The sequence below is a fragment of the Triticum aestivum genome, chromosome 7D, assembly GCF_018294505.1.
Source record: "Triticum aestivum cultivar Chinese Spring chromosome 7D, IWGSC CS RefSeq v2.1, whole genome shotgun sequence".
Classification (NCBI taxonomy): domain Eukaryota; kingdom Viridiplantae; phylum Streptophyta; class Magnoliopsida; order Poales; family Poaceae; genus Triticum; species Triticum aestivum.
Window position 1 is genome coordinate 637,341,981 of NC_057814.1, and position 144,179 is coordinate 637,486,159.

Consider the following 144,179-nt stretch of genomic DNA (forward strand, 5'->3'; position numbering starts at 1 on the left):
TACACTTCCACCAAGAGAAATTTGATTCCCCCCACTTATCCCTAGCGGATCTTGTTACTCTTGGGTGTTTGAGCACCCTAGACGGTTGAGGTCACCGCGGAGCCATAGTCCATTGTGGTGAAGCTTTGTGGTGTCGTTGGGAGCCTCCAATTAAGTTGTGGAGATTGCCCCAACCTTGTTTGTAAAGGTCCGGTCGCCGCCTTCAAGGGCACCAATAGTGGAATCACGGCATCTCGCATTGTGTGAGGGCGTGAGGAGAATACGGTGGCCCTAGTGGCTTCTTGGGGAGCATTGTGCCTCCACACCGCTCCAACGGAGACGTACTTCCCTTCAAAAGGAAGGAACTTCGGTAACACATCCTTGTCTTCACCGGCTCCACTCTTGGTAATCTCGTCCCTTTACTTTCGCAAGCTTACTTGTGTTAAATCCCTTGCTTGCTTGTGTGCTTGTTGTCATTGCATCATATAGGTTGCTCACTTAGTTGCATATCTAGACAACCTACTTTGATGCAAAGTTTAAATTGGTAAAGAAAAGCTAAAAATTGTTAGTTGCCTATTCACCCCCTCTAGTCAACTATATCTATCCTTTCAATTGGTATCAGAGCCTCGTCTCTTTATTAAGGACTTTATCACCCGAAGAGTATGGTTGACTTCGTAGACGGTGTGGAGGAGCACTCCGGTGTGAATCCGGTCTCGTCTACGGGAGATGGGGGAACCGCGGTCTCTCGTGAGGAATTCAATGTGGCGTTGGACACATTGAAAACCTCCATGACTACCGAGGTCGAAAGCATGTTTAATAAATTCTTAGAAGGGCTTAAACTTTCCACCGCACCGTTGAAAGTGGGTGATCCCGCCAACAAGGTGACGGATGATACCTCCGACAAAGGGGAAGCTACTAGCGAGAAAGCTCCTTGTTCTAGTGGTAAAAATGGCACCGGCATCTTTGCCCATGTGGAACCTCCACTTGTCTATGGTGGACCGCTCCCTTCCACTCATTTGAATCATGCCGGCCCGGCCCCTAAGATTGAGAAGAATGTAGATTTTGATTCTTGGGTCTATCGTTTTAAGCGTCATTTAAATCATGTGAACACTAACCTTTGGAGAATCATTGAAGAAGGTTTCTATCCGCATGACCGAAGTAACTTCACTCCTAGAGAAGTTGTGGATCATCAATTCAATGAGAATGCTCTCTTCATCATCCAAGAAGCAATCCCACCCGAAGATCTTCCTCATCTCCGGCCCTACACCGTGGCCAAAGATGCTTGGCTCCAAGTTGTTTCCCTCTATCGGGGAAGCGCAAGCATTCAACGCTCCAACTATGAAGTGGTGCAAGATGAAGCCGATGAGTTTGCAATGAAAGAAGATGAAGAACCTCGTGAGCTTTTTTGGAGAGTAACCAAACTCGCGGTCTCTCTCCGAGATCATGGAAGTAAGGACACGGATGACAATTGGATCAAGCGCAAATTCCTCAAGGCAATGATGCCCTACCACAAAGCCATGTCCTCCGTCATTCGTCAAAGGCCGGACTTCCACACCTTGTCCTCAAGTGAAGTGTTGGATGAGTTCGTTGCTATGAGCATCTTGGACAAGACCGCCGACAATGCGGTTCTTCGCTCTCAAAGAGTACAGAAGCCCAACCTTGCTCTAAAGGCCAAGGTTAGTATGGAGGAAGAGGATGAAGAGGAAGAAGAGGAGAGCAACCTCAAAGATACGAAGTATGCCTATCATGAACACATGGCTCTTGCTTCAAGGCAATTTTGGAGCAAGAAGAACACAAGGCCAAACTTCAACAAGAACAATTCAAGTGGCGCAAAGGGCAAGCAACGAGTGAGGACTTGCTTCAATTGTGGCAATGTGAGCCACTTTGTTGCGGAGTGCCCTTACGAGAAGAGGGAAGACAATGGTGGCAAGCTCATTCGAAAGGACAAGGCCAAGTCGTTCCCCAACAAGAGCAACTTCACCAAGAAGACTCCTCCCAAGGCATTGGTGGTACAAGAAGAGTACAATGAGGGTGATGACGATGATGAAGATGGTGAGTCGGTTGCCATGGCCTCCATTGCCATTGCGATGACCCCACGGATGTCTCTCTTCGACTCACCCAATGAGAACATCACCGCCAAGTGCCTCATGGCTAAAGCCACCAACAAGGTAACCCCCAACATCAAAACTACCATCATTAATCATCCTTCTTCGACGGATAGCATTGATGAACATGAGGGGACAAATGTGGAGGAAAATGAGTTTGAGACCTTTATGGGTAAACTCAAGGGTAAATCCAAGAAGCACTTCGTTGCTCTCTTGGAACAACTTGGTGAAGCCAATGACATGATCGAGGCTCACGAAGATACCATCTCTAAGATGGAGGGGCATAGTCGTGACTATGCCGATGAGATTTCGGATCTTTCCAATGCTCTTGACGAAGAGCGTGGTCTTCGTTTGGCTCTTGAGTAGTCATACAACGATGATCATGCTAAGTTAAAGAAAGATCTTGATCATGCTCTTGTTGTGTCTCGTGTGCTAAACTCCGAGAAGGCAAAGCTTGGGGTTGATCTTGCTAGACTTAAAGAGGAGTTTGACATTCTCGACAAGGCTCACAAAGTCTTGAAGGGTGTTCATGCTAGCCTCAAGGAGTCTCATGATCAACCCAAGTGAAGCTAACTAATGAGAAAGCCACCTTTCCTCATATGGTGTTAATTGATAATGCAAATGCTACTAACCCTTCTTGTGAGCATGTGCATCTTGTTGAGGAGAATGCTAAGTTGAAGGAGCAACTTGAGAAAGGCCTTGTGTCATGCATACAAGGTGAGAAGAACCTCAACGACCTTTTGAGCAATCAAAAGGATGTTGTGGCCAAGGAGGGGATTGGGTTCGCACCCAAGCTCAAGAACAAGAAGAAGAATGACAAGACCAAAAGACCTCCTCCTCTCAAGCAAACTTTTGTGAAGGAGGGAGAGGGTGCTTCCAAGGAGAAGAAGAACAATGCGAAGGGTGGCGGTGTCAAGAAGGGCAATGCCACCCCTTCGAACAAAGCCGGCGACTTTAATCCTTCTTATGTGCTATGCCGTGCTAGTGATGGGCATGTTTATACCAAATTTGTTGGTTCTCCTCATGAGTATATTGAATGGTCTATTTGGGTTCCTAAGACCCTTGTTACTAACATCAAAGGACCCATTACAAAATGGGTACCTAAAACCAAGCATTGATCTCTTGTAGGTGTTTGCTTCCGGTGGGGGATCATGGTTGCTCGATAGTGGAGCTACAAATCATATGACCGGAAGCAAGGACTTGGTGGTGGACGTGCACAAGATTCCATCTATGCCCACCAATGTCAAGTGGGGTGATGCCTCGTCTTCTAAGGTATTGGGACTCGGCAAAGTTGTCATTTCTCATGATCTCACGATCGAGAAAGTCATGCTTGTTGAGTCCCTTGCATACAATTTACTTTCTGTTCGTCAACTTGCAGTCATGACTATTCAAGATACACTTGGGTGTATTTCTTCAAGAGGAAGAGTGAGACCCAACAAACCGTCATTGACTTTGCAAATGAAGCCCAACGTCAACACAATGCAAAGATCTTGACAATAAGAAGTGACAACGGCACCGAGTTCAAGAACTACACCTTGGATGAGTTTCTTAGTGATGAGGGGATCAAGCATCAATATTCCGCACCTTACACCCCTCAACAAAACGGTGTTGCGGAGAGGAAGAACCGAACGTTGATGGATGCCGCAAGGACCATGATGGCGGAGTTCAAGTCTCCATACAACTTTTGGGCCGAAGCCATCAACACCGCGTGTCATGCATCCAATCGGCTCTACCTCCGCAAGGGCTTGAACAAGACTCCATATGAGATACTCACCGGTAACAAGCCCAACCTCAAGTACTTTCGGGTGTTCGGGTGTAAGTGTTTCATTCTCAAGAAAGGTGTTCGGTTGTCTAAATTTGAGGCTAGAGCTTATGAGGGCATATTTGTTGGTTATGCTACAAACTCTCATGCTTACCGTGTCCTCAATAAATACACGGGACTTATTGAGGACACGTGTAACGTGGAGTTTGATGAGAATAACGGCTCCCAAGTGGAGCAAAGTGGCACTTGTGATGTAGGTGATGAAATTCCTCCTCAAGCCATAAGAAGAATGGGTGTTGGTTTTATCCTACCCATTGAGGAACCCCTTGTGGCCGGAGGAGAAGGACAATGCTCCACTCAAGTGGAGCCATCACCAACCCAAGGCCCACACGCTTCCGAAGAACAAAGTGAAGGCCCTCAACCTCATGAACAAGACCAAGGGCAAGATCATGCTCAAGACGGTGGTGACACACCAAGTGATGCCCAAGGTCAAGTTCTCTCCTCCGAGCAAGTTCAAGATCAAGAACAAGCTCAAGACGTCACTCAAGATGATCAAGTGACCGCTCCTCAACTCACCACCGAGGAGGAATTGGAGCGTCGTGCCGCCAAGATTGCTTCGAAGCTCTCCACCAAGGGTCATCTCATGAAGAATGTGCTTGGAAGCATTCAAAAGGGGGTAAGCACTCGTAGACAATTGGCAAACTATTGTGAACATCACGCGTTTATCTCTTGTGTGGAACCCCAAAAGGTATATGAAGCACTCGAAGATCCGGATTGGCTCAATGCCATGCATGAAGAACTCAACAACTTCGAGTACAACAAGGTGTGGAGATTAGTGCCAAGGCCAACGGGGAACCACAATGTCATTGGAACCAAGTGGATATTCAAGAACAAGCAAGATGCTCATGGGACCATCATCCGCAACAAGGCACGATTGGTGGCACAAGGCTACTCCCAAGTCGAGGGTATCGACTACGGTGAAACCTTTGCTCCCGTTGCTCGCCTTGAATCTATTCGTTTGTTGATTGCTTATGCTTCTCATCACAACTTTAAGTTGCAACAAATGGATGTGAAGAGTGCTTTTCTTAATGGTCCTATTAATGAGTTGGTTTATGTCAAGCAACCCCCCGGGTTCGAGGATCCCTACTTTCCCGATCATGTGTATCAACTCGATAAGGCACTCTATGGCCTTAAACAAGCCCCACGTGCGTGGTATGACCACCTTACCGAGTTGTTACAAGATCGTGGGTTTGAAGTTGGGCTAATCGACCCCACTCTTTTTACTAAGAAGGTCAAAGGGGAGTTGTTTGTGTGCCAACTATATGTTGATGACATTATCTTTGGTTCCCCTAACAAAGCTTTCAATGAGGAATTTGCCGCACTCATGACCTCAAAGTTCAAGATGTCTTCCATGGGAGAGTTGAAGTTCTTTCTCGGTTTCGAAGTAAAGCAAAGAAGAGAAGGAACCTTCATCAACCAAGCCAAATACACTCAAGACATGCTCAAGAGATTCAAGCTAAGTGATGTCAAGCCGGCGTCCACTCCAATGCCCACCAAGTGCCAACTTGACATCGATCCCAATGGTAAAGCGGTGGATCAAAAGGTATATCGCTCCATGATTGGTTCCTTACTTTACCTTTGTGCATCTAGACCGGATATCATGTTGAGTGTGGGAATTTGTGCACGTTTTCAAGCCGCACCTAAGGAAAGCCACTTTGTGGCGGTCAAGCGAATCTTTCAATATTTGGCTCATACCCCAAACTTTGGCTTATGGTACCCAAGAGGAGCAAACTTCAAGCTTGTAGGGTATTCGGACTCCGATTGGGCGGGAGACAAAGTGGATAGGAAGTCCACTTCCGGAGGGTGCCAATTCCTTGGTTGCTCTTTGGTAAGTTGGTCTTCTAAAAAGCAAAGTTGTGTGTCTCTCTCGTCCACCGAAGCGGAGTATGTGGCGGCCGGCAGTTGTTGTGCACAACTCTTATGGATGAGGCAAACTTTAAAGGATTACGGTGTCATTTGTGACAAAGTGCCTCTTTGGTGTGACAATGAAAGTGCCATCAAGATTTCTCTCAACCCGGTGCAACACTTCAAGACGAAGCATATTGAGATTCAGTATCACTTCATCCGGGATCATATTAGGCGAGGGGAGATAGAGCTCAACTATGTCAACACTCATGATAACCTTGCAGATATTTTCACGAAGCCGTTGGATGAAGCAAGATTTCGCGAGTTAAGGCATGAGCTAAATATCATTGATTCGAGCAATGTTGCTTGAACACTTGCACTCCCCACCATACTCAACTTGTTATCTTGTTTAGGTGTAGGCATGGACATAGGGGGAGTGTTGTTCTCTTAATGAACTCTCCCTCTCCTTATTATGCATAAATTGATCAACTCTTTCACATTAGCCATTTTTGATGGTACTTGTGCTTCAAAGACGAGTTTTGGTCATGGGCCCAAGGATAATTCTTCGCGGTGCCATACCAATTGAATCAAACATAGGTGGCTCCGGCCACCGCCCTCTCCTTGGAGAGGCTGTGTCTTGTGGTTGGTCCTCGTTGTCTCTTGCCTTTCTTTCTCTCTGCCTTGTCTTAGTCTCCTCTTCTTGCCTTTTTGTTTTTCCCTTCTTTTTGAGCTAGTCGTTTGGTGTCTAGTCTTTGGGTCTTGCTGGGCGGTACTACCGCTGGTGGTGCGCGGTACTACCGCTTATGTTGACAAGCGGTACTACCGCCCACCCGAGCGGTACTACCGTTGGGGGGCAGGACCAGGGGGTTATGTCGGGGCAGGGGGAGGTTTCTCCTCCCCCATACCCATTCGCACCGCCCCCTCGTCCCTCTTCCTCTCTCCAGCGTCGCCTCGCCGCGGGAGGGCTCCGGCGGGCCGCCGTCTCCGGGCCATCCCTCTCCATTCCCTTTGGTGGAGTCGATCCCCACCTCGTCCTCTTGCCATGGATGCCGGTATTGCCCTCGTTCCTTCTCTCTTTTTGTCTAGTTCTCAGATCTAGCATTTTTGGGGCAATAGTGGTTGCATCTCTCGTTTTTTGGCTAAATCCCGGCTTGAGTAGTTTGGAGAAGGTGTCTAGACTGTGTGGATTAAGTTTTGGTAGGAGTATTTTTGAATTTGGCAGTCCGGTAGTGCCGGATCTGACCACGGCAGTAGGAACCACCGTTTCCCAGTCTTGAGCGGTACTACCGCTCCCACTGGAGCGGTACTACCGCTCGTGCAGTACTGCCGCCTATGGCCAGCGGTACTACCGCTGCTTGCCCGATTCCATCATTTTCCTACCATTGTTTGATCCATGTTGCTTTGTTTGGAGGCTTATGCTTTTTCTTTCGTGTTGGCTCTTCTATTCGTGTGTTTGGTTCCAGGTGATGAACGTCCTGAGCAGCAAGTCCGCCGTGTCAACCCCGGTCGTGCAACATCAAAGCGCTACCGCACCTCTGAGTCAGTAGGTGCTTCCTCAAGTGCGGCACCTCCGCCTCAACTCCAGAAGAAACCTGCCAACAGGCCGAAGCCAAGGGGCAAGACTATCACTGAGTTGTCTGCCAAGGAGTTCTGGGAAAGGCGTCGCCGCAACCCCTATGCGGAAGACCAAGAACCCAATTTGGTCAACCGCCCGTTCTGGAACCGCTTTCAGTTTGCCATCTACTTTGATGTGATCAAGGCCAAGAAGAATCTCTATGTTGATGTTCGCTCCATTGACACGGATGCCATGGAAAAGGATCCTGAGTACTTTGGTGAAGCTCTTCAGATGTGTGCTCAGCTAAACATTCTCAGAATCATGCAGTTCAACAAGGACTTTGATGCAGATTTGGTGGCTCAATTCTATGCTACTGTCCATCTTGGCACTGATGAAGAAAGGACTCTAACCTGGATGACAAATGGCAAGTTACTATCTGTCAAGTGGAAGGCCTTCATGGAGTTACTTGAGGTGGAAGATCACGGGCTTGAGACTCCTGTCGGCTTTCGCCCTCACCGCAATGTCAACTCCACTCACAAGCAAGCCCTCTGGCCCTACTGCACTGTGAAGGTTCACCCTGTGACTAAGAAGGAAACCTATGAGTTGTCTACCTACCTGGACATCCTTCATCGTGTCTTTCGAGAGACCCTCTTTCCTCGCATCGGGAATCTGGATATGGTCCACTCCTATCTCGTGGATATGCTTCTCTTCTGCCAGCATGAGAAGGAAGCAAACACTGGCGAGTCCCTAGACATTTCTCATGTTATGTGGTCTGAACTTCTCACTGCCATTTCTGAGCGCAAGTGCCCGATCTATGGTCCGTTCATCATGCTGCTCATTGAGAAGGCCTGGGCACGTGTCTATCCCTAGGTGATGCTGGAAACTGGAGAATTGTTTTCTCATGAGATCAAGCGTCTGAGCAAGAAGGACAGTTGGGGCACCCCAGCCCCTAAATCCGGGGGTCCATCTACTGCTGCTGACATGGGGACCGAGGACGGGGCTGAGGCCGATGATGACGATGAGGATTATGAGCCTTCTGGGACAGAGCCCTCTTGGGCAAAGAAGATCAAGCGCAAGATGAAGAAGCTCTTCTGCATGGAGTCTCGTGGTCAGTACATGACTTATGTGGCTGAGAAGAAGGCCAGGGGGCGTCACAAGGAGCTCATGCGTCAGCTGGGTGCGACCGTTGTCAGTGGGTCTGAGGGCCAGATCACCGAGGAAGAGGAGTGGATTCAGCAGCACTGTCCGTGGACCGATTCCGACACCGAGCAGTTTCCGACTGAGGATGGCAGTGCAGATGACCCTGCCAGGATGTGATGGGAGAGCTCCTTAGTTTGCCTTCACCTGGAGCCGTAGCGTCGCTCTTTGCTCTTTTTGTGTCTCGATGCCAAAGGGGGAGAGAGCTTAGGGATTTGTGCTTTATGGTGTGCTTTATGGTGTCGTCGTTTCGTCGTTTTCTTTGTTGTGTCGTTGTGTTTTCTCGCCATTTGCCTTGTTTGGTTGTGTGCCAATGAGACCTAAGTTCCAGACATATGGTGTAAGACATATGCTACCTTATCTTTATCTATGCCTTTCTAGTACTTTGGTATCTTATGAGTTGCTTGTCTATCCTGTTATATTACCTGCTCTCATGTATCCTATGCTTAGGTTGTTGGACTATAAAATATAGGGGGAGTGTTGATCCTAATGTATGTGTCCCACATTCCAAAGGCACTTCTAACTAGGTGCACACATTCAGGGGGAGCCCGTCTATATTTTGTAGTTCTAAGTATGTTTACTTTCATGATATATCCTTGTGCAAATCCCTGGTTGTCATCAAACCACCAAAAAGGGGGAGATTGTTAAGGCATATCTCTCTAGATGTAGTTTTTGGTGATTGATGACAACATGTTTGCGGACTAATCGTGTGCTTTGAGCATTTCAGAGATTCATCCTTTGGCACGAGACGATTTCTTTCCCTTCGGAGTGTCATTCAAGACGGTGTAGCTCTTCCGCTCCTTTTGGTGGACTAGTTTCGTAGGAGTCACCGTACTATCAAGAGGGGGTCCGCTTTGGTAAGGCTAGGGTGGAATCAACACGTACACATCCTCTTTACACCCTCTGAGCCTTTCCGCTTCATTGGAGATCTCTTTCCCCTCTCTTTGGGCTGTGTCTGGTCCCAGCGGTAGTACCGCGGTACCCACGGTAGTACCGCTTAGGGGTCACAGGCGGCAGTACCGCTCCGCAGCGGTAGTACCGCCGGTGGGTCCTCAGCAGTAGTACCGCTGCGGTACCAGGCCCCTACCGCATCGACTCGAGGGGTCATTTTTCATGTCGGATTGTGCGGTACTTTGCAGCGGCAGTAGAGCGGCAGTGCCGCTCATGAGCGGTAGTACCACCCTACCACCGCGGCAGTACCGCTCGGGTCTGTCTCTCTCCTGCCCTCCAAACTCCACGGTAGTACCGCCCGGGGGAGCGGTAGTGCCGCTGCCTTCTGCGGTAGTACCGCCCTCTGCGGGGCTGTTTTGGGGGGTAACGGTTGGATTGTTCCCCCCACTATATAAGGAGGTCTTCTTCCCCAAAGTTGACCGACCTCTTCCCCCAAAAGCTCCATTGTTGCTCCAAGCTCCATTTTCGCCCGATCTCTCTCCCTAGCCAATCAAATTTGTTGATTTGCTCGGGATTGGTTGAGAAGGCCCCGATCTACACTTCCACCAAGAGAAATTTGATTCCCCCCACCTATCCCTAGCGGATCTTGTTACTCTTGGGTGTTTGAGCACCCTAAACGGTTGAGGTCACCGCGGAGCCATAGTCCATTGTGGTGAAGCTTTGTGCTGTCATTGGGAGCCTCCAATTAAGTTGTGGAGATTGCCCCAACCTTGTTTGTATAGGTCCGGTCGCCGCCTTCAAGGGCACCAATAGTGGAATCACGACATCTCACATTGTGTGAGGGCGTGAGGAGAATACGGTGGCCCTAGTGGCTTCTTGGGGAGCATTGTGCCTCCACACCGCTCCAACGGAGACGTACTTCCCTTCAAAAGGAAGGAACTTCGGTAACACATCCTCGTCTTCACCGGCTGCACTCTTGGTTATCTCGTCCCTTTACTTTCGCAAGCTTACTTGTGTTAAATCCCTTGCTTTCTTGTGTGCTTGTTGTCATTGCATCATATAGGTTGCTCACTTAGTTGCATATCTAGACAACCTACTTTGATGCAAAGTTTAAATTGTTAAAGAGAAGCTAAAAATTGTTAGTTGCCTATTCACCCCCCCTCTAGTCAACTATATCGATCCTTTCAGATGCTTCTATCGGTATGCTTGCAGCCACATCGCCGCCAGGCCTTCCATCTACAGCGCGGCGGTGGTCACCCAATTGTGCGGCGGGACGCGGTACAACTCGAAGTAGGACACACACCACTCCAGCCAGATGCACGGTGTGGTGCCGTCGAACCGAGGGAAATCATGCTTGGGCGGCTTCGTGTAGTAGTCACCCTGGCGCTCGCGCTCGGTGGGCGACGGGGCCCCGGCGATCAGCACCGGGGGGCCGTGGTTGACGAGCCGCGTGAACGGAAGCTGCGCCACGCCGTCCGCGTAGAGGGGGGGTCGGTGCGGGGCGGATCGGTGGTGGAGGTGGTGGTGGTGCACGCGCGGAGGAGTCCGCGGTCGCTGAAGGAGACGAGGTGCCCGCGTCGGTCGTGGCGGCTGGATCGGGCGCTGGCGGGGTCTTACGGGCCTCACCCACGTCGGCCTGGGTGAGGTCGATCTGCTTGGCGAGGTGCTTGAGTTCGTCGGAGACTTGGTTGTTGTAGGAGAGCTGTGCTTGGTGGCGCTAGTCGGCAGTTTTCTAGTTCGCGTCGAGACGGCGGATTACCGACTCGAGCAGACTCTGCAGCTTGTCGGTCGTCTCCGACATGGCGTCGAGCACCCGACAAGTCTGGGCCGAGGATTTGGAGGGTGGCGCCGTGGTCTTTCTCCAAGTCAACCGAACCCCGAGTAGGATTTTGTGTGAACTCGACGGAGCGGCTCGCACCTAACCCGGTGGATGTTACCGGCGATCGAGAGGGTGTGAGATCAGTAGCAGCGGCGAGGTAGTGGGATTTTTTTGGCTCTAAATACCAGATTGTCACAATCCAGAGAAGAGGGGAGATCGAGATGAGAAAGAGGATCGAGATGCAGAGTAGGTGAGAGGAGAGCTTGGAGAAGGGGAAAGGAGAATCGAGATCTTTTCCATTTCATGCTCAGCGTCTCATCCACGGTACACTATGTAGCCGCCCACTTGGGCCCTCTCATACCCACACACGGCCTCAGGCCCAACACACACTTGCTTACATGGCCTCTGGCCCAACACGTCTAGCTAGCCCTGTTGCAGTTTAGTTAACTGAACTGCACTTTCAGTCCGCTGCGGATGTATCATCTGCAGGCGTGACATTGTCCCCTCCTTGAGAAGCAGCTTCCTCCCAGATGCAGGCCGACGGATAACGTTGCCGTAGGATGTCGTAGTCCTCCCAGGTGGTGGCCACCGGTGGCATGTTGGCCCACTGAACAAGAAATTGGACGACTGGAGCGTCTCCCTTTTTCATCATGCGGCGATCCAGGATGGCGATTGGTTCAGACTCGCCAGCGGCGAGGTCCGGTACCCTGTGTTGGGGAACGTAGTAATTTCAAATTTTTTCCTACGAACACGCAAGATCATGGTGATGCATAGAAACGAGAGGGGAGAGTGTTGTCCACGTACCCTCATAGACCGAAAGCGGAAGCGTTAACACAACGCGGTTGATGTAGTCGTACGTCTTCACGATCCGACCGATCAAGTACCGAACGTACGGCACCTCCGAGTTCAGCACACGTTCAGCTCGATGACGTCGCTCGAACTCCGATCCAGCCGAGTGTTGAGGGAGAGTTTTGTCAGCACGACAGTGTGGTGACGACGATGATGTCCTACCGACGCAGGGCTTCGCCTAAGCACCGCTACGATATTATCGAGGTGTAATATGGTGGAGGGGGGCACCGCACACGGCTAAAAGATCTCAAGGATCAATTGTTGTGTCTCTGTGGTGCCCCCCTGCCCCCGTATATAAAGGAGCAAGGGGGAGGCCGGCCGGCCCTTGTTGGCGCGCTAGGAGGAGGAGTCCTCCTCCTAGTAGGAGTAGGACTCCCCTCTTTCCTACTCCTACTAGGAGGGGGAAAGGAAGGGGGACAGGGAGAGGGAAAGGGGGGCGCTGCCCCCCCTCTCCTAGTCCAATTCGGACCAGAGGAGGAGAGGGCGTGCGGCCCCTCCTGGCTGCTCCCCTCTCTCTCCACTAAGGCCCATAAGGCCCATTACTTCTCCGGGGGGGGGGAGGGGGGGGTTCCGGTAACCCTCCGGCACTCCGGTTTTCTCCGAAATCACCCGGAACACTTCCGGTGTCCGAATATAGTCGTCCAATATATCAATCTTTATGTCTCGACCATTTCGAGACTCCTCGTCATGTCCGTGATCACATCCGGGACTCCGAACAACCTTCGGTACATCAAAACATATAAACTCATAATATAACTGTCATCGTAACGTTAAGCGTGCGGACCCTACGGGTTCGAGAACTATGTAGACATGACCGAGACACCTCTCCGGTCAATAACCAATAGCGGAACCTGGATGCTCATATTGGTTCCCACATATTCTACGAAGATCTTTATCGGTCAGACCGCATAACAACATACGTTGTTCCCTTTGTCATCGGTATGTTACTTGCCCGAGATTCGATCGTCGGTATCTGGATACCTAGTTCAATCTCGTTACCGGCAAGTCTCTTTACTCGTTCCGTAATACATCATCCCGCAACTAACTCATTAGTTGCCATGCTTGCAAGGCTTAAGTGATGTGCATTACCGAGAGGGCCCAGAGATACCTCTCCGACAATCGGAGTGACAAATCCTAATCTCGAAATACGCCAACCCAACAAGTACCTTTGGAGACACCTTTAGAGCACCTTTATAATCACCCAGTTACGTTGTGACGTTTGGTAGCACACAAAGTGTTCCTCCGGTAAACGGGAGTTGCATAATCTCATAGTCATAGGAACAGGTATAAGTCATGAAGAAAGCAATAGCAACATACTAAACGATCGAGTTCTAAGCTAACGGAATGGGTCAAGTCAATCACATCATTCTCCTAATGATGTGATCCCGTTAATCAAATGACAACTCATGTCTATGGCTAGGGAACATAACCATCTTTGATCAACGAGCTAGTCAAGTAGAGGCATACTAGTGACACTCTGTTTGTCTATGTATTCACACATGTATTATGTTTCCGGTTAATACAATTCTAGCATGAATAATAAACATTTATCATGATATAAGGAAATAAATAATAACTTTATTATTGCCTCTAGGGCATATTTCCTTCACCCTGGGCAGTTCTGTGAAGACAGGAGTATAATAGGGGGTGAAAGGCTTCAATTGGGAGACGTGGAATACCGGATGGACGCGGCTGTCCGGAGGCAGCTGCAGTGGGTATGCCAGGGAACCAATGCGCTCGATCACCAAGAACGGGCCATAGAACTTGTATGAGAGCTTGCGGCAGGGGCGGTTGACGACGGAAGATTGAGCGTGCGGCTGGAGCTTGAGCAGTACCTGCTCTCCCACATCGAAAGCGTGCTCGGCACGGTGTCGATCCGCCTGCTTCTTGAAACATGCCTGGGCGCGCGAGAGCTGCACACGCAATAGGTCGGCGTGCGCAGCCCAGTCCAGGTCACCGGAGGACGCGTCGGCAGGCAGTGTGGGAGCTGAGTTGAGGAAGGCCTCCCAGGTTGGGCTCAGTGCTGTAGAGTGCCTTGAACGGAGAGCACTTCAGAGACGAGTGATGCGAGGAGTTGTACCAGGACTCTGCTGTCACTTGCGCCATCGATGTGGGGTGTCGTGGAGGGCGCACCAGAGATACATTTCCAGGCACTGGTTGACGCGCTCCGTCTGCCCGTCCGTCTGCGGGTGATAGGCGGTGGAGTACAACAGCTTGGTGCCTGCCGCGGCGAGCAGTTCGCGCCACATGGCGCTAGTGAAGATCTTGTCCCGATCAGAGACGATGGAGAGAGGTACGCCGTGCATCTTGATGACGTTGTCCCAGAACGCGCGGGCGACGTGGACCCCGGTGAAAGGGTGCCGAAGCGGCACAAAGTGCGTGAACTTGGTCAGGCGATCGACGATGACCATGATGGAATCGTACCCTTCAGATTTGGGTAATCCCTCGACGAAGTCCATGGTGAGATCTTGCCATGGCGCTGTAGGTATTGGTAGGGGTTGGAGCTTGCCCGCCTGGTGCGTGTTCTCATGCTTGGCATGCTGGCAGACAGTGCACTGGCGAACAAAATCCTCAACGACACGCTTCAGACCCGGTCAGTGTTGATGACAGCCAGCTTGGTGAGTAGTTCTTGAGAGTCGGGGTCGGTCTCGTAGGAATTGGCGACTTCTTGAAGCCATTGTGGTTGGCAAATGGACAGTGCGTCGAGCTCCAGGAGGTGACCGACACGGGATAGCACATCGGCAGCACTGTTGTCAACGCCCTTCTTGTAGCGGAAGGAGACCTGCAGCCCCGCCATCTTGGACATGGCCTTGCGCTGGAGATCGGTTACCAGTTGTTGATCATCAAGTGCACAGAGACTCTTGTGGTCAGTGACGATCTCAAATGGAGCTTGCTGCAGGTACGGCCGCCACTTGTCGATGGCCATCATGACGGCGAAAAATTCCTTCTCATATGTGGAGAGCTTCTGATTGCGTACTCCAAGAGCCTTGCTGAGGTAGGCCACTAGATGGCCATCTTGCATAAGCACCGCGCCCACGCCGGTGTCGCACGCATCAGTTTCGATGGCGAACGGGCGCGTGAAGTTGGGCAGTGCCAACACGGGCGTGCTCACCATGGTGCGCTTGAGCATGTCAAAAGCTTGCTACGCCTTGTCGTCCCAGAGAAACCCTTTCTTCTTCAATAGTTGCGTCAGGGGCTTGGCGATGATGCCGTAATGGGGGACGAATTTGCGGTAGTAGCCCGTCAGCCCCAAGAAGCCGCGCAGCTCGGTGGGCGTAGTGGGCACGGGCCAGGACTACATGGCGCTGGTCTTGCTGTTGTCCGTAGCAACTCCCTCTTGTGAGATCACATGTCCAAGGTATTCAATGCTTGTTTGTGCGAACGAACACTTGCTGGCCTTGGTGAATAGTTGATGCTCGCGGAGAAGTTGCAGCATGAGGCGAAGGTGTTCCTCGTGTTCCTGCAGGTCAGTGCTGAATACCAAGATGTCATCCAAAAATATGATGATGAACTTACGCACATAGCGGCCGAACACCGTGTTCATCAAGCACTGGAAAGTTGCCGGCCCATTGCATAGGCTAAATGGCATCACCCGGAAGTGGTAGTGGCCATGGTGTGTCTTGAAGGCAGTCTTTTCCTCGTCCTCCTCCCGCATGCGAATCTGATGGTACCCAGCACGTAAATCAATCTTGGAGAAATACTTGGCCCCTGCCAATTCGTCCAGGAGCTCGTCAACCACAGGGAGGGGAAACTTGTTCTTCACTGTTGCAGAGTTGAGTCGTCGAAAATCGACACAGAAACGCCAACTGCCGTCCTTCTTCTTGACCAGCAGGACCGGGGCAGCGTAAGGGCTCATGTTGTGCACGATGACACTGGAGTCGAGCATGTCTTGTACTTGCCGCTCGATTTCATCTTTTTGTGCCGGTGAGTAACGGTATGGCTTGGTGTTGATAGGTGTGGTGTCGGGCTCCAAATGAATGCCATGGTCATACTGACGACGGGGTGGCAAAGTAGTGGGTTCAGCAAACACGTCTTCAAATTCAGATAACACCTTCTGAATATTTGGGGGAACAGGTTCAGGTTGTGTTTTGTCAGTCCGCTCGACGGTAACCAAGGCTGCTGTCCAAATGTCATTCGCCACTTCCATGCGATGCAACTCATAGGCATCCAATTCCGAGATGCGACGCAGGTCTGAAGATTTTACTCCTTGCAAGTGGATAGTTTTGCCGTTGACGTCGAATTGGATTGTCTTCAGTTGCCAGTGACAGAGCATGGGGCTGTGCGCTGAGAGCCAGTCGATGCCAAGCACTCCATCATACGCGCTCAGCGGCAGAATCCGGAGATCAGTATGGAAAGTGTGCCCTGGGACCTGCCATGCCAACTGGTGAACAATTTTGTTACAGTGCAATCTCTGACCATTGGCCACTCGAACTGTAACCGCGGGTAACTCCTCTGTTCGAGCAGCGATCCGGGCGGTGAACGTTTCACTGATGAAACTGTGTGAGCTCCCCGAATCCACCAGCAGCAGCATAACCTGATCACTCACTTGTGCACGCAAACGGATTGTAGCAGGGCCTTCCTCGCCTGATATAGCATGTTGAGACATAGAGCAACATTCAGGCTCTTGCGCCACTGGTGCGTCCAGCAGCTGCAATGCATGCACCGTGTCATGAGACAAAATCTCGCCGAAATTGCCCACTTCAATCATCAAAATCTGTCTTGTGCGTTTGCACTGGTGCTCGCGGGAGTATTTGTCACCACAACGGAAACAAAGGCCATTGGCACGCCTGAATTCGCACAGTTGACGTTCCCGAGCGTACTCGTCCTCACCCTGACGCGGAGGCGCCACTGCTCGTGCTTGTGTGGGAACTGGAGCTGCTGGTGGAGGAGGAGGACGGCCCACTGGAACAATGCGATGGCGCGGCAGACGCTGTTTCTCCAATTCCTCTTCCTGGATGCGCGCAAACACGGCTGCTCATGTGATGCTGGAGGGACTCTGCAAGCGCACCCCAAGCCGTAGCTCGTCTTTAAGTCCAAGAAGGAACTGTGATATGAAGAATTGTGTGCTCAGGGTTGGGTCCAGGGACAAGAGATGATACATGCGGGTTTCGAATTGTTGCCGATAATCCTGCACACTCCCTGTCTGTCGTAACTGAACCAATTTGTGCATCTGTGTTTCAAATTCTTCTGGCCCAAATTCCTCCTCTATTGCTGCTCTGAAAGTCGCCCAACTGACCCCGGGATGCTGTTAAGGCATATCTCTCTAGATGTAGTTTTTGGTGATTGATGACAACATGTTTGCGGACTAATCGTGTGCTTTGAGCATTTCAGAGATTCATCCTTTGGCACGAGACGATTTCTTTCCCTTCGGAGTGTCATTCAAGACGGTGTAGCTCTTTCGCTCCTTTTGGTGGACTAGTTTCGTAGGAGTCACCGTACTATCAAGAGGGGGTCCGCTTTGGTAAGGCTAGGGTGGAATCAACACGTACACATCCTCTTTACACCCTCTGAGCCTTTCCGCTTCATTGGAGATCTCTTTCCCCTCTCTTTGGGTTGTGTGTGGTCCCAGCGGTAGTACCGCTTAGGGGTCACAGGCGGCAGTACCGCTCCGCAGCGATAGTACCGCCGGTGGGTCCTCAGCAGCAGTACCGCTGCGGTACCAGGCCCCTACCGCGTCAACTCGAGGGGTAATTTTTCATGTCGGATTGTGCGGTACTTTGCAGCGGCAGTAGAGCGGCAGTGCCGCTCATAGCGGTAGTACCGCCCTACCACCGCGGCAGTACCGCTCGGGTCTGTCTCTCTCCTGCCCTCCAACTCCACGGTAGTACCGCCCGGGGGAGCGGTAGTACCGCCCTCTGCGGGGCTGTTTTGGGGGTTAACGGTTGGATTGTTACCCCCACTATATAAGGAGGTCTTCTTCCCCAAAGTTGACCTACCTCTTCCCCCAAAAGCTCCATTGTTGCTCCATGCTCCATTTTCGCCTGATCTCTCTCCCTAGCCAATCAAACTTGTTGATTTGCTCGGGATTGGTTGAGAAGGCCCCGATCTACACTTCCACCAAGAGAAATTTGATTCCCCCCACTTATCCCTGGCGGATCTTGTTACTCTTGGGTGTTTGAGCACCCTAGATGGTTGAGGTCACCGCGGAGCCATATTCCATTGTGGTGAAGCTTTGTGGTGTCGTTGGGAGCCTCCAATTAAGTTGTGGAGATTGCCCCAACCTTGTTTGTAAAGGTCCGGTCGCCGCCTTCAAGGGCACCAATAGTGGAATCACGGCATCTCGCATTGTGTGAGGGCGTGAGGAGAATACGGTGGCCCTAGTGGCTTCTTGGGGAGCATTGTGCCTCCACACCGCTCCAACGGAGACGTACTTCCCTTCAAAAGGAAGGAACTTCGGTAACACATCCTTGTCTTCACCGGCTCCACTCTTGGTTATCTCGTCCCTTTACTTTCGCAAGCTTACTTGTGTTAAATCCCTTGCTTGCTTGTGTGCTTGTTGTCATTGCATCATATAGGTTGCTCACTTAGTTGCATATCTAGACAACCTACTTTGATGCAAAGTTTAAATTGGTAAAGAAAAGCTAAAAATTGTTAGTTGCCTATTCACCCCCCTCTAGTCAACTATATCGATCCTTTCAATTGGTATCAGAGCCTCGTGTCTTTATTAAGGACTTTATCGTCCGAAGAGTATGGTTGACGTCGTAGACGGTGTGGAGGAGCACTCCGGTGTGAATCCGGTCTCGTCTACGGGAGATGGGGGAACCGCGGTCTCTCGTGAGGAATTCAATGTGGCGTTGGACACATTGAAAACCTCCATGACTACCGAGGTCGAAAGCATGTTTAATAAATTCTTAGAAGGGCTTAAACTTTCCACCGCACCGTTGAAAGTGGGTGATCCCGCCAACAAGGTGACGGATGTACCTCCGACAAAGGGGAAGCTACTAGCGAGAAAGCTCCTTGTTCTAGTGGTAAAAATGGCACCGGCATCTTTGCCCATGTGGAACCTCCACTTGTCTATGGTGGACCGCTCCCTTCCACTCATTTGAATCATGCCGGCCCGGCCCCTAAGATTGAGAAGAATGTAGATTTTGATTCTTGGGTCTATCGTTTTAAGCGTCATTTAAATCATGTGAACACTAACCTTTGGAGAATCATTGAAGAAGGTTTCTATCCGCATGACCGAAGTAACTTCACTCCTAGAGAAGTTGTGGATCATCAATTCAATGAGAATGCTCTCTTCATCATCCAAGAAGCAATCCCACCCGAAGATCTTCCTCATCTCCGGCCCTACACCGTGGCCAAGATGCTTGGCTCCAAGTTGTTTCCCTCTATCGGGGAAGCGCAAGCATTCAACGCTCCAACTATGAAGTGGTGCAAGATGAAGCCGATGAGTTTGCAATGAAAGAAGATGAAGAACCTCGTGAGCTTTTTCGGAGAGTAACCAAACTCGCGGTCTCTCTCCGAGATCATGGAAGTAAGGACACGGATGACAATTGGATCAAGTGCAAATTCCTCAAGGCAATGATGCCCTACCACAAAGCCATGTCCTCCGTCATTCGTCAAAGGCCGGACTTCCACACCTTGTCCTCAAGTGAAGTGTTGGATGAGTTCGTTGCTATGAGCATCTTGGACAAGACCGCCGACAATGCGGTTCTTCGCTCTCAAAGAGTAAAGAAGCCCAACCTTGCTCTAAAGGCCAAGGTTAGTATGGAGGAAGAGGATGAAGAGGAAGAAGAGGAGAGCAACCTCAAAGATACGAAGTATGCCTATCATGAACACATGGCTCTTGCTTCAAGGCAATTTTGGAGCAAGAAGAACACAAGGCCAAACTTCAACAAGAACAATTCAAGTGGCGCAAAGGGCAAGCAACGAGTGAGGACTTGCTTCAATTGTGGCAATGTGAGCCACTTTGTTGCGGAGTGCCCTTACGAGAAGAGGGAAGACAATGGTGGCAAGCTCATTCGAAAGGACAAGGCCAAGTCGTTCCCCAACAAGAGCAACTTCACCAAGAAGACTCCTCCCAAGGCATTGGTGGTACAAGAAGAGTACAATGAGGGTGATGACGATGGTGAGTCGGTTGCCATGGCCTCCATTGCCATTGCGATGACCCCACGGATGTCTTTCTTCGACTCACCCAATGAGAACATCATCGCCAAGTGCCTCATGGCTAAAGCCACCAACAAGGTAACCCCCAACATCAAAACTACCATCATTAATCATCCTTCTTCGACGGATAGCATTGATGAACATGAGGGGACAAATGTGGAGGAAAATGAGTTTGAGACCTTTATGGGTAAACTCAAGGGTAAATCCAAGAAGCACTTCGTTGCTCTCTTGGAACAACTTGGTGAAGCCAATGACATGATCGAGGCTCACGAAGATACCATCTCTAAGATGGAGGGGCATAGTCGTGACTATGCCGATGAGATTTCGGATCTTTCCAATGCTCTTGACGAAGAGCGTGGTCTTCGTTTGGCTCTTGAGGAGTCATACAACGATGATCATGCTAAGTTAAAGAAAGATCTTGATCATGCTCTTGTTGTGTCTCGTGTGCTATACTCCGAGAAGGCAAAGCTTGGGGTTGATCTTGCTAGACTTAAAGAGGAGTTTGACATTCTCGACAAGGCTCACAAAGTCTTGAAGGGTGTTCATGCTAGCCTCAAGGAGTCTCATGATCAACCCAAGTGAAGCTAACTAAGGAGAAAGCCACCTTTCCTCATATGGTGTTAATTGATAATGCAAATGCTACTAACCCTTGTTGTGAGCATGTGCATCTTGTTGAGGAGAATGCTAAGTTGAAGGAGCAACTTGAGAAAGGCCTTGTGTCATGCATACAAGGTGAGAAGAACCTCAACGACCTTTTGAGCAATCAAAAGGAAGTTGTGGCCAAGGAGGGGATTGGGTTCGCACCCAAGCCCAAGAACAAGAAGAAGAATGACAAGACCAAACGACATCCTCCTCTCAAGCAAACTTTTGTGAAGGAGGGAGAGGGTGCTTCCAAGGAGAGGAAGAACAATGCGAAGGGTGGCAGTGTCAAGAAGGGCAATGCCACCCCTTCCAACAAAGCCGGCGACTTTAATCCTTCTTATGTGCTATGCCGTGCTAGTGATGGGCATGTTTATGCCAAATTTGTTGGTTCTCCTCATGAGTATATTGAATGGTCTATTTGGGTTCCTAAGACCCTTGTTACTAACATCAAAGGACCCATTACAAAATGGGTACCTAAAACCAAGCATTGATCTCTTGTAGGTGTTTGCTTCCGGTGGGGGATCATGGTTGCTCGATAGTGGAGCTACAAATCATATGACCGGAAGCAAGGACTTGGTGGTGGACGTGCACAAGATTCCATCTATGCCCACCAATGTCAAGTGGGGTGATGCCTCGTCTTCTAAGGTATTGGGACTCGGCAAAGTTGTCATTTCTCATGATCTCACGATCGAGAAAGTCATGCTTGTTGAGTCCCTTGCATACAATTTACTTTCCGTTCGTCAACTTGCAGTCATGGGTTTTGCCACCTTCTTTGATATTGATACCGTGGCCCTCTTGTGGAGCAAGACTCTTAAAGTAGCCTTTGTAGGGCATGTCGAGAACGGTCTCTATGTGATTAACTTTTCAGAGCGACCCACTAAGACCGCGACATGCCTAATGGCTAAAGTTGACGTGGGATGGCTTTGGCATCGCCGTTTAGCCCATGTCAATATGAGATCTTTGCAAAGTCTTCTCAAGGGGGACCATGTCCGTGGACTAACGAACGTTAGTTTTGCTAAAGATCGTGCTTGCAGTGCTTGTATTGAAGGAAAGCTTCATGAGAAGGCTCGCCCTCCCATGACTCTCATTTACTCGAAGAGGCCTTTGGAGCTCCTTCATTTAGATCTCTTTGGGCCTTCATCCTTTGATAGTCTTGGGGGTAGAATGTATTGCTTGGTGATTGTGGATGACTATTCAAGATACACTTGGGTGTATTTCTTCAAGAGGAAGAGCGAGACCCAACAAACCGTCATTGACTTTGCAAATGAAGCCCAACATCAACACAATGCAAAGATCTTGACAATAAGAAGTGACAACGGCACCGAGTTCAAGAACTACACCTTGGATGAGTTTCTTAGTGATGAGGGGATCAAGCATCAATATTCCACACCTTACACCCCTCAACAAAACGGTGTTGCGGAGAGGAAGAACCGGACGTTGATGGATGCCGCAAGGACCATGATGGCGGAGTTCAAGTCTCCATACAACTTTTGGGCCGAAGCCATCAACACCGCGTGTCATGCATCCAATCGGCTCTACCTCCGCAAGGGCTTGAACAAGACTCCATATGAGATACTCACCGGTAACAAGCCCAACCTCAAGTACTTTCGGGTGTTCGGGTGTAAGTGTTTCATTCTCAAGAAAGGTGTTCGGTTGTCTAAATTTGAGGCTAGAGCTTATGAGGGCATATTTGTTGGTTATGCTACAAACTCTCATGCTTACCGTGTCCTCAATAAATCCATGAGACTTATTGAGGACACGTGTAACGTGGAGTTTGATGAGAATAACGGCTCCCAAGTGGAGCAAAGTGGCACTTGTGATGTAGGTGATGAAATTCCTCCTCAAGCCATAAGAAGAATGGGTGTTGGTTTTATCCTACCCATTGAGGAACCCCTTGTGGCCGGAGGAGAAGGACAATGCTCCACTCAAGTGGGGCCATCACCAATCCAAGGCCCACACGCTTCCGAAGAACAAAGTGAAGGCCCTCAACCTCATGAACAAGACCAAGGGCAAGATCATGCCCAAGACGGTGGTGACACACCAAGTGATGCCCAAGGTCAAGTTCTCTCCTCCGAGCAAGTTCAAGATCAAGAACAAGCTCAAGACGGCGCTCAAGATGATCAAGTGACCGCTCCTCAACTCACCACCGAGGAGGAATTGGAGCGTCGTGCCGCCAAGATTGCTTCGAAGCTCTCCACCAAGGGTCATCTCATGAAGAATGTGCTTGGAAGCATTCAAAAGGGGGTAAGCACTCGTAGAAAATTGGCAAACTATTGTGAACATGACGCGTTTGTCTCTTGTGTGGAACCCCAAAAGGTATATGAATCACTCGAAGATCCGGATTGGCTCAATGCCATGCATGAAGAACTCAACAACTTCGAGTACAACAAGGTGTGGAGATTAGTGCCAAGGCCAACGGGGAACCACAATGTCATTGGAACCAAGTGGATATTCAAGAACAAGCAAGATGCTCATGGGACCACCATCCACAACAAGGCACGATTGGTGGCACAAGGCTACTCCCAAGTCGAGGGTATCGACTACGGTGAAACCTTTGCTCCCGTTGCTCGCCTTGAATCTATTCGTTTGTTGATTGCTTATGCTTCTCATCACAACTTTAAGTTGCAACAAATGGATGTGAAGAGTGCTTTTCTTAATGGTCCTATTAATGAGTTGGTTTATGTCAAGCAACCCCCCGGGTTTGAGGATCCCTACTTTCCCGATCATGTGTATCAACTCGATAAGGCACTCTATGACCTTAAACAAGCCCCACGTGCGTGGTATGACCACCTTACCGAGTTGTTACAAGATCGTGGGTTTGAAGTTGGGCTAATCGACCCCACTCTTTTTACTAAGAAGGTCAAAGGGGAGTTGTTTGTGTGCCAACTATATGTTGATGACATTATCTTTGGTTCCCCTAACAAAGCTTTCAATGAGGAATTTGCCACACTCATGACCTCAAAGTTCAAGATGTCTTCCATGGGATAGTTGAAGTTCTTTCTCGGTTTCGAAGTAAAGCAAAGAAGAGAAGGAACCTTCATCAACCAAGCCAAATACACTCAAGACATGCTCAAGAGATTCAAGCTAAGTGATGTCAAGCCGGCGTCCACTCCAATGCCCACCAAGTGCCAACTTGACATCGATCCCAATGGTAAAGCGGTGGATCAAAAGGTATATCGCTCCATGATTGGTTCCTTACTTTACCTTTGTGCATCTAGACCGGATATCATGTTGAGTGTGGGAATTTGTGCACGTTTTCAAGCCGCACCTAAGGAAAGCCACTTTGTGGCGGTCAAGAATCTTTCGATATTTGGCTCACACCCCAAACTTTGGCTTATGGTACCCAAGAGGAGCAAACTTCAAGCTTGTAGGGTATTCAGACTCCGATTGGGCGGGAGACAAAGTGGATAGGAAGTCCACTTCCGGAGGGTGCCAATTCCTTGGTTGCTCATTGGTAAGTTGGTCTTCTAAAAAGCAAAGTTGTGTGTCTCTCTCGTCCACCGAAGCGGAGTATGTGGCGGCCGACAGTTGTTGTGCACAACTCTTATGGATGAGGCAAACTTTAAAGGATTACGGTGTCATTTGTGACAAAGTGCCTCTTTGGTGTGACAATGAAAGTGCCATCAAGATTTCTCTCAACCCGGTGCAACACTTCAAGATGAAGCATATTGAGATTCAGTATCACTTCATCCGGGATCATATTAGGCGAGGGGAGATCGAGCTCAACTATGTCAACACTCATGATAACCTTGCAGATATTTTCACGAAGCCGTTGGATGAAGCAAGATTTCGCGAGTTAAGGCATGAGCTAAATATCATTGATTCGAGCAATGTTGCTTGAACACTTGCACTCCCCACCATACTCAACTTGTTATCTTGTTTAGGTGTAGGCATGGACATCGGGGGAGTGTTGTTCTCTTAATGAACTCTCCCTCCCCTTATTATGCATAAATTGATCAACTCTTTCACATTAGCCACTTTTGATGGTACTTGTGCTTCAAAGACGAGTTCTGGTCATGGGCCCAAGGATAATTCTTCGCGGTGCCATACCAATTGACTCAAACATAGGTGGCTCCGGCCACCGCCCTCTCCTTGGAGAGGCTGTGTCTTGTGGTTGGTCCTCGTTGTCTCTTGCCTTTCTTTCTCTCTGCCTTCTCTTAGTCTCCTCTTCTTGCCTTTTTGTTTTTCCCTTCTTTTTGAGCTAGTCGTTTGGTGTGTAGTCTTTGGGTCTTGCTGGGCGGTACTACCGCTGGTGGTGCGCGGTACTACCGCTTATGTTGACAAGCGGTACTACCGCCCACCCGAGCGGTACTACCGTTGGGGGGCGGGACCAGGGGGTTATGTCGGGGCAGGGGGAGGTTTCTCCTCCCCCATACCCATTCGCACCGCCCCCTCGTCCCTCTTCCTCTCTCCAGCGTCGCCTCGCCGCGGGAGGGCTCCGGCGGGCCGCCGTCTCCGGGCTATCCCTCTCCATTCCCTTTGGTGGAGTCGATCCCCACCTCGTCCTCTTGCCATGGATGCCGGTATTGCCCTCGTTCCTTCTCTCTTTTTGTCTAGTTCTCAGATCTAGCGTTTTTGGGGCAATAGTGGTTGCATCTCTCGTTTTTTGGCTAAATCCCGGCTTGAGTAGTTTGGAGAAGGTGTCTAGACTGTGTGGATTAAGTTTTGGTAGGAGTATTTTTGAATTTGGCAGTCCGGTAGTGCCGGATCTGACCACGGCAGTAGGAACCGCCGTTTCCCAGTCTTGAGCGGTACTACCGCTCCCACTGGAGCGGTACTACCGCTCGTGCGGTACTGCCGCCTATGGCCAGTGGTACTACCGCTGCTTGCCCGATTCCATCATTTTCCTACCATTGTTTTATCCATGTTGCTTTGTTTGGAGGCTTATGCTTTTTCTTTCGTGTTGGCTCTTCTGTTCGTGTGTTTGGTTCCAGGTGATGAACGTCCTGAGCAGCAAGTCCGCCGTGTCAACCCCGGTCGTGCAACATCAAAGCGCTACCGCACCTCTGAGTCAGTAGGTGCTTCCTCAAGTGCGGCACCTCCGCCTCAACTCCAGAAGAAACCTGCCAACAGGCCGAAGCCAAGGGGCAAGACTGTGACTGAGTTGTCTGCCAAGGAGTTCTGGGAAAGGCGTCGCCGCAACCCCTATGCGGAAGACCAAGAACCCAATTTGGTCAACCGCCCGTTCTGGAACCGCTTTCAGTTTGCCATCTACTTTGATGTGATCAAGGCCAAGAAGAATCTCTATGTTGATGTTCGCTCCATTGACACGGATGCCATGGAAAAGGATCCTGAGTACTTTGGTGAAGCTCTTCAGATGTGTGCTCAGCTAAACATTCTCAGAATCATGCAGTTCAACAAGGACTTTGATGCAGATTTGGTGGCTCAATTCTATGCTACTGTCCATCTTGGCACTGATGAAGAAAGGACTCTGACCTGGATGACAAATGGCAAGTTACTGTCTGTCAAGTGGAAGGCCTTCATGGAGTTACTTGAGGTGGAAGATCACGGGCTTGAGACTCCTGTCGGCTTTCGCCCTCACCGCAATGTCAACTCCACTCACAAGCAAGCCCTCTGGCCCTACTGCACTGTGAAGGTTCACCCTGTGACTAAGAAGGAAACCTATGAGTTGTCTACCTACCTGGACATCCTTCATCGTGTCTTTCGAGAGACCCTCTTTCCTCGCATCGGGAATCTGGATATGGTCCACTCCTATCTCGTGGATATGCTTCTCTTCTGCCAGCATGAGAAGGAAGCAAACACTGGCGAGTCCCTAGACATTTCTCATGTTATGTGGTCTGAACTTCTCACTGCCATTTCTGAGCGCAAGTGCCCGATCTATGGTCCGTTCATCATGCTGCTCATTGAGAAGGCCTGGGCACGTGTCTATCCCTAGGTGATGCTGGAAACTGGAGAATTGTTTTCTCATGAGATCAAGCGTCTGAGCAAGAAGGACAGTTGGGGCACCCCAGCCCCTAAATCCGGGGGTCCATCTACTGCTGCTGACATGGGGACCGAGGACGGGGCTGAGGCCGATGATGACGATGAGGATTATGAGCCTTCTGGGACAGAGCCCTCTTGGTCAAAGAAGATCAAGCGCAAGATGAAGAAGCTCTTCTACATGGAGTCTCGTGGTCAGTACATGACTTATGTGGCTGAGAAGAAGGCCAGGGGGCGTCACAAGGAGCTCATGCGTCAGCTGGGTGCGACCGTTGTCAGTGGGTCTGAGGGCCATATCACTGAGGAAGAGGAGTGGATTCAGCAGCACTGTCCGTGGACCGATTCCGACACCGAGCAGTTTCCGACTGAGGATGGCAGTGCAGATGACCCTGCCAGGATGTGATGGGAGAGCTCCTCAGTTTGCCTTCACCTGGATCCGTAGCGTCGCTCTTTGCTCTTTTGGTGTCTCGATGCCAAAGGGGGAGAGAGCTTAGGGATTTGTGCTTTATGGTGTGCTTTATGGTGTCGTCGTTTTCTTTGTTGTGTCGTTGTGTTTTCTCGCCATTCGCCTTGTTTGGTTGTGTGCCAGTGAGACCTAAGTTCCAGACATATGGTGTAAGACATATGCTACCTTATCTTTATCTATGCCTTTCTAGTACTTTGGTATCTTATGAGTTGCTTGTCTATCCTGTTATATTACTTGCTCTCATGTATCCTATGCTTAGGTTGTTGGACTATAAAATATAGGGGGAGTGTTGATCCTAATGTATGTGTCCTACATTCCAAAGGCACTTCTAACTAGGTGCACACATTCAGGGGGAGCGCGTCTATATTTTGTAGTTCTAAGCATCTTTACTTTCATGATATATCCTTGTGCAAATCCCTGGTTGTCATCAATCCACCAAAAAGGGGGAGATTGTTAAGGCATATCTCTCTAGATGTAGTTTTTGGTGATTGATGACAACATGTTTGCGGACTAATCGTGTGCTTTGAGCATTTCAGAGATTCATCCTTTGGCACGAGACGATTTCTTTCCCTTCGGAGTGTCATTCAAGACGGTGTAGCTCTTCCGCTCCTTTTGGTGGACTAGTTTCGTAGGAGTCACCGTACTATCAAGAGGGGGTCCGCTTTGGTAAGGCTAGGGTGGAATCAACACGTACACATCCTCTTTACACCCTCTGAGCCTTTCCGCTTCATTGGAGATCTCTTTCCCCTCTCTTTGGGCTGTGTCTGGTCCCAGCGGTAGTACCGCGGTACCCACGGTAGTACCGCTTAGGGGTCACAGGCGGCAGTACCGCTCCGCAGCGGTAGTACCGCCGGTGGGTCCTCAGCAGTAGTACCGCTGCGGTACCAGGCCCCTACCGCATCGACTCGAGGGGTCATTTTTCATGTCGGATTGTGCGGTACTTTGCAGCGGCAGTAGAGCGGCAGTGCCGCTCATGAGCGGTAGTACCACCCTACCACCGCGGCAGTACCGCTCGGGTCTGTCTCTCTCCTGCCCTCCAAACTCCACGGTAGTACCGCCCGGGGGAGCGGTAGTGCCGCTGCCTTCTGCGGTAGTACCGCCCTCTACGGGGCTGTTTTGGGGGGTAACGGTTGGATTGTTCCCCCCACTATATAAGGAGGTCTTCTTCCCCAAAGTTGACCGACCTCTTCCCCCAAAAGCTCCATTGTTGCTCCAAGCTCCATTTTCGCCCGATCTCTCTCCCTAGCCAATCAAATTTGTTGATTTGCTCGGGATTGGTTGAGAAGGCCCCAATCTACACTTCCACCAAGAGAAATTTGATTCCCCCCACCTATCCCTAGCGGATCTTGTTACTCTTGGGTGTTTGAGCACCATAAACGGTTGTCGTCACCGCGGAGCCATAGTCCATTGTGGTGAAGCTTTGTGCTGTCGTTGGGAGCCTCCAATTAAGTTGTGGAGATTGCCCCAACCTTGTTTGTAAAGGTCCGGTCGCCGCCTTCAAGGGCACCAATAGTGGAATCACGACATCTCACATTGTGTGAGGGCGTGAGGAGAATACGGTGGCCCTAGTGGCTTCTTGGGGAGCATTGTGCCTCCACACCGCTCCAACGGAGACGTACTTCCCTTCAAAAGGAAGGAACTTCGGTAACACATCCTCGTCTTCACCGGCTGCACTCTTGGTTATCTCGTCCCTTTACTTTCGCAAGCTTACTTGTGTTAAATCCCTTGCTTGCTTGTGTGCTTGTTGTCATTGCATCATATAGGTTGCTCACTTAGTTGCATATCTAGACAACCTACTTTGATGCAAAGTTTAAATTGTTAAAGAAAAGCTAAAAATTGTTAGTTGCCTATTCACCCCCCCTCTAGTCAACTATATCGATCCTTTCAGATGCTTCTATCGGTATGCTTGCAGCCACATCGCCGCCAGGCCTTCCATCTACAGCGCGGCGGTGGTCACCCAATTGTGCGGCGGGACGCGGTACAACTCGAAGTAGGACACACACCGCTCCAGCCAGATGCACGGTGTGGTGCCGTCGAACCGAGGGAAATCATGCTTGGGCGGCTTCGTGTAGTAGTCACCCTGGCGCTCGCGCTCGGTGGGCGACGGGGCCCCGGCGATCAGCACCGGGGGGCCGTGGTTGACGAGCCGCGCGAACGGAAGCTGCGCCACGCCGTCCGCGTAGAGGGGGGGTCGGTGCGGGGCGGATCGGTGGTGGAGGTGGTGGTGGTGCACGCGCGGAGGAGTCCGCGGTCGCTGAAGGAGACGAGGTGCCCGCGCCGGTCGTGGCGGCTGGATCGGGCGCTGGCGGGGTCTTACGGGCCTCATCCACGTCGGCCCAGGTGAGGTTGATCTGCTTGGCGAGGTGCTTGAGTTCGTCGGAGACTTGGTTGTTGTAGGAGAGCTGTGCTTGGTGGCGCTAGTCGGCAGTTTTCTGGTTCGCATCGAGACGGCGGATGACCGACTCGAGCAGACTCTGCAGCTTGTCGGCCGTCTCCGACATGGCGTCGAGCACCCGACAAGTCTGGGCCGAGGATTTGGAGGGTGGCGCCGTGGTCTTGCTCCAATTCAACCGAATCCCGGGTAGGATTTTGTGCGAACTCGCCGGAGCGGCTCGCACCTAACCCGGTGGATGTTACCGGCGATCGAGAGGGTGTGAGATCAGCAGCAGCGGCGAGGTAGTGGGATTTTTTTGGCTCTAAATACCAGATTGTCACAACCCAGAGAAGAAGGGAGATCGAGATGAGAAAGAGGATCGAGATGCAGAGTAGGTGAGAGGAGAGCTTGGAGAAGGGGAAAGGAGAATCGAGATCTTTTCCATTTCATGCTCAGCGTCTCATCCACGGTACACTATGTAGCCGCCCACTTGGGCTATCTCACACCCACACACGGCCTCGGGCCCAACACACACTTGCTTACATGGCCTCTGGCCCAACACGTCTAGCTAGCTCCGTTGCAGTTCAGTTAACTGAACTGCACTTTCAGTCCGCTGCGGATGTATCATCTGCAGGCGTGACATTAGAGCAGATCTTTAGGGTTCGGGCGCAAGATATTCCAGGCAGCAGTCGGCCTTGGAGGCAGCTCTTCCTGAGTGATGACGCTAGGGCCTTTCCAGTCAGGCATAATTCTATACAGAATTTGGCATCTGCAACACAGATTGCAGATATGATTCAACGCTCTGCCTCAGCAACAGCGAATATTCGACACATTCAAGCCTTGTTGAAGGCAGCTATAGTGCATAGTTCAGCTGTCACATAGTCCGACAATGAGATTCTCTCCAAGTCAGCTCGGGTTGAAACCATCTAGTCGTCCCACAACCCGCATGGAGCTCGGAGGCCAGTAGCATCTCCACTTCATCGAGGAGAAGCTCGCCCACTCACTCTTGATGCACCGCCATGTTGTGGGGACCTGACTCTACCACGACGTGATGAACTGATGATCAGTATTATGGATGAGTAACTCCTCCTTGACGCAATCCATATTCGCCTAGGTAATTTGATGATGCGTCTGTAACACCCCGGACACACCCGCTGGTTACTGGTTGTTACTGCCGGCGAGATCTAGACTGGCCCCATAGATCAATACTAGTCTTTCCTGCGTACTATGTCCTCACTTGTGTAGCATCTCCACCTAATCGAGGTGAAGCTCGCCCACTCAGGCGTGATGCACCGCCATGTTGTGGGGACTTGACTCTTTCAGGATGTGATGATCGGTATTATGTCCGAGTGACTCCTCGACGCAATCCATATTTGCCTCGGTAATATGATGACGTGCCTGTAACACCCCGGACACACCCGTCGATTACTAGTCGTTACTACTGATGCGATCTAGACTGGCCGCACAAATCAACACTAGCTTTCCTGCGCACTTTGTCCTCACACACCTGCACCTGGGACCAACTTCACAGTCAGTCACCCATCCTGAAATTACTCCAAGCTGAGCACATTTAACTTTGGAGTTCTTTTTTAAATGAGCTCCCGGAAAAGAAGGGATTCTTTATTGATATGAGCAGTCTATCATCCCTATTAAGCCGGGTTCTCACAGTGCCCTACCATGGTGATGATCGGAGGCGGGAACTTTCACCATTTCAGCGCGATGATCAGTATCGTCGCAGGTGTGGAGATTCTCTGCGTGGTCGTGGCGATCACCCTTAGGATGATCGTGATCACTTGGTATTGTCCCGAATGAATCAAGGTGGGGAAGATAGGGGGGAGTTTGAATATGTAAGGGGTTATCTGAGTGAATGTGGTTCCTAGGGTCCTCTCTATTTCAGTCAGTACATTTGTTCAACTACAATCCCGGCACAATTCTAGATGGCCCAAGGAAAAAGTAAGTTCAGTGGAAATTCCAAACCAGAAACATGGCATGATGATTACCGCATTGCGGTCCAGATTGGTGGCAACAATGATGAAGTGGCCATGAAATACTTGCCGTTGATATTGAAGGGATCTGCCTCGGGTGGCATCGGAGCACCCTGAGGGGCTTGGTCGGTGGCGGCCCCATCGCGTAGAACGTGCGTAGGGTGAGTTTTTGATTTCCGCATGTTTCCACTGTTGAAAAGATCATGTTGATGGTGAATGATTGGGAGGGATGGTGGGTTGAAGAAGATCAAGCTTTTTTTATGGTGTAGCACCCCGGCTCAGAGCAACCTATTTACCTTGCAATGCCAGCCCAGATATCTAGTCTTCTGGCAACACACAACAACTTGGTACAAAAAACAACCACTTTATTGATGCTATCTGAAACATAGGTTCGATATTACATCAGATAGCAAGGCCAAGCGGCACGCACGGTGCGGTTGAACAGTATGTACATTATTTAATGAGCATGAAGGGTCCCTCGATCACGACAACTACGTGGCAGTGGAACAATGACGAAGCGGAACTCCATAGCACAGGGACACCGATGTGGACACGACCTAGACATGGAAATCACTCCGATCCGGTAAGACTTTCCTGAAAGCTGGCATGACATGCCAGGTCAGTACATTGAATGTACTTGCAAGCTCACAACAAGTAAAAGCATAATGAAAAACAATAACATGACAATTAAGCAGGTTAAATGCAAGGCTACAATATACTACTCATGAAGTGAACATGCTTGTGCACCGAGTCCCTCGGACTCCCTTACCATACGGGTTACCTTGTAACCAACATCATCAATACGGTGATCACTCCTGGATCACAAAGGAAACCAACTCTTTGGTTCCAACAACAACCATCTTCATGGTTTCAACAATCTCATCCCATAACCAGTGCCAACCATATAACTTCAGTGTGCAAGATTAAATTATTTATGTTGATCCATGGTGTGACCTACTACGAACTGTGTCCGTAACCGAGGATGCGGCTATCGATAGATTTAACACACACTCTGCAGAGGTTAGCACACTGTACCCACACCACAAAATCCATGGCCTCGAACTCCCATTCGGGTGGACCAACGGCATTCCGACAGAACCAACCCATTACCATGACACTCTCCCGGCCACTCCGATCAACTCCCCTTTGGGCTAAGTCTTGGGTGGCCCCGATGTCAACTCATGACATCCAACAGCCATCGTCGTGGCAAAACATAAATGTCCCAAATGGGGACAAGGTACGATAACAACAATGGGCACACAAGGTTACGATAACAACCGGGCCAGGGTACCGCACGCCCATAACCTTCCCTCGTTGGAGGCACCGACCAGAGGCATAACAACAAACCGAATAAGGGCCTTCCCATAAAGGCAAATGTGGTTGCACTGGAAAGCTCGATTCGGTGGCACCATGACTCGATCAACATTATATTCAAGTTGAGTTATCATCAGGTTTAACTTGAAATAAAAGAACTCGAGTCATAGTATGCCATGAACATGCAACTATATCCACATATCACTGAAATGAAACGGATCAACATCATAGAATCATTAAGCATGCACTACTAATCATTTAGAGACACTGGTTTTACTCAATCATTTTTAGTTATGACATTAGCATGGTGAAAATAATAAACCATTATATGAGAATAATACCGATCATTACCAACCATAGCCATGCTATCAGAATAACACTACTGCATCAAACTAGTCCATGCACTCAAGTACTACAACAATCAAGCATAACAAATGAAATAACATAAGCAATACTATTTAAATGATTTAATGCATGAAATAAGCCATATTCAAGTTGGAAAATCATAGTTATTGAAATGACACCATGCAAATATTTGTCGTGGCTTGCCTTAGCACAGAGGAGGGTCACACTCCTCCTGGTTCTCCTCAAGGCAAGTTTCTCCTGCTGAAAATAATTAAAAACAGCAAAAGAAAATATCAAGAACGATTCTGAAATTCACCAAAACTTCTAGACAACAAGGAAAAATCTCAAATTTGGTGTGCTGCTAGAATATTTCAATACAAAACCAATGCAAAAAGAATCAACTCATTTGGACTTGTAGATTAGGAGTTAGAGCTGGTCAAAGTTGCTGGTCAAATATGATTTAAATTAGATTTAAATAAATCGGGGGGGGGGGGTGGCGTCGAAGGCGTATTTCAGAGAATACACTCCACTCATACCGCTTCGGGCGCGAGTGGAGAGGCTGACAGTGGGCCCTGCTCGTCGGGTTTTCAGAGAGGGGGGAGAGAAACAGAGGAGGCGCGATGGTCGCCAGTGGGCACGCCGACGAGGAGGGCTTGGCGGCCGATCTGAGAGGGAGGGATGGAAAGAGGAGACTCAGGCGCACCTACTCGTACCCGTAGCAAGGCAAGAGGTGGTCGGAGTTGCTCGGAAACAACGTCTCCAGCGGCGGCTGCGGTGCGGTTCGCCGGAGATGAAGAAGACGGCAAGGGCTAGCAAGTCCAGGGGTCCAGAGGGGTCGGCTAGCACCAGTGAGTCACCAGGAAGTCGCCGGAGAAAAGGGTCGAGCTCGAGGGGCACTGGAGAGGTGGGGGCAATAGGAGGGGATCGCCGGCGAGCTCGGGAAGGGAACGGCGGCCAGAGGCCTGCCATGCCGGGCTACGACTATCTACGGTATTTGTGGAGGTTGAGCGAGTGTGGTGGGATGCTCGGAGAGGCGAGGGAGGGCTCTATATATAGGCGGAGGAGAGCTCTAGAAGCAGCGCACGACGACAAGGGGCGTCAGTGAGAGGGGGAGAGGGCGTCAGGGCTCACGCGACAACTGTTGGAGCTCGAGGACGAGCACAGGGCACACGGTAGGGTCCTGACTCGAGCACGGGGGCACTGTGCTCTCTGGCGCGGAGTGCTCGTGATCGCTTCGGCTATGTCGAATTCGTCTTCCAGCCATGATACTCGAGCCTGGAAACCCTTAATCGTGGTTGGCATAGTCGTGTTCTCCGCCTCTGGCCACACGATGCCACTGCCCGATCTCCTCCGTCCTAGCTCCTGCCTTGGCTTCCGCGTGTCCTAGAGGTGCCCCGGATGACGTTTGCGTCTCCATCCTTGAATCATTCGATCTCAAGCTACCCCCGCATCAACACCATGCTCCGCCAACGCCATCACTGACGAGGACATCACTCCGGTTCTCCCTTGTCGCGTCCGAGCATGCATACAAGCTCAGGGTGAGATCCTTGACATCCTGCCTCTCTTCCTCGTCAGCAGTAGCGGGTTGCCCCGGGGGGCTCGGTTAGGACCCGAAAGGAGGGAATAAAATACGGGTGGGGTTGCCGGTGTAGAGGCTCATGACAGCGCCATCGTTCTTTGCTCACCGAAAAATGAGGTGGTGGCGGTGGCGGGACTGGCATGAGAGTACGGGACGGAGAGATGAGTGAGAAGGGAGAGATGGGGTTCTATGGGACATGATAATGTGGCAGATGACTAGAGGCTGACTTGAATGTTGACTAGTCAAAACCAGTAAAAAAGTCAAAAACCAGCCGAGGGGTCTTTTTTGTCCGGTTTTGAAAGTTGAGGGTTGTAAACTAGATAGTTTTCGTAGTTCACGGTTGTATATTATACTTAGTGGTAGTTCAAGGTTGTAATATGGACTTCTCTCTTGAGTTTTACCTCCACCGTTTGGGCATGGACGTGGGTAAACAGACTCATGTGAATCCCATCAGGTGTTTCGGCTACGCGCTATACCCCATCGAAAGTACTGCGGATATAATGAACTAACAGTTGCACATGCCAAGTTGCCAACCCCTGGCGATGATCCGACTGCGAAGGCCCTCGAGGCTCAGCACCTAGCCCTCGATGAGGCGCATATCCACCTATAGAAGGACCGTGCTCGCCTAGAAACCAGACATGGTGAATTGCCGAACTCCATCGAGCACAACCCGGCGTCAGCCAAATCACATAATTATCTAACTTTCATGGACTGATCTTGATTTCTTGGCACCTAAAAGGACCGGATCGAGATTAATACTGGTATAATGAAACGACACTAACTTTCATGGAATGTTGCAGTTTGTTATAGCATTTTTGTTTAACAAGCGCAATCTTGCCCTGCCTGTTGATCCAAGCTATTGCAGAATTTAACATATCAGTTAACTTAAAAAGTAAAAGCTCAATTTTCCTGTAGGTGGACTGAAGTACAAATTCTATTACTGATGCATAGAGGTGACTATTGGCAAATGCATTACAAGGTGATGATAACCAACATTTCCGTTTGCTCTCTGAGAGGTTGTTAATTTCCTTTCTCCTGGTCTAAATTTGTAGTGTATATCTCTACCCTAATGTTGTCTTCATATATACTACAGTTATGAACCCCTTCAAAACTTCTATTATTTATATAATTATCTCAAAACAAACAACAACTTTGTTGACCAGTAAACGAACACCTAGAAGGTTATGGTTGCTCATGATTTTGTACAGGAAGTTTTTTTATTTACAGTTGAACAAATGCCTGTTAGAGGATCTATTGTTTCCTGGTTATTATTTTATGAAACAACTTAGTCTCCATGGACATGTGTAAATATTATTTTTGTCAATTTTGAACATCGAGCAAGTACATACTCTAAGCATGGGCTGCATGAGAGAATTACTAGAGAGATTTGGGAAAAGTTGTTCACTGATAATTAGGTGCTTGATTTTTACCTAGAAAAATGAAAGGATCATCTCCTTTAAGCAATTAAAAAATTTCAGTCAACGTGGAAGTAATCTCACATGAAATTGGCGTTGTCTAAAATCTCATAAAAATGAAGGTGACGAATAGAAGGCCATTTTTTATTTATATCGCGTGTTGACAATTATTGTATGTTTTTCTTTGCTTCCCACTTTCATAATTTAGCACGGTAGCTACTTACGTCAATAATAATTGACCACGTAATTTAGACAATTGCCTTGTTTTCCTGTAGTGCACCATCCGACTAATAGATATGGTTCATAGTGGAACGATAGCAACTAGTTATTCTTGTTGTACACACCTTAAATGGAAAGTTGAAACACTAGTCTAAGTAGTCAACAGTTAACTCTCCACTTTTTTGGAGTTTAAAGGTCTATCTGTTCGGAATGATTCATTATATATGAGGTGCTTAGGAAGTTACATAACCTGAATTAATAAAGGTAGGATCCAAGAGAAATGATTTAGTCAATGGTGCTGTGAGGACATGTTTCACTCCCTTATATATGGTACCTAATGTGCCAACCTTGCATGGAGTTGCTTGACCATTGGTTTCATGAAATCAATGGCACTACCAAGCATATTTTGTTGTTGATTTTTTCCGTGTGTATTTGTCTTCATCAGAAAGGAAAATGCCTAATTTTCTTCTTCTTGGTTCTAATCGATGAACTAACTTTTGCACAGCTGATGACCATTTATATTTTAGTTAGTGCTAGATTATAATCTTCCATTTAACCTTTTGGTTTGTGATGTTCAATTGCACTTAATAAGAATATGAACACAAATTGTTTAATCATTCAATTCAGCAGGGTTGATGAATATGCTGGACTGTGGGACTTTCCCTAGACACAAGCTTTTGTGGGCTTTGCTGTGTTTTCATGCTCAGGCAGCCACAACTCTGTCCATAGACTGTAGTGTAAGCACGAAACTGTACTTTTTACTATATTGTATTGGAACTTATCTTGACTTGCAGTGTGTTTCACCAAATATTTCATCGACGTTGTTAGTTGGAATCAGAGAAGTTCCAAGGTCAACAAACAAACCCTTATGCTGTAACAAACAGTTCGTTGAGACTGTGCGGACCATATGAATAGTTTAGAGAGTTGTATCATTAACAGAGATCATCCAGATGTTTCTCAGGAAATCAGCTAGTGTAGTGTAGTACTACAAGATTATATAAGTCCGCCTATATAATTGATAGGTTGAAATTGTTGCTACATGTGGGCTGTTTTTTTTGTTGCGGGAAAACTTCCGAACTATTGATACTCCCTCCATTCCCTTATACAAGGCCACAAACTCAAATTACAGGTACCTAGGTAAAATTTAATGACTAGTTTGCAAGCCAACTTTTCTTCTTGTTAACTGCGATCATTAATATGCCCGCATGCATGCAAGGAAGGAATGAGAAGGAAGTAGCACAGTGTTATTATGACTACAAGCATGCAAGTATTAAACAAGTTGCTATTACGAGAAAACATCATTAAATTTTGCCTCGGTTACGGTTAGTGGCCTTGTATAGATGCAAAATGTATTTTTCATAGTGGCCTTGTATAAGGGAATGGAGGGAGTATTAAATCATGGTAGTATAACAAACAGTAGAAATAATAAAAATTACATACAGATCCGTAGATGACCAAGCGACAACTACATGCACTGAAACGAGCCAAAGGCACATCGCTGTCATTGACCCCCCCCCCCTACCGGAGCCGGGCAAACTTGCTTCATTTAGTACAGAACTGAACTTGTTTTTCTTTTTTGAGGGGAAATCAACTTGGTTATGTACGTGTCATAATTATGCCCCTCCTTTGCCAAACTGGGCAAACTTGCTGAAATAGACAGTCGAGAAGTCATCGTGTTAAGTCCTCATAGGACCAGCGCACCAGAATAGTAAAAACCACCGTTGAAAAGATGCGTAGATCGAAAGGATCGAAAGGCCCCATGGTTCTAATGCCAACGGAGACTAGACAAACAGGCGGGAGGCAGAGGAATCGTATGTACATGTGGATTGTTGGTTGCTGGATGCAAAATTTGAAGTTTCATACTACGAGTTTGGTTATGTACGTGTCATAATTATGCTACTTCAAACTATCAAAAGTAGATTAGCTGTAGCTGGCTCAACGGGTTCCCTGGTTGCGTACGACTTTTTTTTTAGGGTGGTTGCGTACGGTTGATTCCTTGGTTGGAGACCTCGCATGCGCAGTGCTCGTTATGCGAAATCCATCCGTTCCAGCATAGCCGGTGGGCCGAAGACGCGAAGACCAGGGCGCTTAGCCACCGGTGGGCCGAAGACGAGCGCACCGCTGACGCTGCCTGCCAGTAGTATTTTAGTACCACACCGCTCGTTTCGGTAGACACCTCGCGGCTTAAATAGCGAGACGTTCAACCATGTATCGCCGACGACGCAAAGCTAGCACTAGCTATGCTGGCCTGTCGAGGCAAAAAGCGGTCGTGACGTACTTCTGGCCGGGTTTGGCCCAGCAGCCTGTAACCATAGGTCGCTGTTAACTCGTGCATGTTGGGGGCTAGAAGTACGGAGCGATGTAAGTCTTTTTTGCATCTTGATGCCATTTTTCATTTACCTTGGTTCATTCTATTTGAGTCGACGAAAATCTTTTCTCTCTTACTTATATAGTATTCGTGTGAGCTGCAAATTTCCCCTTTCATACGGACTAGTGTAAATAAAGATTTTTATTTTTCCTCTTCGTTCCACTCCGACCGGCACCAAACCATTTATTTCCTTCCGCTTGTTATAACTCTGACTCATTATTTATTTGCTCAAAAGATTGTGTGTGTTGGGCGCCAAAAGTATATGATGACGTCGTCGTACTTATAAACTCGTCATGTGACTAAAGGTCAGTTTCCTGGCTCAGCCCCTTTAGTCCCGGTTGGTGGCTGGAACCGGGACTAAAGGTCAGTTTTCTGTCCCGATTCTAGCCACAAAGCGGGACTAAAGAGATGCCTATATATATATGCTCGCCCCTGCCCGCTCACTCCTCTGTTTTTTGTGGCCAGGACACCGGCTGGGCCTCAGCAGGCACCAGTCCCGGTTCGTCTAACCCCTTTAGTCCCGGTTCCAGAGACAAACTAGGACTAAAGGTCCTCGCTCCTGGCGCAGCCCCTTTAGTCCCGGTTGGTGGCTGGAACTGGGACAAAAGGTCCGTCTTATGTCCCGGTTCTAGCCACAAACCGGGACTAAAGAGATGCCTATATATATGGTCGCCCCTGCCTGCTCACTCCTATGTTTCTTGGCCGGCCGGCGTGTGGGAGGTGTGTGTTGCTCTGCTCTCACCTCCTATGCACATGAGGTATTCGATGAAATGCCCGAGCCGGGCTTAAGCTTTCTCCTGTCCAAGCTCGACCTCGAAGCTCCATTTTCCCTAAGATTTGTCTAGGTTTGGCGGTCCATCCCGTCCCGTCCCCGTCCTCACCGTCGTCGATCGCCCGTGCCGATCTCGTCGCCGACAACACCGTGGTGAGCCTCTTGTTCTTATCTTCTTTTTAAAATAAAAAAATTCTCACTTGTATTATTTAGATAGATACTTGTATAAATTTCTTACTTTTATTATTGTTTGTTATTATATAGTGCCATGGTTTTGATTTGATGTGGTATATTATCTTTTATAACTACTTGTCATTTAGTGTTTATGACAATTATGCCAACCAACGTGACATATATGTTTTTATCCAGGAGGTATGTGAACCGGAAATTCCAGCAGACCCTCTTGTCGAGAGGTTAAATTTAGTTGAAAAAGAAAACGAGTATTTGAAAGAAAAATTGAAAAGAATTGAGGAGGAGAAGATGAAATTGGAGTTGTATGTTGCCGATGTCGTCGATGATCACAAGATCAAGATGGATACAATGCGCTTGAAGATTAGAAAGATAAGAAAATATGCCATTGATAATGAGGCTTGGTATCATTATGCTGTTGGATCAATTGTTACCTTAGTTGTGATTATGATCGCATTTGTTGTTGCATTTAAATGTTTTACATAGCTGTATGTTAGTTTCAATGTATGTTTTAATTAGATGCTCTAAATAGCTGTATGTTGTTCTATGAGAACTATGTATGCACTTTATGTATATATTTTTTCAGTAATAACATTTGGTCACTTCTCTATTCATGATGATGCTCTAAATAGCTGTAATGTGATGATGAACTTGTATTAATTTGGTCACTTCTCTATTCATGATGTTCTGTAATGGTTTTTGATAAACTTAATTATATAATGCACGCAGATGAACCGGCAATGGATGTATGGTGACCGACGCACCTCCGGGTATATTGATGGCCTGCATAAATTTCTTGAAGTGGCTGAGACAATCAAGCAAAATGGTTTTATGTATTGTCCATGCCCTGTCTGTGAGAATACGAAGGATTACTCTAACTCAAAAACTCTTCACTTGCACCTTCTTGAGAAGGGTTTCATGCCACACTATAATGTTTGGACCAAACACGGAGAAAGGGGGTTATGATGTAAGAAGAAGAGGGTGATGACAACTATCCTATGTTCCCTGAATATGGTGATCATTCAACGGGGGAAGCTGAAGATCAAGAGGCACCAGATGATGTGCCCGATGATGATCTTTAACGGGTCATTGTTGATGCACAGAGAGAATGTGAAAGTGAAAGGGAGAAGTTGAAGTTCGATCGCATGTTGGAGGATCACGAAAAAGGGTTGTACCCAAATTGCGAAGATGGCAATACAAAGCTTGGTACCATAGTGGAATTGCTGCAATGGAAGGCAGAAAATGGTGTTTCTAACAACGGATTTGGGAAGCTACTGAAAATTATGAAGAACAAGCTTCCAAAGGATAACGAATTGCCTGACAGTACGTGCGAAGCAAAGAAGGTTCTCTGCCCTCTAGGATTGGAGGTGCAAAAGATACATGCATGCCCTAATAACTGCATCCTCTATCGTGGTGAATACAAGGATTTGAACGCATGCCCGGTATGCGGTGCATTGCGGTATAAGATCAGACGAGATGACCCTGGTGATGTTGAGGGCAAGCGCCCAAGGAAGAGGGTTCCTACCAAGGTGATGTGGTATGCTCCTATAATACCACGGTTGAAACGTCTGTTCAGAAACAAAGAGCATGCCAAGTTGTTGCAATGGCACAAAGAAGACTGTAAGAAAGACGGGAAGTTAAGAGTACCCGCTGACGGGTCGCTGTGGAGAAAAATCGAGAGAATGTGGCGTGACTTTGCAGATGGCGCAAGGAACGTATGGTTTGGTTTAAGTGCAGATGGCATTAATCCTTTTGGGGAGCAGAGCAGCAATCACAACACCTGGCGGATAAGAAGGATGGCAAAGTGAACAAAGGTATATTTGATATACATGTTATTGATGTGTAATTTACTAGTATTCATAGTAACCCCTGGGTATTTGATACCGATTCAGTTGCTAAGATTAGTAACTTGAAAGTGCGTTAAATCGACTAGAGGGGGGGGGGGTGAATAGGCGATTTTATGAATTCTTCACTGAGGAATTTGCAGGTGAGGAAATTCCTTAGCGAAGAACTACTAGCAGCGGAATAAGTACTCAAAAGTAAACATAGAAGAACACAAGCATGGTCATCATGATGAAATGAAGACAAGCACAGAGTACAGAAAGCGTAATCACAGGATAACACATGATGAAGACAAACAGACTGAAGAAATTGAACTGATGAAATTGAGAAAGTCTTCAGTTAAAGTCTTCAAACACAGATATGAACAAGCGCACAACACAATTATGAGGAAAGGAAAGAGTTGAGGAAATAGAACCAGTAGGCTTGGTGAAGACAATGATCTGGTAGACCAGTTCCAACTGCTGTCTCAGTTGTACATCTGGTTGGAGCGGCTAGGTATTTAAACCGGAGGAAACACAGTCCCGGACACACAGTCCTCACCGTATTCTCCTTGAGTTAAGGTCACACAGACCTTGCCCAATCACTCGTGGTAAGTCTTCAGGTGACTTCCGAAACTTCACAAACTCGGTCACTCGGCGATCCACAATTCCTCTTGGATGCTCTAGACCATGACGCCTAACCGTCTGGAAGAAGCACAGTCTTCAAAGGTAACAAGCGTCGGATCCACGCAGGATCAATCTCTTCAGTGATGCTCAATCACTTTGGGTTTGTAGGTATTTGGGTTTGGGTTTTCCTCACTTGATGATTTTCGCTCAAAGTCCTCGGAGGATGGGATGCTCTCAAATGACAAGTGTCCGTTTCTCTCGGAGCAGCCAACCAGCTAGTGGTTGTAGGGGGCGGCTATTTATAAGGGAGCAGCCCGACATGATAAGACATAAATGCCCTTCAATAATATGACCGTTAGGTGGGTAGATATTTTGGGACAGCTGGCGCGTAGCACAGCAACGGTCGGAAATTTGAGTATCAAATTCCTCAGGGCTATCATGTTCCTCACTGTGTAGGCAATCCGCACTGGCGAATTCCTAACTCCTCAGTCAGAACAAATTCCTCAGCGACCAGAAGAACTTCGTCTCTGTCACTGAAGAAATTGACTGAACTGTATGAGATTTCCAATGGCTTCACTCGAAGGGATTGGTAGGTGTAGGATTTTGAGTTGAGCATCACATGGAAATTTTTCCTTAGTATTTCCTCGACCCCCTTTAACAGTACGGTGTTTCCTATGACTCAAGAAAGAGAAAATGAAACTACGAAAACAAAAGTCTTCACGCTTCATGTTCCTCAAATGAATACCAAGTCTTCAAGGTCACACCAATTTCTTCACTTTCAAAGTCTTCAGAAAGTCTTCAGAAATCCAAAGTCTTCAGTCGAAGAACTTCATTTTTAGGGGTCGACTTTCTCTGTAAATATCAAACTCCTCATAGACTTATAGACCTGTGTACACTCATAAACACATTAGTCCCTTAACCTATAAGTCTTCAATACACCAAAATCACTAAGGGGCACTAGATGCACTTACAATCTCCCCCTTTTTGGTGATTGATGACAATATAGGTTAAGTTTTCAACGGGGATAAACATATGAAGTGTAAATACTGATATTGAGGAATTTGATTGCAAGATATAGAAGAACTCCCCTGAAGATGTGCATAGTGAGGAATTTGCTTTTGAAGCAATGCACACTTGAAGAGTTGAATCATGGAGATCTTCCCCTATATCTTGTAATTCATACACGCATTTGACATAGTATATGAAGAATTTGAAATGCATGATGAAATATGGTGACTGATGTAATTCAGCATGCGTGCATAAACATTAATGAGGAATAAGCATGCAGAAAAACTACAGCAAAAGTCTCAGGTCACCATAGAATTTAAGTTTACAACTCGATCCAGCAAAGTCATCAGAAGAACGAGAGTTGTAACTTAGAAAAAAAGCCCATATAAGATAGACCCGATTGAAGACTAACTCAAATTTCTCCCCCTTTGTCATCGAATGACCAAAAGGATCGAAAATGAGGACTAACGCCCCTGAAGAATATCAAGTTGATGAAGGAGCGCCAGCGTTGTTGGGGTCGTTTGTTGATGTAGGGTCTGCCGCAGTGTCGTCCAAGTCTTCATGCTCATCGGTGTCACGCGATGAAGAATAGGAGCTGGACACCAAGGAAGGAACCTTGACATTCTTGTATTTCTTTGGTGGAGGTGCAGACCAGTCAAAGTCTTCCTTGAGACCCATTTTCTTCAGATCTTCTTCACCATATACATGTGACAGAATAGCCCAGGTGCGACCGAAGACTTCATGGAGGTAGTAATGGTTTTTCTTCACTGCATTATGGGTAGCAGTCATGTTGTGAAGAATTGAACCAAACTGACGCTTAACCCATTTATGGTTTCGATCCACCTTCTGGTGAAGACTAAGCAGAAGCTCACGGTCAGTCATCACACCAGGAGCAGTGGCTTGAGGATTTGGCTTGGAGGCGTGGGCAGCAGAATCATGAGTGGCAGAGTCATCATTGGTGGAATAAGATACAGCTTTGCGAAACTGACCATCCAATGGACGAATGCCTTCATCAATAACAGCTGGTGCCTTGCCCTTTTCATCAGCTGAGGAATAGGTCCGCTTGAGGACTTCAATCGGGGGCAAGTAGCTGAGGTGATTCTAAAAATCAGCCTTGTATTTGAGTGAAGACCTTGTCCTGAGGAATCTCATAATCCAAGGTGCATAAGGCTTCAGCTCAAACGGAGAAAGTGCAACATTTGCCAGAGTCCTCATGAAGAAATCATGATAGTTGACGGGTATGCCATGAATGATGTTGAATACCAGATTCTTCATGATGCCAACAATTTCCTCATCAGATGAGTCGTGGCCTTTGATTGGACTCATAGTCTTCGTCAGAATGCGATAGACTGTCCTTGGTACATACTGCAATTCCTTCACGAGGAATTTTGTCCTTGAGGCTTGACCAGGTTTCAATGGCTTCATCAGCACTTGCATATAGTGATCTGTAAGCTCAGGCTCTTGGTACATGCAACGAGCTCCTTCAGGTGGAGGACTGATGGGCAGGGCGTGAAGTAATTCAGAGGCCGGTGCTTTGTAGTGAGTGTTTTCGGTCATCCAGTCCAAAACCCAGGAGTTCACATCGTCAGCATCTCCTGTGATGTGCAGTGTTGCGTAGAATTGAAGAATGAGCTCTTCATTCCAATCAACTATGTCTGTGCAAAAGTTGAGGAGGCCTGTGTCATGAAGCACACTGAGGACAGGTGTGAAGCATGGCAGTGATTCCATGTCCACATGAGGAATATGCTCGTGGTCGAAGACTTTGTCCTTGTTGAAGAGCAGTGAAGAATAGAAGTTGGCCTGGCTGGCGGTCCAGAAGTGCTTCCTTCTAAGACGAGCAGAATCATAGGGATTGTAGTCAGTGAAGAACACATGCTCGCCGAAGAAATCATCAGCCTTGAATTTCTGCTTCTTTGAGAATGGATCCTTTGGTTTGGGCTGAGGAGTGTCAGTCAATTGCATTATTACCTCAGGAATCGCAATCTCAGGCTCCAGAGGCTGAGGAATTTCAGCTTCTTCTTCAGTGACAGCCTGGGTCTTCAATTCTTCATTTGCATTTTCTTCAGCACTAGTGGCTGGAATTTTTTCATGGACAGACGGTGTGGCATGTGGTTCATCAGATCCCATTTGAACTGTAGTTACTGGGGACTGAGGAATCTTTTGCAATGGTGTGAACAGTGGAGAGTTGGGGTGCTGACTTTCCCAAAAGTCATCATTCAGCACAGGTGTGGTACAGCCAATGTCCACATCCTCATCTTCCATTTCTTCGACGCCGGCCTCTTCAGCAGTAAACTGAGGCATAGGCGAGGAAACAACTGAAGTTGAAGGGATTGCATCCACTTCAATTTCTTCATCCAACTGCTCTGACGAAGCAGCAGAAGGATTTTCTTCATCGGATTCGCTAGGAATCACATATTCTTCATCATAAGGAACAAGGTCCTTTGATGGCATGGTTGAGATAGGAACAACATCAATGGGGTTTGCAAACGAGCTGGTCAAAGACTTCATCTTCTTCGGAGCTGAAGAATCTGACAAAGTTGATGCCTTCCTTTTCTTCACTGCTGCACACTCTGCAGCCTTAGTCTTCTTCACATCTGAAGCAGATGGAAGGATCGGAGTTGGGGTTGGCGCAGGAGGAGCAGAGGAAATTGGTTGAGTTTCTTCAGGCACAACTGATGCAGTTGCCCCGACTTCTTCATTTTCTTCAGGCGCACCACTAGTGGATGCCCTAACAATTTCTTCAGCGGCTGGAATGCAGTCATCAGCCCTAGAACTTACATTTTCTTCAGGAGCCTGAAAGTCATCAGCGGTGCTGGCATGTTCTTCAGTCGGCTGAGCAGATGCTATAGCCTGAGGAATTTCTGGTTGCGATGGAGTTGCAACATTTGGAGTGAACTTTTTTGTCAACTTCACAAAACGGGCTTTGGCTCCAAGCCAGTCAGTGCGGTATACGTCGAATTCATCACTGAGTTTCTTGATCTTAGACTGAATATTGACAAGTTCTTCAGTTGTCATAGAGACAACGTGTTTCTTCAGAAAACGCTCCTTCTTGTACTGCGCTTTCTTGATCGGCCTTGCCTTTTCAAATTTCCATTTCTCTTCTTGTATGAAGGCAGTCAGCATATGACTTTGGCCAGGAGTCAACTTGAAATCAGGCATGGGAGTGTTTGGGTCCTTGTGCCAGAGATCAATGTAGTCGAGGATCAACTTTGGATCCAAAAGCAGAGGCACATTTGTGCCCTTGGCTCTAGCGGCCTTGACTTGCCTGTCTCTGATGATTTCGGCAAGTTCCTCATCATCAGCTTCGTCTTCATTAGACGGCACTTGGAAGGCGACCTGCTTCTTGTGAGGACTTGGGCGAGAACCTCGTCCAGCAGTGGCCTTTGTCTTCAGCAGAGAGGGGCCAGTTGAAGAATTCGGTGCAGCTGAGGAACTAGCAGAAGCTCCTGAGGCAATAGAGATGCCTGTAGTCCTTTGGCACGTGGCAAGATGCACAAGTGCAGAGGATTTGGTCGGAGCAGCTGAGGACTTGAGCGGAGGAGCTGAGGATTTTGGAGGAGCAGGAGCAGCGTGAGGAATTGGTCGTGAGGACTTTGAGGATTCTGGCCGTGAGGACATAGCTGAGGAACTCGGACGTGAGGGCATTGAAGAAGAAGCACTTGGCTTGTGAGCAGGCTTCTTTGACATGGCCTTCTTCGGTTTTACAGAGGCCTCAGCAGCAGCAGCAGCAGAGTATTCGTTGAATTTCCTCACTGCTTCTCTGGCTTGTCTAGACAACTTGGTCTGGCGCTTGGCCCATTCATCAGGATAGTCCTCACCGCGCTTGAGGCTGGTGGGATCAGCTATTTGGCCAGGTGCCAATGGAGGTCTTGAGCAGGGAGGGGTAACAGTGAATTTCTTCATGTATTTTGGAGTAACATATCTGTACTCCCTCCACTCTCTTGCCCATCTCCTCTCAATCTTTTGAATGCGCACTTTGCGGTGATTTTTATCTTCCTCAGGGGGTGTGCAGTACCCAGCATAGATGTCCTCAGGGATTTCAAAAGCAGTGTTGACCTCAGGCCTCTTTCCTCCTTTCTGTGGTTTCTTTCCTTCAGCCATTTTCTTCAGTTGAGGAATTTGAACAATGGAATTCTCTGAAGATGTATGCAACTTTTCTTCGAGGAACACTGCAAATGAATTAAGTTGATGAGAACCTAGTGATTCAGCAGCGGACATGAGTACCTGTGAACAGATTATAGTTGCGAGGAATTTGGAGAGGTCATATGCGTTCTCAGAAGGTTTTGTAGAAAGAACAAGTTTGAGGAATTTGACCAGATGAGTCTTGAAGAATTTCACTAAGCGTTCTTTGTCTTAGGTTCCAGAGTTGTACAGATCAAAAATCCACACAATTGAGGAATCTTGAAGAAAAACATAGCTTAGAGAAATGAATCAAGAACAAATGACATGTGAAGTGTTTAGTGTGTGAAGAATTTGAAGAATAAACACCTTTGAAGATTTTGTAGGAATTATTTGAATCAAAGAGGGCAGTAAAAGTAACTTTTAATTACCCTGGACGAAGAACACGACAAACGGGATGTGGAGATGTGAAGTTCGTCAGTGCAGATCTTCCACGCCCTAACTCGGCAGAGGAAGACAGCTATGGCGGCGGCGGAGTGAAGAAATCCACTGTCGGCGTGAGTATGACGGCGACGAGGTCGAGGCAGTGAAGCTCTTCCTCACCGGCGACGATGAAGTAGCGGCGACGCTAGGGTTTGAGAAGCTGAGCGGGAGTGAGATCGAGCGGAGTAAAAGAGAAGTGAGGAAGGGGAGGGGTATTTATAGCCACGGTGAAAAAACTGTTCGCCCGAAGAATTTGGACGAACGCGCCCCTGACCCTTCTCATTCGCTTGACATGTGTCACCCACGTACTGAGAAGTGGAGATCGTGTGAGATCGTGGGTGAATAGATAAGTATTTCGTGGGATGCGGAATGGTTTGAGCGGCAAAGCCGAAAATTTTGGATAATATAAGTTAAAAGTTCCGTTCGCAAATTCTTCAGCTGACAAGGACACAGTGAAGATTTGGAACGAGTTTCAAATAGAACGCACATGAAGAATTTGTGAATAGAATGGGTTGAGTTTAGTATAGAGGGGGAAGGCTCCGATCACATTCACTTAGCAGAAAAACCAACTTGAAAAATTAGCCATATGTGAATGCTGTAGAGGACATAAACTCATATATATATATAGCCAATGAAGAAAAACGACGGAAACAGTGAAGACTATGCAAAGTTGAAGAAAATGAACAACTGAGGAATTTCAAAACTGAGGAAAAACTCAAATTGAAGATTTTCAACTTTGGTGGTGGCGTGACCCACCGTGTAAGAATGATGATTTCAGACACCGCGTACAATTGTCGTAGGGTTCTGAGAATCAAATTCTTCGTTAATTTCTTCACACTTAGATTGTTATTCTTCATTGATTGAAGAAAAACGTTTCTTCATGTGTTGCACATCTAAGTCATCAATTTTGCATAAGTGTTAGGATGAGTGTCCTTTTCAAAGAACATTCGAAGATTCTAAGATATTTAGCTCACACCGCAACTTGCTAAATCTCTTCTCATCCAAGGGCTTTGTGAAGATATCGGCTAGCTGTTCTTCAGTCTTCACATGCTCAATAGAAATGTCGCCCTTCAACACATGATCACGAAGAAAATGATGACGAATCTGAATGTGCTTTGTCTTCGAGTGCTGAACTGGGTTGTGAGCAATCTTGATGGTACTCTCATTGTCACAGAAGAGACGCACATTCTTCACGTTGACGCCGTAGTCCTTGAGAGTTTGCTTCATCCACAGCAATTGAACACAACAAGAACCAGCAACAATGTACTCAGCTTCAGCAGTAGACAGTGATACTCAGTTCTGTTTCTTCGAGGACCAACAGACCAAAGATCGTCCGAGGAAATGACATGTACCAGATGTTGACTTGCGGTCCACACGATCACCAGCATAGTCAGAGTCAGAATATCCAATGAGATCAAGAGCCGAGCCCTTGGGGTACCATAATCCAAGTGTTGGTGTGTGAGCTAGATATCGAAGAATATGCTTCACAGCGTTATGGTATGATTCCTTCGGTGTATCTTGAAATCGGGCCCACATGCAAACATTAAGCATAATATCTGGCCTAGATGCACATAAGTACAATAAAGAACCAATCATGGAGCGGTATACCTTTTGATCGAAGTCAATACCATTTTCATCAGTGCATAGATGGCCATTTGTGGGCATTGGAATTTTGACGCCTTTGCAATCTTGCATGCCGAATTTCCTCAGTACATCCTTGAGGTATTTCTCCTGAGATATGAATATGCCATTGCGTTGTTGACGAATTTGAAGACCTAAGAAGAATTTCAATTCTCCCATCATAGACATTTGATATTCTGCACTCATCATATAGGCAAATTCTTCACTATAACGTTGGTCAGTACAGCCAAAGATAATATCATCAACATATATTTGGCACACAAACAGTTCACCATCATAAGATTTAGTGAAAAGAGTAGGGTCGAGTGAACCGGGTTTGAAGCCTTTCTTCATGAGGAATTCCTTCAAAGTATCATACCACGCCCGAGGGGCCTGCTTGAGGCCATAGAGGGCCTTATTGAGTCTGAAGACTTTGTCAAGATGCTTTGGATCTTCAAAACCTAGGGTTGAGCTACATATACTTCTTCCTCAAGCTTACCATTGAGGAATGCAGTTTTCACATCCATTTGATATAAAGTGATATCATGATGGTTAGCATAAGCAAGTAATATGCGAATAGCCTCAAGTCTAGCAACAGGTGAAAAAGTTTCATCGAAATCAATTCCTTCAACCTGTGTGTAGCCTTGAGCTACTAGCCGTGCCTTATTCCTCACCACAAGGACATTTTGATCTTGCTTGTTGCGGTAGATCCACTTTGTGCCAATGATATTGTGCTTGCGAGGATCTGGACGTTTGACCAGTTCCCAGACGTTGTTGAGCTCGAACTGATGTAATTCTTCTTGCATAGCTTGAATCCACTCAAGCTCCAGAAATGCTTCATCTACCTTAGTGGGCTCTGTGATAGAGACAAAAGCAAAGTGCCCACAAAAGTTAGATAAATGTGAAGCTCTTGAGCGTGTGAGAGGACCTGGTGCTTCAATGTCATCGATGATCTTTTCAACTTGCACTTCTTTTGCAACGCGAGGATGAGCTGGTTGTCGTCGAGGAATTTGATCAGCATTTTCTTCAGCACCATTTTCTTCAGCATTTTCTTCAGGTGCATTAGCTCGACGTTCTGGAATGAATTCTTCAGCAGATTCTTCGGTAGGAATGACATCCTCAGTAGCCTTGAACTTGATAGATTCCGCAGGTTCTGGTTCATCTATCACAGAAGGTAGGTGCTCTCTTTGCGAGCCATTAGTTTCAACGAACCACACATCTACAGTTTCAACAACCTTGTGAAGAACGTTGTTGATGACTCTGTAGGTGTGCGAGTCCTTTCCATAACCAAGCATAAAACCTTCATGTGATTTCGGTGCAAATTTTGAGTTGTGATGAGGATCACTAATCCAGCATTTAGCACCGAAGACTTTGAAATAACTCACATTGGGTTTCTTGTCAGTGAGGAGTTCATAGGCAGTCTTCTTGAAGAATTTGTGAAGATATACTCTGTTGATGATGTGGCACCCAGTATCAATTGCATCAATCCAGAAACGACGAGGCATTTTGTATTCATCAAGCATAGTGCGAGCCATCTCAGCAAGAGTCCTGTTCTTGCGCTCCTCGACGCCATTCTGCTGAGGAGTATAAGGAGCAGATAACTCATGAGTAATACCAAGTTCATCAAGATAGTCATCAAGACCAGAATTCTTGAACTCAGTTCCATTGTCACTTCTGATGTGCTTGATCTTCACACCAAAGTTTGTTGAAGCCCTCGAGGAAAATCGTTTGAAGACTTCCTGCACTTCATGTTTGTAAGTAACAATGTGTACCCATGTGTATCGAGAGTAATCATCAACAATAACAAAGCCATATTGAGATGCATCATTTGAAACTGCAGAATAATGATTAGGACCAAAGAGATCCATGTGAAGCAATTCAAATGGTCGAGTAGTTGTCATGATAGTCTTCCCTGGATGCTTAGCCTTTGTCATCTTCCCAGCTTCATAGGCTCCGCATAAGTGATCCTTGAGGAATTTGACATTCTCAATGCCAATGACGTGCTTCTTCTTCGCAAGCATGTGCAAATTCCTCATGCCCGCATGACCAAGTCGTCGATGCCATAGCCAGCCTTCTGAAGCTTTTGCAAGTAGACACACGGCTGGTTGAGGTCCTGTAGAGAAATCAACAATATACAAGTCTCCTCTCCTAAAGCCTTCGAAGACTTTGGAATTGCCAGCTTCCATAACCACAGCACAACGATACTTGCCAAAGACAACAACCATATCAAGATCGCAAAGCATTGAGACAAACATGAGGCTGCATCCTAAGGACTCGACAAGCATGACTTTATCCATGTGTCGATCCTTTGAGATCGCAACCTTACCTAGACCCAATACCTGACTTTTGCCTTTGTCAGCGAAGATGATATGCTTCAGATGTGATGGAGATAAGGGAGCATCCATCAATAGATTCTTGTCACCAGTCATGTGATTTGTACATCCACTATCGAGGACCCACTCAGTGGCTTTGGGTTGATCATCCTGCAGATGAATTAGTGCAACTTACGAACTTCATATACTTCATTAGTGAAGAATATGACATCACAATTCATCAGACCAATTTCATCAAGCAATGCAACAGATAAAGCAGTATGAGGACGTGAGAAATGAAAGTTCATTTCTTCATGATTAGCCTGTGTCCTTTCAGGCACTTTTCAGGTTTCCAGTAAATTCTTCAGACGTTTACGCACGTCTGGAGACCTGACCCTGCAGAAGAGATTAGTTCTTTTTCTTCACCACCCACATCTGAAGGGGTGGCAAAGAGTTCATCACTCTGCGAGCTCCATACGAGAAAGGTGGCATAGAAGCCATCCCATTTCGTTTCACATAAGAGGAGTTAGGATAAGCATATGAATAAGCAGAGAAATTCTTCGAGGACTTATGAACATAAAGGTTAGAAGAGTAATGCTCATATTCATAGCCCTTGGCTCTTCCCTGCGAAACAGAGTTGTTAGCACGATGATATTCATATGAGGATTTTGATCCTTTTAAGGAATTTGATCCACGTGAGGAATTTGGTCCGTATGAGGACTTGGATCCATATGAAGAATTTGGTCCGTATGAAGAATTTGATCTGGGGTTCCTATTCTTCACAGGTGGAGTCATGAGGACATTCACCTGAAGACTTTCAAGGCACTTTTTGGGAACCCAGATTTTCTTCATAGGGGAACCGTTCCTGCAGTTAGTGCCAACATACCTACCAAATACTTCACCATTCTGATTTTTGAACAGTTTATAGTCGGAGTCAAATGACTCATCAGAAGAATGAGGAGATTCACATGTAAAGCCAGATAAATTGGATGGATCAACTGGAGGTCCATTTGCAGCAACCCATGAGGTTTTGGGGTACTGCTCAGGCTTCCAATATGTACCATTAGCATTGAGTTTCCTCTCAAAGGCAATACCCTCTTTCCTAGGGTTCCTGTTGAGGATCTGCTTTTTAAGCACATCACAAAGAGTCTGATGCCCTTTGAGGCTTTTGTACATGCCTGTCATGTACAATTCCTTCAGCCCTGCATCATCAATGATACTAGCAATGTCCTCAGATGAGGAATTAGTGATAGCAGAGACAGTTGAAGAATTTGTAGCATTAGAAGCATTTGAGCATTCAGGTGAAGAATTAGGAGATTCACGTTCAATGCATTTCAAACATGGAGGAACAAATTCTTCCTGAGAAGCGCTGATTTGTTGAGCAAGTAATGAATCGCGCTCCTTCTGAAGATCTTCATAACTCACTCTTAGCTTTTCAAGATCTTGCTTTCTCTGAAGAAATTCATAAGAAAGCTTCTCATGATCAGATAAGAGAGTGTTATGATGACCTTGAAGGTTGTCAAACCTAGACTGAAGGCTCTGAAGATTTTCAGTCAAGGTTTTAGTGCGATCCATTTCTTCACCCAACATATCATCACTTTTGTCTAGCATGTTTTGAACTTTTTCAAAAGCCCTTTGTTGTTTCACAGCAATCTTAGCATGTTTAGAATAGCTGGGCTTGAGGTTTTCATTAGATTCATTCTCACTTGATTCAGAGGAGGTATATTTGAGTACCTTGGCACCCTTTGCCATGAAGCAATAGGTGGGAGCATAGTCATCATTGCCTTCATCAGCCTTGTTGGTGAGGTCATTTTCTTCAGAGTTGAAGATAGACTTGCTGACAAATGCAGTAGCGAGAGCTAGGTCGCCACACCGGATTCGGACTCCTCAGACGCCTCCTCTCCCTCATTTTCTTCAGATTCAGCCTCAGAGTCCATTTCCTTGCCAATGAATGCCCGAGCCTTCTTGGAGCTGCTCTTCTTGTGAGATGAAGACTTTGAGGATTTTGATGATGAAGACTTTGAGTATTTCTTCTTTTTATTTGCATCATCAGAACTGGAATCCTTGTATTTCTTCTTCTTTGATTTCTTTTCCCACTGAGGACAATCTTGAATGTAGTGTCCAAGTTTCTTGCATTTGTGACAAAGCCTCTTCTTGTAGTCACTGGATGAGAAATCATTGCTCCTTGAGGGTTTTCCAAGGCGACCACGTCTTGAGAACTTCTGGAATTTCTTCACGAGCAGTGCTAGTTCATGGATCAGTTCTTCAGGATCACCATGGCTACTGCCAGAGTCTTCATCTTCACACTCAGAAACTGCCTTGGCCTTCAGTGCACGTGATCTGCCATAGCTCGAACCATAGAGATCTCTCTTTTCAGCAAGCTGGAACTCATGAGTATTTAGCCTCTCGAGGATATCAGCGGGATCAAGTGACTTGTAATCAGCACGTTCTTGTATCATCAATGCCAGAGTATCAAATGAGGAATCAAGCGATCTCAGCAATTTCTTCACCACCTCATGGTCGGTGATGTCAGTGGCACCAAGCGCTTGAAGCTCATTTGAGATGCCAGTGAGGCGATCGAAGGTTTGTTGAACATTTTCATTGTCGAGTCTTCTGAAGCGGTTGAAGAGATTGCGAAGAACATCAACTCGAGAGTCACGCTGTGTTGAGACTCCTTCATTCACTTTGGACAGCCTATCCCAGATAAGCTTAGCAGTTTCCAAAGCACTCACTCTTCCATACTGTCCTTTGCTCAGATGGCCACATATGATATTCTTCGCTTGAGAATCGAGTTGCTTCAATCTCTTCACATCAGCAGCATTCAGAGAAGGTGTGACTGAGGGAACACCATTTTCCACAACATACCAGAGATCGTTATCAATTGCCTCAAGATGCATTTGCATCTTATTCTTCCAGTAGGGGTAGTCCATCCCATCGAAGGTAGGACCCCAGCAGAGACCTTGATCATACCTGCGGTCGACATAACTAAAACTCTAGGCGGTTAAACCAAAAGCACACAGAACAAGGGAGTACCTTGCTCTGATACCAATTGAAAGTGCGTTATATCGACTAGAGGGGGGTGAATAGGCGATTTTTATGAATTCTTCACTGAGGAATTTGCAGGTGAGGAAATTCCTTAGCAAAGAACTACTAGTAGCGGAATAAGTACTCAAAAGTAAACATAGCAGAACACAAGCATGGTCATCATGATGAAATGAAGACAAGCACAGAGTACAGAAAGCGTAATCACAGGATAACACAGGATGAAGACAAACAGACTGAAGAAATTGAACTGATGAAATTGAGAAAGTCTTTAGTCAAAGTCTTCAAACACAGATATGAACAAGCGCACAACACAGTTATGAGGAAATGAAAGAGTTGAGGAAATAGAACCTGTAGGTTTGGTGAAGACAATGATTTGGTAGACTAGTTCCAACTGCTGTCTTAGTTGTACATCTGGTTGGAGCGGCTAGGTATTTAAACCTGAGGACACACAGTCCTCACCGTATTCTCCTTGAGTTAAGGTCACACAGACCTCGCCCAATCACTCGTGGTAAGTCTTCAGGTGACTTCCGAACCTTCACAAACTCGGTCACTCGGCGATCCACAATTCCTCTTGGATGCTCTAGACCATGACGCCTAACCGTCTGGAAGAAGCACAGTCTTCAAAGGTAACAAGCGTCGGATCCACGCAGGATCAATCTCTTCAGTGATGCTCAATCACTTTGGTTTTGTAGGTGTTTGGGTTTGGGTTTTCCTCACTTGCTGATTTTCGCTCAAAGTCCTCGGAGGATGGGATGCTCTCAACTGACAAGTGTCAGTTTCTCTCGGAGCAGCCAACCAGCTAGTGGTTGTAGGGGGCGGCTATTTATAGCCTAGGGAGCAGCCCGACATGATAAGACATAAATGCCCTTCAATAATATGACCATTAGGTGGGTAGATATTTTGGGACAGCTGGCCCGTAGCACAGCAACGGTCGGAAATTTGAGTATCAAATTCCTCAAGGCTATCATGTTCCTCACTGTGTAGGCAATCCGCACTGGCGAATTCCTAAGTCCTCAGTCAGAACAAATTCCTCAGCGACCAGAAGAACTTCGTCTCTGTCACTGAAGAAATTGACTGAACTGTATGAGGTTTCCATTGGCTTCACTCGAAGGGATTGGTAGGTGTAGGATTTTGAGTTGAGAATCACATGGAAATTTTTCCTTAGTATTTCCTCGACCCCCCTTAACAGTATACAGTGTTTCCTATGACTCAAGAAAGAGAAAATGAAACTACGAAAACAAAAGTCTTGACGCTTCATGTTCCTCAAATGAATACCAAGTCTTCAAGGTCACACCAATTTCTTCACTTTCAAAGTCTTCAGAAAGTCTTCAGAAATCCAAAGTCTTCAGTCGAAGAACTTCATTTTCAGGGGTCGACTTTCTCTGTAAATATCAAACTCCTCATAGACTTATAGTCCTGTGTACACTCATAAACACATTAGTCCCTTAACCTATAAGTCTTCAATACACCAAAATCACTAAGGGGCACTAGATGCACTTACATAACTCAAAATAGGAGTTGCGAAATGACCAGAGACAAGTTAAGGGCAAGGTGACGATGTGTGTTGGAAGTAATTCCATGGTTGGTAAGATCACCATCGCACACTCCCTCTGCCTTCGGGATTAGTGTTGGACTTAAATAAATGTTACTTGGTGTTTGCGTTGAGCATGAATATGATTGGATCATGTTTATTGCGATACGGTTATTCATTTAAGTCGGAGAATAATTGTTCTTCTATTTACATGAATAAAACCTTCTATGGTCATGTACCCAAGGTAAATGGTTTATTGAATCTCGATCTTAGTAATACACATATTCATAATATTGATGCCAAAAGATGCAAAGTTGATAATGATAGTGCACTATATTTGTGGCACTACGGTGTAGGTCATATTGGTGTACATCGCATGAAGAAACTCCATGCGGATGGATTTTTAGAACCACTTGATTATGAATCATTTGATGCTTGCGAACCATGCCTTATGGGCAAGATGACTAAAACTCTGTTCTCCGGAACAATGGAGCGAGCCAATGACTTATTGGAAATAATACATACCGATGTATGTGGTCCAAATGAGTGTTGAGGCAAGCGGCGGGTATCATTATTTTCTGACCATCACCGATAATATGAGCAGATATGGGTATATCTACTTGATGAAACACAAGTCTGAAACATTTGAAAAGTTCAAAGAATTTCAGAGTGAAGTGGAGAATCATCGTAACAAGAAAATAAAGTTTCTACGTTCTGATCCCGGAGGCGAATATTTGAGTTACGAGTTTGGCCTTCATTTAAAACAATGTGGAATAGTATCACAACTCACGCCACCTGGAACACCACAGCGTAATGGTGTGTTCAAACGTCGCAATTGTACTTTATTGGATATGGTGCATTCTATGATGTCTCTTACCGATTTACCACTATCGTTTTGGGGTTATGCATTAGATACAGCCGCATTCACGTTAAATAGGGCACCGTCTAAATCCGTTGAGATGACATCGTATGAACTATGGTTTGGCAAGAAACCTAAGCTGTCGTTTCTTAAAGTTTAGGGATGCAACACTTATGTCAAAAGGCTTCAGCCTGATAAGATCAAACCCAAATCGGAGAAGTGCGTCTTCGTAGGATACCCTAAAGAAACTATTGGGTACACCTTCTACCACAGATCCAAAGGCAAGATCTTTGTTGCTAAGAATGTATCCTTTCTAGAGAAGGAGTTTCTCTCGAAAGAAGTGAGTGGGAGGAAAGTAGAACTTGATAAGGTAATTGTACCTTCTCTCGAATTGGAGAGTAGCACATCTGAGAAATCCGTTCCCGCAATGCCTACACCAACCAGAGAGGAAAGTAATGATGATGAGTTACTACTGGACTTCGTAGGTCGAACAAAGCACGTTCCGCACCAGAGTTGTACGGTAATCCTGTCCTAGAAGTCATGTTATTAGACCATGGCGAACCTACGAACTATGAAGAAGCTATGATGAGCCCAGATTCCGACAGATGGCTTGAGGCCATGAAATCTGAGATAGGATCCATGTATGAGAACAAAGTGTGGACTTTGGTGGACTTGCCCGATGATCGACAAGCCATAGAGAACAAATGGATCTTCAGGAGGAAGCCTGACGCTGATGGTAATGTTACTGTCCACAAAGCTTGACTTGTCGCAAAAGGTTTTCGACAAGATCAAGGAGTTGACTACGATGAGACTTTATCACCCGTAGCAATGCTTAAGTCCGTCTGAATCATGTTAGCAGTTGCCACATTATGAAATCTGGCAAATTTATGTCAAAACTGCATTCCTTGATGGATATCTCAAAGAAGAGTTGTATATGATGCAACCAGAAGGTTTTGTCAATCCTAAAGGTGCTAACAAAGTGTGCAAGGTCCAGCAATCCATCTATGGACTGGTGCAAGCATCTCGGAGTTGGAATATATGCTTTGATGAGGTGATCAAAGCATATGGTTTTATACAAACTTACGATGAAGCCTGTATTTACAAGAAAGAGAGTGGGAGCTCTGTAGCATTTGTGATCTAATATGTGGATGACATATTGCTGATTGGAAATGAAATAGAATTTCTGGATAGCATAAAAGGATACTTGAATAAGAATTTTTCAATGAAAGACTGATACGTCTCCAACGTATCTATAATTTTTGATTGTTCCATGCTATTATATTATCCATCTTGGATGTTTTATATGCATTTATATACTGTTTTATATGATTTTTGGGACTAACCTATTAACCTAGAGCCTAGTGCCAGTTTCTGTTTTTTGCTTGTTTTTGAGTTTTACAGAAAAAGAATACCAAACGGAGTCCAATTGACGTGCCAATTTTTGATGATTTTTTATGGACCAAAAGAAGCCCCCGGAGTAAGAGTTGGACCAGAAGAGTCTCGAGCCATCCACGAGGGTGGAGGGTGCGCCCTACCCCCTGGGCTCGCCCCCTGCCTCATGGATGACTCGGAGACCACCCTGACTTGTTCACGACGCCAAAAATTCCTATAAATACAGAAACCCCCGAAAAGAAACCTAGATCGGGAGTTCTGCCGCCGCAAGCCTCTGTAGCCACCAAAAACCAATCGGGACCCTGTTCCGGCACCCTGCCGGAGGGGGAATCATCACCGGTGGCCATCTTCATCATCCCGGCGCTCTCCATGACGAGGAGGGAATAGTTCACCCTCGGGGCTAAGGGTATGTACCAATAGCTATGTGTTTGATCTCTCTCTCGTGTTCTTGATTCGGCACGATCTTGATTTATCGTGAGCTTTGCTATTATAGTTGGATCTTATGATGTTTCTCCCCCTCTACTCTCTTGTAATGGATTGAGTTTTCCCTTTGAAGTTATCTTATCGGATTGAGTCTTTAAGGATTTGTGAACACTTGATGTATGTCTTGCATGTGCTTATCTGTGGTGACAATGGGATATTCACGTGATCTACTTGATGTATGTTTTGGTGATCTACTGGATGTATGTTTTGGTGATCAACTTGCGGGTTCAGTGACCTTGTGAACTTATGCATAGGGGTTGGCACAGGTTTTCGTCTTGACTCTCCGGTAGAAACTTTGGGGCACTCTTTGAAGTTCTTTGTGTTGGTTGAATAGATGAATCTGAGATTGTGTGATGCATATCATATAATCATACCCACGGATACTTGAGGTGACAATGGAGTATCTAGGTGACATTAGGGTTTTGGTTGATTTGTGTCTTAAGGTGTTATTCTAGTACGAACTCTAGGATAGATCGAACGGAAATAATAGCTTCGTGTTATTTTACTACGGACTCTTGAATAGATCGATCAGAAAGGATAACTTTGAGGTGGTTTCATACCCTACAATAATCTCTTCATTTGTTCTCCGCTATTAGTGACTTTGGAGTGACTCTTTGTTGCACGTTGAGGGATTGTTATATGATCTAATTATGTTATTATTGTTGAGAGAACTTGCACTAGTGAAAGTATGAACCCTAGGCCTTGTTTCGAAGCATTGCAATACCGTTTTTGCTCACTTTTGTTACTTGCTACCTTGCTGTTTTTATATTTTCAGATTACAAAAACCTATATCTACCATCCATATTGCACTTGTATAACCATCTCTTCTCCGAACTAGTGCACCTATACAATTTACCATTGTATTGGGTGTGTTGGGGACACAAGAGACTCTTTGTTATTTGGTTGCAGGGTTGCTTGAGAGAGACCATCTTCATCCTACGCCTCCCACGGATTGATAAACCTTAGGTCATCCACTTGAGGGAAATTTGCTACTGTCCTACAAACCTCTGCACTTAGAGGCCCAACAACGTCTACAAGAAGAAGGTTGTGTAGTAGACATCAAAGACCTCGGTGAAGCTACTTACATATTGGGCATCAAAATCTATAGAGATAGATCAAGATGCTTGATAAGATTTTCAATGAGTACATACCTTGACATGATTTTGAAGGAGTTCAAAATAGATCAGTCAAAGAAGGAGTTGTAGCATGTATATTAAGGTGTGAATTTGAGTAAGATTCAAAGACCGACCACGGCAGAAGATAGAGAGAGAATGAAAGTCATTCCCTATGCCTCAGCCATAGGTTCTATAAAGTATGCCATGTTGTGTACCAAACCTGTTGTGTACCTTGCCATGAGTTTGGCAAGGGGGTACAATAGTGACCCAGGAGTAGGTCACTAGACAGCGGTCAAAATTATCCTTAGAGGACTAAGGAAATATTTCTCGGTTATGGAGGTGATAAAGAGTTCGTCGTAAAGGGTTACACCGATGCAAGCTTTGACACCAATTCGGATGACTCATAGTCTCAATCTGAATACATATTGATGGTGGGAGCAATTAGCTAGAGTAGCACCATGCAGAGCATTGCAGACATAGAAATTTGCAAATATACGGATCTGAATGTGACAGACTCGTTGACTAAACTTCTCTCACAAGCAAAACATGATCACACCTTAGTACTCTTTTGGTGTTAATCGCATGGCGATGTGAACTAGATTATTGACTCTAGTAAACCCTTTGGGTCTTGGTCACATGGCGATGTGAACTATTGGTGTTAAATCACATGGCGATGCGAACTAGATTATTGACTTTAATGCAAGTGGGAGACTGAAGGAAATATGCCCTAGAGGCAATAGTAAAGTTGTTATTTTATATTTCTTATTCATGACAAAGGTTTATTATTCATGCTGGAATTGTATTGATCGAAAACTCAAATACATGTGTGAATACATAGACAAATACTGTGCTGATACGTCTCCGTCGTATCTACTTTTCCAAACACTTTTGCCCTTGTTTTGGACTCTAACTTGCATGATTTGAATGGAACTAACCCGAACTGACGCTGTTTTCAGCAGAATTGCCATGGTGTTATTTATGTGCACAAACAAAAGTTCTCGGAATGACCTGAAACTCCACGGAACTTATTTTTGGAAAATATTAAAAATACTGGCGAAAGAATCAAGGCCAGGGGGCCCACCACCTGTCCACGAGGGTGGGGGGAGCGCCTGCCCCCCTGGGCGCGCCCCTGCCTCGTGGGCCCCCTGGAGCTCCACCGACCTCAACTCCAACTCCATATATTCGTGTTCGGGGAGAAAAAAATCAGAGAGAAGATTCATCGCGTTTTACGATACGGAGCCGCCGCCAAGCCCTAAACTCTCTCGGGAGGGCTGATCTGGAGTCCGTTCGGGGCTCCGGAGAGGGGAATCCGTCGCCGTCGTCATCATCAACCATCCTCCATCACCAATTTCATGATGCTCACCGCCGTGCGTGAGTAATTCCATCGTAGGCTTGCTGGACGGTGATGGGTTGGATGAGATTTATCATGTAATCGAGTTAGTTTTGTTAGGGTTTGATCCCTAGTATCCACTATGTTCTGAGATTGATGTTGCTATGACTTTGCTATGCTTAATGCTTGTCACTAGGGCCCGAGTGCCATGATTTCAGATCTGAACCTATTATGTTTTCATGAATATATGTGAGTTCTTGATCCTATCTTGCAAGTCTATAGTCACCTACTATGTGTTATGATCCGGCAACCCCGAAGTGACAATAATCGGGACCACTCCCGGTGATGACCATAGTTTGAGGAGTTCATGTATTCACTATGTGTTAATGCTTTGGTCCGGTACTCTATTAAAAGGAGGCCTTAATATCCCTTAGTTTCCATTAGGACCCCGCTGCCACGGGAGGGTAGGACAAAAGATGTCATGCAAGTTCTTTTCCATAAGCACGTATGACTATATTCGGAATACATGCCTACATTACATTGATGAATTGGAGCTAGTTCTGTGTCACCCTATGTTATGACTGTTACATGATGAACCGCATCCGGCATAATTCTCCATCACCGATCCAATGCCTACGAGCTTTTCACATATTGTTCTTCGCTTATTTACTTTTCCGTTGCTACTGTTACAATCACTACAAAACCCAAAAATATTACTTTTGCTACCGTTACCGTTACTTCCATATACTTTGCTACTAAATACTTTGCTGCAGATACTAAGTTATCCAGGTGTGGTTGAATTGACAACTCAACTGCTAATACTTGAGAATATTCTTTGGCTCCCCTTGTGTCGAATCAATAAATTTGGGTTGAATACTCTACCCTCGAAAACTGTTGCGATCCCCTATACTTGTGGGTTATCAAGACTATTTTCTGGCGCCGTTGCCGGGGAGCATAGCTCTATTCTTTGAGTCACTTGGGATTTATATCTGCTGGTCACTATGAAGAACTTGAAAGACGAGAAAACAAAAATTTATCCCTCAACTACGAGGGGAGGTAAGGAACTGCCATCTAGCTCTGCACTTGATTCACCTTCTGTTTTGAGTAAGCTTGCGACACCTAAACCTGCTTCTGCTATTAATTCTGATATGTCGCATGTTATTGATGATGCCACTTCTGCTATGCATGATACTTATGATGAAACTACTTCTATGCTTGATACTACTGTGCCACTTGGTGAATTTCTTGATGAACAACTTGCTAGGGCTAGAGAGAATGAAATTATTGAAACTGATAATATTGATGAAAGTGATGATGAAGACTCTCCCCAATAAATATGAATTGCCTGTTGTGCCTGAGGGCTATGTTATGGATGAAGAAACTAAAGAGACTTTCTTGCTTGCAATGATAGAAGTGATCTTAAGAAATTATTAGCTAAGCTTAAACAAAAAACTCTGAATGCTAGAATGAAATATGATCCTGCTTATGCTACTTCACCTATCTTTGTTACTGATAAGGATTATGAATTCTCTATTGATCCTGATATAATTACTTTGGTTGAATCTGATCCTTTCTATGGCTATGAATCTGAAACTGTTGTGGCACATCTTACTAAATTAAATGATATAGCCACCCTGTTCACTAATGATGAGAGAACTCGCTACTTTTATATCCTTAAAATATTTCCGTTCTCATTAAAGGGTGATGCTAAGATATGGTTTAATTCTCTTGATCCTGGTTGTGTGCGTAGTCCCCAGGATATGATTTATTACTTCTCTGCTAAATATTTCCCTGCTCATAAGAAACAAGCTGCTTTAAGGGATATATACAATTTTGTGCAAATTGAGGAAGAGAGTCTCCCACAAGCTTGGGGGAGGCATCTCCAATTACTTAATGCTTTTCCTGATCATCCTCTTAAGAAAAATAAAATACTTGATGTCTTTTATAATGGAATAACCGATGCTTCCAGAGACCACCTGGATAGTTGTGCTGGTTCTGTTTTCAGGGAAAGAACACCGGATGAAGCTGAAATTCTATTGAACAATATGTTGACCAATGAAAATAATTGGACACTTCCTGAGCCAACTCCTGAGCCTATTCCTAAGCCAACTCCGAAGAAGAGGGGTGTTCTATTTCTCAGTCCTGAAGATATGCAAGAGGCAAAGAAATCTATGAAAGAAAAAGGTATTAAAGCTGAAGATGTTAAGAATTTATCTCCTATTGAAGAAATACATGGTCTTAATTTACCGCCTGTTGAAGAAATATATGATCTTAATTCATCACCTATTGAAGAAACTCATGGTCTTGATAACCCGACACAGGTAGTAAAGGTAAATTCTCTCTATAGATATGATAAAGCTGAAATCCCTCCTACTAAGTTTGCTAGCCAATGTTTGGATGAGTTTGATAACTTTATGGTTAAGCAAGAAGATTTTAATGCTTATTTTGGTAGACAATTAAAACAAAATGCTTATATGATTGAACACTTGGGTGATTATATGTCTAGAGTTAAAGGTGAACTTAAACTCATTAGTAAACATGCTTCTATGGTTACCACTCAAGTAGAACAAGTACTTAAAGCTCAGAATGATTTGCTCAATGAATTGAATAGTAAGAATAATGACTATGCTGTTAGAGTGGCTACTAGAACTGGTAAAATGACTCAGGAACCTTTGTATCCTGAAGGCCATCCTAAGAGAATTGAGCAAGATTCTCAGAGAAATAATATTGATGCACCTAGTCCTTCTAAAAAGAAGAAAAAGAAAAATGATAGGACTTTGCATGCTTCTAGTGAACCTATTGCTGAACACCTGAGAATCCAAATGATATTTCTATTTCTGATGCTGAAACACAATCTGGTAATGAACATGAACCTAGTGATAATGTTAATGATGATGTTCATGTTGATGCTCAACCTAGCAATGATAATGATGTAGAAATTGAACCTGCTGTTGATCTTGATAACCCACAATCAAAGAATCAACGTTATGATAAGAGAGACTTTGTTGCTAGGAAACACGGTAAAGAAAGAGAACCATGGGTTCAGAAACCCATGCCTTTTCCTCCCAAACCATCCAAGAAAAAGGATGATGAGGATTTTGAGCGCTTTGCTGAAATGATTAGACCTATCTTTTTGCGTATGCGATTAACTGATATGCTCAAAATGAATCCTTATGCTAAGTATATGAAAGAAATTGTTACTAATAAAAGAAAGATACCGGAAGCTGAAATTTCCACCATGCTTGCTAATTATACTTTTAAGGGTGGAATACCTAAGAAACTTGGAGATCCAGGAGTACCCACTATACCATGCTCCATTAAAAGAAACTATGTTAAAACTGCTTTATGTGATCTTGGAGCCGGTGTTAGTGTTATGCCTCTCTCTTTATATCGTAGACTTGATTTGAATAAGTTGACACCTACTGAAATATCTTTGCAAATGGCTGATAAATCAACTGCTATACCTGTCGGTATTTGTGAGGATGTGCCTGTTGTGGTTGCAAACGTTACTATTTTAACGGACTTTGTTATTCTTGATATTCCCGAGGACGATAGTATGTCTATTATTCTTGGAAGACCCTTTTTGAATACTGCAGGGGCTGTTATTGATTGCAACAAAGGCAATGTCACTTTTCATGTTAATGGTAATGAGCATACGGTACACTTTCCGAGGAAACAACCTCAAGTTCACAGTATCAATTCTATTGGAAAAATTCCATCGATTATTTTTGGAGGTTTTGAATTTCCTCTTCCTACTGTCAAGAAGAAATATGATATTCTTATTATTGGGGATGTGCATATCCCCGTTGAGGTAACATAGTGTTATTCGAAATTTCTCCGGTTCCATGTTATTCGGAATGAGTTTGTTAACAAGACTTGATCAACCTTGTTAGTGGATTCCTTTTGATGAGCATGAGATGGATGAAGTTAGAAGGCACAACCTTCTGTACCCTCCTTTTACTTTCTGTTATTTAGTTGAAATAAAGTAAAAATAGTATTTTCTGTCAGTTTTCTGAATTATCCGTGCAATATAAAAATACCCCGAAAATAAAAGTTCTCCAAATGCCCTGCCAATTTAATATGATTTTTTCTGGAATATTTGAGAATATCTGGCACTGAGAACACAGCAGGGGGAGCAAGCACCTGGCCACGAGGGTCCAGGGCGCGCCCCCTGCCTCGTGGGCCCATGGTGGCTCCCCTCCACTTATTCCTGCACCCACACACTTCTTCTTCCTCCCAAAAAATCACCATCCAGCTCAAGCACGAGTTCTAGCTCATTTTGCTGCGATTTTCGATCTCCTTGCTCAAAGCACCTCTCACAAAACTGCTTTGGGGGATTGTTCCTTGGTATGTGACTCCTCCATTGGTCCAATTAGTTTTTGTTCTAGTGCTTTATTCATTGCAAATTTGTGCTGCCTAGGTGACCATGTTCTTGAGCTTGCATGTCAAATTTATATGGTTCCAAGTAGTTCTAATGCATGATATAGGCTCTAGGCACTTGTAGGAGTAGTTGCTATCAATTTTGTTGAGCTTGGTTCACTTTTATTTGAAGTTACTAAAAATTTCAGAATTTTTCAGAAAATAATGAAGAGATTTTTGAGGGGCTCATCGAGCCGAAGCTCGAAGGAAAAGCAAAGTGAAGAAGCAGAGAGGCCCAAATATAATCTGCCTCGCACCGCGGAGGTTCGGCCGTGTGAATGGCCTTCCGATGATTTCTTGAGAGCAGCCGGGATTTATGATGATTTTTATGAATTGGCTGAGAATGCAGGCCTCACCGACTTCCTCCGCGACCAACGCGAACAGTATCTCTTACTCACCAATACTTTTGTGCAAAACTTCTACTATTATCCTAAGGAATCACCTCCTTCAGTAGAGTTTCATTTATATGATGTGGTTAAGAAGATGTCACTAGATGAATTTTGCAGGGTTTGCAAAATACCTTTCGAGGGTAGCTTAGAGGAACCACATCGTAAAGATGTGGACGGGTTTATTGATACTATTACTGTAGGGGAAACTAGGAAGGTTTCCGATGCAAGAATCACTAGCATACATTTTCCTGTTTTACGCTACTTTGCAATATTTGCTAGTCGTTGCTTAATTGGTCGCGGAAACTGTGGAAACCTTAGTGTTCCTAATATTATTATTTTGTTCCATGGTTTATTCCACGATGACTCTCTTAGTATGGGCGGTATTATTGCCAAACGGTTAAGTCTGAACCGTACAAAGGGCCCCATCTTTGGAGGTGTCTATGCTTCACGCCTTGCTGCATATTATAACATACCTATTAGGCACTATGAAAAAGAAGAAAAAATGCTGCCCACTGTTTATTTAGATTATAAGAGTATGGTAGCGCATGATTTTATTCTTAAGAAATGGGAAAGGGCGCTTCAATACAAATTGTTCTTTGATAAACATCACCCTGAGACTATTACCTTGCCTGCTCCTTCCTTGTTTGATTTATCTGCAGGCCAGTATCTCGTTCCGCTGGCGGCCATTCACGCCTACCGGAACCCTACGTCAGCCACAGAGCGAGAGCCGGAACCACAATTTGATCCTCCATGTCAGTCTAATTACCAGTGGGATCCGGAGATGATTGCCAACCAGTGGCAATCAGGGGCTTCTTCATCGCAGTGGAAAATAAATCAGGGGCCATCCATGGCAATAAACCAACTTAGGCCAAAAGCCTAAGCTTGGGGGAGTACGTATTTCCCACCGACATTACATTTATGTTCACACACTCATTGCTACATGTCGGTGCTCATACTTTTTCACTGTAATATCCATGCTAGTTTATTTTCCTTTTTATGCTTTCTTCTTGTGTGTTTGAAAAACCTTCAGAAAAAACCAAAAAAAGTTAGTTGTAGCTTTTAGCTAGTTTACTTTGTTGCTGTAGTAGTAATAATTAAAAAGAAACCCAAAAAGATTTCCTGTTCCTCTTTTGCTTGTTGGGAGCTTTCCCGTGTAAATAGTTTTATTTCTTTTCTTTTCTTTGGGGGTCGATAGGAGAAGACCATGATTAAATTGTTGAAGTGGCTCTTATATGCATTATTGTTGATTTAACCTAGAGCCCATATTGCCTTGTCTTCTCCTGTTTATTGAATGCTCGCAAATTCCAGCTTAGTCCAATGCACGTGCACTATTATTATTATTCACATCGTTCGGTCGTGCAAGTGAAAGGCAATTATGACGATATATGATGGACTGATTGAGATGGGAGAAGCTGGTATGAACTCGACCTCTCTTGTTTTTGTAAATATGATTAGTTCATCGTTCCTGATTCAGCCTATTATGAATAAACATGTTTGCAATGACAATTAGAGATTATAGTTGCTTATGCCATGCTTAATTAGCTAGGAGTTATAATGGTTTACCTTGCGTGCCAACATGCTATTAAAATGGTTGTGATGTGGTATGATGGGGTGGTATCCTCCTTTGAATGATTCAAGTGACTTGACTTGGCACATGTTCACACATGTAGTTGAAACAAAATCAACATAGCCTTCACGATATTTATGTTCATGGTGGATTATATCCTACTCATGCTTGCACTCAATGTTTATTAATTTTAATGCATGTTCATGACTGTTGTCGCTCTCTAGTTGGTCGCTTCCCAGTCTTTTGCTAGCCTTCACTTGTACTAAGCGGGAATACTGCTTGTGCATCCAATCCCTTAAACCCCAAAGTTATTCCATATGAGTCCACTATACCTTCCTATATGCGGTATCTACCTGCCGTTCCAAGTAAATTTGTATGTGCCAAACTCTAAACCTTCAAATGAAATTCTGTTTTGTATGCTCGAATAGCTCATGTATCAACTAGGGCTGTCCTTATCTTCCATGTTAGGCGGGTTATTCTCAAGAGGAGTGGACTCCGCTCCTCACTCACGAGAAAATGGCTGGTCACCGGGATGCCCAGTCCCATGCTTTATGCAAATCAAATCAAAATAATTGCAAACAAAACTCCCCCGGGACTGTTGTTAGTTGGAGGCACTCGTTGTTTCGAGCAAGCCATGGATTGATGCTTGTTGGTGGAGGGGGAGTATAAACTTTACCATTCTGTTTGGGAACCGCCTATAATGTGTGTAGCATGGAAGATATCGCCATCTCTTGGTTGTTATGTTGACAATGAAAGTATGCCGCTCAAAATATTATTTATCTCTATTTAAAATCGAGCTCTGGCACCTCTACAAATCCCTGCTTCCCTCTGCGAAGGGCCTATCTATTTACTTTTATGTTGAGTCATCACCCTCTTATTAAAAAGCACCAGCTGGAGAGCACTGCTGTCATTTGCATCCATTACTATTAATTTATATTGGGTATGACTATGACTGGATCTCTTTTACCATGAATTACAATGTCTAGTCAGTCCTTGATCTTTAAAGGTGCTCTGCATTTATGTTTTGCGGTCTCAGAAAGGGCTAGCGAGATACCATCTTGTTATATCATATCATGATTGTTTTGAGAAAGTGTTGTCATCCGAGATTTATTATTATTGCTCGCTAGTTGATTATGCCATTGATATGAGTAAACATGAGACCTAAGTGTTATTGTGAATATGGTTAGTTCATAATCTTTGCTGAAAACTTGAATGCTGGCTTTACATATTTACAACAACAAGAGCAAACAGAGTTTGTAAAAGTTTTTCTTTATCACTCTCAGTTTATCAACTGAATTGCTTGAGGATAAGCAAAGGTTTAAGCTTGGGGGAGTTGATACGTCTCCGTCGTATCTACTTTTCCAAACACTTTTGCCCTTGTTTTGGACTCTAACTTGCATGATTTGAATGGAACTAACCCGGACTGACGTTGTTTTCAGCAGAATTGCCATGGTGTTATTTATGTGCAGAAACAAAAGTTCTCGTAATGACCTGAAACTCCACGGAACTTTTTTTTGGAAAATATTAAAAATACTGGCGAAAGAATCAAGGCTAGGGGCCCCACCACCTGTCCACGAGGGTGGGGGCGCGCCCCCCTACCTCGTGGGACCCCTGTTGCTCCACCGACCTTAACTCCAACTCCATATATTCGTGTTCGGGGAGAAAAAAATCAGAGAGAAGGATTCATCGCGTTTTACGATACGGAGCCGCCGCCAAGCCCTAAAACCTTTCGGGAGGCCTGATCTGGAGTCCGTTCGGGGCTCCAGAGAGGGGAATCCGTCGCCGTCGTCATCATCAACCATCCTCCATCACCAATTTCATGATGCTCACCGCCGTGCGTGAGTAATCCCATCGTAGGCTTGCTGGACGGTGATGGGTTGGATGAGATTTATCATGTCGAGTTAGTTTTGTTAGGGTTTGATCCCTAGTATCCACTATGTTCTGAGATTGATGTTGCTATGACTTTGCTATGCTTAATGCTTGTCACTAGGGCCCGAGTGCCATGATTTCAGATCTGGACCTATTATGTTTTCATGAATACATGTGAGCTCTTGATCCTATCTTGCTAGTCTATAGTCACCTACTATGTGTTATGATCCGGCAACCCCGAAGTGACAATAATCGGGACCACTCCCGGTGATGACCATAGTTTGAGGAGTTCATGTATTCACTATGTGTTAATGCTTTGGTCCGGTACTCTATTAAAAGGAGGCCTTAATATCCCTTAGTTTCCATTAGGACCCCGCTGCCACGGGAGGGTAGGACAAAAGATGTCATGCAAGTTCTTTTCCATAAGCACGTATGACTATATTCGGAATACATGCCTACATTACATTGATGAATTGGAGCTAGTTCTGTGTCACCCTATGTTATGACTGTTACATGATGAACCGCATCCGGCATAATTCTCCATCACCGATCCAATGCCTACGAGCTTTTCACATATTGTTCTTCGCTTATTTACTTTTCCGTTGCTACTGTTACAATCACTACAAAACCCAAAAATATTACTTTTGCTACCGTTACCATTACTTCCATATTACTTTGCTACTAAATACTTTGCTGCAGATACTAAGTTATACAGGTGTGGTTGAATTGACAACTCAACTGCTAATACTTGAGAATATTCTTTGGCTCCCCTTGTGTCGAATCAATAAATTTGGGTTGAATACTCTACCCTCGAAAACTGTTGCGATCCCCTATAATTGTGTGGCGCCCTTCCCTTTCTTATCCGGTGAAAAAAGGAAAGGGGGGCGCCACTTGGGGAAACCCCAAGTAGGATTCGGATCCTACTTGGGGCGCCCCCTGGCTGCCTCCCCTCCCCTCCCACGTATATATATGGGGAGGGGGGCGCCTAGAACATACAACATCAACTGTTAGCCGTGTGTGGCGCCCCCCTCCACAGTTTACACCCCCGGTCATATTCTCGCGGTGCTTAGGGCGAAGCCCTGCAAGGATCACTTTACCGTCACCGTCACCATGTCGTCGTGCTGACGGAACTCATCTACTACCTCCACACCTTGCTGGATCAAGAAGGCAAGGGACGTCACCGAGCAGAACGTGTGCAGAACTCGGAGGTGCCATACGTTCGATACTCGATCGATGGAGCGCGAAGAAAGTTCGACTACATCAACCGTGTTGTGAAACGCTTCCACTTACGGTCTACGAGGGTACGTAGACACACTCTTCCCCTCGTTGCTATGCATCTCCATGGATAGATCATTGCGTGAGCGCATAATTTTTTTTGTTTTCCATGCTACATTTCCCAACATATATTTTTGAGATTGCGACCCATTAGTTGATTCTTCCTTTTTATGTTCTTCAGGTACTCCGTAGCAATTTTTTTTACTAACATGTCATTCTAATGGTAATTAGTTTCGTACTCATGTATACAACCATGCATCCATATCTATACCTTGTGCGATATGTTGGGGAACGTAGTAATTTCAAAAAAATTCCTACGCACACGCAAGATCATGGTGATGCATAGCAACGAGAGGGAAGAGTGTCGTCCACGTACCCTCGTAGACCGTAAGCGGAAGCGTTATGACAACGCAGTTGATGTAGTTGTACATCTTCACGATCGACCGATCCTGAGTACCGAACGTACGGCACCTCCGCCTTCAGCACATGTTCAGCTCGGTGACGTCCCGCGAACTCACGATCCAGTAGAGCTTCGGGGAAGAGCTTCGTCAGCACGATGGCGTGGTGACGGTGTTGATGAAGTTACCGACGCAGGGCTTCGCCTAAGCACCGCTACAATATGACCGAGGTGGATTATGGTGGAGGGTGGCACCGCACACGTCTAAGAGAGATCAATGATCAACTTGTGTGTCTATGGGGTGCCCCCTGCCCCTGTATATAAGGAGCAAGGGGGGAGGCCGGCCGGCCCTAGCAGGGCGCGCCAGGAGGAGTCCTACTCCCACCAGGAGTAGGATTCCCCCTTCCCTAGTTGGACTAGGAGAGAAGGAATGGGGAGAGATGGAGGAAGGAAAGGGGGGGGCGCCGCCCCCTCCTAGTCCAATTCGGTGAAGAGGGGGAGGGGGCGTGCGGCCTGCCCTGGCCTCCTCTCTCTCTCCACTATGGCCCATTAAGGCCCATACAATTACCGGGGGGTTCCGGTAACCTCCCGTTACTCCGGTAAAATCCCAATTTCACCCGGAACCATTCCGATGTCCAAATATAGGATTCCAATGTATCGATCTTTACGTCTCGGCCATTTTGAGACACCTCATCATGTCTTGATCACATCCGGGACTCCGAACTACCTTCGGTACATAAAAACACATAAACACATAATACCGATCGTCACCGAACTTTAAGCGTGCGGACCTACTGTTCGAGAACTATGTAGACATGACCGAGACACGTCTCGGGTCAATAACCAATAGCGGAACCTAGATGCTCATATTGGTTCCTACATATTCTATGAAGATCTTTATCGGTCAAACCGCATAACAGCATACGTTGTTCCCTTTGTCATCGGTATGTTACTTACTCGAGATTCGATCGTCGGTATCTCAATACCTAGCTCAATCTCATTACCGGCAATTCTCTTTACTTGTTCCGTAGTGCATCATCCCGTAACTAACTCATTATTCACATTGCTTGCAAGGCTTATAGTGATGTGCATTACCGAGTGGGCCCAGAGATACCTCTCCGACATCGGAGTGACAAATCCTATTCTCGATCTATGCCAAGTCAACGAACACCATCGGAGACACCTGTAGAGCACCTTTATAATCACCCAGTTACATTGTGACGTTTGGTAGCACACAAAGTGTTCCTCCTGTTTTCGGGAGTTGCATAATCTCATAGTCATAGGTACATGTATAAGTCATGGAGAAAGCACTAGCAGTAAACTAAACGATCAAGTGCTAAGCTAACGAAATGGGTCAAGTCAATCACATCATTCTCCTAATGATGTGATCCCGTTAATAAAATGACAACACATGTCTGTGGCTAGGAAACTCAACCATCTTTGATCAATGATCTAGTCAAGTAGAGGCATACTAGTGACATTATGTTTGTCTATGTATTCACACATGTATTATGTTTCCGGTTAATACAATTCTAGCATGAATAATAGACATTTATCATGATATGAGGAAATAAATAATAACTTTATTATTGCCTCTTGGGCATATTTCCTTCAGTCTCCCACTTGCACTAGAGTCAATAATCTAGATTACACTATAATGATTCTAACACCCATGGAGTCTTGGTGCTGATCATGTTTTGCTCGTGGAAGAGGCTTAGTCAACAGGTGTGCAACATTCAGATCCGTATGTATCTTGCAAATCTCTATGTCTCCCACCTGGACTTGATCCCGGATGGAATTGAAGCGTCTCTTGATGTGCTTGGTTCTCTTGTGAAATCTGGATTCCTTTGCCAAGGCAATTGCACCAGTATTGTCCCAAAAGACTTTCATTGGACCCGATGCACTAGGTATGACACCTATATCGGATATGAACTCCTTCATCCAGACTCCTTCATTTGCTGCTTCCGAAGCATCTATGTACTTCGCTGCACATGTAGATCCCGCCACGACGCTTTGTTTAGAACTGCACCAACTGACAGCTCCACCGTTTAATATAAACACGTATCCAGTTTGCGATTTAGAATCGTCTGGATCAGTGTCAAAGCTTGCATCGACGTAACCACTTACGACGATTTCTTTGTCACCTCCATAAACAAGAAAGATATCCTTAGTCCTTTTCAGGTATTTCAGGATGTTCTTGACCGCTGTCCAGTGATCCACTCCTGGATTACTTTGGTACCTCCCTGCTAAACTAATATAAAGGCACACAATAGGTCTGGTACACAACATTGCATACATGATAGAGCCTATGGCTGAAGCATAGGGAACACTTTTCATTTTCTCTCTATCTTCCGCAGTGGTCGGGCATTGAGTCTAACTCAACTTCACACCTTGTAATACAGGCAAGAACCCTTTCTTTGCTTGATCAATTTTGAACTTTTTCAAAACTTTATCAAGGTATGTGCTTTGTGAAAGTCCAATTAAGCGTCTTGATCTATCTCTATAGATCTTGATGCCCAATATATAAGCAGCTTCACCGAGGTCTTTCATTGAAAAACTCTTATTCAAGTATCCTTTTATGCTATCCAGAAATTCTATATCATTTCCAATCAACAATATGTCATCCACATATAATATTAGAAATGCTACAGAGCTCCCACTCACTTTCTTGTAAATACAGGCTTCTCCAAAAGTCTGTATAAAACCATATGCTTTGATCACACTATCAAAACGTTTATTCCAACTCCGAGGGGCTTGCACCAGTCCATAAATGGATCGCTGGAGCTTGCACACTTTGTTAGCACCCTTTGGATTGACAAAACCTTCTGGTTGCATCATATACAACTCTTCTTCCAGAAATCCATTCAGGAATGCAGTTTTGACATCCATTTGCCAAATTTCATAATCATAAAATGCGGCAATTGCTAACATGATTCGGACAGACTTAAGCATCGCTACAGGTGAGAAAGTCTCATCGTAGTCAACCCCTTGAACTTAAAGAAAAACTTCCGCAACAAGTTGAGCTTTGTAGACAGTAACATTACCGTCAGCGTCAGTCTTCTTCTTGAAGATCCATTTATTTTCTATGGCATGCCGATCATCTAGCAAGTCAACCAAAGTCCACACTTTGTTCTCATACATGGATCCCATCTCAGATTTCATGGCCTCAAGCCATTTCACGGAATCTGGGCTCATCATCGCTTCGGCATAGTTCATAGGTTCTCCATGGTCTAGTAACATGACTTCTAGAATAGGATTACCGTACCACTCTGGTGCGGATCTTACGCTGGTTGACGTACGAGGTTCGGTAGTAACTTGATCTGAATATTCATGATCAACATCATTAGCTTCCTCACTAATTGGTGTAGGAGTCACAGAAACCGGTTTCTGTGATGAACTACTTTCCAATAAGGGAGCAGGTACAGTTACCTCATCAAGTTCTACTTTCCTCCCACTCACTTCTTTCGAGAGAAACTCCTTCTCTAGAAAGGATCCATTCTTAGCAACAAATGTCTTGCCTTCGGATCTGTGATAGAAGGTGTACCCAATAGTTTCCTTTGGGTATCCTATGAAGACACATTTCTCCGATTTGGGTTCGAGCTTATCAGGTTGAAGCTTTTTCACATAAGCATTGCAGCCCCAAACTTTAAGAAATATCAACTTTGGTTTCTTGCCAAACCACAGTTCATAAGGCGTCGTCTCAACGGAATTTGATGGTGCCCTATTTAACGTGAATGCAGCCGTCTCTAAAGCATAACCCCAAAACGATAGTGGTAAATCAGTAAGAGAGATCATAGATCGCACCATATCTAGTAAAGTACTATTACGACGTTCGGACACACCATTACGCTGTGGTGTTCCGGGTGGCGTGAGTTGCGAAACTATTCCGCATTGTTTCAAATGTAGACCAAACTCGTAACTCAAATATTCTCCTCCACGATCAGATAGTAGAAACTTTATTTTCTTGTTACGATGATTTGCCACTTCACTCTGAAATTCTTTGAACTTTTCAAATGTTTCAGACTTATGTTTCATTAAGTAGATACACCCATATCTGCTCAAATCATCTGTGAAGGTGAGAATATAACGATACCCGCCGCAAGCCTCAATATTCATTGGACCACATACATCAGTATGTATGATTTCCAATAAATCTGTTTCTCGCTCCATTGTTTCGGAGAATGGCGTTTTAGTCATCTTGCCCATGAGGCATGGTTCGCAAGTACCAAGTGATTCCGGAAGTCCATCAGTATGGAGTTTCTTCATGCGCTTTACACCAATATGACCCAAATGGCAGTGCCACAAATAAGTTGCACTATCATTATCAACTCTGCATCTTTTGGCTTCAACATTATGAATATGTGTATTATTACTATCGAGATTCAACACAAATAGACCACTCTTCAAGGGTGCATGACCATAAAAGATATTACTCATATAAATAGAACAACCATTATTCTCAGATTTAAATGAATAACCGTCTCGCATCAAACAAGATCCAGATATAATGTTCATGCTTAACGCTGGCACCAAATAAAAATTATTTAGGTCTAAAGTTAATCCCGAAGGTAGATGTAGAGGTAGCGTGCCGACGGCGATCACATTGACTTTGGAACCATTTCCCACGCGCATCGTCACCTCGTCCTTAGCCAATCTTCGCTCCATCCGTAGTCCCTGTTTCGAGTTGCAAATATTAGCAACAGAACCAGTATCAAATACCCAGGTGCTACTACGAGCTTTAGTAAGGTACACATCAATAACATGTATATCACATATACCTTTGTTCACCTTGCCATCCTTCTTATCCGCCAAATACTTGGTGTAGTTCCGCTTGCAGTGACCAGTCTGTTTGCAGTAGAAGCACTCAGTCTCAGGCTTAGGTCCAGACTTAGGTTTCTTCTCCTGAGCAGCAACTTGTTTGCTGTTCTTCTTGAAGTTCCCCTTCTTCTTCCCTTTAACCTTTTTCTTGAAATTGGTGGTCTTGTTGACCATCAACAATTGATGCTCCTTCTTGATTTCTACCTCCGCAGCCTTTAGCATTGCGAAGAGCTCGGGAATTGTCTTATCCATCTCTTGCATATTATAGTCCATCACGAAGCTCTTGTAGCTTGGTGGCAGTGATTGAAGAATTCTGTCAATGACACTATCATCCGGAAGATTAACTCCCGGTTAAATCAAGTGATTGCAGTACCCAGACATTCTGAGTATATGTTCACTGACAGAACTATTCTCCTCCATTTTGCAGCTGTAGAACTTATTGGAGACTTCATATCTCTCATTCCGGGCATTTTCTTGAAATATTAACTTAAACTCCTGCAACATCTCATATGCTCCATGACGTTCAAAATGTCGTTGAAGTCCCGGTTCTAAGCCGTAAAGCATGGCACGCTGAACTATCGAGTAGTCATCAACACGCGACTGCGAGGCATTCACAATGTCTGCAGTTGCCGGTGCAGGTGGTACACCTAGCGGTGCTTCCAGGACGTAATTCTTCTGTGCAGCAATGAGGATAATCCTGAAGTTACGGACCCAGTCCGTGTAATTGCTACCATCATCTTTCAACTTTTCTTTCTCAAGGAACGCATTAAAATTCAACGGAACAACAGCACGGGCCATCTATCTACAACAACATAGACAAGCAAAATACTATTAGGTACTAAGTTCATGATAAATTTAAGTTCAATTAATCATATTACTTAGGAACTCCCACTTAGATAGACATCTCTATTATCATCTAAGTGATCACGTGATCCAAATCAACTAAACCATAACCGATCATCACGTGAAATGGAGTAGTTTTCAATGGTCAACATCACTATGTTGATCATATCTACTATATGATTCACGTTCGACCTTTCGATCTCAGTGTTCCGAGGCCATATTTGTATATGCTAGGCTCGTCAAGTTTAACCCGAGTATTCTGCGTGTGCAAAACTGGCTTGCACCCATTGTTTAAGAACGTTGAGCTTATCACACCCGATCATCACGTGGTGTCTCGGCATGAAAAACTTTGGCAACGGTGCATACTCAGGGAGAACACTTGTACCTTGAAATTTTTAGTGGGAGATCATCTTATAATGCTACCGTCAATCAAAGCGGAATAAGACGCATAAAGGATAAACATCACATGCAATCAATATAAGTGATATGATAGGGCCATCATCATCTTGTGCCTTTCATCTCCATCTCCAAAGCACCGTCATGGTCACCATCGTCACCGGCGTGACACCTTGATCTCCATCGTAGCATCGTTGTCGTCTCGCCAACTATTGCTTCTACGACTATCGCTACCGCTTAGTGATAAAGTAAAGCAATTACAGGGCGATTGCATTGCATACAATAAAGGGACAACCATATGGCTCCTGCCAGTTGCCGATAACTCTGTTACAAAACATGATCATCTCATACAATAAAATATAGCATCATGTCTTGACCATATCACATCACAACATGCCCTGCAAAAACAAGTTAGACATCCTCAACTTTGTTGTTGCAAGTTTTACGTGGCTGCTACGGGCTGAGCAAGAACCGTTCTTACCTACGCATCAACACCACAACGATATTTCATCAAGTTAGTGTTGTTTTAACCTTCTCAAAGACCGGGCGTAGTCACACTCAGTTCAACTAAACTTGGAGAAACTGACACCCGCCAGCCACCTGTGTGCAAAACACGTCGGTAGAACCAGTCTCGCGTAAGCATACGCGTAATGTCGGTCCGGGCCGCTTCATCCAACAATACCGCTGAACCAAAGTATGACATGCTGGTAAGCATTATGACTTGTATCGGCCACAACTCACTTGTGTTCTACTCGTGCATATAACATCTACGCATAAACCTGGCTCTGACACCACTGTTGGGGAACGTAGTAATTTCAAAAATTCCTACGCACACGCAAGATCATGGTGATGCATAGCAACGAGAGGGGAGAGTGTCGTCCACGTACCCTCATAGACCGTAAGAGGAAGCATTATGACAACGCGGTTGATGTAGTCGTACGTCTTCACGATCGACCAATCATTAGTACCGAACGTACGGCACCTCCGCGTTCAGCACACGTTCAGCTCGGTGACGTCCCGCGAACTCACGATCCAGTAGAGCTTCGGGGAAAAGCTTCGTTAGCACGAAGGCGTGGTGACGGTGTTGATGAAGTTACCGATGCAGGGCTTCGCCTAAGCACCGCTACTATATGACCGAGGTGGTTTATGGTGGAGGGGGGCACCGCACATGGCTAAGAGAGATCAATGATCAACTTGTGTGTCTATGGGATGCCCCCTGCCCCCGTATATAAAGGAGCAAGGGGGGAGGCCGGCCGCCCTAGCAGGGCGTGCCAGGAGGAGTCCTACTCCCAGTGGGAGTAGGATTCCCCCCCCCTTCCCTAGTTGGACTAGGAGAGAAGGAAGGGGGAGAGAGGGAGGAAGGAAAGGGGGCGCCGCCCCCCTCCTAGTCCAATTCAGACCAGAGCGGGAGGGGGCACGCGGCCTGCCCTGGCCTCCTCTCTCTCTCCAATATGGCCCATTAAGGCCCATACAATTACCGGGGGGAGGGGGTGCGCGGCCTGCCCTGGTACTCCGGTAAAATCCCGATTTCACCGGGAACCATTCCGATGTCCAAATATAGGCTTCCAATATATCGATCTTTACGTCTCGACCATTTTGAGACTCCTCGTCATGTCCATGATCACATCCGGGACTCCGAACTACCTTCGGTACATCAAAACACAAAAACTCATAATACCGATCATCACAGAACTTTAAGCATGCGGACCCTACGGGTTCGAGAACTATGTAGACATGACCGAGATTAGTCTCTGTTCAATAACCAATAGTGGAACCTGGATGCTCATATTGGTTCCTACATATTCTACGAAGATCTTTATTGGTCAAACCGCATAACAGCATACGTTGTTCCCTTTGTCATCAGTATGTTACTTGCCCGAGATTCGATCATCGGTATGTCAATACCTAGCTCAATCTCATTACCGGCAAGTCTCTTTACTCGTTCCGTAGTGCATCATCCCGTAACTAACTCATTAGTCACATTGCTTGCAAGGCATATAGTGATGTGCATTACCGAGAGGGCCCAGAGATACCTCTCCGACAATCGGAGTGAAAAATCCTATTCTCGATCTATGCCAACTCAACGAACACCATCGGAGACACCTGTAGAGCACCTTTATAATCACCTAGTTACGTTGTGACGTTTGGTTGCACACAAAGTGTTCCTCCAGTATTCGGGAGTTGCATAATCTCATAGTGATAGGAACATGTATAAGTCATGGAGAAAGCAATAGCAGTAAACTAAACGATCAAGTGCTAAGCTAACGAAATGGATCAAGTCAATGACATCATTCCCCTAATGATGTGATCCCGTTAATCAAATGAAAACTCATGTCTATGGCTAGGAAACTCAACCATCTTTGATCAATGAGCTAGTCAAGTAGAGGCATACTAGTTACATTATGTTTGTCTATGTATTCACACATGTATTACGTTTCCGGTTAATACAATTCTAGCTTGAATAATAAACATTTATCATGATATGAGGAAATAAATAATAACTTTATTATTGCCTCTAGGGCATATTTCCTTCACGATATCCATGACGACAACACAATGCCATGGCTGTGCCATTTTCTCGATCGAAGACACACACACACACATACACACACACATAATCCATTGTGTACACCTTATGCGATCTCCATGACGACAACACACTGCCATGGTTGTGCCATTGTCTCCATCAAAGACACACACACACACAATGCCATTGTCTCCATCGAAGACACACACACACACAATGCCATTGTCTCTATCTATCTATCTAGAGAGAGAGAGAGTCACAATTTACATGGTTATATATTTAAATTGAGAGAGATGAGACAGAAAGAGAGGGGGTGGATCCAATTATATTACTCCTAAGTCCTAAGTGCGTAATGTTTTGTCAATACCTTCAATTTGATTTGATGGAAAGGTGGTACCAGCACTAAGAAGGGAAGGCAGTTGCCGCCCTTCTCCTTTGTTGCTGGCCTGCCATGGCGGCGTCGATCACTAGCTTGCTTAGTAGTGAATTTTGTGATAAGAGTGAGGGTCGATAGTCAGAGAGATGGGGGTTGGGGTTGGCCAGTCTAGTTACGGCTCTGAGCAAAATAAATTTCTTACTTTATAAAATGTGCCAAATTACATTTCATTAGAGATGGCTTTGCAGCAAATTGCATGAGTGAGCAGTTCATATTTTTTTTTTCTTCAAGTCATACAAATGTTGGGTTAAGATAGGAGGGTAAATTCATTTATTTGTTGCTTAAAGAGTTAATAAAACACATGGTCGTGTCTAATGTGCATGCCCAACAAGGGACATCATATTTTTCTTTCGTGGTAATGCACACATTCAACTTTTGTTACAAAGTGGCAATAGCTCGGAAGACAACATATCTGTGTTCTTGGCTTGGTGGCGTCATGGCAGCGCACGCCTCCTAGCCCTTGATGGCGGTGGCGGATCAACATGGACAGGGGGGATGGGGTCAGGGCAGAGAGCATAACGGTTGACAGGGGACTCCTCCTTCGCGGCCCATTGGGAAGTACAATGTGAAGAAGAGAGGACGGCACGGCGAAGGTGAGGCGGGCGTCATCCAGTTTTAAAGGAGAGGGCTCCAGCGAGAAATGTCCTGCCACAACAGAAAACCGAGCGGTGAGGGGAGGGTTCAACAAGAAAAGGGAAGGGTCTGTCAAGGGGTAGGGTCTTTTTGTTCGGAACGCATGTTAGAAATAAATTGGTGGATAATCAGGACAACCACATCCCCCCCCCACATTGGGTTGGATTTGGGTGAACCTGGATCATCGAGACGGTTGAATATTGGGGAGCCCACTAGATGCCCCTTTGATGTCCGAACACGCTCAGACACACGTGGGAGAAATGAGCTTCGACCATAGAGACTAGCTTAATTATTTGTTTGATGCATTTATATGCATTGTAGCACGTAGCAGCGCACGAGCATTTACTAGTAAAGATAGGATCCAAGAGAAATGATTTAGTCAATGGTAGTGTGAGGATATGTTTATCCACATTTCACCCCCTTATATATGGTACCTAATGTGCCAACCTTGTATGGAGGTGCTTGACCATTGGTTTCATGAACTCAATGGCACAACCAAGCGTATTTTGTTGTTGATTTTTTCGGTGTGTATTTGACTTCATCGGAAATGAAATACTCCTCTTGATGCTAATCGATGAACTATCTTTTGCACAGCTGATGACAGTATATATTTTACTGAGTGCTAGATTATAATATTCCATTTAACCTTTTGGTTTGTGATAATTAGTTGCACTTAATAAGAATATAAACACAAATTGTTTAATCATTCAATTCAGCAGGGTTGATGAATATTCTGGACTGTGGGACTTTCCCTAGACACAAGCTTTTGTGGGCTTCGCCGTGTTTTCATCCTCAAGCAGCCACAACTCTGTCCATAGACTCATGTGAAGAACTAATTTCGTCCATATGTTTTCTATTATGATATTTGAGGATCGCTAATTATCATGCTAGCAAGTGTGAATGTCTTCCCTTTCAGAAAAATAGGCACACAAATGGCCGCAGATGAGGGGCGGCAACTTCTAGGGATGTAATGCAGGGAAGAGATGAATTCCATGCCAACCATGTTGTGTGTATACAGACGAAGAGGCTGATCGATCTGACACTGAAGACGATCCCGGGGGACATGGGAAGAGATGATTACTGAAGATGATACAGAAGAGGAATACAGAGAATTTTCCCTTCTTTTGTGGATTTTGGTGTAAGCACGAAACCGTACTTTTTACTATATTCTATTGGAACTTATTTTGACTTGCAGTGTGTTTCACTGAATATTTCATCGATGTTGTTAGTTGGAATCAGAGAAGTTCCAAGGTCAACAAACAAACCCTTATGTTGTAAAGAACAGTTCGTTGAGACTGTGTGGGCCATATGAATAGTTTAGAGAGTTGGATCATTAACAGTGATCATCCAGATGTTTCTCAGGAAAGCAGCTAGTGTAGTGTAGTAGTACAAGATAATAAAAGCTCACCTATATGGTTGATAGGTTGAAATTGTTGCTACATTCATTTCCTTCCGCTCGGACCAACTCCGACTCATTTTTTATTTGCTCACAAGATCAAGATCGTGTGTGTTTGGTGCCAAAAGTATGCAGTGACGTTGTCTTTTCTCTGGCCTGAAAGAAACGAATCCGCCTGGAGTACTTCTCTCCACCCCTTCCCTCCCTCCATAGGGCCAAGTTGGTCCTACAGGCCTTGGACAATTAAAACGGGCCAGGGCGGGAGAAAATTATTCTATGTTCAAGGAGCCCACGCCGTTTTGCCTTCCTTAGCAGGGCAGAAACCCTAATAAAACGGAAAGAACCATCAAAAAGTGAAGCCCCTGCCGTCTGGCCTTCCTTAGCGCCACCGATCTCCGCTCACCGGGAACTGAGGTGGTGCCGGCGGCGGCGGGACTGCCACGAGAGGAGGAGGGGTGGCGGTTGTGGCTTGGTACGGGAGGGAGAGATGAGTGAGAATGGGGAGACGGGGTTCTATGGGACATGATGATCTTGCAGATGACTGAAGGCTGATCATTAACATAGATCATCTAGATGTTTCTCAGGAAAGCAGCTTGTGTAGTGTAGTAGTACAAGATAATAAAAGCTCACCTATATGATTGATAGGTTGAAATTGTTGCTACATGTGGGCTGTTCTTTTTTTTGCGGGAAAACTTCCGATCTATTGATCTTAAATCATGTAGTATAACAAACACTAGAAATAATAAAAATTACATCCAGGTCCGTAGACGACCAAGCGACAACTACAATCACTGAAGCGAGACAAAGGCGCACCACTCTTATTGCCCCTCCTTTGCCAAAGCTGGGCAAACTTGCTGAAATAGATAGTCGAGAAGTCGTCGTGTTAAGTCCTCATAGGACCAGCGCACCAGAACAGTAAAAACCACCGTTGAAAAGATGCATAGATCGAAAGGATCCAACATGAAGATAAAAGGAACGAAGGCCGAACCGGAATAGATCCATCAAAGAAAATCATCGGACGGATCCTGTGAGATACGCCGGATACCTCCATAGTCCACGCGCCTTCCGACAATCGAAACGGGCCAGGCGATGAGAAAATTATTCCATGTTCAAGGAGCGCCCACCGTCTAGCCTTCCTTTTTTTTGCGGGTGGTCTAGCCTTCCTTAGCAGGACAGAAACCCGAACAAAACGAAAAGAACCATCTAAAAATGGAGCCATCCCGTGGATAAGGGCCAAGATCCACCGCGCCCCATGGTTCCAAGGCCAACGGAGACTAGACAGACAGGTGGGAGGTAGAGGAATCGTATGTACATGTGGATTGTTGGTTGCTGGATGCAAAATTTGAAGTTTCATACTACGAGTTTGGTTATGTACGTGTCAGAATTATGCTACTTCAAACTATCAAAAGTAGATTAGCTGTAGCTGGCTCAACGGGTTCCCTGGTTGCGTACGACTTTTTTTTTAGGGTGGATGCGTACGGTTGATTCCTTGGTTGCAGACCTCGCACGCGCAGTGCTCGTTATGCGAAATCCATCCGTTCCAGCTTAGCCGGTGGGCCGAAGACGCGAAGACCAGGGCGCTTAGCCACCGGTGGGCCGAAGACGCGAAGACCAGGGCACTTTGCCACTGGTGGGCCGAAGACGAGCGCACCACTCGGTTGAGGCTGCGTGCCAGTAGTATTTTAGTACCACACCGCTCGTTTCCGTAGACACCTCGCGGGTTAAATAGCGAGACGTAACTTGGTGATTATAAAGGTGCTCTACAGGTGTCTTCAAAGGTACTTGTTGGGTTAGCGTATTTTGAGATTAGGAATTGTCACTCCGATTGTTGGAGAGGTATCTCTGGGCCTACCCCATAATGCGATAGGGGAAAGCCCAAGAGCTTTTTGAAAAGCGCAGAGTCCAGGGGCCGGCTCAACATATAAATAGAGGGGTAGGGCTATCACCCAAGACACATCAAGAAACACCAAGCCGTGTGCCGGCAACCCCGTCCCCTCTAGTTTATCCTCCGTCATAGTTTTCGTAGTGCTTAGGCGAAGCCATGCGGAGATTGTTCTTCACCAACACCATCACCACGCCGTGGTGCTGCCGGAACTCATCTACTACTTCGCCCCTCTTGCTGGATCGATAAGGCGAGGACGTCACCGAGCCGAACGTGTGCAGAACTCGGAGGTGTCGTGCTTTCGGTACTTGGATCGGTCGCATCGTGAAGACGTTCGACTACATCAACCGCGTTGATATAACGCTTCCGCTTACGGTCTACGAGGGTACGTAGACAACACTCTCCCCTCTCGTTGCTATGCATCACCATGATCTTGCGTGTGCGTAGGAATTTTTTTGAAATTACTACGTTCCCCAACACAATATTCAACTTTATGTTACAAAGTGTGAATGGCTCGGAAGACATCAGATTTGTCTTCTTGGCTTGGCCGCGTCACGGGCAACGCACGCCTCCTAGCCCTTGATGGCGGTGGCGGATCAACATGGACAGGGGGAGAGGAGGTGGTCAGGGAGGAGAGCAGAACGGTTGGCAGGGGACTCCTCCTTCGCGGCCCATGGGGAAGTACAATGTGAAGAACAGAGGACGTCATGGCGAAGGTGAGGCAGGCGTCATCCAGTTTTAAAGGAGAGGGCTCCAGCGAGACCCGCCACAGCGGAAAACCGAGCGATGAGGGGAGGGTTCAACAAGAAAAGGGAAGGGTCTGTCATGGGGTGGGGTCTTTTCTGTTCGGAACGCATGTTAGAAATAAATTGGTGGATAATCCGGACAACCACATCCCCACCCCCCCCCCCCACACACACACATTGGGATGGATTTGGGTGAACCTGGATCAACGAGACGGCCGGATATTGGGTAGCCCACTAGCCCACTAGAAATGACCTTCGACCATAGAGACTAGCTTAATTATTTGTTTGATGCATTTATATGCATTGTAGCCTGTAGCAATGCACGGGCATTCTACTAGTAATGATAGGATCCAAGAGATATGATTTAATCAATGGTACTGTGAGGACATGTTTAACCACATTTCACTCCCTTATATATGGTACCTACTGTGCCAACCTTGTATGGAGGTGCTTGACCATTGGTTTCATGAAATCAATGGCACTACCAAGCATATTTTGTTGTTGATTTTTTCGGTGTGTATTCGACTTCATCAGAAAGGAAATACCTTTCTTTTATACTTCTTGATGCTAATCGATGAACTAACCTTTTGCACAGCTGATGACAATATATATTTTACTGAGTGCTAGATTATAATCTTCCATTTATCCTTTTGATTTGTGATGTTTAGTGGCACTTAATAAGAATATGAACACAAATTGTTTAATCATTCAATTCAGCAGGGTTGATGAATATGATGGACTGTGGGACTGTCCCTAGACACAAGCTTTTGTAGGCTTTGCCGTGTTTTCTTGCTCAGGCAGCCACAACTCTGTCCATAGACTCCCTCCCTCCCTCCCGACCCCCTCGCGCCGCCGCCCAGGTTGACGCCAGGGGGATCAACTCCTCGCGCCGCCAACCCTCCAAAAGGCAGATCTCTGCCGCCGCTGCAGACGGCACTGGCCGCGGTGGTGGCGGCGCCCGACGCATAAAGGGGTAGGGCAGGAGGGAAGCGACGGATCTCCCATCAAGCGGCTGGGGCGCCTCGTGCGGGGTGTCTTCGTGCTGTAGCCACGCCGGCGTCCTGGCTGTGCGGCGGTAGCCGGCGAACCCAGGACTGGCGAGGTCCTCCGGTGGGATTCTCCGCTACTGCGATGGGCAGCGGCGGTGGCCGTGGATCTGGCGTCCCGGCCAGATTCGTCGTGGTTCGGCTATGGCTGGCCGGCGGCGCATGATGAGGCCGGGGTGGGGCGGCCGGTGGTCCTCAACCGGCTTTACAACGACACCATACGTCTACATGGCGAGGGTGTGTTCGCATCCAGTCAGGGGCGAGATCATGGTGGCGCTACATCCGGTGAAAATCGCGTCGACTTCGGTCATGGCGGACGATAACGGCGTCTCCGACGCCCCCTGTTGAGGCATCGTTGTTGCAAACTGCGTCAACATGATCGAGATGTTCGGGGGAAACCCTAGATCAGGGTCTACCGGATCGGACAATGACGAGGCCTTCGGTATCGTGCTCCCTCCTGAGGGCATCGTTTTGAAGCAGGAGCTGGCTGGAAGGGACGAGGAGGAGCGGTGTTTCGTCTACCGCAAGGCCGACGACGGACCCCGGCGGCATGGCGCTGTGGAGTTTCGGCGACGGGCGCGTGTGGATGGATACGTGCAAGATGGTGCCGTTGTGTGGCACCGTGGTGGCGCCGATGGCAGCTAGACCGGACAAGGTAGATGCATCAGTACAGTACTGAAGATGGATTGGTGGCAGGTGGCTGCGGCGGCCTCATACCCGGCAGGTGTCCTGGTTGAGGAGTGCACCGGACTGGTGGGTGCCCCATACCCGGCAGGCGTCCTGGTTGGGACCTTAGGTCTTAGATGCTAGGTTTGGGTGCGACCTCTGTTTGGTACTAGGCCCAGACTATCAGCATCCCTTCATCAACTGGATAGGAGTAGCGGCAGATGTTGCCTAGAAGGTGGCTTTAGTCTTAGTGATTACTGATGTATAACTTTGTAAGGTCTTGTGTGAATAATTAATAAAGTGTCTGCATGGATCGTCCAGATGCAGAGGCCGGGGGTCCTCCTTCATTTATAAAAATAATAATATGTTTTCTATTATGATATTTGAGGATCGCTAATTATCATGCTAGGAAGTGTGAATGTCTTCCCTTTCAGAAAAATAGGCACACAAATGGCCGTAGATGAGGGGCGCCGACTTCTAGGGAAGTGATGCAGGGAAGAGATGAATTCCATGCCAACCATGTTGTGTGTATACAGACGAAGTGGCTGATTAATCTGACACCAAAGACGATCCCAGGGGACATGGGAAGAGATGATCACTGAAGATGACGTTGCTACAGAAGAGGAATTTAAAGAATTTTCCCTTCTTTTGTGGATTGTAGTGTAAGCATGAAACTGTACTTTTTACTATATTGTATTGGAACTTATTTTGACTTACAGTGTGTTCTACTGAATATTTTTCAATGTTGTTAGTTGGAATCAGAGAAGTTCCAAGGTCAACAAACTAACCCTTATGCTGTAAAGAACAGTTCGTTGAGACAGTGCGGACCATATGAATAGTTTAGAGAGTTGTATCATTAACAGAGATCATTCAGATGTTTCTCAGGAAAGCAGCTAGTGTAGTGTAATACTACAAGATAATATAAGTCCGCCTATATAATTGATAGGTTGAAATTGTTGCTACATGTGGGCTGTTTTATTGTTGTGGGAAAATTTCCGATCCATTGATATTAAATCATGGTAGTATAACAAACACTAGAAATAATAAAAATTATATCTAGATCCGTAGGCTACCAAGCGACAACTACAAGCACTGAAGCGAGCCAAAAGCGCACCGCTGTCATTGACCCTCCCTTGCCGGAGACGGGCAAACTTGCTGAAATAGACAGTCGAGAAGTCGTCGTGTTAAGTCCTCATAAGACCAGCACACCAGAACAGTAACAACCACCGATGAAAAGATGGGTAGATCGGAAGGATCCAACATGAAGATAAAACGAACGAAGGCCGGACCCGAATAGATCATCAAAGACAATCATCAGACGAATCCTGTGAGATACGCCGGAGACCTCCACACACATTCCGACAATCGAAAGGGGCCAGGCAAGGAGAAAATTATTCCATTTTTAAGGAGCCCCCGCCGTCTAGCCTTCCTTAACAGGACAGAAACCCGAACAAAATGGAAAGAACCATCTAAAAATGGAGCCATCCTATGGACAAGGGCCGAGATCCACCGCGCCGCCATGGTTCTAAGGCCAACGGAGACTAGACGGACGGACGGACGGACGAGAGCATCAATTGGTGAACCTGCTTCATTTAGTACAGAACAGAACTTGTTTTTCTTTTTTAGGGGAAATCAACTTGGTTACTATGTACGTGTCATAATTATGCTACTTCATCAAATGATCAAAGTACATTAGCGATAGCTGGCTCAACTGGTTCCCGGGTTGCGTACGGCTTCTTTTTTTTTTCTTTTTGATTGAGGGTGGTTGCGTACGGCTTCAGACTGTTGATTCCTTGGTTGGAGACCTCGCACGCGCAGTGCTCGTTATGCGAAATCCATCCGTTCCAGCATAGCCGGTGGGCCGAAGACGCGAAGACCAGGGCGCTTAGCCACCGGTGGGCCGAAGACGAGCGCACCGCTGACGCTGCCTGCCAGTAGTATTTTAGTACCACACCGCTCGTTTCGGTAGACACCTCGCGGCTTAAATAGCGAGACGTTCAACCATGTATCGCCGACGACGCAAAGCTAGCACTAGCTATGCTGGCCTGTCGAGGCAAAAAGCGGTCGTGACGTACTTCTGGCCGGGTTTGGCCCAGCAGCATGTAACCCTAGGTCGCTGTTAACTCGTGCATGTTGGGGCTAGAAGTACGGAGCGATGTAAGTCTTTTTTGCATCTTGATGCCATTTTTCATTTACCTTGGTTCATTCTATTTGAGTCGACGAAAATCTTTTCTCTCTTACTTATATAGTATTCGTGCGAGCTCCAAATTTCCCCTTTCACACGGACTAGTGTAAATAAAGATTTTTATTTTTTCTCTTCGTTCCACTCCGACCGGCACCAAACCATTTATTTCCTTCCGCTTGTTCTAACTCCGACTCATTATTTATTTGCTCAAAAGATTGTGTGTGTTGGGCGCCAAAAGTATATGGTGACGTCGACTTTTCTCTAGCCTGTAAGAAACAAATCCGCCCGGAGTACTTCTCTCCACTCCTTCCCTCCCTCCATAGGCCCAAGTTGGTCCTAAACCGCATAGTCATTTTTCTATTACACGAAAAGCTGCAATATGACGTTCTATCTCATACCCTCTTGGACGGGACATCTATGTTGGTGTAATGCCACACACTTCAATGGACAAATGTATGGAATGTCATGCCCCTTTTTCCGGCTTCGCTATAGAGGTCATGCAGTCGGACGCCAGGACATTTTTACATTGTTTTCACGTCATCATGACAATTTTATTCATTCTATTTGGGTCAATGCAAATCGTTTCCCCTCTTATAAACTCGTCATGTGAGTTAGGGTCGACTATGATGGATGCAAAAAATTTCCTTTCACATATTTTTTTTATTTTTCCTCTTCATTCAACTCGGTTAGACACCGAGCCATTTATTTCCTTTCACTCGTAATAACTCCGACTCATTTTTCCGTTGCTCACAAGCTCGTGTGTGTTGGGCGTTGAAAGTATGGGGTGACGTCGTCTTTTCTCTGGGCTGAAAGAAACAAATCCGCCCAGAGGACTCCCCGCCCCATTCCCTCCCTCTAGAGGGCCAAGGTGCGCCTGCACCGCCGGGTCATTTTTCTATTACATCACTAGTAGAAAACAGGGCTTTGGTTCGGGTCTGGCCAGCCGATTAGTCCCGGTTTTGCACGAACCGGGACTCATGTTGGGCATTCGACCCGGTTCGTGAGCCCAGGGGGCCGGCCGGGGCCTCGTGGGCATTGGTCCCGGCTCGTGTGGACCCATTTGTCCCCGTTCTAGGCACGAACCGGGACCAAAGGGCCTCGCTCCTGCCCACAGCCATTGGTCTCGGTTCGTGGCTCGAACCGGGACAGAAGGTGGAGCTTTAGTCCCGGTTTGAGCCAAGAACCGGGACAAATGAGTTGCCTATATATACCCCATCGCTGCGGCAGAGCACTCCACAGTGCTCTGTTTTTTGCTGGCCGGCGAGGGGGAGGGCATTGGGTACTCTATCTCACCTCCTATGCACATGAGGTGTTCGATGAAATGCCCGAGCCACACTAGTTAAGCTTTCTCCTCTCGAAGCTCGATCTCCGAGCTCCATTTTTCCCGAGATTTTTCTAGGTTTATATTAGCGGTCTGTCACGCCCCGTCCCCGACTTCACCGCCGTCGATCGCCCGCGCCGATCTCGTCGCCGGCACCACCATGGTGAGCCTCTTGTTCTTATCTTCTTTTTGAAAGAAAAAAAAATTATTACTTTACATAGATACTTGTCTAATTTTCTTACTTTTGACACACATAATTATATATAATGCACGCAGATGAACCGGCAATGAATGTACGGTGACAGACACACCTCCGAGTACATTAAGGGCGTGCATGATTTTCTCGAAGTGGCTGAGGCAAACAAGCAGAATGGTTTTATGTGTTGTCCATGCCCTAAATGTGGGAATACGAAGTCTTACTCTGACCGGAAAATCCTTCACACCCACCTGCTTTACAAGGGTTTCATGCCACACTACGGAGAAATAGGGGTTATGATGGAAGACGGCGAAGAAGAAGAGGACGATGACAACTATGTGCCCCCTGAATACAGTGATGCTGCAACGGGGGAATCTGCTGAAGATCAAGAGGAACCAGACGATGTGCCCGATGATGCTGCAACGGGGGAAGCTGCTGAAGATCAAGAGGAACCAGACGATGTGCCCGATGATGATGATCTCCGCCGGGTCATTGTAGATGCAAGGACGCAATGCGAAAGTCAAAAGGAGAAGCTGATGTTCGATCGCATGTTAGAGGATCACAAAAAAGGGTTGTACCCCAATTGCGAAGATGGCAACACAAACCTCGGTACCGTACTGGAATTGTTGCAGTGGAAGGCAGAGAATGCTGTGCCTGACAAAGGATTTGAGAAGCTACTGAAAATATTGAAGAAGAAGCTTCCAAAGGATAACGAATTGCCCGACAGTATGTACGCAGCAAAGAAGGTCGTATGCCCTCCAGGATTGGAGGTGCAGAAGATACATGCATGCCCTAATGACTGCATCCTCTACCGCGGTGCGTACAAGGATTTGAACGTATGCCCGGTATGCGGTGCATTGCGGTATAAGATCAGACGAGATGACCCTGGTGATGTTGACGGCGAGCACCACAGGAAGAGGGTTCCTGCGAAGGTGATGTGGTATGCTCCTATAATACCACGGTTGAAACGATTGTTCAGAAACAAAGAGCATGTCAAGTTGATGCGATGGCACAGTGAGGACCGTAAGAAAGACGGGAAGTTGAGAGCACCTGCTGACGGGTCACAGTGGAGAAAAGTTGAGAGACAGTATTGGGCTAAGTTTGTAGGTGACCCAAGGAACGTATGGTTTGGTTTAAGCGCAGATGACATTAATCCTTTCGGGGAGCAGAGCAGCAATCACAGCACCTGGCCCATGACTCTATGTATGTATAACCTTCCTCCTTGGATGTGCATGAAGCCGAAGTTCATTATGATGCCAGTTCTCATCCAAGTCCCTAAGCAACCCAGCAACGACATTGATGTGTACCTAAGGCCATTAGTTGAAGAACTTTTACAGCTGTGGAATGGAAACGGTGTACGTACGTGGGATGAGCAGAAACAGGAGGAATTTAACCTGCATGCGTTGCTGTTTGTAACCATCAACGATTGGCCCGCTCTCAGTAACCTTTCAGGACAGACAAACAAGGGATACCGCGCATGCAAGCACTGTTTAGCTGACACCGAAAGTATATACCTGGACAAATGCAGGAAGAATGTGTACCTGGGCCATCGTCGATTTCTTCCGACCAACCATCAATGTCGAAAGAAAGGCAAGCATTTCAAAGGCGAGGCAGATCACCGGAAGAAGCCTGCCGTGCGTACCGGTGATCACGTACTTGCTATGGTCAATGATTTACACGTAATCTTTGGAAAGGGTCCCAGCGGACTAGCTGTTCCGAATGACGCTGAGGGACGCGCACCCATGTGGAAGAAGAAACTATATTTTGGGACCTACCCTACTGGAAAGACCTAGAGGTCTGCTCTTCGATCGACGTGATGCACGTGACGAAGAACCTTTGCGTGAACCTGCTAGGCTTCTTGGGCATGTATGGGAAGACAAAAGATACAGCTGAGGCACGGGAGGACCTGCAAAGTTTGCACGAAAAAGACGGCATGCCTCCAAAGCAGTATGAAGGTCCTGCCAGCTACGCTCTTACCAAAGAAGAGAAGGAAATCATCTTTGAATGCCTGCTTAGTATGAAGGTCCCGGCTGGCTTCTCGTCGAATATAAAGGGAATAATAAATATGCCAGAGAAAAAGTTCCAGAACCTAAAGTCTCATGACTGCCACGTGATTATGACGCAACGGCTTCCGGTTGCATTGAGGGGTCTTCTACCAGAAAACGTCCGATTAGCCATTGTGAAGCTACGTGCATTCATCAATGCAATCTCTCAGAAGGTGATCGATCCAGAAATCATATCAAGGCTAATGAGTGATGTAGCGCAATGTCTTGTCAGTTTCGAGCTGGTGTTCCCACCATCCTTCTTCAATATCATGGCGCACGTCCTAGTTCATCTAGTTGACGAGATTGTCATTCTGGGCCCCGTATTTCTACACAATATGTACCCCTTTGAGAGGTTCATCGGAGTCCTAAAGAAATATGTCAGTAACGTTGCTAGGCCAGAAGGAAGCATCTCCATGGGCCATCAAACAGAGGATGTCATTGGGTTTTGTGTTGACTTCATTCCTGGCCTTAAGAAGATAGGTCTCCTTAAATCGCGGTATGAGGGGAGACTGACTGGAAAAGGCACGCTTGGAGGGGACTCAATAATATGTAGGGACGGGCATTCTTGGTCTCAAGCACACTACATAGTTCGACAGAACTCTACCTTGGTGACCCCGTATGTCGATGAACACAAGAACAGTCTGCGCTCCAAACACCCAGAGCAGTGCGGCGACTGGATTACATGTGAACACATCAGAACTTTCAGCAGTTGGTTGGAAACACGTCTCAGAGGTGACCACACTGTTTGTGATGAGCTGTACTCGTCGTCCAGGGGACCATCTTCGACTGTATTGACTTACAAAGGATACGAGATAAATGGGAATACATTTTACACGATCGCCCAAGATCAAAGGAGCACCAACCAAAACAACGGTGTCCGCTTTGATGCAGCAACCAAGAGGGGAAAGGACACATATTATGGTTACATAGTGGATGTTGGAAATATGCCCTAGAGGCAATAATAAATTGGTTATTATTATATTTCCTTATTCATGATAATCGTTTATTATCCATGCTAGAATTGTATTGATAGGAAACTCAGATACATGTGTGGATACATAGACAACACCATGTCCCTAGTAAGCCTCTAGGAGACTAGCTCGTTGATCAATAGATGGTTACGGTTTCCTGACCATGGACATTGGATGTCGTTGATAACGGGATCACATCATTAGGAGAATGATGTGATGGACGAGACCCAATCCTAAGCCTAGCACAAGATCGTGTAGTTCGTTTGCTCAGAGCTTTTCTAATGTCAAGTATCATTTCCTTAGACCATGAGATTGTGCAACTCCTGGATACCGTAGGAATGCTTTGGGTGTACCAAACGTCACAACGTAACTGGGTGACTATAAAGGTGCACTATAGGTATCTCCGAAAGTGTCTGTTGGGTTGGCACGAATCGAGACTGGGATTTGTCACTCCGTGTAAACGGAGAGGTATCTCTGGGCCCACTCGGTAGGACATCATCATAATGTGCACAGTGTGACCAAGGAGTTGATCACGGGATGATGTGAGTTACGGAACGAGTAAAGAGACTTGCCGGTAATGAGATTGAACAAGGTATCGGGATACCGACGATCGAATCTCGGGCAAGTAACATACCGATAGACAAAGGGAATTGCATACGGGATTGATTGAATCCCCGACATCGTGGTTCATCCGATGAGATCATCATGGAACATGTGGGAGCCAACATGGGTATCCAGATCCCGCTGTTGGTTATTGACCGGAGAACGTCTCGGTCATGTCTGCATGGTTCCCGAACCCGTAGGGTCTACACACTTAAGGTTCGGTGACGCTAGGGTTATAGGGAAAGTATGTACGTGGTTACCGAATGTTGTTCGGAGTCCCGGATGAGATCCCGGACGTCACGAGGAGTTCCGGAATGGTCCGGAGGTAAAGATTTATATATGGGAAGTCCTGTCTTGGTCACCGGAAAAGTTTCGGGTGATATCGGTAATGTACCGGGACCACCGGGAGGGTCCCGGGGGTCCACCAAGTGGGGCCACCAGCCCCAGAAGGCTGCGTGGGCCAAGTGTGGGAGGGGACCAGCCCCAGGTGGGCTGGTGTGCCCCCCACCAAGGCCCAAGCGCATGGGAGAGTGGGAGGGGGCAAACCCTAGGTCCAGATGGGCCTTGAGGCCCACCCTAGTGGCGCCCCCCCTCTCCTCCCCTTGGCCGCCCCCCTTGGATGGGATCTAGGGCTGGCCACCTCCTCTTGGGGTGGGAACCCTAGAGGGGGGCGCAGCCCCCTCCCCCCTATATATAGTTGAGGTTTGGGCTGCCCAAGACACACGAGAACGTATCTCTTTCGGCGCAGCCCTACCCCTCTCCCTCCTCCTCCTCTCCCGCGGTGCTTGGCGAAGCCCTGCGGGATTGCCACGCTCCTCCATCACCACCACGCCATCGTGCTGATGCTGTATGGAGTCTTCCCCAACCTCTCCCTCTCTCCTTGCTGGATCAAGGCGTGGGAGACGTCACCGGGCTGCACGTGTGTTGAACGCGGAGGCACCGTTCTTCGGTGCTTAGATCGGAATCAACCGCGATCTGAATCGCTACGAGTACGACTCCCTCATCCGCGTTCTTGCAACGCTTCCGCATCGCGATCTACAAGGGTATGTAGATCCACTCCCCTTCCCCTCGTTGCTAGATTACTCCATAGATTGATCTTGGTGATGCGTAGAAAATTTTGAATTTCTGCTACGTTACCCAACAGTGGACATATGGGAACTTGACTACGGACATGATTTTAAGGTCCCTTTGTTTAAGTGCAAATGGGTTAATCTGTCAGGAGGCGGGGTACAGGTAGACCCACAGTACGGAATGACAACAGTGGATCTGAATAATCTTGGGTACACTAACGAACCGTCCGTCCTAGCCAATGATGTGGCACAGGTTATCTATGTGAAGGACATGTCTACCAAACCGAGAAAAAGAAAAGATAAGGAAGCGAATACATCATACGATGAGCCAAAGCGCCACATAGTTCTTTCAGGAAAAAGGGACATCGTGGGAGTGGAGGGCAAGACAGACATGTCTGAAGATTATGAAAAGTTTCATGAAATTCCTCCCTTCAAAGTCAAGGCTGACCCAAGCATCCTGATAAACGATGAAGATTATCCATTGTTACGGCGCAATAAGCAAAGGACACAAGTGAAGAAAAAGTGAAGACTTTCTCTCCACAACTATTATGGTCATACCATGCCAACTTTCAACCTTTTCGTAGTTCATTTGAAATGCCTGTTGTAACAGACGAGTTAACATATGAAACCCTGATATCTCGAAACAGATTGTCCGTTCTGTACACGAAGTGCATCTAGTTTTTGCCGTAACCCTCTCAACTTTGTTGCACATGCTATGTGGGTGAAATGATGATACCATGCCAACTTTCAGCCTTTTCAGAGTTCATTTGAAATGCTTTCCAATTTCAGGGTCTTATAGCTCAAAATAATCAGTAAATACATGAAAAATAACAAATGAAGTCGGAAAGGGTTGAAAATTGATGATGTGGCTTTGAATGGTGCATTTTGAACACACAAAAAGTCAGGAATTCAAATAAGTTTTAAAAATGAAATCCCTTTGTAACAGACGAGTTTCCGTATGAAATCCTGATACTTCGAAAGAGATTGTCCGTTTCGTACACGAAGTTCATCCAGTTTTTGCCGTGAACTCTCAACTTTATTGCACATGTTATGTGGGTGAAATGATGATACCATGCCAACTTTCAACCTTTTTAGAGTTCATTTGAAATTCTTTTCAATTTCAGGGTCTTATAGCTCAAAATAACTAGTAATTGCATGAAAAATAACAAATGAAGTCAGAAAGGGTTGAAAATTGATGATGTGGCTTTGAATGGTGCATTTTGAACACACAAAAAGTCAAGAGTTCAAATAAGTTTTAAAAAATGAAATCCCTTTGTAACAGACGAGTTTCCGTATGAAATCCTGATACTTCGAAAGAGATTGTCCGTTTTGTACACGAAGTGCATCCAGTTTTTGCCGTAACCCTCTCAACTTTCTTGCACATGCTATGTGGATGAAATGATGATACCATGCCAACTTTCAACCTTTTCAGAGTTCATTTGAAATGCTTTTCAATTTCAGGGTCTTATAACTCAAAATAATCAGTAAATGCATGAAAAATAACAAATGAAGTCAGAAAGGGTTGAAAATTGATGATGTGGCTTTGAATGGTGCATTTTGCACTACTAGAAAAACGGCTATAGCTAATATGGACATTAATGACGCACCATGTATGTGGTGCGCCACTGCTATATAGAAGTGGCGCACCGGATATAGGTACGCCATTATTGGCCACATTAGTAATGGCGCACCTAGTGTGTGGTGCGCCATTACCAGTTTTGAAAAAAAAAGATAAAAAAATTGTTAGCAGTGGCGCACCAGGGGATAGTGCTCAATGGCGCACTATCCACTAGTGCGCCACTACTAACATTTTTTTATATTAATTTTTTCAAAACTAGTAATGGCGCAGCACGCACCAGGTGCGCCATTAGTAACCCTGGTTACTAATGGCACATTCTTAGGTGGTGCGCCATTGGTAACCTGGGAGCAGCTATATATTTTTGACAGCCACCTACCACACTCACTTTCCCCACTTCATTCTCTCCACCTCTATCAAGCTTGGTCTCGGCTACCTCCTCCTCCTCACCTCATTTGCACCATAGATTCACCCAAATTAAGTGGTTAAATTTCCTTTTTTTGATAGGTAACTAAGGGGAAAGCTTTCTTTATGTTCTAGATCTACTTTTTTCTCCCTCCAACAACGTACACTCTTTTTATGGCCTATATCTACGTATGTTTGTGGTGTTGCATATGTTTGTGTTTGCAGGTACCGGTATTTGAAATGCGATAGTTGCCAATATTTTGCCGGAATGTTGATTCATTTCTGTTTCGTCGAGAATTTGGCACTATGCATTCTTTTTGGTCCTATTTTTAGGCAAAGTCATGCCAAATTTTTTTGGTTCTAAAATATCGTTTTGCTCTACCCCGCAGGCGACCATGGTTTGCACGATGACCGAAGGCATCATGAATAGGTTTTTGAGCTCCGCGAAGGCCGAGATGCTTCAAAAGAACGAGACGGAGATAAGATGTCCGTGTCGAAGATGCAAGCTGAAGAGCCTTATGGACCCGGATTCCGGACAGGTGCGGGACCACCTGCTCTTGCGTGGTTTCATGGATGGCTATCGGTGGCAAGGTGATGAAGATGATTATGAAGTCGTCCATGGGGCCGGGCAAGAAATAAGGAAGGGCAGCAAGACAACCGCGGCGAGGGCGGGCGAGAAGACGAAGAATCTCCAGGACATGATCACGAAGTAGATGCAGGACACAGTCATCATGTAGAAGATGCCGGACATGATGATGAGGAAGATCAAGACGAAGGGCATGATCATGAAGATGAAGATGCCGGAGCAGACGACGATGGACCATCGATGGGCTGGGTGCAGGACCCTCATATTCAAGAGCTGCTTCTCAAGCAGACGGGTAACGCAAGAGCTGCCGCCCGAGAGAAAGCCAAGCTGGATCAACTGGAGATAGACGCGGTTACTCCATTGTATGAAGGATGCAGGCCGAGGATACCCGCCTGAAAGTAACGCTCATGGCTCTGGAGATGAAGGTAAAACACAAAATGACCGACGCATGCTTCGACGAGAACATGTCATTCTGGCACGAACGTCTTCCCAAGGGGAACAAGTGCCCGACCAGTTTCGAGGAGGCGAAGAAATCGTGTGTCCTCTGGATTTACCGCACGTGAAATACCATGTGTGCATGAACAATTGCATCATTTATCGGGATGAGCACGCGGAGTCTACCATATGTCCGGTGTGCGGCGTCACTCGATACAAGAAGAGGAAGAAAGGTCCTCGAAAAGTGGTGTGGTACTTTCCGATCACTCCTCGTCTGCAGCGGTATTTCGCGGACCCTAAGCTAGCAAAGCTCCTACGTTGGCACGCGGATAGGGAGGAGAAGAAGCGAGAAGATGACGGAAATGATCCGGAGATAAATAAAAAAGACAAGATGCTGAGTCACCCTAAGGATGCGAGCCAGTGGCAAGCATTGAACTTCGAACACCCAGAATTTGGGGACGATCCAAGGAACATCGTGCTGGGCGCGAGCACCGATGGAGTCAATCCGTTTGGCAGCCAGAGATGCACACATAGCACCTGGCCTGTGTTTGTGTGGATGTACAACCTTCCCCCCTGGTTGTGCATGAAGAGGAAGTACATTCACATGAGTATGCTAATTGAAGGGCCGAAACAACCAGGGAACGACATCAATCTGTATCTGGGGCTGCTGAAAGAGGAGCTACACATGTTGTGGAAAACGCCAGCCAATACGTGGGACGCCGCAGAGAAAGAATATTTCCCTATGAGAACCGCACTCCTCACGGCGGTGCACGACTATCTCCGTTACGGATATGTCGCGGGGCAGGTGGTCCACGGATTTTCTGCATGCGTCAGGTGCATGGATGACACAACGTATCACCAGCTAGATAGAGATCCCGGGTCTTCGAAAACCGTGTTCATGGGACATCGAAGGTGGCCTCTCGATGATGACTCATGGAGAAAACGCAAGGATCTGTTCGATGGTGAAACCGAACCCCGAAGACGCCCGCGTACGAGGAGCGGCGAGGAAATAGACGAGTTGTTGAAAAATTCGAAAGAGTGCCCACCGCCAGGAAAGAAGTGAAAGGCGCCAGAGCCGGGAAAGAAGCGAAAGGCGCCAGAGCCGCTGCTGAAGGTATGGAAAACGAGGTCTGTTTTCTGGGACTTGCCGTACTGGAAGATCCTTCGTGTGCCTCATAGCCTTGATGTCATGCATATCACGAAGAACGTGTGCGAGAGTCTGCTTGGTACCCTGCTCAACCTGCCAGAGAGGACCAAAGATGGGCCGAAAGCAAGGGCAGACTTGAAATCAATGGGCATCAGGGAAGAGCTTCACACTAATGATGATGATGATGATGATGAGGCGAAGGACACGAAAAGTCGTCGCAAAGGGAAAAAGGCCAAGAAGATCGGAAATGACTGCCCTCCCGTGTGCTTCACTCTAAGTCAGGAGGAGATCGAGCAGTTTTTCACTTGCCTCGTAGGAGTAAAACTTCCTTACGGTTACGCGGGGAAGATAAGCAGATACCTAGACTCAGCGAAGCAGAAGTTCAGCGGGATGAAGTCTCACAACTGTCACGTGCTGATGACGCGGATACTTCCAGTTGCAATCTGTGGGATCATGGACGCGCACGTCCGTGAAACGCTATTTGGCCTATGCAACTTTTTCGACATCTTCTCTCGGAAGTCGGTTGGCGTGAGGCAACTCAGAAGGCTATAGGAAGAGATCGTGGTGATACTATGCGAGCTTGAGATGTACTTCCTGCCCGCATTCTTCAACGTTATGGTGCATCTGCTGGTCCATATCGTGGAGGATATCATCCAACTCGGGCCAACATTCCTGCACAACATGATGTCGTTCGAAAGGATGAATGCTTTCATCAAAGGATACGTTCGCAACATGTCACATCCAGAGGGAAGCATAGCCAAGGGCTTTCTGACCGAAGAGTGCATCTCCTACTGCACGAATTATCTAGGCATCGAGAACCCCGTTGGTCTGCACGTCAACAGGCATCTCGGCAGGCTCGCTTGATGGGGTCACTGCAAGGGTTGCCGCAAAATGCATGTCGACTTCAAGGGTCGACTCGCCGACTTTGAAAGAGCAAACCTAGTCGCGCTACAACACATAGACGTGGTCGATCCTTGGGTGGTAGAGCACAAAACCTTTATTGAGAAGACGTACAATGACCGAGGCCAACAGAGGACGGACGGAGATATAATCAAAGAGCACAACTCATGTTTCACGCGTTGGTTCAAGGAGAAGCTTCTGTCATACCCTTTACATGAGGATTATTCCGCGGAAGAAAAACTCATATTCGCCTTGTCACAGGGCGCCGAGCACAACCTAATGACCTATAAGGTGTACGATATCAACGGCTACACATTCTACACCGAGGAAAAGGACATGAAGAGCGATGATTATCAGAACTCCGGGGTAACGATGGAATCATACACCGGTAACGACAGGGACAGATACTACGGAAGGATCGAGGAGATCTGGGAGCTGAGTTACGCTGGAGAGAAGGTCCCGATGTTCCGTGTCAGATGGGCCAAGAACGTCCTAAAAGAAGACCGGTATTTCACCACCATGGTTATACCCGAAGCCAAATCCAAGACCGCGAGCGCAAACGTCACCGCGAAAAATGAGCCATGGGTACTGGCTTCCCAAGTGGACCAATGCTTCTTCATTACCGACCCGTCAAAGCCCAGTCGTGTTGTTGTGAGGAGAGGCAAAAGGAAGATCATCAGAATGGATGGAGTCGCCAATGAGCAAGACTTCGACATGTACGGCGACCCGAAGATGGAACAGACGACGACGATGAAGTACCATACACCACAAGAATAAGCAGGACCACCCTACCGAAAGGACGTCCGTTCAAGAGAAGAACTCCATTTGCGAAAAAGAAAGGCGAGAAGATTTTGAAAAGATAGCTAAGATCGATTGTATTTAAATTGTAGTCTTCATTTCTCCATTGTATTTCGACATATGGAAATGACATTTCTTTTGTTCTAGTCCTCTATCCAGTAACCTGTTTTGTTCAAAACAGTGGGGACTAATGTTATCTGTACTTACCTTCCTTTAATATTTTGTAACTTCTCCATCACCAAGTTGAAGTATCGACCACTTTCTTCTTGGATTTGGAATCTTTGTTCTTCTCCCTCTTGTTTTGTTGCAAATCATCATTTACAAGCACCTTGGGCTTCCTTGTGATTTCTGCTGGTATTTTAATTATTTTTATTTATGTTTATTTTGGTAAAAAAAGCTACTAATGGCGCACCAAGAGAAGGTGCGCCATTGCTATCAAGGTACTTATGGCGCACCCCTAGGAGGTGCGCCGTTGATATACCAATTTTTACTTATGTTTATTCTGGTATTGAATTTCTAACTCACAAAAAGTATTGAATTTGTTAATATTTTTTGAACTCATGAATATTTTTAAATTTCGTGGGCACTTTTTGAACGCATGAATATTTTTTCAAATTTGATGATATTTTTTCATATTCATAAATGTTTTACCAATTCACAAATGAATGCAACTAAAAATCCAAAAAAAAGATAGTAATGGCGCACCAGGAGAAGGTGCGACATTGCTATCACGGTGTTTATGGCGCACCCCTAGAAGGTGCGCCATTGGTATACGTATTTTTATAGCGCACCCCTAAAAGGTGCGCCATTGCTAACCCTCCCCCACTCCCACTTACTCCCCTCTCCCTCTGGCCTCTCTCCCTCCCTCGCCAGATCCACCTCGCCCCACCTAACCCGACGACCCCCGCGGGAGCACGCCGCCGTCCGCCCGCGCCCGCTCCCAGCTCCCAAATCCCCAAATCCCCTCGAACCCTACCCCTTGCCCTCCCCACGAACACTAGCCGCCCCTGCCCTCGAGCGCGAGCCGCAGCCAATCCAGCCATCGGCGGGGCAGCGCGAGCAGCGGCCGGTCTAGCCACTGGCGGGGCGGTGCGAGCAGCAGCCGGTCCAGCCACCGGCGGCGCGGCACGAGCAGCGGCCGGTCCTACCACCGGCGGGGCGGCCCGACCTTGACCTCTCCAGGTACAGGGCCTCCCCACCGGCGGGGCTCCTGTGCTTCCCCGCTCCGGCTCGCCCAACCCAGCAGCACACTCCACCACCACATCTCTCTCTCTCTCTCTGCACCACCACACTCCACCATTTCTCAGTGTATTTCTTATGTCATGGTGAAGGTTGCAGAGGTGGAAGGGAAGCAGAGGACAAGCTGCTCACCGTTTGACCATACACTCAGGACAAGGTGCTCATGGAGGTGCCCAAGTACAAGCAGACCATCTTCTCCGTCCTCCCCTAGGTAACTTCATCTTCATCCCACATCCAAGTAGGTGTTCCGTTTGAACTAAATCCTATTCAGTTTCTGGACAACTAAGTCTGTTTTTACTGAAGAAAAGTGGCATTGTGGGAGTCTAGATAGCTCTGCAATACTAGACTCATGACGTGACCACACAGCTCTAGTTCTGCCAGTCCCCATTGAAAATTCTGAACCTTCATTAGTTCTGCACTGGTTGTTAATTTAAATATTTAATCCTATTGCTACACTTAATTGATGTACTACATACACATTAGTGTTGCCACAGTAAAGAAGATGAGCATGAGTAGAGGGACATGGGGTTGTAGTGGCTGAATTTTTGAGACACGGCCAGGGTTACGGGGAGAGGAAGAGGTGGTGTCTATAAATGGTCTGTGTGATCCTGGTTAGTGAGGGGCATATCAGATCCCTGCTTTTGTTTGTTAGTGCTTGTTTAGTCTCCTGGGCTGCTTTGCCCATTGTATATATTGTGTTGGATGGAGTGAAAGGGAGACATGGTTGTGTTGTTTATGTTTGTTGAGAAAAGTGAAGATGAGTCTGGTGTAAGCCATGGATGATGATATGATATTAGGGAAGAAAGATCTTGTGCAGATACACTCTGATGCATGGCACTGTCTCCTAGTTAAATTTAGCAGCATTTGGTTGTTGAGCCCATATTATTTGTAATATTTAATTGTTGCTAATGTTGGGTTAGTTCCCCCATAGAGGAGGAGCTTTGGGTAGGGTACTGGTGCTATACAAAGGTATGCATGAGTAGTATATGCTGGTGGTGTGGATTAGTATGTAGATGAGATCTTGTTTGTGATTAGCAGCCATAGTTTAGTAGTAGTGGTTAGGCTGGTGTGGTGGGATAGGAGTAGCCATGTTGAATTGTTGGGCATTGGTCAAAGTGCCAACCAGTGGAAAAAAAGAGCAGAGGGAGTCCAACCCCATTTTCTCTTGATTAATTATGGCATTGTGTGTCATAATTTAAAATTGCCTGTTTATTAGAAGTGTTAACCATCACTTCTGGGTTGTAACCTTAGCTGTGTTTCAATGCTTATAGACTATTAGCTGCATAGTACTTTCCCTGTCCTGATTGTTGTTTTTCCATGCATAGTTTAACATTCTGTAATTTCCAGGGATCAATTAGACCAGATTGCTCTTCTTTAGCATTTCACCGTTTTTTGATTCTAGTTGAATCCATCAAGTCTTATGAAAATACTCTGTGAAGTGTGGGGTTGCTATCATTACCCAATTTTGATTAATCAGCATGTGTCTTGATTGCCTGGCATGAGCTAGATGAAATGATGCGTTTCTCCTGATGTGAAATGGCCCCTTTCTCCTGAAATGTTGATTAATTTCCGTTTCGGTTGAGAATGGGGCACTCCTAGGTCAAGAAAATTAGCAAAGGTCATGCCCAATTTTCTTGACCTAGAAGGTGCCCGACTCTCAACCGAAACAAAAATTAATCAGCATGTATCTTGACATCAACCAACTTTCTGAACACATCCCTCGACAACTAGGTTATCTTGAGAACTTAGAGGAGTTGTGGCTTTGCTACAGCACACTAACAGGTTTCATCCCAAACTGCCTAGGAAATTTGACCAAACTCACAACCTTGGATCTTGAGAGCAACCAACTTTCTGGACACATCCCTCGAGAACTAGGTTATCTTGAGAACTTAGAGAAGTTGTTTGTTTTCTACAACACACTAACAGGTTCCATCCCAAATAGCAGAGGCAATTTGACCAAACTCACAGCCTTGTATCTTTGCAGCAACCAACTTTCTGGACACATCCCTCAAGAACTAGGTTACCTTGAGAACGTGGACTTGGACCTTAGCAACAACACACTAACAGGTTCCATCCCAAAACACCTAGGCAATATCACAAACATCTCTCAATTGTTCTTGACAATAACCAACTTTTTGGCGACATTCCTCGAGAATTAGGTTATTTGGTCAACTTAGAGATCTTGTTCCTTGGCAATAACCAACTTTTTGGCCACATTCCCCAAGAATTAGGTTATTTGGTCAACTTATTGTCCTTATCTCTTAGAAATAATTCACTGACAGGTTCCATCCCAAATAGCCTAGGAAATTTGACCAAACTCACAACCTGGGATCTTGAGAGCAACCAACTTTCTGGACACATCCCTCGAGAACTAGTTGGTGTCAAGATACAAGATTGTGAGTTTGGTCAAATTTCCTATGCTGTTTGGGATGGAACCACTTGGTTAATGTCATCCGCAACCTACTGTTGATGTCCTTGTGTTCCTGCTCCTTTTGCTGCTTTGTTAAGTCTATTCACCTTTTTTGAAGAATAGGTACTACCCTAATCTCATCCAATAACTCTAGTAGCCTTTTTCCTATTTAGAGCGAACATGGCCAACAACGATGAGGCCGGCGGTTCGGGCAAGAAATTCTGGGAGCTGTCCCAGGAGATGGAGGAAGAACCTCACCGCTATGAGGATGTCGCGGAAGACACCGGTCCCGACTACACAACCCCTAGTGGCTTCGGGGATGACACCACTGATGGTGCCGCCGAGGATGCCACCACTGATGATGGCAGCGCATGCACAGATAGCAGCCAACCAAAGAGGCAACGGAAGGACCGGCGCCTGAACATGCTCGGCACCGTCAAGGAGGAATTTACTGAAGTGTCCTCCAGTGGGCATCCAACAACGCCCAAAGAATTAGTCAGTGGGTACGCGAGACAACTCGGGTGCATTCTCCGGAGAACCGTCTCGATCAACACCGAGAACCTAAGGCATCGTGACCGAGGGAATTTGCGCAACCTCCTCTTCACGAAGCTGCACGAACGATACAAGTTCCCCGGTGACTTCGCAAACACACGCCTCTCAGGGAATAAAGTGAACAGTGCCGCCCTCACGAAGATGAGCACGGCCCTGGCTAGTTGGAGAGCAGCGGTGAAGAGAAGGATTCTAAGAGGTGATAGTTATGAGAAGATCAAGGAGACAAATCCTTCGATTAGCGAAGCTGACTACCTGGAGTTCAAGATCAAGTGCGAGAGCAACGCATCTGCGGAACCAAGTCAGTTGGGGAAAGATATGCGGAACTTGAACTTAGGAGTCCACAAACTCGGTCCCGGCAGTTACAGAGTGGCTGAACCTATCTGGGACAAGGAGGACGCGGAGCGTGCCGATTAAGGCCTACCGCCCCTCTTCGATAAATACCGTGACAAGCAGACCAGGAACTATGTCAGGCCCCGGTACAAGGTGGACCCGGTAACAAAGGAGCTTACCACGGATCTGAAGACCAAGGCGCTTGAGCTTGTTCTGGTAAGGAATACACCCCCGCGTAATTAGCTCCATATGGTTGCATTCTAATTAATGAAGCCAAATTTCTAAATGGTTCATGTTCCTTCTGCAGGACACTAAAAGCAGTAGCATGGGGTCGTCTCAGAGCTCCCCTTGGGACACCACTTTAAATAGGGCGTTGAACGTAATGAAACACAAGGATAAGTTCAGTAAGCCGTCGTCAGCTGGTCGTGTGGCAGGCAAAGGCTTGTCCACGAAATGGTCGGAATACTATAACGCTGGGCGAAAGGAGAGAAAGACCAGCTTGGAAAGCCAGGAGCGTGAGGTTCAAGAACTCAAGGCACAAGAGGCACAGATTTCGGAGATAGTTGAAGAGCAAGTGTGAGACCAACTGGGAGCGACGATCACCGCCATTGTGCCTACCTCGATTGAGGGGCTGCAGGCGTGGATTGTGGGCGGCCAACAGGGGCCGCCCCCGATTCCCAGCTTCACGGGCAACAACTTACACAACGCGCCGGCGCCATTGGTGTCTCCGGCGGAGGCAGCATTGGTGTCTCCGGCGTCGGCGCCGGCATTGGAGCTTAATGCACCCGGGTGTGGGAGGAATACGCCGACCGGCACCTCGGCAGCAAGCGGCCCCTCCGTCACTTGCACGCCCGCCATTGGCGGTGCCTCGACATTAGCCGAGCTCGACGCCATCACGGTAACTAAGCCACTCGGTCGATGACTTCATCTCCTTGCCTTTGACTGGGCATCCCTGATGCCCTACATGTTTTCGCAGGGCACTGCCGACGTTCCATGCACTCTCCTGCACTTCATGGACGGCGAGTTGATCGATGTCGCCAAGGCCAGAATCGTTCAACTGGGCAACCGCGTGTTCCACGGTATTCCGATGCCACACACCGAGTATAGGGTTCAACTGGTTCGGGTGCTGCGGGGCTGCGACGACTTGTTACCTCCGTATCGACCCCCTGGGGCCGACGAAGATGATGTGATGACCCTCAGCGCCTGCATAAGCTGGTCCATGGTTTGGCCGAAGAGCCAGAGTCGTTTGGGGGCCGGGGACACAACCCCACAGACAACACCGCCAGTCGTGCCATCGCCAAGCCATGGCAAGACCGCCGCAACGCTACCGCCGTCAGCTGATCCGGACATGCATATGGCACAGGATCCGGACGACGACGACGGTACATTCACCAACGTTGATAAGTACTTCAACGAACATGGGTACGGTGACGAATTATTGGGGCCTCCTTCTCAAGAACCCAACCCTGCAAAAGACGATCGCGATCTAGCTGGTACCGCGGAGAAACCCAATTGCAACAGGCGTTGTCTGGCGTTCAGTTCTCAGGAGACGCCTCCAGCTGCCACCTTCACCGAGCCTCAGATAGCCGAGGTGCGAAATATTATCAGCCCCAACACACTCAAGAAGGTGGTCTCTGAGCATAACTCGATCCCATTACATCAGAAGAAGCAGAAGGGACGGAAAAGAAAAAATAACAAGGGTGCGAGCCAGCCGGCACCGAGTACGATCCATGCTCAGGACGGGCCACCTTCACCTAAGGATATCTCGAGGAGGGTGCATGTGGCGGGTAGGCCGATGCTACCGACTAATCTGCTCAATGCTGCAACCGGTGCTATGTGGAGTCTGCATGACAGTGTTCTTTCTTTGGAGAAGCGGCGTCTCTTCGAGAATGATGTGGCATACCCGGTTTTCGTGGCCAAGGTGCCAGAGGGCAAGGGCTTTGTCGATAGCACCATCGGGGGTATGATCGTCCTGCAGTTTGATGACATCTTCGCTATGTTTAACCTTCATCCGCTGCACTATGTTGGGGATCGTAGCAGAAATTTAAAATTTTCTACGCATCACCAAGATCAATCTATGGAGTCATCTAGCAACGAGAGGGAAGGAGTGCATCTACATACCCTTGTAGATCGCGAGCGGAAGCGTTCAAGAGAACGGGGTTGATGGAGTCGTACTCGTCGTGATCCAAATCACCGATGATCCTAGCGCCGAACGGACGGCACCTCCGCGTTCAATGCACGTACGGAGCAGCGACGTCTCCTCCTTCTTGATCCAGCAAGGGGGAGGAGAGGTTGATGGAGATCCAGCAGCACGACGGCGTGGTGGTGGAAGTAGCGGGATTCCGACAGGGCTTCGCCAAGCGCTGCGGGGGGAGGGAGATGTGTCACGGGAGGGAGAGGGAGGCGCCAGGGCTTGGGTGCTGCTGCCCTCCCTCCCCCCTCTATATATAGGGCCCCTGGGGGGGCGCCGGCCCTAGGAGATCCCATCTCCAAGGGGGGGCGGCGGCCAAGGGGGGGACTTGCCCCCCAAGTCAAGTGGGACGCCCCCCCCACCCCTAGGGTTTCCAACCCTAGGCGTAGGGGAGGCCCAAGGGGGCGCACCAGCCCACCAGGGGCTGGTTCGCTTCCCCACTTCAGCCCATGGGGCCCTCCGGGATAGGTGGCCCCACCCGGTGGACCCCCGGGACCATTCCGGTGGTCCCGGTACAATACCGGTGACCCCCGAAACCTTCCCGGTGGCCGAAACTGGACTTCCTATATATAATTCTTCACCTCCGGACCATTCCGGAACTCCTCGTGACGTCCGGGATCTCATCCGGGACTCCGAACAACTTTCAGGTTACCGCATACTAGTATCTCTACAACCCTAGCGTCACCGAACCTTAAGTGTGTAGACCCTACGGGTTCGGGAGACATGCAGACATGACCGAGACGACTCTCCGGTCAACAACCAACAGCGGGATCTGGATACCCATGTTGGCTCCCACATGTTCCACGATGATCTCATCGGATGAACCACGATGTCGAGGATTCAATCAATCCCGTATACAATTCCCTTTGTCAATCGGTACGTTACTTGCCCGAGATTCGATCGTCGGTATCCCAATACCTTGTTCAATCTCGTTACCGGCAAGTCACTTTACTCGTACAGTAATGCATGATCCCGTGACCAAACACTTGGTCACATTGAGCTCATTATGATGACGCATTACCGAGTGGGCCCAGAGATACCTCTCCGTCATACGGAGTGACAAATCCCAGTCTCGATTCGTGCCAACCCAATAGACACTTTCGGAGATACCCGTAGTGCACCTTTATAGCCACCCAGTTACGTTGTGACGTTTGGCACACCCAAAGCACTCCTATGGTATCCGGGAGTTGCACAATCTCATGGTCTAAGGAAATGATACTTGACATTTGGAAAAGCTCTAGCAAACAAACTACATGATCTTGTGCTATGCTTAGGATTGGGTCTTGTCCATCACATCATTCTCCTAATGATGTGATGCCGTTATCAATGACATCCAATGTCCATAGTCAGGAAACCATGACTATATGTTGATCAACGAGCTAGTCAACTAGAGGCTCACTAGGGGCATGTTGTGGTCTATGTATTCACACATGTATTATGATTTCCGGATAACACAATTATAGCATGAACAATAGACAATTATCATGAACAAGGAAATATAATAATAACCATTTTATTATTGCCTCTAGGGCATATTTCCAACAGTCTCCCACTTGCACTAGAGTCAATAATCTAGTTACATTGTGATGAATCGAACACCCATAGAGTTCTGGTGTTGGTCATGTTTTGCTCTAGGGAGAGGTTTAGTCAACAGATCTGCTACATTCACGTCCGTATGTACTTTACAAATATCTATGTCTCCATTTTGAACACTTTCACGAATGGAGTTGAAGCGACGCTTGATATGCCTGGTCTTCCTGTGAAACCTGGGCTCCTTGGCAAGGGCAATAGCTCCAGTGTTATCACAGAAGAGAGTCATCGGGCCCGACGCATTGGGAATAACTCCTAGGTCGGTAATGAACTCCTTCACCCAGATTGCTTCTTGTGCTGCCTCTGAGGCCGCCATGTATTCCGCTTCACATGTAGATCCCGCCACAACGCTTTGCTTGCAACTGCACCAGCTTACTGCCCCACCATTGAAAATATACACGTATCCGGTTTGTGACTTAGAGTCATCCAGATCTGTGTCGAAGCTAGCATCGACGTAACCCTTTATGATGAGCTCTTCGTCACCTCCATAAACGAGAAACATATCCTTAGTCCTTTTCAAGTACTTCAGGATATTCTTGACCGCTGTCCAGTGTTCCATGCCGGGATTACTTTGGTACCTTCCTACCAAACTTACGGCAAGGTTTACATCAGGTCTGGTACACAGCATGGCATACATAATAGACCCTATGGCCGAGGCATAGGGGATGACACTCATCTTTTCTCTATCTTCTGCCGTGGTCGGGCATTGAGTCGTGCTCAATTTCACACCTTGCAATACAGGCAAGAACCCCTTCTTGGACTGATCGATATTGAACTTCTTCAATATCTTGTCAAGGTACGTACTTTGTGAAAGACCAATGAGGCGTCTTGATCTATCTCTATAGATCTTGATGCCTAATATATAAGCAGCTTCTCCAAGGTGCTTCATTGAAAAACACTTGTTCAAGTAGGCCTTTATGCTTCCCAAGAATTCTATATCATTTCCCATCAACAGTATGTCATCCACATATAATATGAGAAATGCTACAGAGCTCCCACTCACTTTCTTGTAAACACAGGCTTCTCCATAAGTCTGTGTAAACCCAAACGCTTTGATCATCTCATCAAATCAAATGTTCCAACTCCGAGATGCTTGCACCAGCCCATAGATGGAGCGCTGGAGCTTGCATACCTTGTTAGCATTCTTAGGATCGAAAAAACCTTCCGGCTGCATCATATACAATTCTTCCTTAAGAAAGCCGTTAAGGAATGCCGTTTTGACGTCCATTTGCATATCTCATAATCATAGAATGCGGCAATTGCTAACATGATTCAGACGGACTTCAGCTTCGCTACGGGTGAGAAAGTCTCATCGTAGTCAACCCCTTGAACTTGTCGATAACCCTTAGCGACAAGTAGAGCTTTATAGATGGTAACATTACCATCCGCGTCTGTCTTCTTCTTAAAGATCCATTTGTTTTCTATCGCTCGCCGATCATCCGGCAAGTCTGCCAAAGTCCACACTTTGTTTTCATACATGGATCCTATCTCGGATTGCATGGCTTTAAGCCATTTGTCGGAATCTGGGCCCGCCATTGCTTCTTCATAGTTCAAAGGTTCACCATTGTCTAACAACAGGATTTCCAAGACAGGGTTGCCGTACCACTCTGGCGCGGAACGTGTCCTTGTGGACCTACGAAGTTCGGTAGGAGCTTGATCCGAAGTACCTTGATCATCATCATCATTAACTTCCTCTCTACTCGGTGCAGGCACCACAGGAACATCTTCCTGAGCTGCGCTACTTTCCGGTTCAAGAGGTAGTACTTCATCAAGTTCCACTTTCCTCCCACTTACTTCTTTCGAGAGAAACTCTTTCTCCAGAAAGGACCCGTTCTTGGCAACAAAGATCTTGCCTTCGGATCTGAGGTAGAAGGTGAAGGAAATATGCCCTAGAGGCAATAATAAAGGATTATATATTTCCTTATATCATGATAAATGTTTATTATTCATGCTAGAATTGTATTAACCGGAAACATAATACATGTGTGAATACATAGACAAACAGAGTGTCACTAGTATGCCTCTACTTGACTAGCTCGTTAATCAAAGATGATTATGTTTCCTAGCCATAGACATGAGTTGTCATTTGATTAAAGGGATCACCTCATTAGGAGAATGACGTGATTGACATGACCCATTACGTTAGCTTAGCACCCGATCGTTTAGTATGTTGCTATTGCTTTCTTCATGACTTATACATGTTCCTATGACTATGAGATTATGCAACTCCCGTTTACCGGAGGAACACTTTGTGTGCTACCAAACATCACAACGTAAATGGGTGATTATAAAGGTGCTCTACAGGTGTCTCCAAAGGTACTTGTTGGGTTGGCGTATTTCGAGATTAGGATTTGTCACTCCGATTGTCGGAGAGGTATCTCTGGGCCCACTCGGTAATGCACATCACTATAAGCCTTGCAAGCATTGTGACTAATGAGTTAGTTGCGGAATGATGTATTACGGAACGAGTAAAGAGACTTGCCGGTAACGAGATTGAACTAGGTATCGAGATACCGACGATCGAATCTCGGGCAAGTAACATACCGATGACAAAGGGAACAACGTATGTTGTTATGCGGTCTGACCGATAAAGATCTTCGTAGAATATGTGGGAGCCAATATGGGCATCCAGGTCCCGCTATTGGTTATTGACCGGAGAGGTGTCTCGGTCATGTCTAGATAGTTCTCGAACCCAAAGGGTCCGCACGCTTAAAGTTACGATGACAGATATATTATGAGTTTATATGTTTTGATGTACCGAAGGTTGTTCGGAGTCCCGGATGTGATCACGGACATGACGAGGAGTCTCGAAATGGTCGAGACATAGAGATTGATATATTGGACGACTATATTCGGACACCGGAAGTGTTCCGGAGAAGTTTCGGATTAAACCGGAGTGCCGGAGGGTTACCGGAACCCCCCGGGGAAGTATTGGGCCTTAGTGGGCCTTGAGGGGAGAGAGAGGGTAGCAGCCAGGAGGTGGCGCGCCCCCTCCCAGGAGGAGTCCTAGTTGGACTAGGAGAGGGGGGCGCAGCCCCCTTTCCCTCTCCCTCTCCCTCTCTTTCCTTCCCCCCTTCTTTTCCTAGTAGGACTAGGAAAGGGGAGTCCTACTCCTACTAGGAGGAGGACTCCCCCTCTCTCCTTGGCGCGCCTAGGGCAGCCGGCCTTCCCCTTGCTCCTTTATATACGGGGGCAGGGGGGCACCTCTAGACACACTTGATATACGATATTTTAGCCGTGTGCGGTGCCCCCCTCCACCATATTACACCTCGATAATACCGTTGCGGAGCTTAGGCGAAGCCCTGCGTCGGTGGAACATCATCATCGTCACCACGCCGTCGTGCTGACGAAACTCTCCCTCAACACTCGGCTGGATCGGAGTTCGAGGGACGTCATCGAGCTGAACGTGTGTAGAACTTGGAGGTGCCGTACGTTCGGTACTTGATCGGTCGGATCGTGAAGACGTACGACTACATCAACCGCGTTGTGATAACGCTTCCGCTGTCGTTCTACGAGGGTATGTGGACAACACTCTCCCCTCTCGTTGCTATGCATCACCATGATCTTGCGTGTGCGTAGGAATTTTTTTGAAATTACTATGTTCCCCAACAGAAGGTATACCCAATGGTTTCCTTAGGGTATCCTATGAAGACGCATTTTTCCGACTTGGGTTCGAGCTTTTCAGGTTGAAGTTTCTTGACATAAGCATCGCATCCCCAAACTTTTAGAAACGACAGCTTAGGTTTCTTCCCAAACCATAATTCATACGGTGTCATCTCAACGGATTTCAACGGAGCCCTATTTAAAGTGAATGCGGAAGTCTCTAAAGCATAGCCCCAAAATAAGAGCGGTAGATCGGTAAGAGCCATCATAGATCGCACCATATCCAATAGAGTGCGATTACGACGTTCGGACACACCATTTCGCTGAGGTGTTCCAGGCGGCGTGAGTTGTGAACCTATTCCACATTTCCGTAAGTGTGTGCCAAATTCGTGACTCAAATATCCCCCCCCCCCCCCGATCTGATCGTAAGAATTTTATTTTCCTGTCACGCTGATTCTCAACCTGACTCTGAAATTCCTTGAACTTTTCAAAGGTCTCGGACTTGTGTTTCATTAGGTAGACACACCCATTTCTACTCAAGTCATCAGTGAGAGTGAGAACATAACGATAGCCACCGCGAGCCTCAACACTCATTGGACCGCACACATCAGTATGTATGATTTCCAATAAGTTAGTTGCTCGCTCCATTGTTCCGGAGAACGGAGTCTTGGTCATCTTACCCATGAGGCATGGTTCGCATGTGTCAAATGATTCATAATCGAGAGACTCTAAAAGTCCATCAGCATGGAGCTTCTTCATGCGCTTGACACCAATGTGACCAAGGCGGCAGTGCCACAAGTATGTGGGACTATCGTTATCAACTTTACATCTTTTGGTATTCACACTATGAATATGTGTAACATCACGTTCGAGATTCATTAAGAATAAACCATTGACCAGCGGGGCATGACCATAAAACATATCTCTCATATAAATAGAACAACCATTATTCTCGGATTTAAATGAGTAGCCATCTCGCATTAAACGAGATCCAGATACAATGTTCATGCTCAAAGCTGGCACTAAATAACAATTACGGAGGTTTAAAACTAATCCCGTAGGTAAATGTAGAGGTAGCGTGCCGACGGCGATCACATCGACCTTGGAACCATTCCCGACGTGCATCGTCACCTCGTCCTTCGCCAGTCTCCGTTTATTCCGCAGCTCCTGCTTTGAGTTACAAATATGAGCAACCGCACCGGTATCAAATACCCAGGAGCTACTACGAGTGCTGGTAAGGTACACATCAATAACATGTATATCACATATACCTTTGGTGTTGCCGGCCTTCTTGTCCGCTAAGTACTTGGGGCAGTTCCGCTTCCAGTGACCACTTCCCTTGCAATAAAAGCACTCAGTCTCAGGCTTGGGTCCATTCTTTGGCTTCTTCTCGGCAACTGGCTTACTGGGCGCGGCAACTCCCTTGCCGTCCTTCTTGAAGTTCTTCTTACCCTTGCCTTTCTTGAACTTAGTGGTTTTATTCACCATCAACACTTGATGTTCCTTTTTGATCTCCACCTCCGCTGATTTCAGCATTGAATATACCTCAGGAATGGTCTTTTCCATCCCCTGCATATTGAAGTTCATCACAAAGCTCTTGTAGCTCGGTGGAAGCGACTGAAGGATTCTGTCAATGACCGCGTCATCCGGGAGATTAACTCCCAGCTGAGACAACCGGTTGTGTAACCCAGAAATTTTGAGTATGTGCTCACTGACAGAACTATTTTCCTCCATCTTACAACTGAAGAACTTGTCGGAGACTTCATATCTCTCGACCCGGGCATGAGCTTGGAAAACCATTTTCAGCTCTTCAAACATCTCATATGCTCCGTGTTGCTCAAAACACTTTTGGAGCCCCGGTTCTAAGCTGTAAAGCATGCCGCACTGAACGAGGGAGTAATCATCAGCACGTTGTTGCCAAGCATTCATAATGTCTTGGTTCTCTGGGATGGGTGTGTCACCTAGCGGTGCTTCTAGGACATAATCTTTCTTGGCAGCTATGAGGATGATCCTCAGGTTCCGGACCCAGTCCGTATAGTTGCTGCCATCATCTTTCAGCTTGGTTTTCTCTAGGAACGCGTTGAAGTTGAGGGCAACATTAGCGTGGGCCATTTGATCAACAAGACATATTGTAAAGATTTTAGACTAAGTTCTTGATAATTAAGTTCATCTAATCAAATTATTCAATGAACTCCCACTCAGATAGACATCCCTCTAGTCATCTAAGTGAAACATGATCCGAGTCAACCAGGCCGTGTCCGATCATCACGTGAGACGGACTAGTCAACATCGGTGAACATCTTCATGTTGATCGTATCTTCTATACGACTCATGCTCGACCTTTCGGTCTTCCGTGTTCCGAGGCCATGTATGTACATGCTAGGCTCGTCAAGTCAACCTAAGTGTATTGCGTGTGTAAATCTGGCTTACACCCGTTGTATTCGAACGTTAGAATCTATCACACCCGATCATCACGTGGTGCTTCGAAACAACAAACCTTCGCAACGGTGCACAGTTAGGGGGAACACTTTCTTGAAATTATGGCGAGGGATCATCTTATTTTAGCTACCGTCGTTCTAAGCAAATAAGATGTAAAACATGATAAACATCACATGCAATCAAATAGTGACATGATATGGCCAATATCATTTTGCTCCTTTTGATCTCCATCTTCGGGGCGCCATGATCATCTTCGTCACCGGCATGACACCATGATCTCCATCATCATGATCTCCATCATCATGTCTTCATGAAGTTGTCACGCCAACGATTACTTCTACTTCTATGGCTAACGTGTTTAGCAATAAAGTAAAGTTATTTACATGGCGTTGTTCAATGACACGCAGGTCATACAAAAATAAAGACGACTCCTATGGCTACTGCCGGTTGTCATACTCATCGACATGCAAGTCGTGATTCCTATTACAAGAACATGATCAATCTCATACATCACATATATTTCATTCATCACATCCTTTTGGCCATATCACATCACAAGGCATATGCTGCAAAAACAAGTTAGACGTCCTCTAATTGTTGTTGCAAGTTTTTACATGGCTGCTATAGGTTTCTTAGCAAGAACGTTTCTTACCTACGCCAAAACCACAACGTGATATGCCAATTTCTATTTACCCTTCATAAGGACCCTTTTCATCGAATCCGTTCCGACTAAAGTGGGAGAGACAGACACCTGCTAGCCACCTTATGCAACTAGTGCATGTCAGTCGGTGGAACCAGTCTCACGTAAGCGTACGTGTAAGGTCAGTCCGGGCCGCTTCATCCCACGATGCCTCCGAAACAAGATAAGACTAGTAGTGGCAAGAAAATTGACAACAAGTTTGTGTTCTACTCGTGCATAGAAACTACGCATAGACCTAGCTCATGATGCCACTGTTGGGGATCGTAGCAGAAATTTAAAATTTTCTACGCATCACCAAGATCAATCTATGGAGTCATCTAGCAACGAGAGGGAAGGAGTGCATCTACATACCCTTGTAGATCGCGAGCGGAAGCGTTCAAAAGAACGGGGTTGATGGAGTCGTACTCGTCGTGATCCAAATCACCGATGATCCTAGCGCCGAACGGACGGCACCTCCGCGTTCAAATCACGTACGGAGCAGCGGCGTCTCCTCCCTCTTGATCCAGCAAGGGGGGAGAAGAGGTTGATGGACATCCAGCAGCACGACGGCGTGGTGGTGGAAGTAGCGGGATTCCGACAGGGCTTCGCCAAGCGCTGCGGGAGGAGGGAGATGTGTCACGGGAGGGAGAGGGAGGCGCCAGGGCTTGGGTGCTTCTGCCCTCCCTCCCCCCCTCTATATATAGGGCCCTTGGGGGGGCGCCGGCCCTAGGATATCCCATCTCCAAGGGGGGGCGGCGGCCAAGGGGGGGGGACTTGCCCCCCAAGTCAAGTGGGGCGCCCCCCACCCCTAGGGTTTCCAACCCTAAGCGCAGGGGAGGCCCAAGGGGGGCGCACCAGCCCACCAGGGGCTGGTTCCCTTCCCCACTTCAGCCCATGGGGCCCTCCGGGATAGGTGGCCCCACCCGATGGACCCCCGGGACCCTTCCGGTGGTCCCGGTACAATACCGTTGACCCCCGAAACCTTCCCGGTGGCCGAAACTGGACTTCCTATATATAATTCTTCACCTCCGGACCATTCCGGAACTCCTCGTGACGTCCGGGATCTCATCCGGGACTCCGAACAACTTTCAGGTTACCGCATACTAGTATCTCTACAACCCTAGCGTCACCGAACCTTAAGTGTGTAGACCCTACGGGTTCGGGAGACATGCAGACATGACCGAGATGACTCTCCGGTCAATAACCAACAGCGGGATCTGGATACCCATGTTGGCTCCCACATGTTCCACGATGATCTCATCGGATGAACCACGATGTCGAAGATTCAATCAATCCCGTATACAATTCCCTTTGTCAATCGGTACGTTACTTGCCCGAGATTTGATCGTCGGTATCCCAATACCTTGTTCAATCTCGTTACCGGCAAGTCACTTTACTCGTACCGTAATGCATGATCCCGTGACCAAACACTTGGTCACATTGAGCTCATTATGATGATGCATTACCGAGTGGGCCCAGAGATACCTCTCTGTCATACGGAGTGACAAATCCCAGTCTCGATTCGTGCCAACCCAACAGACACTTTCGGAGATACCCGTAGTGCACCTTTATAGCCACCCAGTTACATTGTGACGTTTGGCACACCCAAAGCACTCCTATGGTATCCGGGAGTTGCACAATCTCATGGTCTAAGGAAATGATACTTGACATTTGGAAAAGCACTAGCAAACGAACTACACGATCTTGTGCTATGCTTAGGATTTGGTCTTGTCCATCACATCATTCTCCTAATGATGTGATCCCGTTATCAATGACATCCAATGTCCATAGTCAGGAAACCATGACTATCTGTTGATCAACGAGCTAGTCAACTAGAGGCTCACTAGGGACATGTTGTGGTCTATGTATTCACACATGTATTACGATTTCCGGATAACACAATTATAGCATGAACAATAGACAATTATCATGAACAAGGAAATATAATAATAACCATTTTATTATTGCCTCTAGGGCATATTTCCAACACACTACACCTTCATTCGGCTATTTTCTCTCAGTATGGAGATGTGGATCATTAGAGACAAGACCCCGGACATCGTGATAGTCGACCCCTTCTACATGCGTGCCAAGATCTTGGGCAGCGCTGGGGACCGGCAAGTCGCGAGTTCATACCTCGAAGGCATCATTCTGGCGAACCCATATAAGGATAACTTCCTCGTGCCTTACTTTCCCGAGTAAGTCATCCCCTCACCGCCCCGTAACATATGATTTCTTAGATTTCGATCGTTCTTTTTTTTCTAACATTCCGTGTTTTGTGCAGTGACACACATTGCACACTCATCCTCTTAAGCCCGAAATATTCCATGGCCACGTATTTCGACTCGGACCGTCAGTCGAAGAAAGACTACACAAATATCAAGAAAGTTCTTGATGATGCTCTCCCCGGCTACGCCAAATCTGGAGGCACCTTCAGGAGGCCAATTTGTAGTTACGGAAGGCACGTGTTCACCCACGTAACGACGTTCCCCTGCGTCAAGCAGCCGCCTGGCGGTTAGAAGGATGCCTACTACGCCCTCCATCACATGCGGGCGATCGTACGGGACCATAATCACCTTCTGCTACCAACTAATCTCAAAGATTGGGCCGCATGCTGGTCGGCAATCCAGGACGCGGACATCAGACAAGAATTCTTTCGCATCTAGTCGGAGTTTGCGAAAATCATCCATCAAGATGTCCTTCGTACCTCGGGAAAGTTCTACCTCAAATATCAACCGACCAACAGTAAAATAGAAACAACGCTACAAATGCAGGCTGACAACAATCGCGATTTCATGACCATCATGAAAGATGGCGGCTTCATCCACGCTCCGGTCCCTGAGTCGAGTCGAAAGTAATGATGCTATGTAGTTCTGAAATATCGATTAGCTCATGTTGTAATTAAACTTTAATGAACTTGTATGTTACTTTAGTTTGGACAGTCGTTCAACTTATATGTAATCAATGCTATTTATTAGTAGGACCATGAATCGTGCTATTAATGTGTTGCTTTTCTCTTCTGATCCTTTTGTTGCATACTTATATATTGCTTATATATTGTCTGTGAATTGCTATTAACGTTTTGTTTGTCTAGTGCATAGAGATGCCGTCGTATGTCGTGTACAAGGGTAAGGTTCCCGGAGTCTACGACGACTGGGAGGAGTGTCGGAGACAGGTTCACCGTTTCAGCGGTAATAGTTACAAAGGGTACACCACTAGGGCGGAGGCGGAAGCTAGATACGCGCGCTATCTAGTGGAAGAGAGAAGGGAGCGGAGGAGGAACCGGATGAAGACCAGTTTCATCGCGATGATGCTCATCGTGACCGCAGCTCTCTTCTATGTGATGGTAGTTTAGATGATCAATATTGACTTTGTAATGTGACAACAAACTCGGCTAATATATATGATGACCTTTGCTAATGTCTCGAGACCTAAACTTGGGTAATGTTTGAACTTTGTTCGCTATTTCGAATTTGGAGACTAATATGATGAATTCTATTGTGTGATGTTTATATTCTGTGTTGTGTAACGTGTATTTTGTAACCTTTGCAAATACCAGATATTTTGTAACCTGTGCAAATACCAGAAAAGCAAAAAATAATAATTCCTAATATTCATAGTAGTGGCGCACCATATTGAGCATTAGTGGCGCACCAGGGCTAAATGCCAGTGGCGCATTATGGGGCATAGTAATGGCGCACTTGGGGGCATACGTGAAGGTAAATATGGCCCCCTAGGAGGCATAGTAATGGCGCACTATTAGACATAGTAATGGCGCACTACCAGGTGCGCCACTATTATCTGGGATACTAATGGCGCACCAGAAGTGCGCCATTACTATTTGTTACTAGTGGCGTGTTAATAGTGGCGCACCTATAGTGCGCTATTAATAGCAAAAATAGGTGCGCCACTAACAACCTTTTTTCTAGTAGTGTTGAACACACAAAAAGTCAGGAGTTCAAATAAGTTTTAAAAAATGAAATCCCTTTGTAACAGACGAGTTTTCGTATGAAATCCTGATACTTCGAAAGAGATTTTCCGTTGTGTACACGAAGTGCATCCAGTTTTTGCCGTAACCCTCTCAACTTTCTTGCACATGCTATGTGGATGAAATGACGATACCATGCCAACTTTCAACCTTTTCAGAGTTCATTTGAAATGCTTTTTTATTTCAGGGTCTTATAGCTCAAAATAATCAGTAAATGCATGAAAAAAACAAATGAAGTCAGAAAGGGTTAAAAATTGATGATGTAAGTAGAAACCAAATAAAATAAAATAAAATTTAATAAAATATATAAGTAGAAAACAAAATAAACTTTTATAAATAAGTAGAAAGAATTATCAAAGTATTTTCTGGTCAAAACATTAAAAGCAAAAAGAATGTTCATAAAATAAATACAAAAAGAAAAAAAGAAAATAAAATAAATAAGTATAAACAAAATAAACTTTTATAAATAAGTAGAAACAAAATAAAATAAATAAGTAGAAACAAAATAAAATAAAATAAAATAAAATTTTATAAAATAAATAAGTAGAAACAAAATAAAATAAACTATAACAATAAAAAAATAAAGCAACAAAAAAACAAAAAAAACTAGAAAAAAAATTTAAAAAATGCCACCTACTAGGCCACCACGGCCTGAATACGACTAGAAACCCAGCTAGTTGGGCCAGGATTCAGGCCCACAGAAGGCCCAGCAGGCCCACAGGCAGATACAGTGTGCTTAGGCCCGAAAGCCTGCATTTGAGAAGAGCTCGAGAGGGCAGCGGGAGTGGGGCTTATAAACCACTCTCGAGCTCCCTCAACTAGCGAGGTGGGACTAAACTTTCGTGCCGCGACGCGGGACAAGGCCTTTACTCCCGGTTGGTGCCACCAACCGGGACTAAAGGTATGCATTGTTACTGGTTCATGCCACCAACTGGTACCAATGCCCACCCTTTAGTCCCGGTTCGTGCCACCAATCGGGACCAATGGCCTCTGCTTCCCGCCCTTTGGGCTGCTGAAAGGAGACCTTTGGTCCCGGTTGGTGCCACAAACCGGGACTAATGGGGGCATTGGTCCCGGTTGGTACCACGAACCGGGACCAAAGCTCTGGCTATATATACAGCACTTGTTAAAATTTTCATTCAATTCATCTTCCCCGCCCCGACGACGCCGCCAGGCTGCCCCTCTGCCTCGCCATCGCCGTCGTCGCGCTGCCTCCGACATCGTCCTGCACCGCCCCGTCGTCGTCCCGCGCCGCCCCGACGCCGCCCCGCGCCACCCCTGCCCCGACGCCGCCGGCCCTGCCTCCTCGTCGCCGTCCCCGCACCCTGCCCTGATGCCGTCGCCGCGCCCGCTGTGAGCGCCGCCCCGATCCCCTCTTCCTCCTCCCTGTACTGGCCGCCGCCGCTGCCGCCGCGCTCCCTATGTTTTTTTTTACATTATATGTATATATGTGTGATTATACGTATGTGTGTATATATGATTATATGTCCTGTTTTTCAGATTTTTTATTTAGGTTCTTAGTAGATATCGATTTCAGGTTAGTGCATTTTAGGTTAGTGTAGAGGAAAAAGTAAAATAAGGAAAAGGAATAAAAGACGAAGAAGGAAAGAAGGAAGAAGAAGAAGAAAAAGAAGGAGAGGAAGAAGGAGAAGAAGAAGGAGAAGAAGAGGAGAGGAAGAAGAGGAAAAAAGAGGAGAAATAAATAAGAAGAGGAAAAAAGAAGAAGAAAAAAGAGGAGAAGAAGAAAGGAATAGAGGAGAAGAAGAAAAAATAGAAAATATTCTATTTTTTCTTCTTCTCCTCTATTCCTTTCTTCTTCTCCTCTTTTTTTTCTTCTTTTTTTCTTCGATCTTCTCCTCTATTCCTTTCTTCTTCTCCTCTTTTTTTCTTCTCCTTCCTCTTCTTATTTTTTATCGGGTATGTCGTTCTCGATATACCCCCTCCCCGATAACTTCGACATGAGGGGGGGGGCCGATAAATAATAGAACTAGTTAAACTAGTTTATTTTTAGTAATTACTACTTTATTTTATTTATAGTAAGTGCTTAGTAGTTGAACTAGTTGATTTAATAAAACTACTTTATTTTACTATAGAAGTAGTTTATTTTTAGTAAGTACTACTTTATTTTATTTATAGTAAGTGCTTAATTAGTAGTTGAACTAGTTGATTTAATAAAACTACTTTATTTTACTATATATAGAAGTAGTTTATTTTTAGTAAGTACTACTTTATTTCATTTATAGTAAGTCCTTAGTAGTTGAACTAGTTGATTTAATAAAACTACTTTATTTTACTATATATAGAAGTAGTTTATTTTTAGTAAGTACTACTTTATTTTATTTATAGTAATTAAGTGCTTAGTGGTAGTTGATTTAAGAAAACTACTTTATTTTACTATATATAGAAGTAGTTTATTTTTAGCAAGAAAATTAATAGAACTAGTTTATTTTTTTAGTTCAAGCAATTATTCCCGCATCGACGTCGACGATGCATATCCCGCATCCTCGTCGTTGACTCGGCGGAGGAGGCCGGCTTGACAGAGGGGCCATGTCCGGGACTGGGCTCCGCCGGGCTGGTATTGGGAGGTGCTACCTTCCGGGGGGCGTAGGTTGGTGAGGACCCAGCCCGTCGTTGACCCTATCCTTGTTTGGTGGCGGTCGCGTGGGCCAGTGACGGTGTCGAGGCTTCCGGACACCATGGAGGTGGTACGTCACCGTGTCAGCGAGGAGGACGATCACGTCCGTCGCTACATGGTTGCGTTGGAGGGCAGTTCCGACAATACCTGGCAGGTTCTTCAGGGATCTCACTGGAGCTATGATCCTGTGATGGTTCCTTCTCTTTGGGTGTCCACCGCCCGCGCCGATACCCGTCGGGTGCTACGGTTCTAGCTGTATTAGCGATGCTATATGTATGATAGTATTCGAGGTGTATTAGTGATAATATTCGACGATGTACGGACGCAAGAGATGATGTAGTTCTGCTTATAATTGAATGCATGCTAATTTGAATACTACTTTATTTTACGATTTGGTTTTGCTTATTGAATGCTCAAATTGGAAAAGTACTCCTACTTTGAATGCTAAAATTGCATAGCACTATGCAAGGCGTATACATTTGATTAGTTGATAGCTTATAGGGTTTATGTTTTTGCAGAAATCTAGGAGCCCCTCCATCATCCCCGCCGTCGTCCCCACCACCAACCCCCCTCCGACCTCGAGGTGAGACCAGCCAAATCTCCATGTCAATATGAGTCCTATATATGAGAGGACGATATCTCCTTTTTTAGAAAGATAATTAAATGATATTTTGGGTTTACTTTAAGTCTGTCGAGTCTCTACCATATATGAGAGGACGAAGAATCCCGACTGTTGTCGTGGGGGTAGCTTCTCCTTTGTCCCCGTGGTGCTAGACAATTTGGTGTAATGCACTCGGGAGCGAAAGGAAGAGCTACCGTCACCGACGGTCGCAATGTCAGAGAGGAATCAGTGAGGGAGAGTCTCCACCATATATATATATATATATGAGAGGACGAAGAATCCCGACTATTGTCGTGGGGGTAGCTTCTCCTTCATTCCCATGTGCTAGACAACTTGGTGTAATGCACTCGGGGATGAAAGGAGGAGCTACCATCACCGACGGTCGAATATGTACACCACATGAGCTGAGCGTTTTCAAGAAAACACTCGACAGACCGATAGTCAACCCGTGTTGAATAATAATGATCTAATTTAGGTTTTTAGTACATATATTTAATTGTACAAGTTTAATATTTGAATTATGAACATAGGAAATGTCGTACTCGGACGACGAAAGTCTCCCGGGGGAGTGTGATTGGTGCCACGACGACCGAGGTCTGTGCGATAGGCCTCACCTGGACGAAGGTCGGTGCTTCAGCATTAAGCTGGAGAGACCTTCGATGTTGAAACGGTACACAACGACGGCAAGTGTTATTTTTTCGTAATTAAGCACGACTTCAACTATTTCAACGTGTAATTTTCATCTTTTACAATTCATGCCATGCAAGACGCTATGTCTTGGAGAGGATGGGTTTTGAAGACCATGAAAGTATGGAAACAAAGAAAATTCACCTAAGGACCCATCATGATATGGATTTTGAAGTAAATCTGTATAATTCTGAGAGTGTAACCCATTTTGGTTGCAAAAATTGGGAAGCATTTTGCAAGATTTATGATTTTGATGAGGGTATGCTTGTCACCATGGATCTTGGTGATCCGGACATCGACCAAGACAATATGGACATTTGGGTCCTTGTTGATACACCTCCAATTCTACCGCTATGTGAGTTTCTCAAACATAGTTATTAACTAATTTATATTGTTCATTTCAAAATAGTTGACAGCTTATTTCCATTGACAGCTTATTTTGATTGTTCAAACAATGTGCGGAACATGGTAGACAGAACCTACTACACCGATGGCTCTGAGTTAACTTATAAGGAGAAAAATCATCTGGTCGCATTTTGTACTGATCTTGAGAATTACAATATCTATTGTAAAACTCCTCCACATTATGGTCAATACGTGCCACTAGTGCACGTGTTGAACTACGGTAACATCCATGGAGATGCCATGGTAAGATTTTTTAGTATTACGACATTCGTGCATCTTTTGCATAAATTCTTTTAAAACTTAACTACATTGCTAACTACGAAGTTATTACTATATGTTTTTCAACAGGAAATCCCGAATGATTGTGTGCCTCATCTGATGTATCAGAGTGGTCGCCTTGATGTTTTGAACATACGTCCAGGTCATCCTACGAATCTCAACTGTCCATACCGGATTTCTAAAAGAAGTGGAGACATGAAAATCAAGGAATGGAAAAAATGTATGGGCAGTCGTAAGGAGGTTCTTGGAAGCAAAAGGAAGCGAAGCGCAAGAATTGGCGACAGGATGATCTCCATTCTCCATAATGAAGAGTCAGGGTCTATATTGTTTTATGCTATTTTACCTTAAAGAGGGTATTTAGGTCCTACCTAATACTGATGATCATGTGCCTAGAACAATTAAGTAGGGTTGGTTCGATGACTATGAGGATGATGATCGTATGACTTGTTATTAATAATGAGTAGAAGTTGTATGATGCTGATTAGTAGGACTTATTATTATGATGATGCATGATGCGGGCATGAAGAGTTATTATATATCAGTGGGTGAAATGAACATGGATTGGATTGAAGTGAAGGCAACATGCATGTGGTGCATGTCAAAAGTAGTACTAATCCAAACTTGATCAAGTTAGGATTAGTATTACTTTCGACATGCACCACATGTTGCCTTCACTTTAATCTAAGCCATGTTTAGGCATAGCAGTAACGTTGGTAAACCAAGCACGGAAATAAGAGAGGACACTTCTCTCTGTTAGCTAGCTAACACATCCTAAATTACCCCCTAAACCACCCCCTTCAGAAAAAAAACAAAAACCTCAGCTCCTACCAGCTGCTGACGCGTGGATGCCTATTGGTCCCGGTTGGTGCCACCAACCAGGACTAAAGGCCCTCCTGCCTGGGCTCGCTGCACCGGCCACGTGGAGGCCCATCTGTCCTGGTTCGTGTAAGAACCTGGACTGAAGGCCTAGGGAATTAGTAATGACCCTTTAGTCCCGGTTCAAAAACCGGGACAAATGGACCTTACGAACCGGGATAATAGGCCCTTTTTCTACTAGTGCATGAAAAAGCTGCAATATGTCGTTCTCACTCGCACCCTCTTCAACTGGACATCTATGTTGGAGTAATGACACATACTTTAATAGATAAATGTATGGAGTGTCATGTCCCTTTTTTTCCTTCATCGTAGTGGTCAGGTTGTGCGACGCTAGGACTATAGAGTAATGTAACTCTGTTTTTCGTACCGTCTCTCCATCATGCTGGTTCGGTGCTGTGACACCAGATGTATGGAGTGTTAAGTATTAATTTCATTCCGTGCCGGAGGGTTGGTTTCCTGGCTCACTTTTGTGTGCTTGGGGCTAATGTTTTGTAGCAACATCAGTGTTTTCCCTCCGTTAAGACTAATGGATCGTTTATTTTCCATCCTTCGAATGAGATGGATGCAATTTTTCCCTTCTGCATGGACTAGCGTGTAATTTATATTTTTAACTTTTTGTCTTCATTCCAATCAAACAGACACCAAATCATTCATTTCCTTCCACTCAACTAACTCTGAATCAAATATTGCTTGCTCACAGGCTCGTTTGTATTGGGAACCAAATGTAAGGAGTAAGGCTAGCCTTTTTTTGCCTCTCATGTTTTTTTCTCTACTATTTGGACCTGGAAGTAAACCATCCGCCTGGAGTACTTCTGTCCACCGCTCCTGCACCGTCGTGTCATTTTTTATGTCAAGGAAAGGCTGCAACATGTCCTTGGCTCTCGCAATTTTTTCGATGGAACATCAGTGTTCGAGTAATGCTGCCAACTTCAATGGACAGGTTTTATGGAGCGTCGTGTTCTTTTTCGGCTTCTCCTCCATAGTGGTCGGTCGTCTGTGCGGCACTTTAAGGACATCAAACACCCATGGGGCAAGCAGCAAGAGCCATGCTGCGAGCGGAGCTAGAACTTTGTGCGAGCCCATCGACTGTGGTCAGCCAAGCTCATGACACCAATGATTACAAAGTATGCGACTAAAGGCATTTGGTGCTCATGACACCAATGATTGCAAAGTGTGCGACCAAATGCGTTTGGTGAGGCGCCCGGCATGACGGGGATCTAGAATCGGAGGGCTCGGTGCTACAGCCGACGCAACAAAAGCTAGGACCAGAGGCACTTAGTGTTGCAACCGGACATGGCGGCGAGCCATAACAACTGCAACCAGAGGCGCCCAGTGATGCAACCGGCATGACGACGAGTTGGAACGTATAATGAAGCATTGTAATTGGAAAGTTAGATACTTATACTATTCAATTTTAAAATAATTTTATTATTCTAGCATTGAGATTTAGTCAGCAAACTTGTTAAGTTGATCGAATAAGGCCAAAATCATCTCGAGAGGGAAAAAACCGGCCACGGGGATGCCATGTAAATGTTCCTTGACCGCTCATGAATTAGCTATTTTTTAGAAGGGTCTATTTGTAAAGTGGTTGGGTTCTTCGTCACAAATCATGCCGAAGATCCCACTCGACCGTTTTCCAATCACGCGATTTGTTTCCTTCTATTGCGCTGACTGTTGTTTGTTGCTAGATCATCGCGTTCCCTTCCCTCATCATTTGTCTTCTATGACTTGCCGATCATGGCGACACAGCTTGGCAATTGACCACGGTGCCGTCTAGCTGCAGATGATTCACTTTAATATTCTCTGAAATCCACTACACACCCACCAACCCACCCACACACACACACACACACACACACACACATAAACACTATTCTGATCATAGGATCAGAATAATATTCTGATAATTAACTGACCCGCCGTAGTAGTAGTTGACCTGCACACAGTGACAACCTATGTTAAAGTTTTGACAAAATCTACATAGTTTAAGAGCAGTTTTGCAAACCTTTTTTTCATACAAAAAAATGTGAACCAAATTTTCCAGCCTATTTCTAAACCGTTTATCGGAATGAGGCAAATGATACGGCGTTGGAAAGCTTCTGCTAATCCACTCATTCTACATATAGAAAGTTTTCCCAAATTTGAGCTTGTATTTTCGGATTTTTTGCAAAACGGCTAATCCAATTGGTGCAAATGATATGGTGTTGGAAAGCTTATGGAAATGCATTTCTTATTCATATAGGAAGTTTGTTCCAATTTTGAACGGTTTAAAGTAACTTAGAAAACGGTTGAAGTTCTTCCGAGTTTGTATTTTTGGTTTATTTTCTAAATGCTTTATCGGAATGTAGCAAATAATATGGCGTTGGAAAGCTTGATATAGAACGTTTCTACCAATTCTTTATGGTTTTATGGTAATTTTTAAAATGACTAAAAACGTTTTTTGGCTGTATTTTTCGCAAACTTTGTGGGAATGGGACAAATAATATACGCTCGAAAGCTATGAAAAATGCGAAACTTTTTCATATAGAAAGTTTTCTTTCATTTCTAGTTGTTTTTAAGTAATTTTTAAAACAACAGATCATGCATTCTGCCTTAGTTGCGAAAACAAAGTCTCCGGAAATGCGCTGCGTGAAGAGGTTGAACTTTTGGGGCAGTTCTGTTTGAACTTCACTCCATTTTTTATGTGTTGTCTTTTTCCCATATCTCCCCAACCAATTATCGGAATGGAGCAAAAGATATACCGATGGAAAGCTATTGAAAACACGCAAATTTCCTGTGTTGATAATTTTTTCATATTCGTGAAGATTTAAAAGATTTTTTCTAAATACGTAAAAACGTGCTTTAAACAGTATACATGAAACTTTGAAATTGTTATCGTAATGTAGCTTATAATATAAAGATGGAAAGCTTATGAATAGGAGCAAATTTTTCATGAAAAATTCGTTTCCATTTAAGAGCAGTTTTAAAAATGGCAAAACAACATCGTTTTGCCTCTTTTTTATCATGTAATTGAAGCTAGGACGCCTCATAATATAATTTTTGAATCGTGTAGGGAAGAACACGTGAACTTCTTGCAACAAACCTTTCAGGTATTTTAACTTTGTGTTCTTTTATTCTCATCTGAAACATATTCCGTGTAGTAGTTGAACTCCTCGTTATTTTCACATTGAACTTCTGTCACGTATTTTCGTTCGTAATTCCTCACCCGTTCATCGGAGTTGCACAAATGATACACCTTTTCGAAACCTGTTGAAAAGACACAACTTTTCCAAATACGGTTTAAATTTTGTTTTGAACAACATACACCAATTTCGCGTGTACAACATACGAGATACTCCATCCATTCCATAACGTAGTGCCTATAGATTTTTGTGAAAGTCAAACTTTACCAACTTTGACCGAGTGTATAGAGAAAACTGTCCACATCTACAATACCAAACATGTACATTCTGAAAATACAAATCATGATGTATTCAATGATGTGCATTTGGTATTCTAGATGTACCTAGTTTTCTTTATAAATGTTGTCAAAGTTTGTAATTTTTGACTTTTGCAAAAATCTATAGGCACTACATTATGGAACGGATGGAGTTCCCTTTTAGAAATTTGTTGAATAAGGGGAACATTTTTATAGTAGAGCATTTTTGTTTCAAATTTGTAATAGAATAAGAGAATTATTTTGAAACACCAAAAACTACATCTTTTTGTGTCTGTTTTTGAACATGTAAATACATGGTGAACCTCTCTCAAAAAAAATTTACCTTTCCCAGGCCAAGCACTTGAATTTCTAGCAACAAAACTTTTATACTTTGCCTTTTTATTCTCTTATTCGTACAAAATGCACACTGTGTAGTACGTGAACTTTTGGCAGTTATCAATTTGAACTTCTCTCTGTTACATGAGAATATCTGAGTTTTTTATAGACATTGAACCGCTCTACCTTTTTAATTCGAACTTCATTATTGTCTATGCTTAGAATCAAACTTCTTCGTTATTTTGAATTGAACTTATCGGTTTCATTCTTTAGTAACTGGAAAAATCCGATTTTTTCAAATAAATATCAAACTGCTCCGCTTTTTCCAATTGAACTTCTTGGTTTTATTCATTAGTAACGAGAAAACCTGAGTTTTTTATATACATTGAACTGCTCCGTTTTTTAAAATTGAACTTCTTGGTTTTAATCTTTAGTATCGGGTCTGAGATTTTTGTAAACATCAAACAACTGAATTTTTTAATTTGGACTTCTTGGTGTTATTCAAAATTTAAATTGAACTTCTTGGGTTTTCTTTTTGAAAACTAAGAAATATGTTTTTTCTATTTAAATTCCTAAATTTATCTACTTTTACATTTTGAACTTCTTGGTTGTCCTTTTTAGAAATAGGACAAAATCATTTTTATTGGTTTTTCGTGTTTTTATGTTTTGTTCAGGTTACCATTCTCTCGGTACAAAAAGTATATGATTTGCCTCGATGACAGTAAGTGAACTTCGTGCACATTATTTATAAAACATACCCTTTTCCAGTATGTGAATTTTCTTATAGATGTACAATAACCTTTTTTGTTTGCACCTCAACAATCAACATGGAACAGTACGATTAGAAACTCATAGAGAGCTATACCACATGAATCATTGAAAATAATGACCAAATGACACAACAAAATGGCTAGGTCAATGGCAGTTCTTTCATAGGCATTTGAAGGAAACAAGTAGGGCATGGAAGAAACAAAATTTGAAGGGAGGTTGAGATCCCTCCTCGATGCACAATGCACAAGTGCACAACTCCTGTGCAGGGGATCCATTTTTGCCAGCGACTTGAGCAAATCATTTTGTCTTAATTTTACAGTCGAAGAGCGAGACTCGGCATGCCATGTTCTGCTAAACGAAAATCCGAGCACATATATAAGAAGAAAATAGATATATGAACTAGCACGAACAAAAGGTGTGTCAGGGCATATTTTTTTGAACTTTATATGCAAAAACTCTCTGTATTTTTTCACCCCTTGCTCTATGTGAACTTCAATTTCCAGACAAGCGAAACTTGGTCGATCGAACCAATGGGTCGACGAGACAAGGAGGACCTTGCAGGCGGCAACTGCACCGTCAGGCATCGGAAACGTCATGCGTTCGTGATAACCCACAAGTATAGGGGATCAATTGTAGCCTCTTTCGATAAGTAAGAGTGTCGAACCCAATGAGGAGCTAAAGGTAGAACAAATATTCCCTCAATTTCTATCGACCATCGATACAACTCTACGCACGCTTGACGTTCGCTTTACCTAGAACAAGTATAAAACTAGAAGTACTTTGTAGGTGTTTTTGGATAGGTTTGCAAGAAAATAAAGAGCACCTAAATAAAAACTAGGGGCTGTTTAGATAAAGACACAATAAAGTAAATATAGTGAGTGTGGAAAAGTGGTGATAGGATTTGCGAAATTGTCCCTAAGCAATTGACTACTTTACTAGACCGATAGCAAGTTTTATGTGGGAGAGGCCACAACTAGCATGTCATCCCTGACTTGGAATTCTATGCACTTATGATTGGAACTATTAGCAAGCATCTGCAACTACTAACGTTCATTAAGGTAAAACCCAACCATAGCATTAAGTTATATTGGTCCCCCTTCAATCCCGTATGCATCAATTTCTATGCTAGGCTGAAGCTTCTGTCACTCTTGCCCTCCAATACATAGTCCTATCAACATACAACTAACCCTATGATGTGATCCACGATCCACGCGCGCACTCATATGATGGGCACCAGAGGACAGCAACATAACCACAAGCAAATTAAATCAATCATAGCAATTCATCAACCACTGATAGGACAACAAAAATCTACTCACACATCATAGGATGGCAACACATCATTGGATATTAATATGAAGCATAAAGCACCATGTTCAAGTAGAGGGTACAGCGGGTTGCGGGAGAGTGGACCGCTGTAGATAGAGGGGGGAAGGTGATGGAGATGTTGGTGAAGATGGCGGAGGTGTTGGTGAAGATCGCGGTGATGATGATGGTGGCCACGGCAGCGTTCCGGCGCCACCGGAAGAGAAGGGGAGAGGGGCCCCCTTCTTCTTCTTCTTCCTTGACCTCCTCCCTAGATGGGAGAAGGGTTTCCCCTCTGGTCCTTGGCCTCCATGGCATGGGAGGGGCGAGAGCCCCTCCGATATTGGATCTATCTCTCTGTCTCTCTCTGTTTCTGCGTTCTGTTATTCTTCCCGTTCACCGTTTCGTATATATATGGAGATCCATAACTCCGATTGGATTGAAACCTTCGCCGAGATTTTTTTCTGAAAATTAGCTTTCTTGCGGCAAAAGAATAGCAGCAACCGCCTTACGAGCGGCCCACGAGGGGGGCAGGCAGGCCCCCTGCCTCGTGGCCACCTCAGGCACCGTCTCGCGTTGATTCTTCTTCCCATATTCTCCAAATATTCCAAAAATATTCTTTGTCCATTTTTATCCCGTTTGGACTCCGTTGGATATGGGTTTTCGGCGAAACATAAAACATGCAACAAACAGGAACTGGCACTCGGCACTGGATCAATATGTTAGTCCCAAAAATAGTATACAAAGTTGCCAAAAAGTATATGAAAGTTGTATAATATTGGCATGGAACAATCAAAAATGATAGATACGACGGAGACGTATCAGCATCCCCAAGCTTAATTCCTGCTCGTCCTCGAGTGGTAATGATAAAAAGATAATTTTGGATGTGGAATGCTACCTAGCATAATCTTGATCATGTATCTTATCATGGCATGAATATTAAGACACGAGTGATTCAAAGCAATAGTCTATCATTTGACATAAAAACAATAATACTTCAAGCCTACTAATAAAGCAATCATGTCTTTTCAAAATAATATGGCCAAAGAAAGTTATCCCTACAAAATCATATGGTCTGGCTATGCTCCATCTTCACCACACAAAATATTCACATCATGCACAACCCCGATGACAATCCAAGTAATTGTTTCATACTTTTGATGTTCTCAAACCTTTTCAACTTTCACGCAATACATGAGCGTGAGCCATGGACATAACACTATAGGTGGAATAGAATATGATGGTGGAGGTTGTGTGGAGAAGACAAAAAGGAGAAAGTCTCACATCGACGTGGCTAATCAACGGGCTATGGAGATGCCCATCAATTGATGTCAATGTGAGGAGTAGGGATTGCCATGCAACAGATGCACTAGAGCTATAAGTGTATGAAAGCTCAAACTGAAACTAAGTGGGTGTGCATCCAACTTGCTTGCTCATGAAGACCTCGGGCATTTGAGGAAGCCCGTCATCGGAATATACAAGCCAAGTTCTATAATGAAAATTTCCACTAGTATATGAAAGTGATAACTCCAGAGACTCTCTATATGAAGAACATGGTGCTACTCTGAAGCACAAGTGTGGTAAAAGGATAGTAACATTGCCCCTTCTCTCTTTTTTTCTCTTTTTTTTCTTTTTTTTGGATGGGCTTCTTTGGCCTCTTTTATTTATTTTTAAAGTCTGGAGTCTCATCCCGACTTGTGGGGGAATCATAGTCTCCATCATCCTTTCCTCACTGGGGCAATGCTCTAATAATAATGATCATCACACTTTTATTTACTTACAGCTCAATATTACAACTCGATACTAGAAAAGATATGACTCTGTATGAATGCCTCCGGCGGTGTACCGGGATGTGCAATGATCTAGCGTAGCAATGACATCAAAAAACGGACAAGCCATGAAAATATCATGCTAGCTATCTTACGATCATGCAAAGCAATATGACAATGAATGCTCAATTCATGTATATGATGATGATGGAAGTTGCATGGCAATATATCCCGGAATGGCTATGGAAATGCCATGATAGGTAGGTATGGTGGCTGTTTTGAGGAAGATATAATGAGGCTTATGTGTGATAGAGCGTATCATATCACGGGGTTTGGATGCACCGGCGAAGTTTGCAACAACTCTCGAGGTCAGAAAGGGCAATGCACGGTACCGAAGAGGCTAGCAATGATGGAAGGGTGAGAGTGCGTATAATCCATGGACTCAACATTAGTCATAAAGAACTCACATACTTATTGCAAAAATCTATTAGTCATCAAAACAAAGTACTATGCACATGCTCCTAGGGGGATATATTGGTAGGAAAAGACCATCGCTCGTCCCCGACCGCCACTCATAAGGAAGACAATCAATAAATACCTCATGCTCCGACTTCGTTACATAACGGTTCACCATACGCGCATGCTACGGGAATCACAAACCTCAACACAAGTATTTCTACTAATCCACAACTACCTACTAGCATGACTCTAATATCACCATCTTTATATCGCAAAACTATTGCAAGGAATCAAACATATCATATTCAGTGATCTACAAGTTTTATGTAGGATTTTATGACTAACCATGTGAATGACCAGTTCCTGTCATCTCTCTAAATAGATATAAGTGAAGCACAAGAGTTTAATTCTTTCTACAAAAGATATGCCCACGCTCTAACAAATATAAGTGAAGCAAAAGAGCATTCTACAAATGGCGGTTTTCTATGTGAAGAGAAACAGACAATCCAAACTTCAATTGATATAAGTGAAGCACATGAAGCATTCTATAAAGCCATACTCAAAACATATAAGTGAAGTGCATAGAGCATTCTATAAATAAACCAAAGACTATCTCATACCAGCATGGTGCATAAAAGAAAAGTGAAAACTAAATGCAAAAGACGCTCCAAGATTTGCACATATCGCATGAACGAAACGAATCCGAAAACATACCGATACTTGTTGAAGAAAGAGGGGATGGCTTCCGGGGCATCCCCAAGCTTAGAGGCTTGAGTCTCCTTGAATATTTACTTGGGGTGCCTTAGGCATCCCCAAGCTTGAGCTCTTGCCTCTCCTTCTTCTCCTCACATCGAGACCTTCTCGATCATCGAACACTTCATCCACACAAAACTTCAACAGAAAACTCGGTAAGATCCGTTAGTATAATAAAGCAAATCACTACTCTAAGTACTGTTGCAAACCAATTCATATTTTGTATTTGCATTGTGTCTACTGTAGTATAGCTTTTTCATGGCTTAATCCACTGATATAAATCGATAGTTTCATCAAAACAAGCAAACTATGCATAAAAAACAGAATCTGTCTAAAACAGAACAGTCTGTAATAATCTGAACATTCACCATACTTCTGATACTTGCAAACTTATGCCAAAATTAGGAAAAATAAAAAATTTGTATAGAAAGACAGTGCAAAAATTCTCAGAACCATTTGACGTTCCAGTAAAAAATGAAAAATCGCGCACTACAGCCAAAGTTTCTGTCCTGCACCATACAAACCAACAAGCATTGTAAACATCCTAAAGGCAAACCTTGGAACATTATTTTTATAATACAATGGAATTGTACAAGGGGATAATTATTTTTGTTGAAAATTTTCTCTAATCAAGATTCACAAAGTTTCCGTGAGCATGAAAAAGTTCAAGGCTAGCTCCCACTTTAACAATGCTCGTCTTTCTCACTTTTGCTTTTCTTTTCGAAAAGTTTTAGGTTCCCCTCTTTATTTTTTTGTTTTTAAACTATATAAAAGCAATCAACAGAAATAAATGACTCTCTAAAACTTCCGGGTTGTCTCCCTGGCAGCGCTTTCTTTAAAGCCATTAAGCTAGGCATATAGTGCTCAAGGTGTGAATCCAGCCGGATCCCAAGGTATATCAATGCCAATTTTAATTAACAATGATTTGGCATTTAGTAGTGAGCACAAAGTAACATATCTCAAGCAATGACGAAGTCTAACTCTCTTCCTATGCATCGGGATGTCATAAAAGAACAATTCATGCACACAAAGTAAAGGCCAATGCATAGCATAAGCGGTTTCTTGCAATTTTATCGTGTTGGAAACATAGAGAGGTGGAGATGTAGTTCCTCTCTCATAATAATTGCAAGTAGGAGCAGCAAGCACATGCATATTATATCTATCAAAATCATCATGTGTAATAGTAAAACGCAACCCATCAATGTAATCCTTAATAAGGGCCAACTTCTCCGATATAGTGTAGTCGGGAAAATTCAAAAAGATAATAGGACTATCATGCGTGGGTGCAATAGCAACAATTTCATGTTTAACATAAGGAACTATAGCAAGTTCATCTCCATAAGCATAATTCATCTTGGCATCTTGGCCACAAGCATAGCAAGCATCATCAAAAAGGGATATTTCAAGAGAATCAACGCGATCATAACAACCATCATAGCAATCATCCTTCGGTAAGCACAAAGGGAAATTAAACAATGTATGAGTTGAAGAGTTACTCTCATTAGGAGGTGGGCACGGGTGATCAATCCGCTCTTCCTCCTTTTGTTCTTCGCTCTCCTCCTCATCTTTTTCATCTAATGAGCTCACAGTTTCATCAATTTCTTCTTCCATAGATTCCTACAAAATATTAGTCTCTTCATGGACAGCGGAGACTTTCTCAATAAATACATCAATATCGGAATAGAATTCATAATTGGCATAGCAATATTTAAGGATAGCTAAATTTTCATGTCTATAAACAGCATCATAAAGATTTTCAAACTCTTTGAACATAGATTCAATTTCATAAGCACCCATAAAAGCAACGAATTCTTCTATTTGTTCCACATCATAGTAATCATATATACCTCTAGCATAAGAAGCCAAGGTTTCATTATCATTAAATTTGCATGAAAAGGGAAGGTGTGGAGCCTTCATCCTAGAGCAACAAGTATAATCATATCTCAAGCATAGTTGCCTAGCATACCAATATAACATATAAATTTGATCCCATAATAGTTTCCCTTTTTGAGTCAAGCAATAATCCTAAAAGTATTCACGTTGATCCAACATTACTCCCATTATAAAGTTGAATGGGGTTTCCTCAGGATTATCAAAGTAGTACATGATATCTTTCACATAATGATCATCGAGGGTTTTAGGAGGTTCCCCATCTCCATGAGTAGCAAGTACACCTAATTTTTTTGGTATTTCGTGTCCCATATCCATAACTAAAGATAGAGAACAACTAAGAACAACAAATAAAAATTACTTAGTGATAAAGCAAACAAGCACACACGAGAATATTCACCCCACGCTATGGCTCCCCGGCAACGGCGCCAGAAAAGGTCTTGATAACCCACAAGTATAGGGGATCAATTGTAGCCTCTTTCGATAAGTAAGAGTGTCGAACCCAATGAGGAGCTAAAGGTAGAACAAATATTCCCTCAAGTTCTATCGACCACCGATACAACTCTACGCACGCTTGACGTTCGCTTTACCTAGAACAAGTATAAAACTAGAAGTACTTTGTAGGTGTTTTTGGATAGGTTTGCAAGAAAATAAAGAGCACCTAAATAAAAACTAGGGGCTGTTTAGATAAAGACACAATAAAGTAAATATAGCGAGTGTGGAAAAGTGGTGATAGGATTTGCGAAATTGTCCCTAAGCAATTGACTACTTTACTAGACCGATAGCAAGTTTTATGTGGGAGAGGCCACAGCTAGCATGTCATCCCTGACTTGGAATTCTATGCACTTATGATTGGAACTATTAGCAAGCATCCGCAACTACTAACGTTCATTAAGGTAAAACCCAACCATAGCATTAAGTTATATTGGTCCCCCTTCAATCCCGTATGCATCAATTTCTATGCTAGGTTGAAGCTTTTGTCACTCTTGCCCTCCGATACATAGTCCTATCAACATACAACTAACCCTATGGTCTGATCCACGTGCGCGCTCATATGATGGGCACCAAAGGACAGCAACATAACCACAAGCAAATTAAATCAATCATAGCAATTCATCAACCACCGATAGGACAACGAAAATCTACTCACACATCATAGGATGGCAACACATCATTGGATAATAATATGAAGCATAAAGCACCATGTTCAAGTAGAGGGTACAGCGGGTTGCGGGAGAGTGGACCGCTGTAGATAGAGGGCCGAAGGTGATGGAGATGTTGGTGAAGATGGCGGAGGTGTTGGTGAAGATCGCGGTGATGATGATGGTGGCCACGGCAGCGTTCCGGCGCCACCGGAAGAGAAGGGGAGAGGGGCCCCCTTCTTCTTCTTCTTCTTCCTTGACCTCCTCCCTAGATGGGAGAAGGGTTTCCCCTCTGGTCCTTGGCCTCCATGGCATGGGAGGGGCGAGAGGCCCTCCGAGGTTGGATCCATCTCTCTGTCTCTCTCTGTTTCTGCGTTCTATTATTCTTCTCTTTCACCATTTCGTATATATATGGAGATCCGTAACTCCGATTGGATTGAAACCTTCGCCGAGATTTTTTCCCGAAAATTAGCTTTCTTGCGGCAAAAGAATAGCAGCAACTGCCTTACGAGGGGCCCACGATGGGGGCGGGTGCGCCCCCTGCCTCGTGGCCACCTCGGGCACCGTCTCGCGTTGATTCTTCTTCCCACATTCTCCAAATATTCCAAAAATATTCTCTGTCCGTTTTTATCCCGTTTGGACTCCGTTTGATATGGGTTTTCTGCGAAACATAAAACATGCAACAAACAAGAACTGGCACTGGGCACTGGATCAATATGTTAGTCCCAAAAATAGTATAAAAAGTTGCCAAAAAGTATATGAAAGTTGTATAATATTGGCATGGAACAATCAAAAATTATAGATACGACGGAGACCTATCAGTTCGCGCTGCGTTGGGGGGTTGGGGGCGAAGATATCGCCGAGATCCGGGAGCTGGAAGAACAAGACCGGCGATCGAAGGGGTGGGCCGCGATTGTGGTGCGAGGGTCGTGCAAGGACTTGCTCGTTCCAGCCGCGCACAAAGAGGAACCTAGCAGCGACTAGCGGGAGGATCCTGGGAGTTCCCCGGAGGCAGAGAAGCAGAAGATGAAGGCAGAGGGTGAGAGGAGGCTAACCAGAGGATAGAAGTGCGGGGTTGACCGGAGGTGAGGGACGCGGTGACCAGTGAAAGGGTCGTCTCGGACGGATGCAAAATTTTCTGTTCCCCACATACTAGTGTCAAAAGATATTTCCTCTTCATTCCACTCGGTCCAGAACAAAACCATTTATTTCCTTTCACTCGGACTAACTTGCCGTTTTCACTACCGTTTTTATTCATTCTATTTATGTGAGTGATAATCTTTTCACCCATTACTTATAAGTTCGTCATACGAGTTAGGGTCGTCTTGGACGGATGCAAAAATTTCCGTTTCCCACATACTAGTGTCAAAAGAAATTTCCTCTTCATTCCACTCGGACTGGAACAAAACCATTTATTTCCTTTCACTCGGACTAACTCCGAATCATTTTTTCATTGCTAACAAACTCGTGTGTGTTGGACGGCAAAAGTATGGAGTTACGTCAGCCCCTTTTTGCCCTCCTGCGTCTTTTTTCTAGCCTGAAAGAAACTAATCCGCCTGTAGTACTTCTCTCCGCCCCTTCCCTCCCAAAGAGGCAAGTTGTTCATGCGTCGCTGGGTCAGTTTTCTAGGACATGGAAAAGCTCCAATATGTCGTTCTCTCTCGCACCCTCTTTGACGGACATCTATGTTGGTGTAATGCTACACACTTCAATTAAAAATGTATGGAATGTCATACCCTTTTTCTGGCTTCGCTATAGTGGTCAAGCAGTCGGACACCAGGACGTTTTTACATTGTTTTTGCATCGTCATGCCATTTTTATTCATTCTATTTGGGTCAATACAAATATTTTCTCCTCTTATAAACTCTTCATGTGAGTTAGGGTTGACTCTGACGGATGCAAAATTTTCCCTTTCACATAGGCTAATGTAAAAAAAAAATTCCTCTTCATTCAACTCGGACCGACACCGAACCATTTATTTCCTTTCACTCATACTAACTTCGAGTCATTTTTCCTTTGCTCACAAGCTCATGTGTGTTGGGTGCCCAAAGTATGGGGTGACATCGTCTTTTCTCTAGCCTGAAAGAAACGAATCCGCCCGGAGTACTTCTCTCCACCCTTTCCCTCCCTCTAGAGGGCCAAGTTGCTCCTGCACCGCCGGGTCATTTTTCTATGACATGCAGAAGCTGCAATATGTCGTTCTCTCTCTCACCCTCTTCAACTGGACATCTATGTTGGAGAATGACACATTTTAATAGAAAAATGTATGGAGTGTCATGTCCCTTTTTCTGCTTCACCGTAGTGGTCAGGCTGTGCGACGCCAAGACTATAGGGTAATGTAACTTTTTTTTGTACAGTCTCTCCATCATGCTGGTTTGGCGGTGTGACATCAGATGTATGGAGTGTTAAGTATTTATTTCATTCCTCGCGAGAGGGTTCACTAATAGAAAACGACCCATTTGTCCCGGTTCTAGAGGCCATTTAGCCCCGGTTCTGGAACCGGGACTAAAGGGTCTAGACTAAAGCCCAAAACGCGAACCAGGATAGAAGGGGCTCTACGTGGCCGCTGCGGGGCGCCAAGGCTGGAGGCCCTTTAGTCCGGTTGGTAACACCAACCGGACCAAAACGCATCCACGCGTCAGCAGCTGGCAGGAGTTGGGGTTTTTGTTTTTTAAGGGGGGGGGTTAGGGGGTTTTGGAGGGTTAATTTGGGTTTCATATATTGTGGTAGCTAGCTAATAAAGTGTCCTCTCTTTCTCCGTGCTTGGTCGACGCTAGCTGCTATATACATATAGAGAGAACTCAACACGCTAGCTAGTAAGCAAATGAAGGAACCCTTAATTACACAAGATCGTCATGAACATATACAGAGAGGAGTGACCTCTCTTTCTCCGAGAGATTGGTTGAACAACAAGTTTTCGTATATCTATCTGACGCTACTAGCTACATACATATAATATAAGATCTCTTACAATCCCTAACATCTCATGTCTATATCAATTTCCACATGGTATTCTCCGGCTTTATGTATGACGTGGTCAAGAAAGAATCCCGCCAATTCCTCTTGAATTGCTTTTATGCGATCATGTTGAGGAGTGCATCCCGCATCTGCCAGATCTAATTTAAAGAAGGGGGTCAATACATATATATGAATGAAACTCAACACAAATGATGGTAATAAAATAAAATTGTGAATATTATTGTTTACGTACTTCAAATTGTTTTCAGAGTAGCCCCGCTCACAGGTCGAGTGGCAGATGAACTTGCAAATGTAGTATCCACAAAAATCATTCCCGCCTTCCTGCCACAAGTACTTTACCAGAAATAGAGTTCAATCAAACTAATAATCAAGCATGATAGATGGTATTGATGAAACTAGCTAGAATCAATGGGAAATGCGCGAAACTAGGTAGTAGTACTTACTTTCGGGTGTGTAAATCGCAGCTCCCTCGGCAGTGCCGGAACAATTCCGGTGAACTCTTTCCAAACCCTGCCAGACAAAGGTAATAATTACTTGATATCAGGAAATGAACAAAGTTTTCAATATGGTGCGATAATGATTGATTGAACTTACTTCTGGAGCATTTCAGTCATGTCCGTATAGTCCTGGGGATCTTTTCGTCTCGAGTCTAAGACGGTTACTACTCCCCGGTCAAGCTTAATCTCTAGGAGAATAAAGTGGAAGCTGTGCACGCATGCATAACTCATCAATTACATTACTATAACCTCGAGTAATAAGGGAAACCGAATATGCACAAGACAGTAACTCTCACCTGAAGTTGTAAGGAAAGAGTATTTTATCTTTGTTTTGATTTTTAAGCAACGATTGTAGCAAGTTGTCCTTGGTTTCTGTGACTTTCTTTTGAACCGTCCATTCATGTATGATATTTGGGTTAATGAACCCAATGTCATAGATTTGTGGTTTTCTGCATTCAACGATCTTCAATCTGCATAATATAGTGAGGATAATTATATACAAATGCAATAACAGAGCTGAGCTATATATAGAGACTTAATTACGGAAGTAGTACTTACAGACTGTAGAAAGTCACGAGTGTTTTGTTGAGGGCCTTTTGATTGTATAACTGGAATAACTCGTCAAATTCAACAGACAACAGATCCATTCCAACGAGGTCATGCTCCTCTTTAATTCTCAGCGTCAAAGTATCCTTCCCAGACTCGCTGCAGGTTTTCATGTACCAGTCATGGAATCTTCACATCATCTTTGTTAGAGGAGGAGGATGATCATGTTTGACGAGAAGCTTCCCGTACTGCTATATGAATTCGTCCACCTCCATTGTTTCAAACACCACATCATCGCTCAGGTAATCAGCAGGATTGGTACCGGCCACCATCCCCAGCATATTAGCGATGATATCGCTAGACACCTTGAGCGGGGGCACGATTGGTTCGCCTATTTGCCAAGCTGGGGAATTTTTTTCCCACTTCTTCGTTCTGCTAACCTTTTATCACTGGAAGTAATTCCCGAGTGTCGTGCATCTTGATATGTGTTTCTAAGACAGCAGACATAGTTGGAATCCGGCAGAGGCGGTGGTGGTCGCTTCAGGGCATCGATAGTGCGCTTCGCTTTCACCGGATCAATCATCTCGTTCGGAGGTGGAGGTCTCTTTGCAAAAAAGTCCCTCACTTAGGCTTCACAGATCTCCATGTTTTCCTTCTCGGTCCTCTCGTATGGTAACTTTTCCGGAGCCTTAAGAGATGGACCGTATTTGAATTGCCTCCTGCCTCTGCTTGTACTGCTAGCCGCCGGAGCGGTGAAGTGTCTCTTCCATTGTTGCTTACGAGGCGGAGAAGGAGGCGGAGTGCTCCGACACGCCGGAAGAGCCATAGTGGCGGCGTCTCTCTTCCACCGTTTCTAACGAGGCGGAGGAGAAGGCGGACTGCTCTGACGCGTCGGAGGAGGCGAAGGAGGAGGCGGAGTGCCCTCACACGCCGGAGAAGCCGGAGAAGGAGGCGGAGTGCCCTGACTCGCCGGAGGAGGAGGCGGACGCGTCCAGTTTGGAAGCTTGATGTACTCCTTCCACCATAGACATGTACTCCTCAGAGCATTAACCAGCTAATTCTCCCCTTCACCTGTAGGGTGGTCAAGCTCGAGCTCCTCAAATACCTCCATTACTTCATCCACCGTCACAACAGCATAGCCATGTAGAATCGGACGGCAGAGAAAAGTTCCGTCGGGTTGTGGAGGTGTAACAGAGCCGACAGCCGCCTTCAAAGTGAGGTTATGCAATTTCGTCATAAGCTGGCAATGTTGAGCCTCCGTGATGGTATCCACGGGGTAGCTAGGAGTTGTGAAGTCAGGCTGAACGAGCTCCTTGGAAGCCACGCTGCTTCTCCGCTGAGATGGCGGGGTAGCTTCTGTGGTAGCTTCGTGCCGCTGAGATGGTTGGTCGGCAGCTCGCTGGCTCTCAAGTTCCTCTAGCTTTTGTAGTCTTTCATTGAGCTTCTGAATTTTGCTCAGCTCCGCTTTCCTCCTTCTCTCCCGGCTTCTGTAACCGCCTGCACCGGGAAACCCAACCACCCACGGAATGGAGCCTGGTGTGCCTCATGTTCGTCCAGGGTGCTCAGGATTCCCGAGGGCCTTAGTCAGCTCGTCCTTCTCTCTATCGGGAATGAAACGTCCCTTCTTGCGCTGCGGTGTATACTTCCTGGTTTTGCAAGTTGCTCATCCGTCCAACGGCACTTCCCTGTTTCAGTGTCCAAATTTCCCCCAACCCTGAAGAACCTAGTCCTTGAACGGTCTGGCCAGTTCAATGTCTCTAGTTCGACCCCTTTAGCAATCAGGTCATTCTCAGCTTTGTCCCACAACGGTCGGGCTTTGAGGTAGCCACTTGACCCCATGTGATTGTTATACTGCTTCTTTGCAGCATTGTTCTTGTTTGTCTCTGACATTTTCTTACTCTAGCCCGATGTCTTGTAGGCCACAAATGCGGGCCAGTGATATCTTAGCTTCTCAAATTGGCCGGTGAATTCTCGAGTCTTCCCTTTGTCAACAAACTTTTATTTCAACTCTTTCTTACACCTCCTGAATAGATCTGCCATCTTCTTAAGAGCACACGCCTTGACCTGTGGCTCTATAACTGGCTTATTCGGATCCTCCTCTGGCGGTAGGGTGAAATTTTCCTTCAGCGAGGTCCAAAGATCATCTTTCTGTCTATCAGTGACATAAGAAACTTAAGGGTCGTCGTCCTTAGGGTTATACCATTGCTGGATGCTGATCGGGATGGTGTCCCTAACAATAGCTCCGCACTGAGCAGAAAATGCGTCGTTGGTCCGCTTGGGTTCAATCGGTAGGCCATCGTTCGCGATTGCTGTGATCTTGAACCTTTCATCCTGGTGCAACCTTTTCTTCAGGTATCGTCTTGTTACAGAAGTTTGGCTCGATCCGGAGGGCTATAAAAGAATAAAGAAGCGCTAATATATGTACATACCAAAACAATTAATGCATCAATTAGTCAGCACAGGCTTAATTAATATATATACTAATAACCCACAAGTATAGGGGATCGCAACAGTTTTTGAGGGTAGAGTATTCAACCCAAATTTATTGATTCGACACAAGGGGAGCCAAAGAATATTCTCAAGTATTAGCAGTTGAGTTGTCAATTCAACCACACCTGGAAAACTTAATATCTGCAGCCAAGTATTTAGTAGCAAAGCAGTATGGAAGTAACGGTAACGATGGCAAAGGTAACGGTAGCAGTTTTGTAGTAATTGTAACAGTGGCA